The sequence below is a fragment of the Mustela nivalis genome, assembly GCF_964662115.1.
Source record: "Mustela nivalis genome assembly, chromosome: X".
Lineage (NCBI taxonomy): Eukaryota > Metazoa > Chordata > Mammalia > Carnivora > Mustelidae > Mustela > Mustela nivalis.
In genome coordinates, this window is record NC_139040.1 from 23,568,682 (window position 1) to 23,712,860 (window position 144,179).

The 144,179-nt window shown below is 37.1% G+C and overlaps 1 pseudogene across 1 annotated transcript in view; it reads left to right on the top strand.

Moving 5' to 3' along the window:
* Positions 1–1,415, top strand: part of LOC309856590 (DDB1- and CUL4-associated factor 12-like protein 2 pseudogene) — a 2,799-nt pseudogene extending 1,384 nt beyond the window's left edge. The window contains exon 2 of the transcript in view: positions 73–1,415. The product of the transcript in view is annotated as a DDB1- and CUL4-associated factor 12-like protein 2 pseudogene (transcript). The remainder of the gene's footprint in view (positions 1–72) is intronic.
* Positions 1,416–144,179: the final 142,764 nt, after the last annotated feature.

The following is a 144,179-nucleotide window of genomic DNA, read 5'->3' on the forward strand; positions in this document are numbered from 1 at the left end:
ACAGACCAGGGTATGAAACTTCCAACTCCTGAGACTAAGCCGGTGCTCTGAACCTTTACATTGTCTCATCAGTGTATCCGTCGGCGAGCTCCTGGTCTCAGATCTCAGCGGCGACGGAATCAAAGAGGCCGCTGCTGCCCAAGAAGCAGAAGCGGCCGGCAACTAGGCGCTCGCTGGTCCACTACCTGAAGGGCCGCGAGGTGGGCGCATGGGGCGGCGCCGGGCTCTCGGGCTCAGAGGGCGAGCTGCGAGGCTGTGCCGTGCAGAAGCTGCCTGAGCTGTTGAAGGAGCGCGAGCTGGCCCTGGGCACACTCAACAAGGTGTTCGCGTCGCAGTGGCTGAACGCCAGGCAGGTGGTGTGTGGCACCAAGTGTAACACCCTCTTCGTGGTGGATGTGCACTCGGGTCAGATCACGCGCATCCCCCTGATGCGGGATCGGGGGGCCTGGTTGGCCCGGGCTCAGCCGACCTGCGGTATCCACGCCATTGAGCTGAATCCCTCCAAGACGCTTCTGGCCACTGGGGGTGAGAATCCCAACAGCCTGGCTATCTACCAGCTGCCCACCCTGGACCCCGTGTGCCTGGGCGACCGCCATGGCCACAAGGACTGGATCTTCACCATCGTCTGGATGAGTGACACAGTAGCTGTGAGCGGCTCCCGTGACGGCACAGTGGCGCTGTGGCGGATGGATCCTGACATGTTCAATGGCAGCATCGCTTGGCACAATGACGCTGGTCTCCCTGTGTACGCCCACATCCGTCCGAGGGACATGGAGACCATCCCCAGGTCCAGCACCAGCCCCAGTAACCGCAAGGTGCGGGCTCTGGCCTTCAGCGGCAAGAACCAGGAGCTGGGAGCGGTGTCCTTGGACGGCTACTTCCACCTGTGGAAAGCTCGCAGCACTCTGTCCAGGCTGTTGTCCATCAGGCTGCCCTACTGCCGAGAGAACGTGTGCCTGACGTACTGTGATGAGTTGTCCCTGTACGCGGTGGGCTCCCAGTCCCATGTCTCCTTCTTAGATCCACGCCAACGTCAGCAGAATATCCGGCCCCTGTGCTCCCGAGAGGGCGGCACAGGTGTGCGCTCGCTGAGTTTCTACCAGCACATCATCACCGTGGGCACAGGCCATGGCTCCCTGCTCTTCTATGACATCCGTGCCCAGAAGTTCCTGGAGGAGAGGGCCTCAACCAGCCCGGACGCCTCTCCTGGGCCCTCAGGAAGGAAGCTCAAACTCACCTGTGGCAGAGGCTGGCTCAACCACGATGACCTGTGGGTGAACTACTTTGGTGGGATTGGCGAGTTCCCCAACGCGCTCTACACCCACTGCTACAACTGGCCAGAGATGAAGCTCTTCGTGGCTGGGGGACCTCTCCCTTCAGGCCTCCATGGGAACTACGCAGGCCTCTGGAGCTAAGGAGGGCTGCTGCGCTTTCAAAGTGCCCAGATTTTCCTTCCAGTCCCCTCTCACTTTCCTTCCTCGTGCTGCGTTTGTGCTTTCTAACTCAGTGTGATGTTTGTCTTGCAGGTGGAAACTGTCAATTTATCTGTCCATAGTGTATGAGAGAGAGAAAGAAGAGAGAGGTATCCTTAAGGCAATCAAAAGTTGGCTTTAATGCTTTTTTATACCTCTCCAAGCCATCTTTTTTTTTTTTTTTTTTAGTTTTATATTTAACTATTTATTTATTTATTAAATAGAGAGACAGAGAGACAGCCCAAGCAGGGGGAGTGGCAGACAGAGAGAGAAGCATTTTCCCCGCTGAGCAAGGAGCCCAATGCTGGACTGGATCCCAGGACCCTTGGATCATGACCCGTGTGAAAGGCAGCTCCTTCACAGACTGTGCCACCCAGGTGTCGTTCCAAACCATCTTTTTGAATTCTTATTACAAGGAGTTTTGACTCTTACTTGTCTTCTTTGAGTTATATATTCTCTTTTTAATTCTATGCAATCATGGTTTTAGAAGTTTGTATATTTCCTTTATCCTGTTTTTTTTTTTTCTGTTAGCAGTATTGCAATAATATTGTGCTTAGTTATTTTCATTGCAAGTAGATAATATAATAAAATCATGCTTAAAAACAAGATCTGTACCTCTGTTCTGGAAAGCTTGCCATAGTTTTATAGACCATTGTTCCAAGTGGAAAATAAATTTCAAGTTTTAGATTACCGAATTTGGAAACATTCCGTTTGCGAATTGTAATCTTAGATATTTATAGTTTTTAAGTTGTTGGTGGTAAACATACTTTTTAAAAAGTGTTTCTTTTGATGCCTGGGTGGCTCAGTCAGTTATCAGTATGGGGCTCCTTGCTTGGCGGGAAGCCTGCTTGTCTCTCTGCCTGCTCTGCCTGCTGCAACCCCTTCTTGTGCTCTCTCTCTCTCTCTCTGGCAAATAAATGAACAAAATATTTTAAGAAGTAAATAAAATAAAAAGTATTTATTTTTGAAAAATAAAGTTGTCATGGAATCTTGTTTTGTACTAAAATCCCAATCTGTCAGAACACTTTAGAAATGCAAGGATTTTGTTCATTGAATGTTCAGAATTAATTTGAAAACCTAATTGATCTTTTTCTCCTTCAATCCTTATGTAAGTTTTAATGACTTGTTAAATAAGTAAATGAATGTGTATTTTTTTCACTTCTTGCCTTAGTACTATCAGAATTTGTGAATATATTTGAATTTTTCTTATTTATGGAACTTGCACAAAATTTCAGTGCCATCATTCAAAGCAGGGATTTTAAGTATAAAAATGTAGGGGCACCTGGGTGTCTCAGTGGGTTAAAGCCTTTGCCTTCGGCTCAGGTCATGATCCTGGGGTCCCAGGATAGAGCCCCACACTGGGTTCTCTGCTCAGCAGGGAGCCTGATTTCTGCCCACTCTCTGCCTACCTCTCTGCCTATTTGTGATCTCTGTCTGTCAGATAAATAAATAAAAATAAAATCTTAAAAAAAAAAACATAGAATATATGGCAGGTGGGGCAGAATGTATTCAGGATATAGACTGGATATTTTTGCTGTTGCTGTTTTTAATACCAAATACTATATTTCAGAATACTTAAAATTTTCTAATTCTGCTTAACAGTTAAGTCACAAGAAAAAACTGCAAAGGAAAAAATGATCCCAGTCCCTACTTTGAAAAAGATGCTTAATTTGTAAAGACCAAATTAGTAAATTATTTCATGAATTTCAAAGAGTCTTAAATAAAGTAGAATGTTTATTATTATTACTTATTATTTGTTGTTTAAAAGTACTAATGTTATAGCCCTCAGTGTAATAATATACAATTATCAAGGATACTGGAAGTTTGTTTCAAGAAAATGGTCTGGAGATTAAAATAAATGGGATTAGGTTAAAGAAAATTATTTTTGTGGTTCAGATAAATACAAATTGTGGTTTGTTAAGAAAACAGACAGTATTTCTCCATATATGAAAATATTGGAAATGAGAAAGGAGACTGGACCTTCCTCAAAAAGGCGAGGTTATGCTGACCTTGGATTAGCATTGTGGCATGTTTGTTTTTCCTTATTTTGGCACTCAGGTGCTGCCTTAGTGTCCATTAGCTACACACTGTTCAGTTGGAAATCTGAACCAATGGTGCGAAAAATGAATTAAGAAATAAAGAAAAAATGAGCATTTGTTTACAGAGATTGTTTTAGCAGGTTGATATAGTTGTTGTTACATAGTAGTAAATTATAATCCTGTGCATGTTTATGTCTCCAACTCAGTCATAACTGGAGAATGTAATTGCCATCTTTGTATTCTCTTATTTCTCCACTAATGTCTGGCAAATCAAAGGCACTCGGTAAATATTTACTGAATGGATGTATTTGCCTCCGGAGATTTAAAGATTAAGACTACAAAAAATAAATGCATAAACACATAGACAAGATTTTTCTCTTAAATAGTATGGGATCCTGCTTTGTTTTCCCAGCTTTGCTCTTTGCCCTAATTCATTTCCCAGTCAGGCTTTGGTGCTTATCCATTTTTCACCTGTAAATACTTAGATTTGAAGGTTTCTTTAAAACATTTAATGTTCTTTTTTTTTTTTTTAAGAAATTAGTTTTGAAAGACTTTTTTGTAGGAGTTTGTCTTCTTACCTAATAGTAGTTATATGCTAAAAATTTCTTAAATATTGGTTGAGAACTTCACCGAAGTAATCACTGCCTGTCTTGTTGTGGGATATAGGGTATTTTTTTTTATAGTATTTGATCATTATTTGTGGACACTGGAAGAACATCTTCAGAGTAAATGATAGACTTCCATGAGGTGGGGTTTTAAAGAAGAATTAGAAGGACTATCTCTTATTTGTTCATCAACTTGCCCCTTCACTTCATCGCTGACTCACTCTTAACTTTCTCATAAGTTAGGTATATCTTTTTGATGCTAAATGACATGGGTTTTCTTTTTAAAAACACTAAATAGCCTAACTATGTATGTATTTATATTATGTAGAAGTTTAATTATTTTAAAACATTTGCTACTTCAGGGACAAAGTGATCTACAGAAGTATAATTAATTATGTAGTTTGTGCGTGAAGTAATTGAAAAAGTAACCCTCCAGGAAACCCATAAATTGTAGGTCACTTAAAATATGCAAGAGGACACATATTTTTATGTACAAGTTATCTATTATGGTTGCCTGAAACCTTTGCATTATAGGTTCTTATAACTATTTTTTAAAAGTGTTAATTCCAGGGACACCTGGATGGCTCAGTCAGTTAAGTGTCTGCCTTCGGCTCAGGTCATGATCCCAGGGTCCGGGAATCAAGCCTTGCACTGGGCTTCTTGCTCAGTGGGGAACCTGCTTCTCCCTCTGTCTGCTACCCTCCCTGCTTGAGCACTCTCGATTTCTTTCTCTCTGACAAATTAAGATCTTTAAAAAAGTTAGTTCTAGGGCTCCTGGGTGGCTCAGTGGGTTAAGCCGCTGCCTTCGGCTCAGGTCATGATCTCAGGGTCCTGGGATCGAGGGCCGCATTGGGCTCTTTGCTCAGCAGGGAGCCTGCTTCCCCCTCTTTCTCTCTGCCTGCATCTCTGTCTACTTGTGATCTCTCTCTGTCAAATAAATAAATAAAATCTTTAAAAAAAAAGTTAGTTCCATTTATGTAACTACATATTTGCATATACCTCCCCAAATATATTTCTGACTTGATAATTTATGTTCTTCCCCTTTACACTTTGGATGAGTTAATTTCTTTTTTTTTCTTTTTTGAGGAGGGGGAGAAAGAAATGACTAATCAAGGATATCCTGTGAAATAAACGGAATACTCTGGAAAAAATTCATCTTTTAAATATACTCTAGCATTAATGATCAAACAGAATTGGATTCTCCAGATGTTGATTTTTTTTCCAGCCAAAGTCAGTGTTGAACAAGTTGTCAAAAATTTTCCATCAATTACTAATTTAGAGTGATTTTAGAAAGCAATTCACAAAGCCCTCCTGGATGTTTTACTGACAGCTTCCTAATCTCTGCAAGTCTAAGGTAACTCAGCTACAATAAACATGTCACTATGTGAGCTGCTCAGGGATGCAGTTCAGATAGAATGACATGTACTAATGTGAAAGATAGGCTGCATAGGCCACAGGTTTTTGCTTTAAGAGATGTTATTTTAAGATCTACTGCTTTAAATGATTACTTACTACTGGCCTGCTGCAAACCCAGAGACACCTAGCACTGGAGGGTGATGTCGACAAAAGGGTAATGTGGTTATAGGAGGTTTCGACAAAACAGGCTAATCTTTAGGAAGAAGGGGTCTTTAACTGCTAGGTGTTATTTTGCATAAGCAATGGTCTTTGCTTCCTAGGCCCTTTCCCTCCTTTTTTTCTTTTTTCCTTCTAAACTCTGTAACATGTCAGGGTCGTATACATTTTATGTCTTCATACTTCCACAGTGAATGTTTTGTTATTATCTTTATACAGAATTTATCAGAATGTAATGCAGTTAACTATGTGAGGATCTTCCTACTCACCCCCCCCCCCCATTTGGATGTGAACGCTCTCATCCCAATACCTAGCACAATAGGCTCCACATACGTGACACTGGGAAATCCAGAGCAATGACTAATATAATAATTTCTTGGAATTAATTATTTTATCAGATTAGTTTACCAGAACCTTTGTAAGTGTAAAAAGCTGGGTTTTTTTTTTAAGATTTTATTTATTTATTTGACAGAGAGAGATCACAAGTAGGCAGAGAAGCAGGCAGAGAGAGAGAGAGAGAGAGAGAGAGAAGCAGGCTCCCCGCTGAGCAGAGAGCCTGATGTGGGGCTCAATCCCAGGACCCTGACATTATGACCTGAGCCGAAGGCAGAGGCTTAACCCATTGAGCCACCTAGGCACCCAAACATTAGTAAATGTAATAAAGATTAGGTTGATGGATGAAAAACATCTAGTGATCATGACAATTCATAGCACAGAATAATTTGGTTGGGCAGCAGAAATTTTGATTATTTAATAGTTTCATAGAGGACTAATAGCAGATCTGGGCCAGCAAGATAAAATGGAATAAATATTTTAGAATCACAAAAACCTGAGTTTGAATCGTAGCTCTATTATTTATTTCTGAATAACCATAGATGTGTTGCTTAACTTCTCTAAACCTGGCCTTCTATTACTAAGTATTCAATACTCAGGATCTAGCATGTTAATACATATAAGCACTCTACAGATACTAGTTCTTGTTCTCTCTAGATTCCCACCAATTCTTTGAAAGCGTATGTGCACTTTTTTATTTAATTATTACAGTTTTACAAGGAAATTTCTATGTGCATTGTGGAAAGTGGTACATATAAAAAAGCAAAATATAAGAAAACAAAAACTCCTCATTTCCATCAGCCAGAGATTACTACTATTTAATAACTCAGTGTATAACTTTCCAGATTTTTTTCTTTTCTTTTTTTAAAAGTTTTTATTTATTCATTTGAGAAAGAGAGAGACAGTGAGAGAGTGAGCACAAAGGGAGAGTGAGAGGTAGAAGCAGACTCCCCGCTGAGCATAAAGCCTGATGTGGGACTGTATCCAGGACCCTGAGATCATGACCTGAGCCCAAGGCAGACGCTTAATGGACTGAGCCACCCAGGCACCCCAGATTTTTTTTTTTGTACATAAGTGTATTCATCTATGTCGTCACTATGAAAATGAGAATATTTTCTGTAGTTTCGTTTGTGATCTGCTTCTTTCAGTTAATGATTCCATCTTTTCATGGCAATAAATATTCATCTTAACTAATATTCAGGAGGTTTTTCATATGTAGAGGTTGAAACTTTAAATGGATGATTTGATGTACCACTCAGGAAATTGGTCCCATTACCAGAAATTGTTAGAATAACATATCAGACATTTAATACAATACATTAGCCCCTCTTATCTATGGTTTCACTTTCTGTGGTTTCAGTTACCCACCTTCAACCACAATCAGGAAGAAGATGATCCTCCTTCTAATTTAGTGTCAGAAGGTCAATAGTAGTCTAATGCTGTGTCCTAATACTCACATTGTCTACCTTGCATCATCTCATCATGTAAGCATTTTATCATCTCATGTCACAGGAATAGGAACGATGAGTATAGCATAATATATTTTGAGAGAGACCACGTTCACATAACTTTTATTACAGTATATTTTATAATTGTTATACTTGTTTTACTTTATTATTTATCATTGTTAATCTCTAAGTGTGACTAATTCATAAATTAAACTTGATCATAAGAATGTATAGGGAAAAAATAGGGACACCTGGGTGGCTCAGTTGGTTGAGCAACTGCCTTGGGCTCAGGTCATGATCCTGAAGTCCCGGGATTGAATCCCACATCGGGCTCCTTGCTTAGCAGGGAGTCTGCTTCTCCTGCTGACCTCCCTACTCTTATGCTCTTTCTCTTTCTCAAATAAATAAATAAAATCTTAAAAATAAAAAGGATGTATAGGGAAAAAAACAGTATATATAAGGTTTAGTACTATCTGTGGTGAACCTCAAGAGTTAATTGTAAACATTTATCATGTAGTGATAATCTTTGTCTAGTTGCTTGCTTAGTTCAATGATTTTCAGATATTGGAGCATATCACAGCCACATGCACATATTTTAAAAGTGTGAGTTGCCGAAGTCTCAACTCAAACCTACTGAAACAGAATTTCCTTGTAAAAACACCATTTTATTTGAGTGTTTTCAAATTACTTCAATCAAAAAGCAAATGAGATAATATCAACAAAATGAGGAATCTGCCCTAAAAGTTTATGGTGTAGCATAGCTGAAAAATATCTAATTCATTTATTATAAAAAATCACTAGTGACCAAAGAAGGTAAATACAGTATTAAGATTATATTAAACAGAATGAGAATATGGAGAGTACAGCAATTGCTTCATTCTGAGGTCATGGAGAGCTCCATGCTTGGAGGAAGAGGCAATGTTTGAGCTGGGTATGGAAAGCAAAATAAGAGTGGAGACTGAGTACTAACACTGGGTTCAAAGTACATTATGAGTGTCTGGAATGTATGAGCACATACATACATACAGGGCTGTTGCAGTTTGACCTTGTGGAATTTGAAGTGCCTATGGGATTTCTAGGTACAATGTCTGGTTGTAGTTGAAAATACGGACCTGAAGCTCATGAGAGAGGTTAGGGCTAGAGGTTAGGACTAGTGGGATTCACCACTACAGAATGGTACTTGGGAGGAGGTAGGGAGCAGTGTAGTGTCTCAAAGTCTGGTTCTCATTCCAAAACCCACCTGTATTAAATAGGTCTGCACATCAATGTATACATGCATTACTGTATGCCTGGAATGTAGTATGTAATTAATGACTTCTAGATAGATAGCCAAATGAATGTTTAGTGAATATTAAATGCTACTTAGTGATCCCAAAAAAGTAATATTTCATTTCTTCATCTGGTAGTGAACAACTTTTAAATTCACCTACTGCAGTCACAGTAACAAAAAGAAGTTAAAGGGGGGCGCCTGGGTGGCTCAGTTGGTTGGACGACTGCCTTCAGCTCAGGTCATGATCCTGGAGTCCAGGGATCGAGTCCCACATCGGGCTCCCAGCTCCATGGGGAGTCTGCTTCTCCCTCTGACCTTCTCCTCGCTCATGTTCTCTCTCACTGTCTCTCTTTCAAATAAATAAATAAAATCTTAAAAAAAAAAAAAAAGAAGTTAAAGGAACTCTACCAAATGTTGCTGGTTTTTTTTAAGATTTTATTTATTTATTTGACAGAAATTACGAGTAGGCGGAGAGGCAGACAGAGAGAGAGGAAGGGAAGCAGGCTCCCTGTTGAGCAGAGAGCCCGATGCGGGACTCGATCCCAGAACCCTGAGATCATGACCTGAGCCGAAGGCAGCGGCTTAACCCACTGAGCTACCCAGGCGCCCCAAATGTTGCTGTTTTAAATATAGAAATCCATATTTTGGTTAGATGTGTTTTTGTACCCTTTGTGGAATATAGGTCATTCTACAGTTGGGCAAGAAGAAAGCTAGTTATTGATGATATCTTCCTTAAAATTTACTTTTTTGTTTTTCCATTTGGAGGGTACAGTTCACTGAAGCAAATACATTGATGATGTCAATGACAGTAATGGTGCTATTTTCACCCTTTCTAATGCCATTATTGTGTCATTCTCTGTTTCAACCTAAGGCATTAATATTTCATCTTGATTAAATTTTAACATCTAAATCTCCCTTTTATGTTACAGGCAAATGATAAACTTGAATGTTCCAGTCAGAGGGCAACAACTTTAGTTTCCTCTAGCCTCCTAGTAAATTCATATACTAACATCTACCAATACTTCAGAAAAGGCTCATTTTTGTTTCTCCTTCTTTACTAAGAGATATAGGGTTGAGTGTTTTTCGTTTTCAATTATGCCTCATATGGCTAAAACTACATCCCATTTTATATAATGAATGCATTTCTTGACATTTGTACATGAAACACATTTCTGAAAATGGAATAATATATCCCTCCATTGACTTACATTATAATTTCAGAAGTGTCATCTTTATTGTGGATTTCCAATTGGCTGTGGTTTCTAAGGATTACCTCTGCCTCCACCTCTGAGACATGTGCTTCAGTCTTCAAATAAAAGCTAAATGATGTAATGGAATCCCTTATTTCAAACAATATTAAAGGATACTTTCAGAATGTGATTAGTTAAGCCTTATTTCATTTGTGTACAAAAAGGGATTTCTTGAAATAGGACATCCTGTAATTTGATTTGCTCTGTATATATTTAATCACAAGCCAGAGCAAATTCTAAGATACCCTCATTTGCCATGCCTAAAGGAGCTCTCTTCTTTCTTTTCCTTTCTTTATGAATAGTAGCCTTTCTTTATGAATGTTGCCCTAACCAAAGTTGTCTGCCTCAAAGATACTCTCAGGGAGTGTTAAATATCCCTTTGTTTGTCTTCACTATTTCAACTATTTAAAAACTCAAAGTATTTAAATCATTTTAATAAAAGACTATTTGGGCATCATCCTGTTAGACTGACCAAGGCACCAAAAATAATGAGAATGTAAATGTTTTATTAATTAACTTCTTAAAGATCAGGGGCTTTTGCTTTATGACTTAACTTTTTTGTCCATTTTGGTAAAACACACATAACATAAAATTCACCATCTTACACACTTTTAAGTGTACAGTTGAATAGATTGTGCAGATATCTCCAGGATTTTTTTATCTTGCAAAATTGAAACTCTATACCTATTAAACAATTTCCCATTTTTTCACTTCCCACCAGCCCCTGGCAACTACCATTCTACTTTCTTTTAGTTTGATTATTCTAGGTACCTCATAGAAGTGGAATCATATAATATTTGTCTTTTTTTAAACTGGCTTATTTTATGTCCTATAATTTCCTCAAGTTCCATCCATGTTGTAACGTGTCAAAATTTTCTTCATTTTAATGATTAAATAATTTTCCATCGTATGTATATGCCACTTTTTATTGATCCATCTATCCATTGATGGGTAGATGGGTAGCTTCCACTTCTTGGTTATTGTGAATAATGCTGCTATGAACAAGAGCATGCAAATATCTTTTTTAGATACTGCTTTCAATTCTTTGACATATATACTGAGAATTACAAATACTGAATATTATGGTAATTCTATTTTTAATTTCTGTTTTCCATTATGTCTATACTGTTTTACACTCCCACCAACAGTGAACAAGTTCCCAATTTCTCTACAACCTTGCCAACATTTGTTATTTTCTGTTTTTATTTTTTTAATAGTGTCCATCCTAATGAAGCATGAGGTGTCAGAGGCTGTTTTTAAACTTCTTTCAATTTATAATTGATTTATACAAGTATTCTAACCCAATCTTTGAGTACTAACAGTACACTACATATGGAACAGAATATTTAAGCTGTGATTATTGTGAGGAGAAATCATGATGATTTAAGTATGGGCAAGGGAGTCTTGAAAGCTATAAAGCATATAGAAAATCTATTTTCTTGACATATTTTCCTTAAAAAGGTACCCAGTTGGATAATTTAAAAATTAGAGTTAGAACTATCATTTTTTAAAATTCTCAACACATTTAATCTCCAGTTTATTTAATTGATCACATCTAGTATTTCTGACTAGATATAAGGAAAAGGTTATATTTTAAGTGCTATTCTTGGTTAACTTTGAGGGGAAATTCATATATTAAAAATCAATTTTAGAAATAACTAATAATTATATTCTGCACATAAATATAAGTTTCTTGCAATTGACCTTAGCCTGAAGTCTCTTGGAGTATCTTGGAAAATAAAGTGAGTTATAAATAAAGGATATGTCACTTTCAGTGGCACTTAGATAGAACAAAACATCATAGAAAGTTTGAACACCTGAAACTAATTTTAAACTCAATATTAGAGTATAATGCTAGAAAATCTGGTTGAAATAATGAATGAAACAAACTACCTTTTACTATCCAGTCTGTTTTACAGACCAAATTATATAACCAACAGGAAGATATTTAACCTCTTTTAAATAACTGAATATTTCAGAAAGTAAGCTATTCTAAAATAGCTATCTTAAAGTTCTGTGTATCCAGGAAAATAAATTCTTGTTCTAGACCCTTAAAATTTTTGAAGTGTTTATAATCTGGAAAAGCATATAATAATATACAAAAGTGGGATACCAAGGAAACTTATTAAGAGTTTATTTGTTTATTTTTGAGAGAGAGAGAGATCACGTGTACAAGTTTAAGGAGGGACAGAGGGAGAAGGAGAGAATCTCAATCAGACTCTGCACTGAGTGTGGAGTCCAATGTAGAGCTCCTTCTCATGACCCTTAGATCATGACCTGAGGCAAAGTCAAGAGAAGGCTGCTCAACTGACTGAGTGACCCAGGCACCCTAAGGGATGCCAAGGAATTTCTAATCACTTTGATTTACCATCTATAATTGCAAACACTGGAATATTTTACAATAGCTAGTATTTTTCTTTTTTCCTGTTTTAAGGGTCTCTTTTCAGTCAATTATGAATAACAAGCTAAATTCCAAACTTTTACATTTTTATTACACTTCCTTGTCATTAGTGATTTACTTATATATTTCTTTTTTTAAATTCTTTATTTAAATTTAGTGTAGTAAATGTAAGTTGTGTCATTAGTTTCAGGGATAGAATTTAGTGATTCATCAGATTCATCACCCAGTGCTCATTACATCAAGTGCCCTCCTTAATGACCATCACCCAATTACCCCATAACCATACCCACCTCCCCTCCATCTGTCCTGTTTGTTTTGTAGAGTTCAGCATCTTGTATGGTTTCCTCCCTCTCTATATTCACTTTATTTTATTTTTCCTTCCTTTCTTCTATGTTCATCTGTTTTGTTTCTTGAATTCCAAATATAAATGAAATCATATGGTATTTGTCTTTCTCTGACTGACTTATTTCATTTAGCATAATACCCTCTAGTACCATCCATGTCATTGCAAATGACAAGATTTCATTCTTTTGATGAGCAAGTAATATTTTATGGTATATATGTATACCACATCTTCTTTAACCATTCATCTGTTGATGGACATCTGGGCTCCTTCCATGTTTTGGGGAATTGTGGACATTGCTGCTATAAATGTTAGAGCAGTATAATCGTTGGGTCATAGGGTAGCTTTATTTTTAACTTTTTGAGGAAACCCCATACTGTTTTCCAGTTTGCACTCTCACCAGCACTCTCCTTAGTATATAATATCTTATGGGTGCTACTAAAATGTTGTTTGCACCAAAAATTTCAGTTAAATCACACACATTTCCAGTCAGTTTCAGCAATGTTACTGCAGCAAAATTAGATATTCACCATATTAATTTCCAAATAGTTGGTCAGCATGGTATTGTGTGTAGTACTAAGAATAGCAATGATGCCCTGGCATAAAAAAAAAAAAAAGTTTCATCTTTTTTACTTTTATTGCCCTTTTTTTGGAAAAAGGAATTGATTAAAAGTAATCCAGATAATTAACATTCCACTGAATCTGACCTTCAATAAACATATGCTCCCATTTAGCAGGAAGTAGTTGCTATAATTTTTCTTCCTTTTGGTATAAATTTGAGACAACTATAACATGAATGAATACTTAGAAAAAGAATATATTTTAAACAAAAACTACTATGGCAATTGAAAAAGTGGCATTTTCACTAGGTCATATGGTTTTGTTATTTCTACAAATTTAAAAGCATTATGGGTTATTGCACCAGCTCCTACCAGGTGATAAGTTTATTCCTTGAGTATTAGTACTAAAAAGTATCTCAGTGTTAATTCTGGGAAATGATGATATAGGTTAAGATTATCTATAGGACTCTTCTATGTAATGCAACCACAGCTAATCCATTTACAGATACCTATAGACTCATATAATATCTCATCTTTCAAATTCCCATCATGATACACAGTGACATCACTTAGGCTTTGAGATATGGCCTTACATAGGAATTTTCTAAGTATTTTTGTCCACCATGCTAGACAACATCACAAAATCTGACATCTAGGAGTTGCTTACTCCCCATATGAACTGAAAATAGTGATTTAGCTGCCCTTCTAAATTTGGGGAAAATTGGCTCAGTGTTGAGCTTCCAATTATCTGGTATCTCTCAGAGCTCATTTTACTTACTGTTTGTACTTTTTAAAATTTTTTTAAAAAATTTAAATTCAATTTACTTACATATAGTGTATTATTAGTTTCAGAAGTATGCTTATTGTTTGTTAACCTGAGCCAGTTACAAATTACATGGAAGAAAGCCAGTTATGGTTTAAATTTTTAATGACATTTTAGCCTCAGGCTTTGGCTGTGATGTTCTTATTCCTACTTATTAGTGTGACAGTCTGAGGAATTTATCTTAGCTAAATTTTCCTATTTATCCTCTCAGAACATAGAAAATTATGTGGAACACAGTATGTGCTCAATTAATTTTAACTGAAAATATGAGAAAACTCAAAATTTAAATGATAAATTTCATTCCCCTAAAATATTAAAAAAATGCAGGAAGGCTCATCACACTGTATATTTAACTTCACTGACAAATGTTATTTGATTTGAAAAATATTTGATTTTGTGAATATTTGCTTTTACTCAATAATGTAAAATCTTAGCATTTTATTTTTTCCTCTATATGTGTATATCAGGATTGGTTTATAAAATGGTCTGCCATACATTTACACTTAAGAAGATTTTTAATATTTTTTGTTTTGATTTGAATTTCTTTTTAAAGATTTGTTTATTTATTTGAGAGAGACAGCATGACTGGGGGAGCAGTTGAAGAGGGAGAGAGAGAATTCCAAGCAGACTCCATACTGTCCATGAAGCTCAACACAGGGCTTGATGCCTGAGCCAAAACCAAGATGTGCCATGTTCAACCAACTGAGCCACGCAGGTGTCTCATGATTTCAATTTCTTCAGACAGTATACTTCACTTAAAAGCCATCATTACATTTGAGGAGCTATATAACATTTTATAGATTTATTTCTATTATGACACGACAGTCATTTTCAAATATTTATTCTCAGAAACACAACAGGCTCCTTGCAAATGGAAAAACAACTGAACTGAGAAGGATGTTTTATTTTTTTTCCATCTTTTAAAGATTTTATTTATTTATTTATTTATTTATTTATTTATTTATTTGAAAGAGAGCAGGGGTGGGGAGATAGGGACAAGCAGACTCTGTGCTGAGTGGAGAGCCCAATGCAGGGCTCAATCCCATGTTCCTGAGAGTATGCTCCTATAAGAAGTATTTCATGATTGACAAATTGGTATGCATTGACCTCTTATCTTTTGCTTCAAGGTATATAGCTGGGACATATAACAGTATAAAAATTATTTTCAATATGGGGTACTTGTTTGGTTTTTTTAAAGAAATGTCTCACAAATTTATATTTTCCTTTAGCAATAAAAACTACTTGAAAATGTTTTTATTGTACTATGTAACACAGGAACGTTCACAAATCACCTTTCCATATGGTTATGGTCCATTTTGATTTCTTCTTTTGTCAAATGTCTCAATTCTTTACCCATGTTAAATATTGGGTTTCTTATGTATTTATGAACTTCATTTTTTCTAGGTATAAGAACTTTGTCAAATACATGTATACTGAAAAATCTCTTCACAGCTTATACCTTCTTTATTTTATTGATTGTGTGTTGTGATAAACATAACTTTTATTAAGTCAAATTTAAAAGTTTTAAAATTTTATAATTAATAGTGATTTTGGTGTATTGACATTTTTTTAAGTTTTTATTTAAATTCTATTAGTTTACAGTGTAATATTAATTTCAGGTATAGAATTTAATGACTCATCTCACAAGTGTACCTCTTAATACCCATCACCCATTTAACCCATGCCCCCACCCATCTCTCCTCTTGTAAGTCTCAGTTTGTTCTCTATGGTTAAGGCTCTGTTTCATGGTTTCCCTCTCTCTTTTTCCCCCATGTTCATTTCTTTTGTGTCTCAAGTTCCATATATGGGTGAAATCATGTGGTATTTGTTTTTCCCTGGCTGACTTATTTCATTTAGCATAAGTGAAGCTCCATCCAGGTTGTTGTAAATAACAAAATCATATTCCTTTTTATGGCTGAATAATATTCCATGATATAGATAGAGATAGATGGATAGATAGTAGACATATAATAAATGATAGATAGATAGTCTTGATCACTACAGCTTTGTAATATAACTTGAAGTCCAGAATTATGATGACTTCAGCTTTGGTTTTCTTTTCCAAGATTGCTTTGGTTATGTAGGGTCTCTTGTGGTCCATACAAATTTTAGGATTGCTTCTTCTCGTTCTGTGAAATATGCTGGTGGTATTTTAATAGGGATTGCATTATATGTATACATTGCTTTGGACAGTATAGATATTGCAACAATATTTGTTCTTCCAATCAAAGAATATGGAATGTTTTTCCATCCTTTGAGTGTTCTTCAATTTCTTTCATAAGGGTTCTCTAGTTTTCAGAGTACAGAGCTTTTACCTCTTTGATTAGGTTTATTCCTAGCTATCTTATGGGTATCTTATGTCTTTTGGTGCAATTGTAAATGAGATCAATTCCTTTATTTCTCTTTCTGCTGTTTCATTATTGGTGTACAGAAATGTAACAGATTTGTGTACATTGATTTTGTATCCTGTGATTTTACCGAATGCATGTATTAATTATTATAATTTTTTGGTGAAGTCTTTTGGGTTTTCGGTATAGAGTATCATGTTGCATGCAAAGAGTGAACATTTTACTTATTCTTTGCCTGTTTGGATGCCTTTTTTTTTTTTTTTTGTCTGATTGCTAAGACAAGGACTTCCCGTACTATGTTAAATAACAGTGGTGAGAGTGGATATTCCTATCTTGTTCTTGATCTTAGAGGAAAAAGCTTTCAGTTTTTCCCCATTGAAGATGATATTAGTTGTGTGTTTTTTGTATATGGCCTTTGTTATGTTGAGGTATGTTCCCTCTGTCCCTAGTTTGTGCAGAGTTTTTATCATGAATGGATGTGGTTGTTTGCCAAACTCTTTCCTTCCATCTATTGAGAGCACCATATGGTTATTACCCTTTTTTTTAAAAGATTTTATTTATTTATTTGACAGACAGAGATCACAAGTAGGCAGAGAGGCAGGCAGAGAGAGAGAGAGGGAAGCAGGCTTCCTGCGGAGCAGGGAGCCCGATGCGGGGCTCGATCCCAGGACCCTGAGATCATGACCCGAACCAAAGGCAGCAGCCCAAACCATTGAGCCACCCAGGTGCCCCAGTTATTATCCTTTTTTTATTAATGTGGTGTATCATGTTGATTTATTTGCAAATATGAACCACACTTGCAGCCCAGGAATAAATCCCACTTGATCATGGTGAACTATTCTTTCAATGTATTGTTGGCTTTGATTTGATAGTATTTTGTTAAGAACATTTACACCCATGTACAGGGATATTAGCCCTGTATTTCTCTTTTTTTAGTGGAATCCTTGTCTGGTTTTGAAATTAGGGTAATACTGACATCATAGAATGAGTTTGGAATGGAAGTTTTCCTTCCATTTCTATTTTGTTTGGAATAGTATGAGAAGAATAGATATTAACTCTTCTTTAAATGTTTGGTAGAATTCCCTTGTGAAGCCATCTGGACCTGGACCTTTGTTGGTTGGGAGATATTTGATTATAGATTCAATTTCTTTGTTGGTTATGTGTCTGTTCAAGTCTTCTATTTATTTCTGTTTCAATTTTGGTAGTTCATATGCTTCTAGGAGTTTATCCATATCCATTTCTTCCAGATTGTCTGATTTTTGGTTTATAATTATTCATAATATTTTCTTATAATTGTTTGCATTTCTGTTATATTAATTGTTATTTCTCCTCTATCATTTATTTATTTGGGTCATTTCTTTTTATTTTTTGTCATATCTAGGCATTTATAAATTTTATTTGTTTTCAAAGAACCATCTCCTGGTTTCATTTATCTTTTCTACTGTTGTTATTGTTGTTATTGCTGTTTCTATACCATTTATTTCACCTCTAATATTGATTATTTCTCTCCCTTTGCTGGATTTAGGCTCTGTTTATTGTTCTTTTTTTATCTCCTTTAGGTGTAAGGTTAGGGTGTGTATTTGAGATTTTTTCTTGCTTCTCAAAGTAGGCCTGTATTACTATATGTTTCCCTCTTAATGCTGATTTTGTAGCATCCCAAAGGTTTTGGACAGTAGTATTTTCATATTAATTTATTTAAATTTATTTTTTTTTAATTTATTCTGTAATTTCCTGATTGACCCGTTAATTCTTTAGTAGTATGTTATTTAATCTCCACGTATTTGGGCTTTTTCCAATTTTCCTTTTGTGGGTGAGTTCAAGTTTCATAGCATTGGGGTCAGAAAATATGCATTGTGTCTTCTCAATCTTTTTGTACTTGTTGAGGCTTGATTTGTGACCTAGTATATTATCTAGTCTAGAAAATATCTCATGTACATTCGAAAAGAATGTGCATTCTGTTGCCTTAGGATGAAATGTTCTGAATATATCTGTTAAGTCCATCTAGTCCAGTGTGTCATTCAAAGCCATTCTTTCCTTACTGATTTTCTGCTTAGATATTCTGTCCATGGATGTAAATGGATTGTTAAAATCCCCTACTCTTATTGTATTATTATCAATGAATTTCTTTACATTTCTTATTGTTTTCTGTATTTGGAAGCTCCCATGTTGGGGATATAAATATTTATAATTGTTAAATCTTCTTGTTAAGTAGTTCCCCTTATTATGATATATTGCATTTCTTCATCTCTTAACAATCTTTGGTTTAAAATCTAGTTCATCTTATATGAGTGTAGCTTTCTTTTGATGTCCATTTTGCATGATGAATAGTTCTCCATCCCCTCATTTTCCAGCTGCAGGTATCTTTAGGTCTAAAATGAGTCTCTTGTAGACAGCATACATAATTTTTTATTCTTTTTTTTTGGTCTTATTTTTAGGGTCTTATTTTTTTTAATCCATTCTGATACCCTATGTTTTTTGATTAGAGCATTAAGTCCATTTACATTCAGAGTGGTTATTGATAAATATGTATTTAGTGTCATTTTGTTATTTGTTCTGTCATTGTTTCTGGAGATTTTTCTCTGTGCCTTTCTAGTCTGTTTTTTTTTTTTTTTTTTTTTTTGCTTTGGGTCTTTCTGTTTCACTCAGAGTCACCCTTAATATTTAGTGTTTTTAATATATTTCTTAATAATTTTCTAGGGCTGCTTTAGTACTCATGGGAACTCCTTTTTGGGAAACTCTTTTGTTTGGGAAACTCTTTTTTTACTCCTTCCATTCTGAATGATAAACTTGTTGCATAAAGTATTCTTTGTTGCATATTTTTTCCCATTCAGCATGTTGAATATATCATCCCACTCTCTTCTGGTTTACCAAGTTTCTCTGGACAGATCTGCTGCTAACCTTATTAGTCTTCCCTTGTAAGTTAAGGACTTCTTTTGTCTTGCTGCTTTTAGAATTTTTTCTCTATCACTATATTGCAACATGTCTTGATATTGGCCTGCTTTAGTTAATCATGATGGGAAATCTCTGTGCTTCCTGGATTCAAATGTCTGTTTCCTTTCCCAGATTAGGCAAGTTTTCAACTATACTTGGCTCAAATAAACCTTTTGCCTCCTTTTTCCTTTCTTCTGGGGGTCCTATGACACAAATGTTATTATGTTTGATGGAATCCCTGAGTTCCCTTAGTCTACTTTTGTGAACCATAATTTTCTTTCTCTCTTTTCTTCAGCTTAATTATTTTCCATAATTTTATCTTCTATATCATTTATTTGTTCTTCTGTTTCTTCTGTCTTTACATCCAGTCAGTCTTTATTCTTGGTTATTGCATTTCTCATTTCAACCTGATTGTTTTTTTGTTTGTTTTTTTGTTTTTTTTTTTGTTTTAAATCTCTGTGGTAATGGTCTCCCTGATGTCGTCCATGCTTTTCTCAAGCCCAGCTAGCATTTTTATGATTGTTGTTGTAAATTCTGGATCAGGCATGTAACTTATATTCGTTTTGATTAGATGCCTCATCATGATCTTTTCTTGTTCTTTCTTTTGGAATGAGTTCCTCTATCTTGCTTGGCATTTTGTTTAGGTCTCTGATTGCTTCTGTGTGCATCTGCATAGGCTCTTCTTGTATGCCTAAGGGAGTGTTCCAAACTTGGCCAGAGTGTGGCAAGCTTAAGTAGATGTGCTCTGTTCTGTTTGTTAAAAGAGACCTAATGCTATTTCCACTAGAACTGAAGCTTTACAGAACTTTATGGTCATTAGATATCACGTGTGTGGGGTTTTGTGCTGGTCTTCTGGGAAAGGTGCCTGCTGCACTCGTCCTTAGGCACACTTGCCTGAGAAAAGTAGTACCAGCAGAGCTCAGGGTGGGTAGGATTGGTGAGAGGTTATGCAACCAGTGTTGCTATTGTGCTGTTTACTGAAGCTGGTTTATGCTGAAGGGTAGAGGAGGTAAATGGCACCAGCCAGCAACTTTGTCACCTGTCAGGGTAAGTTGTGCTTGCTAATCTCAGAGAAGCTCTTTCAGAGAAGTGAATAATTTCCCCTCATGTGTCACAGGTGTTTTTCAGATTGCTGTTTTGACACTATTTATTCTAGGTCTTTGCCTTCCTAGATCAGTGCAGTGCACCTTGAGCTCTACCCCCTTCAGGCCTGCTGACTTAAAATTCTAAACTTCATGGACCTGATGTGGCATGGGCCTGCACTGGTCCTCTGGGAAAGGGTCTCACAGCACAGTGACTGCTGCAGGTTTGACCCAGAAGAGCAGTCAAGCCAGAGTGCAGGAAGTGGGATTTTTAGCAACTGCAGGCCAGACAACCAGTGTCTGGATTGCTGCCCTCAGCAGGTGTCTCTGAGCCTATGCTGAGGAGCTGGTTAGAGAAATAGTGCCTGCCAGTTTTTTTGTACCCAGAAAGGCAATGCTACCTCTCACAGATGAACTCCAAAATGTGTGAACAATCTCTTACAGTGCACCTTAGGTGATCCTCAGACTACACATGCTGCCCCAGGGTTTTTGGCCTGCCTTGGCTCCAGGAGTAGGGCAGTATCCTTGGGTCTCTATCCCAGCCAAATCCAGGGACCTCTAGAATGCCAGTCTTTGAGCCCTGCTGGTTGTAAAAACTCATGAAAGTAATCCCCTCTCGTTTTCCCAGCCAGTGACTTTGAGAAAGTGTTATCTCTGTGCATTCCACTCTCTCTTGTCTTTCTCTGCAACCTGGGGTCCCCCTCTTCCACAGTACCTGCCATCTCCACACTTCCTACCTTCTCTATGTGGCCTTCTCTCTCTCTCTAGCTGTACACTTTGTTCTATCAGTTCTCAGATTGATTTCTTGAGCATTCAGAATGATTTGATAGTTATCTAGCTGAGTTTAAGGGATGAGGCAAACCGAAGGTCTTCCTACTATGCTGCCATCTTAACTCCCCCTTGAATGAAGGTAGTATTTTTTTTCTTATCCCAAGCTTATTAAAATATTCATTTCCTTAAGAAGATTTATTCTTTTAGCTCTCATATGTAGATATATGATCATTCTCAAATTAATTTCTTTCATATAGATATCCAGTTTACCAAGTGCATTTTATTTCTTTTTTTCCTAATTAATTGCAGTGGAATCTTTGATGAAAATCATGTGTGGGCATCATTATGTGGACTCTCTTCCATAATTTATTTGCTGTCTTTGCATGAACACCAAACTATCTTAATTAATTTCTTCATACAAATCTTAAAATTTGATCATATAAATCCTCCAGGATTATTCTCTTCTGCAATATTGCATTGGATATTCTTGGAATTTTGTATATCCATATTTTGAGAAAGAGCTTGCCAATTTAAAAAGAAATATGGAATTAAAATAATCTAGAATTTTAATTTGTATTTTATTACATCTATAAAATATTTAGGGATATTTCACGTATTTATAATATTTAGCTTTTTATTCCAAGAACATAGTACAATATTTTATTTATTAAAGACTTTATATCATGGGGCACCTGGTTGGCTCAGTAATTAAGCATCTGTCTTCAGCTGGGGTCATGATTCTAGGGTCCTGGGATTAAGCCCTGCATCAAGCTCCCACTCAGCAGGGAGTCTTCTTCTCCCTCTCCTTCTGCCTGCTGCTCCCCCTGCATATGCTCTTCCTCTGTGTTAAATAAATTAAAAAATCTTAAAAAAAAGATTTTATATCAGCAATATTTTGTAGTTTTTAGTAGAGAGAGCTTGCACAACTTCATTTATATTTCTTTCTAGGTAATTTATATTTTAAAGTGCATTACAAATGACATTTAATTTTTTATTTTCCATTTTTAAATGCTACTATCTAGAAATACAATTGAATTTTTTGCATTGGCTTTATATGTAATGAAATTGCCAAACTCCCTTCTCATTTCTAATACTTTTGGGTGTGGGTAGGTGCTTTTGTATTATCTGAAAATAAAGACACGTTTTGTTATTCTTTTTCAATTTCTTTATTTCTTTGCTTGGCTTAACTGCATTGGGTAACACTTCCAATACAATGTTGAATAGAAATAATGATAGTGAATACACTTCTATTGTTCTCAAATTCAGGGAAAAGCTTACAATATTTCATCGTAAACTATGATGCTTACTCTGTTTTTTGAAGATAACATTTTTGCAATTAGGGAATTTCCCTTATACTCTGAGTTTGCCAAAGTTTGCTGTTGTTGTTGTTGTTGTTGTTGTTATTTTAAATCCTTGGCTGAGTATTGAATTGCGTCAAATGTATTTTATGAACCTATCTGGAATTATCATATATTTTTTGCAGCAAATTTCTTTGATTTTCAAATACTAAACTTACCTTGCATTACTGAAAAAAATCACTGGATTTGATTTAATATTTATTAAGGTTTTTTATCTGTGATATATATTTCAATTAGGTAATTTTATTGTTCATATTTTTCCTATATTTCCTAGATTTATCATCTGTTTTTTCTATTGGTTATTTTGAAAAGTATATTTATTTCTTACAGTGATATATGCTTTTCTTTTGAACATCATCATTTTTTTCTTTATAAATATTTAAATCTATGTTATCCAAGGCATACACATTTGGATTTATTTTTTCCTGGAGAACTGATCATCTTACCGTTTTTAAAATATCCTTCCCTCTGCTAGTTTTATTGTGAAATAATTGACAAACGTCACTATATAAACTTAAGATGTACAGCATGATGTTTTGGTTCACATACAATGAGAAATGATTAGCACAATAGGCTTAATTAACATCCATCACCTCATGCAGATACAATAAAAAGAAAAGAAAAAATATTTTTGTGGTGAGAACTCTTAGGATCTACTTTTCAACATCTCCTGTATATCATACAGCAGTGTTAATGATAGTCATCTTATTGTACATTGTACCCCTAGTATTTATTTATCTTACAACTGAAAGTTTGTACTTTTTGACCACCTTTATTTATTTTCCCTGTTCATCCATGTCCACACCCACCTCTGGTAATCAGAAAACTAACTTTTTTCTATATGTTTGGTGGGTCATATGATAGTTATATTTTTAATTTTTTCTTGAAACTCCATACTGTTTTTCATAGCGACCATACCGATTTACAGTCTTATCAACAGTGAACAAGGGTTCCTTTTCCTCCACCTCCATGCCAGGATTTGTTATCACTAGTCTTTTTGATGATGGCCTTTCTGATAGGCAGGAAATGATATCTCACTGTGGTTTTAAATTGCATTTCCCTGATAATGACTAGTGATGTTGAATGTCTTTTCATGCACCTGTTGACCATTTATATATCTTCTTTGAAAAACGTCTGTTCAGGTCGTTTGCACATTTTAAATTGGATTCTTTGGTTTTTGGTGTTTTTATTTTATTTTGTTTTTGTTTTGTTTTGTTTTGTTTTGTTTTGCTGTTGAGTTTGATGAGTCCTTTACTTTTTTTTTTTATTAACCTCTTATCAGACATATGGGTTTACAAACATTTTTCTCCCATCCTGTCAGCTCAGTTCTCTTTTTGCTTTGTTGGTTTTGTTTTAGTTTTTCTTTTCATTTTGTTATGCAGCAGTTTTTTAGTTTGATAGTTCCACTTGCTTATTTTTTGGACTTGTACTTGAGTTATGATTTCAGAAATCTCATTACCAATATTCATGTTAAGGAGGTTTTTTTTCTGTTTTCCTTTAGGAGTTTCATGGTTTCAGGTCTTACATTTAAAACTTTAATCCATTTTGAGTTAATTTTTGTGAATGGTATAAGACAGAAGTCAATATTTCATTATTTTAAATGTGACTATCTAATTTCCTTAGCACCATTTTGAAGTACTCTTATTATTGTTAGGAATGTTTCTTTCTTTTTTTTTTTTTTTGTCTAATATTACTATAGACACACCAGATTTCTTTCAGTTAGAATTTGCATGTTATATTACAGTCAATTTACTGTTTTTCTGTTTTAAAATTTATTAGCAGCATATAATTGCTTTTTATTTCACCTCACAGCTTTAGGTTTTTAATTGGAGAATTTAATGCATTATATTTAGTGTAATTACTTGTGTTTTTTTTTAAATTTATATCTACTATCTTGTTATTTCCTTTCCATTGTATCTTCCTGTTCTGTTTCTTTTGAATGATTCAAATAATTTTATAATATATATGTATATATGTGTGTATACATATATATGTATATACACACACATGCATATCTTCTACTACTGCTCAGAAATACTAGATCCTGAGAACCTATTAATCTACTTCATTCCCTCCCACTTTTTCTATTATTGTTATCATCAATTTTAATTCTCTATATATTTAAAAGAAATACTTTTTTGTCATTACATTCAGTTTTTGAAATTTATGCACTTATTTACTTTTTTTTTTCGATTTTTCAAGAATTTTATTTCTTTTTTTTCTTTATTTTTTTTTAAATTTTTATTTTTTATAAACATATATTTTTATCCCCAGGGGTACAGGTCTGTGAATTACCAGGTTTACACACTTCACAGCACTCACCAAAGCACATACCCTCCCCAATGTCCATAATCCCACCCCCTTCTCCCAAAGCCTCTCCTCCAGGCATCCCTCAGTTTGTTTTGTGAGATTAAGAGTCACTAATGGTTTGTCTCCCTCCCAATTCCATCTTGTTTCATTTATTCTTCTCCTACCCACTTAAGCCCCCATGTTGCATGACCACTTCCTCATATCAGGGAGATCATATGATAGTTGTCTTTCTCTGCTTGACTTAATTCACTAAGCATCATACGCCCTAGTTCCATCCATGTTGTCGCAAATGGCAAGATTTCATTTCTTTTGATGGCTGCATAGTATTCCATTGTGTATATATACCACTTCTTCTTGATCCATTCATCTGTTGATGGACATCTAGGTTCTTTCCATAGTTTGGCTATTGTGGACATTGCTGCTATAAACATTCGGGTGCATGTGCCCCTTTGGATCACTACGTTTGTATCTTTAGGGTAAATACCCAATAGTGCAATTGCTGGGTCATAGGGCAGTTCTATTTTCAACATTTTGAGGAACCTCCATGCTGTTTTCCAGAGTGGCTGCACCAGCTTGCATTCCCACCAACAGTGTAGGAGGGTTCCCCTTTCTCCGCATCCTCGCCAGCATCTGTCATTTCCTGACTTGTTGATTTTAGCCATTCTGACTGGTGTGAGGTGATATCGCATTGTGGTTTTGATTTGTATTTCCCTGATGCCGAGTGATATGGAGCACTTTTTCATGTGTCTGTTGGCCATCTGGATGTCTTCTTTGCAGAAATGTCTGTTCATGTCCTCTGCCCATTACTTGATTGGATTATTTGTTCTTTGGGTGTTGAGTTTGCTAAGTTCTTTATAGATTCTGGACACTAGTCCTTTATCTGATATGTCGTTTGCAAATATCTTCTCCCATTCTGTCAGTTGCGTTTTGATTTTGTTAACTGTTTCCTTTGCTGTGCAAAAGCTTTTGATCTTGATGAAATCCCAATAGTTCATTTTTGCCCTTGCTTCCCTTGCCTTTGGCGTTGTTCCTAGGAAGATGTTGCTGCGGCTGAGGTTGAAGAGGTTGCTGCCTGTGTTCTCAAGGATTTTGATGGATTCCTTTCGCACATTGAGGTCCTTTATCCATATTGAGTCTATTTTTGTGTGTGGTGTAAAGAAATGGTCCAATTTCATTTTTGTGCATATGGCTGTCCAATTTTCCCAGCACGATTTATTGAAGAGGCTGTCTTTTTTCCATTGGACATTCTTTCCTGCTTTGTCGAAGATTAGTTGACCGTAGAGTTGAGGGGCAATTTCTGGGCTCTCTATGCTGTTCCATTTATCTATGTGTCTGTTTTTGTGCCAGTACCATTCTGTCTTGATGATGACAGCTTTGTAATAGAGCTTGAAGTCTGGAATTGTGATGCCACCAACGTTGGCTTTCTTTTTCAATATCCCTTTGGCTATTCGAGGTCTTTTATGGTTCCATATAAATTTTAGAATTATTTGTTCCATTTCTTTGAAAAAGATGGATGGTACTTTGATAGGAATTGCATTAAATGTGTAGATTGCTTTAGGTAGCATAGACATTTTCACAATATTTATTCTTCTAATCCAGGAGCATGGAACATTTTTTTATTTCTTTGTGTCTTCCTCATTTTCTTTCATGAGTACTTTATAGTTTTCTGAGTATAGGTTCTGTGCCTCTTTGGTTAGGTTTATTCCTAGGAATCTTATAGTTTTGGGTGCAATTGTAAATGGGATGGACTCCTTAATTTCTCTTTCTTCTGTCTTGTTGTTGGTGTAGAGAAATGCAACTGATTTCTGTGCACTGATTTTATATCCTGACACTTTACTGAATTCCTGTACAAGTTCTAGCAGTTTTGGAGTGGAGTATTTTGGGTTTTCCACATATAGTATCATATCATCTACGAAGAGTGATAATTTGACTTCTTCTTTGCTGATTTGGATGCATTTAATTTCCTTTTGTTTTCTGATTGCTGAGGCTAGGACCTCTAGTACTATGTTGAATAGCAGTGGTGATAATGGACATCCCTGCCGTGTTCCTGACCTTAGCGGAAAAGCTTTCAGTTTTCCTCCATTGAGAATGATATTTGCGGTGCGTTTTTCATAGATGGCTTTGATGATATTGAGGTATGTGCCCTCTATCCCTACACTTTGAAGAGTTTTCATCAGGAACGGATGCTGTACTTTCTCAAATGCTTTTTCAGCATCTATTGAGAGTATCATATGGTTCTTTTTCTTTCTTTTATTGATGTGTTGTATCACATTGACTGATTTGCGGATGTTGAACCAACCTTGCAGCCCTGGAATAAATCACACTTGGTCGTGGTGAATAATCCTTTTAATGTACTGTTGAATCCTATTGGCTAGTACTTTGTTGAGTATTTTCGCATCTGTGTTCATCAAGGATATTGGTCTATAGCTCTCTTTTTTGATGAGATTCTTGTCGGTTTTGGGATCAAGGTGATGCTGGCCTCATAAAATGAGTTTGGAAGTTTTCCTTCCATTTCTATTTCTTTGTGTCTTCCTCATTTTCTTTCATGACACTTTATAGTATTCAGGAGAATAGGAATTAATTATTCTTTAAATGTTTGATAGAATTCTCCAGGTAAGCCATCTGGCCATGGGCTTTTGTTTGTTTGGAGATTTCTAATGACTGTTTCAATCTCCTTACTGGTTATGGGTCTGTTCAAGCTTTCTACTTCTTCCTGGTTCAGTTGTGGTAGTTTATATGTTTCTAGGAATGCATCCATTTCTTCCATATTGTAAAATTTGTTGGTGTAGAGTTGCTCATAGTATGTTCTTATAATAGTTTGTATTTCTTTGGTGTTAGTTGTGATCTCTCCTCCTTCATTCATGATTTTATTTATTTGTGTCCTTTCTCTTTTCTTTTTGATAAGTTGTGCCAGGGGTTTAACAATTTTATTAATTCTTTCAAAGACCAGCTCATAGTTTCATTGATTTGCTCTATTGTCTTTTTGGTTTCTATTTCATTGATTTCTGCTCTGATCTTAATGTTTTCTCTTTTCCTACTTGGCTTAGGGTTTCTTTCTTGTTCTTTCTCCAGCTCCTTTAGGTGTAGGGTTAGGTTGTGTACCTGAGACCTTTCTTGTTTCTTGAGAAAGGCTTGAACTGCTATATATTTTCCTCTCAGGACTGCCTTTTTTGTGTCCCACAGATTTTGAACCGTTGTATTTTCATTATCATTTGTTTCTATGTTTTTTTTTCAATTCTTCTTTAATTTCCTGGTTGACCCATTTTCTTTAGAAGGATGCTGTTTAGTCTCCATGTATTTGGGTTCTTTTCAAACTTCCTTTTGTGGTTGAGTTCTAGCTTTAGAGCATTGTGGTCTGAAAATAGGCAGGGGATGATCCCAATCTTTTGATACCGATTGAGTCCTGATTTAGGACCGAGGATGTGATCTCTTTTGGAGAATGTTCCATGTGCACTAGAGAAGAATGTGTATTCTGTTGCTTTGGGATGAAATGTTCTGAATATATCTGTGATGTCCATCTGGTCCAGTGTGTCATTTAAGGCCTTTATTTCCTTGCTTATCTTTTGCTTGGATGACCTGTCCATTTCAGTGAGGGGAGTGTTAAAGTCCCCTTCTATTATTGTATTATTGTTGATGTGTTTCTTTGATTTTGTTATTAATTGGTTTATATAGTTGGCTGCTCCCACGTTGGGGGCATAGATATTTAAAATTTTAAATCTTCTTGTTGAATAGATCCTTTGAGTATTATGTAGTGTCCTTCCTCATCTCTTATTATAGTCTTTGGCTTAAAATCTAATTGATCTGATATAAGGATTGCCACTCCTGCTTTCTTCTGATTTCCATTAGCATGGTAAATTCTTTTCCACCCCGTCACTTTAAATCTGGAGGTGTCTTCGGGCTTAAACTGAGTTTCTTGGAGGCAATATATAGATGCGTTTTGTTTTTGTATCCATTCTGAAACCCTGTGTCTTTTGACAGTGGCATTTAGCCCATTAAGATTCAGGGTAACTATTGAGAGATATGAATTTAGTGCCATTGTATTGCCTATAAGGTGACTGTTACTGTATATGGTCTCTGTTCCTTTCTGATCTACCACTTGTAGGCTCTCTCTTTGCTTAGAGGACCCCTTTCAATATTTCCTGTCGAGCTGGTTTGGTATTTGCAAATTCTTTCAGTTTTTGTTTGTCCAGGACGCTTTTAAACTCTCCTTCTATTTTCAATGATAGCCTAGCTGGATATAGTATTCTTGACTGCATGTTTTTCTCGTTTAGTGCTCTGAAAATATCATGCCAGATCTTTCTGGCCTGCCAGGTCTCTGTGGATAAGTCAGCTGCCAAACTAATATTTTTACCATTGTATGTTACAGACTTCTTTACCCGGGCTGCTTTCAGGATTTTCTCTTTGTCATTGATACTTGTAAATTTTACTATTAGGTGACGGGGTGTGGGCCTATTCTTATTGATTTTGAGGGGCATTCTCTGAACCTCCTGAATTTTGATGCTCGTTCCCTTTGCCATATTGGGGAAATTCTCCCCAATAATTCTCTCCAGTATACCTTCTGCTACCCTCTCTCTCTTCTTCTTCTTCTAGAATCCCAATTATTCTAATATTGTTTCGTCTTATGGTGTCACTTATCTCTCGAATTCTCCCCTTGTGGTCCAGGAGCTGTTTGTCCCTCTTTTGCTCAGCTTCTTTATTCTCTGTCATTTGGTCTTCTATATCACTAATTCTTTCTTCTGCCACATTTATCCTAGCAGTGAGAGCCTCCATTTTTGATTGCACCTCATTAATAGCTTTTTTGATTTCAACTTGTTTAGATTTTAGTTCTTTTATGTCTCCAGGAAGGGCTTTTATATCTCTCGAGAGGGTTTCTCTAATATCTTCCATGCCTTTTTCGAGCCCGGCTAGAACCTTGAGAATTGTCATTCTGAACTCTAGATCTGACATATTACCAATGTCTTTATTTATTAGGTCCCTAGCCTTCAGTACCGCCTGTTGTTCTATTTTTTGTGTTGAATTTTTCCGACTTGTCATTTTGTCCAGATAAGAGTATATGAAGGAGCAAGTAAAAACTAAAATGGTGGCAACAACCCCAGGATAAATGCTTTAACTAAATTAGAAGAGATCCCAAATCATGAGGGGGGATATAGGGGATAAAAAGAGGTTCAAAAGGAAGAAAGAGAAAAAAAAAAAGAAAAGAAAAGAATTAAAAAAAAAAGAAAACAAATTAGAAAAATATAAAAAAGAAAAAAATATATATATATTGGATAAACTAGTTAACAAACGTTAAAAAAGAAAAATGTAAAAGTTAAATAAAAAAATTTACCAAAAGGCGAGAAAAAAAAAACAAAAAATGAAAAAAAAAATAAATTAACTTCAAGACAAAAAAAAATCACAGGGAAAAAGCCATGAGTTCCGTGCTTTGCTTTCTCCTCCACTGGAATTCTGCTGCTCTCCTTGGTATTGAAACCTCACTCTTTGGTAGGTGAACTTGGTCTCGGCTGGATTTTGTTGATCTTCTGGGGGAGGGGCCTGTTGTAGTGATTCTCAAGTGTCTTTGCCCCAGGCGGAATTTCACCGCCCTTAGCAGGCACTGGGTTGAGTAATCCTCTCGGGTTTGCTTTCAGGAGCTTTTGCTCCCTGAGCGCTTTCCGTAGAGTTCTGGAGGACGGGGAATACAAATGGCGGCCTCCTGGTCTCTGGCCCGGAGGAGCCGAGAGCCAAGGGCCCCACTCCTCAGTGCGCCCTCAGAGAACAGCGCCCAGTTACTCCCGTCTGCCTGACCTCCGGCAGCGCTCCAAACTCACCGAGCCTGCGACCGGTTCAAGGTAACACCGAGCTGTGAGCTTACTGTCGGCTCTGTCTCTGTAGCCGGCTTTCCCGTTCTAATACCCGCAAGCTCTGCAACACTCAGACACCCCAGATCCTTCTGTGACCCTGCGGGACCTGAGGCCATGCTGACCCCACGTGGGCTTCACCCCGGTTTAGCCTCTGGAGCGATGTCCCTCAGCAGAACAGACTTTTAAAAGTCCTATTTTGTGCGCCATTGCTCCGCCTCTTGCCGGGAGCCGGCCCCTCCCCCCGGGGTCTATCTTCCCGTCTTTTTGGATTTACTTCTCCGCCAGTCCTACATTTTAGAAAGTGGTTGTTTCTCTGTTTCCAGAATTGCTGTTCTTCTTCTCTTCGATCTGCGGATGGATTTTCAGGTGTTTGCAATCTTTAGATAAGCTATCTAGCTGATCTCCGGCTAGCTGAAGTAGTCTCAGCCTGCTACTTCTTCGCCATCTTGACTTCTCCTTCCGTCATATACTCTTATCTACACAAAATGACAAGGCAGAAAAATTCACCAAAAAAAAAAAAAAAAAAAGAACAAGAGGCAGTACCGAAGGCTAGGGACCTAATCATACATACATTGGTAATATGTCAGATCTAGAGTTCAGAATATCAATTCTCAAGGTTCTAGCCGGGCTCGAAAAATGCATGGAAGATATGAGAGAAACCTTCTCGGGAGATATAAAAGCCTTTTCAGGAGAAATAAAAGAACTAAAATCTAACCAAGTTGAAATCAAAAAAGCTATTAATGAGGTGCAAACCAAAATGGAGGCTCTCACTGCTAGGACAAATGAGGCAGAAGAAAGAATTAGTGATATAGAAGACCAAATGACAGAGAATAAAGAAGCTGAACAAAAGAGGGACAAACAGCTACTGGACCACGAGGGGAGAATTCGAGAGATAAGTGACACCATAAGACGAAACAACATTAGAATAATTGGGATTCTAGAAGAAGAAGAGAGAGGGGAGCAGAAGGTATACTGGAGGGAATTATTGGGGAGAATTTCCTCAATATGGCAAAGGGAACGAGCATCAAAATTCAGGAGGTTCAGAGAATGCCCCTCAATATCTATAAGAATAGACCCAAACCCCGTCACCTAATAGTAAAATATACAAGTGTTAGTGACAAAGAGAAAATCCTGAAAGCAGCCCGGGTAAAGAAGTCTGTAACATACAATGGTAAAAATATTAGATTGGCAGCTGACTTATCCACAGAGACCTGGCAGGCCAGAAAGATCTGGCATGATATTTTCAGAGCACTGAATGAGAAAAACATGCAGCCAAGAATAATATTTCCAGCTAGGCTATCATTGAAAATAGAACAGACACATAATGAGTAGGGAGATTGAAACAGTCATTAAAAATCTCCAAACAAACAAAAGCCCAGGGCCAGATGGCTTTCTGGGGGAATTCTACCAAACATTTAAAGAACTAATTCTTATTCTCCTGAAACTGTTCCAAAAAATAGAAATGGAAGGAAAACATCCAAACTCGTTTTATAAGGCCAACATCACCTTGATCCCAAAACCAGACAAGGATCCCATCAAAAAAGAGAGCTTTACATCAATATCCTTGATGAACACAGATGCAAAAATTCTCACCAAAATACTAGCCAAAAGGATTCAACAGTACAGTAAAAGAATTATTCACCACGACCAAGTGGGATTTATTCCAGGGCTGCAAGGTTGGTTCAACATCTGCAAATCAGTCAATGTGATGCAACACAGCAATAAAAGAAAGAACAAGAACCATATGATACTCTAAATAGATGCTGAAAAAGCATTTGACAAAGTACAGCATCCCTTCCTGATCAAAACTCTTCAAAGTGTAGGGATAGAGGGCACATACCTCAATATCATCAAAGCCATCTATGAAAAACGCACCGCAAATATCATTCTCAATGGAGAAAAACTGAAAGCTTTTCCGCTAATGTCAGGAACACGCAGGGATGTACATTATCACCACTGCTATTCAACATAGTACTAGAAGTCCTAGTCTCAGCAATCAGACAACAAAAGGAAATTAAAGGCATCCAAATCGGCAAAGAAGAAGTCAAATAATCACTCTTCACAGATGATATGATACTATATGTGGAAAACCCAAAATAGTCCACTCCAAAACTGCTAGAACTTGTACAGGAATTCAGTAAAGTGTCAGGATATAAAATCAATGCACAGAAATCAGTTGCATTTCTCTACACCAACAACAAGACAGAAGAAAGAGAAATTAAGGAGTCAATCCCATTTACAATTGCACCCAAATCCATAAGATTCCTAGGAATAAACCTAACCAAAGAGGCACAGAACCTATACTCAGAAAACTATAAAGTACTCATGAAAGAAAATGAGGAAGACACAAAGAAATGAAAAAATGTTCCATGCTCCTGGATTAGAAGAAAAATATTGTGAAAATGTCTATGCTACCTAAAGCAATCTACACATTTAATGCAATTCCTATCAAAGTACCATCCATCTTTTTCAAAGAAATGGAACAAATAATTCTAAAATTTATATGGAATCAGAAAAGACCTCGAATAGCCAAAGGGATATTGAAAAAGAAAGACAAAGTTGGTGGCATCACAATTCCAGACTTCAAGCTCTATTACAAAGCTGTCATCATCAAGACAGCATGGTACTGGCACAAAAACAGACACATATATCAATGGAGCAGAATAGAGAGCCCAGAAATATACCCTCAACTCTACAGTCAACTAATCTTCGACAAAGCAGGAAAGAATGTTCAATGGAAAAAAGACAGTCTCTTCAATAAATGGTGTTGGGAAAATTGGACAGCCACATGCAGAAAAATGAAATTGGACCATTTCCTTACACAACACACCAAAATAGACTCAAAACGGATGAAGTACCTTAATGTGAGAAAGGAATCCTTCAAAATCCTTGAGGAGAACACAGGCAGCAACCTCTTCGACCTCAGCCGCAGCAACATCTTCCTAGGAACAACGGCAAAGGCAAGGGAAGCAAGGGCAAAAATGAACTATTGGGATTTCATCAAGATCGAAAGCTTTTGCACAGCAAAGGAAACAGCTAACAAAATCAAAAGACAACTGACAGAATGGGAGAAGATATTTGCAAACGACATATCACATAAAGGACTAGTGTCCAAAATCCATAAAGAACTTAGCCAACTCAACACCCAAAGAACAAATAATCCAATCAAGAAATGGGCAGAGGACATGAACAGACATTTCTGCAAAGAAGACATCCAGATGGCCAACAGACACAGGAAAAAGTGCTCCATATTACTTGGCATCAGGGAAATACAAATCAAAACCACAATGAGATATCACCTCACACCAGTCAGAATGGCTAAAATCAACAAGTCAGGAAATGACAGATGCTGGCGAGGATGCAGAGAAAGGGGAACCCTCCTACACTGTTGGTGGGAATGCAAGCTGGTGCAGCCACTCTGGAAAACAGCATGGAGGTTCCTCAAAATGTTGAAAATAGAACTGTCCTATGACCCAGCAATTACACTATTGGGTATTTACCCTAAAGATACAAACGTAGTGATCCAAAGGGGCACGTGCACCCGAATGTTTATAGCAGCAATGTCCACAATAGCCAAACTATGGAAAGAACCTAGATGTCCATCAACAGATGAATGGATCAAGAAGATGTGGTATCTATACACAATGGAATACTATGCAGCCATCAAAAGAAATGAAATCCTGCCATTTGTGACAACATGGATGGAAGTAGAGCGTATTATGCTTAGTGAAATAAGTCAAGCAGAGAAAGACAACTATCATATGATCTCCCTGATATGAGGAAGTGGTGATGCAACATGGGGGCTTAAGTGGTTACGAGAAGAATAAATGAAACAAGATCGGATTTGGAGGGAGACAAACCATAAATGACTCTTAACCTCACAAACAAACTGAGGGTCTAGGGGGGGTTGGGAGAAGTGGGGTGGGATTATGGACATTGGGGAGGGTATGTGCTTTGGTGAGTGCTGTGAAGTGTGTAAACCTGGTCATTCACAGACCTGTACCCCTGGGGACAAAAATATATGTTTATAAAAAATTGAAAAATTAAAAAAAATAATGTTTTATAAGATATTAGCAAACTCAAATATATGTTCAGTTACATACAGTAATATTTGATACTATACCAGTTTAGTTTTAAAGCATTTGGATGATCCTTTAGTGGTGAAAAACTGAGTATTTGGTGAACATTTTTTCATGCATCTGGTAGCCATTTGTATGTCTTTGGAGAAGTGTCTGTTCATGTCTACTGCCCTTTTTTTGACATGGAAAACCTTCATCATCATTAACCATCAGGGAGGTTCAAATCAAAACCATATTGTGATACCACCTTACACCAGTTAGAAAGGCCAAAATTAACAAGACAGTAAACAACAAGTGCTGGAGAGGATGTGGAGGAAGGGGAACCCTCTTACACTGTTGGTGGGAATGCAAGTTGGTGCAGCCACTTTGGGAAACAGTGTGGAGATTCCTTTAGAAATTAAAAATGGAACTACCCTATGACCCTGCAATTGCATTACTGGTTATTTAGCCCAAAGATACAGATGTAGTGAAAAGAAGAGCCATCTGTACCCCAATATTCAGAGCAGCTATGGCCACAGTTGCCAAACTGTCATATATAAAATGGAATATTATGCCTCCATCAGAAAGAATGAGTGCCAACTTTTGTATCAACATGGACAATACTGGAAGAGAGTATGCTGAGTGAAATGAGTCAAGCAGAGAGAATCAATTATATGGTTTCACTTACTTGTGGAGCATAAGGAATAAAACAGAAGACATTGGGAGTTGGAGAGGGGAAGTGAGTTGGGGGAAATCAGAGGGAGAGACGACAAGTGACTGTAGACTCTGAGAAACTGAGGGTTTTGGAGGGGAGGGAAGTGGGGAGTTGGGTGAACATGGCAGTGGGTATTAAGGAGGTCATGTACTGCGTGGAGCAGTGGGTGTGGTACATAAACAATGAATCTTGGAACACTGAAAAAAATAAAACTATAAAAAAAACCCTGAATATTTGGAATACCTTTCTATTTTTTTTTTTACCTTTTCCTTCTACTGTCATCCTCCTGCTGATTCATTTATGTAAATATATTTAGTTTTATTAAAATAAGAGAACTGGTATGGTCTTAATGTTTGGTTCTCCAAAATTATATGTTGAAATCCTAACCCCTAAAATTATGGCATTAGGAAGCAATTATATCATAAGGGCAATCCTCTTGTGAATGGAATTAGTACCCTAATGGAAGAGGGTACAGAAGTGATATCTAAACATTTCTGCCTTGTGAGGACACAGCCAAAATTTATCACTATTTATAAATCAGAAAGTTGTCCCCACTGGACACTGAATCTGTCAGTTCTTTGACATTGGACTTCCAGAATCTGGAACTGTGAGAAATAAGTCTTTATTATTCATAAGTCATCCAGTATGTGATTTTGTTATACCAGCCTAAACAGACAAAGAAAGCAAATTGATACTGAGAGTAGAGTACTGTTGTAACCAAACTTAAAATCTAGAAGCAGCTTTGGACCAGTGTTATGGATGGATACTTAAATAGATTTTAAGTACCTGCTAGAAAAGCCCTACACTGTCATGAAGTAACTGTTGAGGGTGATTCTGGTGAAGGCTCAGGATAGTAAGAGAGCTGTAACAAAAGCTTCAGTCTTCTTAGAGAATACCTAATGGTTTTGTTACTGAACCAGTCCCTTGGTCTCTCTAGGCAACAGAAATTGACAAAAGGCCAAATGGGAATTCTAGGCAAGGCTTTTATTAGGGCTTCTGCTCCAGTACAAATGAGGCAGCACAAAGGAAATAATCCTCAGGCTAACTCCCCAAGGAGAGCTTTAAAGAGGCCTAGGTGGGGAAAAGGTGACATTTAAGCAAGTAGACACAAGGATTTATTGGCACCTGTGCACTTCAAGTCATGCTTCTTCATGTATGACATGTATAATTAGCATGTTTAAACACTAACCTGGGCATGATTTTTCATATTATAATGAGAGAAAAAGCTGGTGAGAGGTCATCACTGGGGTCCATCTTAGCATAGGCTAGTTTGGTCCAGTAAACACCACCCTTCTTAGGTGAGTCCTTCCTTTTGCAAGCTTCTTACCTCCACATTCCTGCAAGATATGCTATTCAAGGGGCATAGAGTTTCATCTATCAAGGAATTCTGAATTTTGCAGTTCAGGTTGAGGGAACCTGACTCCAGTATCTGATATGTCTCCATTATGAACAGAATGTTGGTAGAAATATAGATGGTAAAGTTCACTCTGATGAGGTCTCAGACAGAAATGAAGAACATATTGGTAGCAAGAGGAAAGGTGATCATTGTTATCAAGTGGTAAAGAGCTTGACTGAATTGTGTTTATGTCCTAGCATTTTGTGGAAGGTAGAACTTGTGGCTGATAATATTGGATATTTGTCTGAAGAAATATCAAAGTATGTTTTTGAAGGTGCAGATTGGCTTCTCTTTCATGCTAACAATAAAAAGTGAGAAGAGAGAAATGACTTAAAGATGCAATTGTTAATCAAAAAGGAAGCACAAATTAAAAGTTTGGAACATTCTCAGCCTATCCATATTGAAAGAAATGAGAAACCTTGTTTGAGAGAGAACACAAAGGGTATATAACCAAATTTCATATGTAAATTAGTATGGATTGACCATCTCAACAGAAGATAGGACTTACTGTCCAAGACATTGGAATTACAAACATGAAGGGAATTCTGAGATCACTAGGAGCTAGCCCTCTCATCGGGGGTCAAGAATATAAGGGCTTGAGGGCACAATAATTTTAAGGCTCAGTTCCCAGCTTTTTATCTCTGAGCATCTCAGCAATTCCAGGTGCAGTTCTGGTGGACATGGGTGCAGTGTGGGCTGATATTGCTGTTCCTCTGGAGGGCAAAGGTAGTAAACCTGGGCAGCATCAGCCAGGTGCTCTCTCTGTAGATTGCACAAACTATAGGACATGACTACCTCCACCTAGATTTCAAAGGATGCCCCCAAAAGCCTCAATGCCAAGGGAGAGAATGGCTGAGGGGCAGAGCCACATCAGAACGCCACAAATAGAGCAACACTGGCTGTGGGGACAGAGTGACTCACTTCACCCCAGACCAGAAACCCAGGCACACTGCTCTAACCCCTAAGCTTCTGCTTGAATTGCAGGCAGCAAAGCCATGGGGGAACACTAGGCTCCATTTTGTCCAGAAGGTGGACACTAGTTTTGGAATTTAGTGTCATTTGCCACATTGGGTTTTAGATGCATCTTAGACCTGCTGCTCTTTTTTATTTTTTAAGATTTTATTTATTTGATAGTGAAAGCAAGAGAGCCCAAGCAAGGAGAACAGTAGAGGGGGATGAAGAAGCATGAGAACCCTATGTGGAGTTTGATCCCAGTGGGAAGCCCTATGTGGAACTTGATCCCAGAACCCTGGGATCATGACCTGAACTTAAACATCCAAGCAACTCAAGCGCCCAATTTTTTTTAAATTTCTTATATTTCATGTCTACCTTTTGCTGTCCCACCATTATAATTTGTAAGCACATAACATTTTTGATTGCACAGGTTCACAGCAAAGAGAATTTGCCTTAGGATGAAACATATTTTGAGTCTTGCCCATATATGATTTAGATGATATTTACATGATACCTGGGATTTAAACTTTTGTGTTGATGGCATACGGGAACATGAATGGTGTGTGTGGTGGAACAGAATTCTATGGACTGAATGTCTGTATCCCCCCTGAATCCATATGCTGAAACTTGACACCCAAGATGATAGCATTAGGAGGCCGGGAATTTGACAAGTGCTCAGGTCATGAGGGTGGAGGCCTCATGAATTGGATTTATGTCTTCATAAAAGAGACCCCAGAACTCCTTTGCCCCTTCTGTCCTGTGAGGTTATAGCAAAAAGGCAGTTCCCTATGAGGAAACAGGCTCTCACCAGATGGAATCTGCTGGCACCATAATCTTGGAATTCCAGTCTCTCACACTATGAGAAATAAGTGTTTATTATTTATAAGTCATCCAGTTTATGGTATTTTTGTTATAGCAGGCCAAATAGAATAAAATAAATACTTTAGAAATATTTGTAGTATCTATAATTGTATGCATAGCTCACAATTGCATGTGTATGGCAAGAATGTGAAACATCAACTGGAAAGAATCAGCCGTGATCTATTTGCTAAGATCCTATTTATAGTTCAGTTAAAATGGTTTCTCACTTTTTACTTTAAGTATTTGTACCTTGTATATACCTCATTCTATGAATAAAAACTTTATTAAGGGAAGATCCAAGTTAGGAAAGTTAGCTTGCATACCTAATATAAACTAGTGAAATGCATATATACATTATCTCACCAGCATATAGTACTGACTATAATAAAATAAGAGAACTTCAGTTTAAACAAATATTTATTATGCTAGATGATATAGTCAGACACACCACTAATTAATTTCCTCATAGTTCACTGTACATTTATATCAATTCACATTTTGGACTAAATCCTGCCTAACTCAGAATAACAATTTGCTCAGAGTCACTTATGCACAAAATAAAACTTAAAAATAAGGCAGAAAGGAAATAAATACATATGCTTTAAAATCAGACATTATAACCTGTTTTCTAAAAACTTATAAATTTCTACTCTTTTTTTTTCCCTAAACTGTCAGACTGATTCTATTTCTTTATTTTAAACTAATTCCATGAGGAACACCCCACCTCTGATTGTAACCCCTGGCCTGCTTAGATCTTTATTTGCCAGTAGACTCTATAATCCATTTAGTGGATTTTCGGTGAGATACTTGCTTGGCCCATATACACACATGACTTTAAGTAACATAGTCAGATCAACAGCTTCTCTTGTGTGTGTGTGTGTGTGTGTGTGTGTGTGAATCTGTACACAAGTTTCATAGGGCAACTCATGATCTCATGGATAAATAAAGGTCAGGGACTTTAGGGTATAGTTCCTGGTAGAGTTACCTGATATTTCTTGTGCCCATATGCTATCATTTATAAAAGAGAGTCAAAATAATTATGTTTTAAAATGTCCAGAAAGAAATAATATACATATTTTCAGAGTACTTTATGAGAATATTATAAGGTTATAAGATGTTTACTCACATGTGCATAAAAACAAACTGAGAATTGTTTTTCTCTTTCAAGTGAAACTTGCCCCTGACCAGTTATACAATATAATTTGCCTTACTCTTCACATACCTGTAACATCAGAAAGTATTTAAGTGATAGGGAACAAAGTGATAAGGAACAAAGGGACAAAGGGGAACAGCAACAATAACAACAACAAAAAATGCTTTCTTAAGAAGCCTTTCTAAGGCAAAATGGAAATCAGGGTTGCTGAAATTCTGTTTACTTTGTTAATTCTCTATCAAGGATTCATGGTGCTTTTAGTTTTGTACTGAATGTGTCATAATCCAATTACTCAGACCTTTTTTCCTGCTTATCAGAACATAAAGGCATTTTCTTCAGCAAATTAAGGAGAGGAGTCCAATATGGCAGAGTAGGAGACCTAAATTTTGTCTGGTACCAGGAATTCAGCTAGATAGCTATCAAACAAATAACATGGAGGACATAGGGAGATGGAGAGGAGACGGGAGTTGAGGGAAATTGGAAGGGGAGATGAACCATGAGATTCTATAGACTCTGAAAAACAATCTGAGGGTTTTGAAGGGGTAGGGGGTGGGAGATTGGGGGAGCCAGCTGGTGGGTATTATGGAGGGCACATATAGCATGGAGCACTGGGTGTAGTGTATAAACAATGAATTCTGTTATGCTGAAAAGAAATTAATAAAAACAAACAAACAAACAAAACATTCTGAACACCTGTGAACTCACCCAGAGATAAAAATAAAAGCATATCTGCAATTCTATTAATAGTAAAGTGATCATTTTCTGCAAGGTAGGAGGTAGAAGTGAATCCAAGACTATATATGGGAAGATATACCATGGGGGAATGGATCCTCTGTCAGCTGACTACTGGCAAGTAATAGAACAGCAGAGCACAAAATTAGAACATTTAGAAGTCTGCCTTGGTGAGGAACATCACTCAAGCATCTAAGCAGGGGGTGAAATTCTTATTGGGATAGTGTGATCTCAGAATCTTTGGGGCCACAGAAAAACTGGGGGTACCTGAGTGATGCAGAGGTCCCAGGTATTGTAGTAGAGAAGCCAGCTGCAAAGAGTGAGCCCAGGAGTGGGCTTTCAGATTGATGTTGCATAAACTGTAATCCAAGGCACACTCAGGCAGGGGCCCGACAAGTGGCAGAACCAGGGAGAACCTCTTTCCTCCCCCAGGAGGTGTGCCCTGGGAGTACACTGCCAGAGTCTATAGGGTTTGAAGACTTGAAACTGGTTTGCATGCCTAAGATAGAAACATTCAGTCATAGGCCAGGTGAGCATGGAATGTTGTCAGAGACCAGGGAAACAGGAGTGATTCACTGCTTTTCTCCAAGGGCTCACAGAGGAGTGAGGCCTTGGGCTTTTGGCTCCAGGGCCAAAGACTGAGAGGCTGCCATTTTCATTCTTATCCTCTGAAGCTATGCAGAAAGCATTGAAGGAACAAAGATTGTTTAGCCTGGAAAAAGGCAAAGGCAGACCAATTCTGCCTGGGGTAAAGACATTGAGGAAACAATACAACAGGCCCCACCCCCAGAAGATGTGTGAGTTTGTGGAGTTTGGTATGTGCAGAGGTAGAGACAGATTAACCTGGAGGATTCCTTGACAGGTGTGGATTGCAACATTGTGACTCTGAGCCAGATATTCCCACATGGTCATATTTGCTTGGACCCTCTAAAGAGAAGCAGAAAGATACCAGGGAACAAAAGCCACACAGCCACACAGCTCACATTAAGCCCATCCCCCTGACAAGGGGTGGGACAACTCCAATGAGGCAAAGATAGCTCAGAAGCCCACTAGCAAACCCCTACCCCAAAAGACAGACTGGAAGAACAAGTAAATGATAAGCTTATTTCCCATAAACTGTAAAACTCCAGAGCCAGGGGAAAAATACTATAGGGAGTTCCAAGTGTTTCCTCATAACTGGCTTATACTTCAGGTTAAAATTTTATATTTCTTTTTTAGTTTTTGTCGAATTATTTTTTTAACCCTGCTCCCATTTCAAATAGATTCTTATTTCCCAAACTGTTGCTTCCTAACTTCTATTTTATTCACATATATGGCCATCATCAAGACAGCATGGTACTGGCACAAAAACAGACCCATAGATCAATGGAACAGAATAGAGAGCCCAGAAATAGACTCTCAACTCTATGGTCAACTAATCTTCGACAAAGCAGGAAAGAATGTCCAATGGAAAAAAGACAGCCTCTTCAATAAATGGTGCTGGGAAAATTGGACAGCCACATGCAGAAAAATGAAATTGGACCATTTCCTTACACCACACACAAAAATAGACTCAAAATGGATGAAGGACCTCAATGTGAGAAAGGAATCCATCAAAATCCTTGAGGAGAACACAGGCAGAAACCTCTTCGACCTCAGCCGCAGCAACATCTTCCTAGGAACAACGCAAAAGGCAAGGGAAGCAAGGGCAAAAATGAACTATTGGGATTTCATCAAGATCAAAAGCTTTTGCACAGCAAAGGAAACAGTTAACAAAATCAAATCACATATATGCTTTGTACATTTATCCCCATACCAGCCTGTTTTTCACTCTATTCAATGTTATCTATTCAATTTTCACTCCATATCAATTTTAGTGATTTCACTCTGTATCAGTTTTATCAATAGTTCTAATTTCTTTGAAATTTTGGGCTATAGTGTCTTCTAATATACAGACCAAAAATCAAGGAGGAACAGGGAGCTCACTTAGCTGTGTCCACCCTGAGAGACTATAATCTCTCCCCCTCTCTTTTTTTCCCCTTTTAATCTTTTTTCTATTTCATATTGTTTTGGATCATCTTGGCTTTGGTAGTGTATCTGTGGTAACATTGAACCACATCAGATTTTTTTTTCAGGAAATTTTGCATGGATTGTGGTTGATATTGTAGACTCTTTCCATTCCCTCAACCATTCCTCAACAGAATGACTAGGAGGAGGAACTTCCAACAAAAAAGAAACCAGAGATAATATCCTCTGCCACAGATCTAATGAATATGGATATAAGCAAGATGTCAGTGATAGACTTCAGGGTGACAATCATGAAGTCAATCGCTGGGCTTGAAAGAAGCATTAGTGCCAATATAGACTCTCTAAGGGCAGAAATGAGGTATAATCAGGCCAAACTTAAAAAATGCTGTGAATGAGATGCAGTATAAAAAGGATACTCTAATAGCCAGGATACATGAAGCAGAAGAATGCATTAGTGATCTAGAAGATAAGCTAACAGAAAGGAAGGAAGGTGAGGAAAATAGAGATAGCCAGCTAGAAGCCCATGAGAATAAACTTAGAGAGATCAATGATGCCATCAACCATTCTAATGTCAGAATTATTGGGATCCCCAAAGGGGAGAAAGAAAAATGACTAGAAGATATATTTAAGCAAATCATAACAGAGAACTTCCGTAATCTGAGGAAGGAAACAAGCATTGTGTCCAAGAGGCAGAGGGCCCATCCCAAAATCAATAAAGACAGATTAACATCCCAACACATAATAGTGAAGCTTGCAAATCTTAGAACCAAGGAGGCTATCCTGAGAGCAGCTAGGTGGAAGAGATTTCCTTGGAGGGAGGAACATCAGAATAACATCAGATCTATCTACAGGTCTGGCAAGCCAGAAGGGGATAACAAGAAATTTCAGAGTACTAAATGAGAAGAAAATGGATCCAAGAATACTTTATCCAGCAAGGCTGTCATTCAGAATGAACAGAAAGATAAAGAACTTCCACACTGGCAGAAACTGAAAGAATATATGATCATCAAGCCAGATCTGCAAGAAATATTAAGGGGGATTTCATAAAAGAAAAAATACCTCCCAATTAGTATAGACCAGAAATTATCAAAAACAATCTATAGAAACAAGGACTTTACAGGCAATATGATGGCATTAAATTCCTATTTTTCAATAGTTACTTTTAACGTGAACAGACTGAATGTTTCCATCAAAATACACAGGGTTTCAGATTAGATAAAAAAAGCAGAACATCCACATGCTGTCTACAACACACTCATTCTGAATCTAAAGACAGCTTCAGATTGAAAGTGAGGGGATGGAGAACAATTTACCATGCCAACAGACATAAAAAGAAAGCTGAGGTAGCAATTTTCACATCAGACAAATTAGATTTTAAACCAAAGACTGTAGTAAGAGGTGTAGGGGGACACTATATCCATCATAAACGGTCTATCCACAAGAAAATCTAACAACTGTAAATGTCTATGCCCCCAACATTGGGACAGACAACTACATAAACCAACTGTTTACCAAAATAAAGAGTCATAGCAATAATAATACATTAATATTAGGAGACTTCAATGCTCCACTACAGCAATAGATAGATAATCTAAATGGAACATCAATAGAGAAACAAGAGCTTTGAAGGACACATTGGACCAGATGGATTTCCTAGATATATACAGAACATTCCATCCTAAAACAACAGACTACTCATTCTTCTCGAGTGCACATGGAACTTTCTCCAGAATAGATCACATACTAGGTCACAAATCAGGTCTCTACTGATAACGAAAGACTGAGATTATTTCTTGCATATTTTCAGACCACAATGCTTTGAAATTGGAACTCAACCACAAGGAAAAATTTGGAAGGAAAGCAAAAACTTGGAGGTTAAAATGCATCCTGCTAAAGAATAAATGAGTCAACCATGAAATTAAGGAGTAACTTAACCAATTCATGCAAGCCAATGAAAATGATAACACATCATTTCAGAGCCTATGGGATACTACAAAGGTTGTCCTTAGAGAGAAGTACATAGCCATCCAAACCTCTCTAAAAAAAATTAGAAAAATCACAAGTACACAAACTAACCTTTCACCTAAAGAATCTGGAGAAAGAGCAATAAATAAAGCCTAAACCAAGCAGAAGAAGAGAAATAATAAAGATTAGAGAAGAAATCAATGAGCTAGAAACTAGAAGAACAGTAGTACAGATCAACGAAACTAGAAGCTGGTTGAAAGAATTAAGAAAATTGATAAACCTCTGGCCAAACATATTCAAAGGAAAAGAGCAAGGATTTAAGTTAATAAAATCATTAATTAAAGGGGAGAAATCACGACCAATACTGAGGAAATAGAGACAATTATTAAAACCTATTACCAGCAGCTATGTGCAAACTAACTAGGCAATCTGGAAGAAATGGATGCATTCCTGGACACTTATACACTACCAGGACTGAAACAGGAAGAAATAGACACTCTGAACAGACCATAGCCAGCAGGAAAATTGAGACAGTAATCAAAAACCTGAAAAAAAAAAAAACACAAAACCCAAAACCAACCAACCAAACAAACAAACAACAAAAGCAGCAACAACAACAAACAAGGATCCAGGGCCAGATGACTTTCCAGGGGAATTCTACCAACATTTAAAGAAGAAATTGTAACTATTCTACTGAAGCTGTCGAAAAAAAAAAAAAAGTAAGGAAAACTTTCAAACTCATTCTTTGAGGCCACAATTAACTTGATCCCAAAACCAAAGAACCCACCAAAAAGGAGAATTATAGAACAATATCCCTGATCAACATGGATGTCAAAATCCTCACCAAGATACTAGCCAATAGGATCCAACAGTACATTAAAAGGATTATTCACCATGACCAAATGGGATTTATTCCTGGGATGCAAGGATGGTTCCACATTTGCAAATCAATCAATGTGATACATCACATTAACAATAGAAGAGGCAATAACCATATAATCCTCTCAATTAATGCCGAAAAATCATTTGACAAAATACAGCATCCATTCCTGATTAAAACTTTTCAGACTATAGGGATAGAGGGAACATACCTCAATATCATTAAAACCATCTATTAAAAGCGCACGGAGGCACAATATTCCATAGTGTATATGAACCACATTTTCCTTATCCATTTGTCTGTTGAAGGACATCTTGGCTCCTTCCACAGTTTGGCAACCGTGGGCATTACTGCTATAAACGTTGGGGTACAGATGGCCCTTCTTTTCACGACATCTGTATCTTTTGAGTAAATACCCAGGAGTGCAATTGTAGGGTCATAGGGAAGTTCTACTTTTTAATTTCATAAAGGATGAATACCCAACTTTTGCAGCAACATGGACGGGACTGAAAGAGATTATGCTGAGTGAAATAAGTCAAGCAGAGAGAGTCAATTATCATATGGTTTCACTTATTTGTGGAGCATAACAAATAGCATGGAGGACAAGGAGTGTTAGAGAGGAGAAGGGAGTTGGGGTAAATTGGAAGGGGAGGTGAACCATGAGAGACAATGGACTCTGAAAAACAATTTGAGGGGTTTGAAGTGGTGGCGGGGTGGGAGGTTGGGGTACCATGTGGTGGGTATATAGAGGACGGATTGCATGAAGCACTGGGTGTGGTGAAAAAATAATGAATACTGTTATGCTGAAAATAAATAAATGAAAAAAAAAAAGCCCATGGCAAATACCATTCTCAATGGGTAAAACTGAGACCTTTTCCATTAAGGTCAGAAACATGGCAGGGACATTCACTCTCACCACTGTTGTTCAATATAGTATTAGAAGCCTTAGCCTGAGCAATTAGACAACAAAAAGAAATAAAAGACATTCAAATTGTCAATGAAAAACCCTAAAACAGCACCCCCAAATTACTAGAGCTCATACAAGAATTCAACAATGTGGCAGGATACAAAATAAATGCACATAAATCAGGTTACAGTTCTATACATTAAAAGTATGACTGAAGAAAGAGAAATCAAGGAATTAATTGCATTTACAATGGCACCGAAAACCATAAGAAACCGAGGACAAAACCTAAGCAAAAAAAAAGATCTATACCATAAAAACTGCAGAAGACTTATGAAAGAAATTGAGGAAGACACCAAGAGATGGAAAAATATTCCACGCTCATGAATTGGAAGAATAAGCATTGTAAAAATGTCTATGCTACCCAGAGCAATTTGCACTCTCAGTGCAATCCTTATCAAAATACCATTTACATTTTTCACAGAACCAGAACAAGCAATCCTAAAACTTGTATGGAACCATAAAAGATCCTCAATCACCAGAGAATTGTTGAAAAAGAAAACTAAAATGGGAAGCATCACAATCCCAGACTTCAGGCTGTATTACAAAGCTGTGATCATCAAGACAGCATAGTATTGGCACAAAAACAGACACATAAATCAATGGAATGGAATAGAGAACCCAGAAATGGACCTGCAACTCTATGGTCAACTAATCTTTGACAAGACAGGAAAGAATATCCAATGGAAAAAGATAATCTTTTCAACAAATGGTGTTGGGAAAATTGGACAGTCACATGAAGAAGAATGGACTATTTCCTTAATACATAGACAAAAATAGATTCAAAATGTATGAAAGACATAAATGTGAAATAGGAATCCATCAAATGGGAATGCAAGTTGGTGCAGCCTCTTTGGAGAACAGTGTGGAGATTCCTCAAGAAATTAAAAATAGAGCTTCCTTATGACTCTGCAATTGCACTCCTGGGTATTTACCCCAAAGATACAGATGTAGTGAAAAGAAGGGCCATCTGTACCCCAATGTTTGTAGCAGCAATGGCCGCTGTCGCCAAACTGTGGAAAGAACCAAGATGCTCTTCAAGGACGAATGGATAAGGAAGATGTGGTCCATATACACTATGGAGTGTTATGCCTCCATCAGAAAGCATGAATACCCAACTTTTGTATCAAAATGGACGGGACTGGAAGAGATTATGCTGAGTGAAATAAGTCAAGCAGAGAGAGTCAATTATCATATGGTTTCACTTATTTGAAATGATAATATTGAGTAATAAAGTTCCTAAGAAAAATATTTCTTTTATGAAGTGGACTTTCTGATTTTGTTATGATTTTTGTCAAGAGCATTGTTCTTTTTTTTTAAGATTTTTTATTCATTTATTTGACAGAGAGAGATGATGAGCAGGCAGAGAGGCAGGCAGAGAGAGAGGAGGAAGCAGGCTCCCCGCCGAGCAGAGAGCCCGATGCGGAGCTCGATCCAAGGATCCTGGGATCATGACCTGAGCCGAAGGCAGCGGCTCAACCCACTGAGCCACCCAGGCGCCCCAAGAGCCATTGTTCTATCTTTGCCAGAGTTATTAATCATTTTTCATAATGTTAGTGTTGTCATTATTATTTATTTATTGACTATTGAGAGGATACCTAATTCTACATACCTTGTAGTTCAAACTTATATAGGTGTTATTTACCATTTTATGCCACATAATCCAACTACAGTGAATAATGTAAAATAAAATGAAGTTAAATTTTCCTTTAATTACACTTAGAAAGCATCATTCATAGTCAAAAATAGATTTACTGCTGAAAATGCATTTTTTTCATTACAAGGGGTTAATCCAACCTATCTGTGCTTCTATTTGTACCTAATTAAAACATGAAAGAGACATTTACCATGAGTACCTATCAGGGATGTGAAAATGAAACTATAAATGAAGATTCAAAGGTCATAACATTTTATTTTTGTTTCTGTCTACTTTAAAACATATTTAATAACTGGATTGATAAATAAGTGTATAATTTTATTTTTTGAATCTAGCTTTTGTTGATAAATGAAAAATTAGTGCCACAAAGAGTCACATTGTAATACTGCCATATAAAAGAAAGTCTTTGTAGAAGTCTATTTTTATTCAGTTCATGTATACTTAGTGCCTTTTAGATGACGATTCATTATTTCTTTGTATTTTGGTAATGTTCTTTGAAATTATCTTGATAGCTTACATAAAGAAGATGAAACTGCTTTTCTAGAAAAGAATTTGTTAAATTTAAGAGAAAGACAGCTTTATCTGATTCCTATCGTGTCAGGTTGATATACAAAATTAATAATAAATCTTAATAAGACATAGTATTCCTTTGAAAACAAAAACTCCCTTTTTAGTAGTAATTATATTTTAGGGTGTTTATGAATATTATCAGATTTATAAGAGCTACAAGATTTCTGAGTATTCAAAATAAAAATTCAGACCTTTTTATGGACTTTAAACTGCTTGACACATTTGTTTGAAATGTAAACGTTTGTGTTATATCATAGAAATGAAGGCACTCAAATCATTCTTAATAGATGTAGGAAAAGACCCTCAGTATTATCATTTAGCTCTGAAGGAGTGAAAATTTTATCCAAAATGCATAGTCTGAATGCCAAAATAATTTTACAGTTGATCTGCTTGCAAACAAATTTATCTTCTTTCTGGTGAAAGGAGATAAAAATTAAAGACTTTGTCACAAACTGGAGCTAAAATTTTAAAAGGTGAAGCAATCATTGTTTAAATCTGAGAAGCATCTTATTGTTGGATGTTAATTCTCATGCATGAATTCTCATTCTACATACGTGTAGCAATCTCAGATACAGTCTCTGCCTTCCTGCCTTTCAGAGAGGACTTTTGATGAGGCATGTATTGAAATGGATTTTGAAGAATGAGTCAGAATATCTTAGACAATAGGAGAAGGACATTCTAGGAATAAATAGCAAAGCATACAAAGACTTAGATATGAGAAAAAGGAGCATATGGCATTCATTCATCCCTTACATAGTTATTTTGTCTGCATTTATGCTAAGAACACTTAAGATTCTCCCTCTTAGGAATTTCAAGTATATAATACAGTAGTGTTAACCATAGTCACATTGCTGTACATTAGATCTCTGGAAATTATTCATCTTGTATAACTGAAATTGTAATTCTTACAGGATTCAAGTCTAGAGTGCTGTCAGTCTACTTCTAATATTCTGTATTATTGTGACATTTTCATGTCCTCCTTTAAAGTCAGTCTCCAATTAATAATCCACATAATGAAGCAATGCCATACATTACAGGATTTAGAAAAATAGACTTACTTGAAGGATATTGTTTTCATCCATGATGGAAATGAAGGGTGATTTGTGGTGGTGAAGTTCTGGGCCTACCCTACTTGCATGTCAGTAATTTAAGAAGCAGAATACAGTCATTTTTTCCAAATAAATGTTCATCAATAGAAATGTATTAGTTACCTAATATGTTTAGCTCTATATACTTAGCTCAGTGAAATGCTCAAAGCAAAGAGAAAACACAGAATGTACTTTCATAAACTGGAGAAGCTTATGCACTAGCTGAGAAGACAATATGTTTATTCATGAAAACACTTAACAACAACACATGTATGTGAGGTAAAATAGTACAGAGAACCTATGGAAATTTATATAGCTTAATTATTTTGACTATGAAATGTTTCTTTTCTTCCATTGTTCATATTTTCATGGAGATAGTGAGAATAACCCTATTACCTTCCTTAGGGGGACATTGTAAAGATAAATGAACTAATCTTTGTATAGGGGTTTGAACTCAAAGAGAAGAATGTATTAGAAAAGTACAATAAGAAGGAACTTATCATAGATCAGGGCTTGTTTGGTTATAATTGAAAGGCTAATAAATCATTCCTTTGTTTATTTTCATCTTCTTCCATTTAACAATTAAGCCTTTAAAGATACCTGGTGTTTAAGCTGACAAAAAAACCAAACCAAACCAAAACAAAACAAAACAGTAAATTGCCCTGAAATATCCTAATGCACAAGATTTTTAACAAACACAGTGCCTAGTTTTAACCATGTCTTTATTTTAAAAAGATACTTAAAAATACAGCTTTATCACTGGTCTATAATAATAGAGAAAAGCACAGAATATATCTGATAGTAATTGCAAGGCATAATTTAGTGAGGATAGGAGAAGAAAATGATTTTTTAAAAGATTTTAATGCCAGTTAGTTAACATGCAGTGCTATATTAATTTCATGTGTATAATATAGTGGTTCAACTATTCCATACTCACCCAGTGCTCATCACATGTGCCCTCCTTAATCCCCATCACCTAGTACATCCATCCAACAAGGCCACCTCAAAAATGGATTGATTTTAATTTTTTTTCAAATTTCTAAAAATAACTTTTCTTTTTTTTTAAGATTGCATTTATTTATGAGAGAAAGATAGATAGATAGGTAGATAGATAGATAGATAGATAGATAGCAAGAAGGAGGGGGGGAGGCAGAGGGAGAGGGAGAAGCAGACTCCCCACTGAGTAGGGAGCCCAATATGGGGCTCCCAATGTAGGGCTCCCAGGACCCACAGATCATGACCTGTGTCGAAGACAGATGTTTAACCATTTGAGCCACCCAGGCACCCTTTTTCTATCAGGGTGCAATATAAGAATATTTATCTCTACCTCTTTGAAATTAATTATATGCTGATTTTTGTTTTTTTGTCCCCAGAGTGATAGTCAAGGACTTAAGGCTAAACTCTCTTACAGATCTTTTGATTACTGAGGAAGAATGATTCATTTGAACAGGTATGGAGTTCTGAATTTGATTTTTTTTTTAAGCAACATATGTTGTGTGTTCTGCAGACATGCCAACTTAAAGGCTCTAAATGATACTTTTGAGTTGTATATTTTAAATCCATTTATGTATGCTGGGACTGAAAATTCAGCTTGCCTGCCTGCCTGCCTTCCTTCCTTCCTTCCTTCCTTCTTTCCTTTTACTTTTGCAACTCAAATGAAGGGTATTGATTTAATCATATTCCTTAGTTCAGAGCACATTATTAATAACAAACCTGAATAAAGTTCTTCTTCTGCCTGTTCATTCATTCATTCATTCACTTACTTATTAATTCATTTTTTATATTAATTTTCACTTCTTAGCCCTCCTTATTTATAGTTAACCATTATAATATGTTTAATATGTATATTTTTGTTTGAAGGTATGTTTTGTATTATTATTTTATATGCATGTGTTTTTAATTTATACAAATGACACTAATTTTAAAAAACTGTAATTAACAATGACATAATAATTTCCATGGGCCAGACATTGACTGGTCAAGGCAACTAGATATGTACTAACTCATTTAATTATCATAACATTATAACATAGGTATATTATTATCACCATGAACAGAGGAGGAAACTAAGGTATAAAGAGTTTAAGTAATTTGGCCAAGGATATACACACAGCTAAAAAGTGAAGAGCTAATATAAGAAAACATACATGAGGCTTTCAAATCTATACTCCTAACAACTGTGTCAAACCACCTCTTGTTATGAAATATTATTTTATTTCATATTTATTTTACTAAACACTGTTTTTAGAATTCATGTATGTTGCTATGTAAACATCTAAGACATTGTGTCTAACTGCCAGGAGATCAGTTTCATGAATTTAGGCAAATTTTTGTGTTAACTTTCATCAATGGGTCCAAGGTAATCTTAAATACACTAGTGTGTATGGGCCAGGAAAGAGATGAAGGTTAGGATAGGTATAGCAAAAGGGGTCCTGGGAAATAGTCTGTAGGAATGCATCAGTGATATTTCTTAATTTTATCTAAACATGATTATGCCTAATAACAAAGTCATTTTGAAATAATTTCAAAAAAGTAAATTTCTCATAATTTATGCACAACTGAAAAAAAATGTATTAGTTTGTTTTGCTAGGGTTGTCATAACAAAGCACCACAGACTCAGTAGTTCAACAAACAATTTATTTTCTCATAACTCAGACTAGGTAGTTTCACCAACAATTTATATTCTTATAACTCTGGAGAGTAGAGCTCCAGATCAAAGTCCCGTCAGGTTTGGAATCTTCTGAAAGCTGCAAGGGAAGGGTTTATTCCAAGGGAGGGGTTATTATCTTCTCCCTGTGTCTTCCCATTGTCTTCCCTCTGTATATGTATGTGTCCAAATTTCCTCTTCTTGTAAGGACTCCAGTCATATTGGATTATCCCCACCCTAATGATATCATTTTAACTTAATTACCTCTTTGAATATCTTGTCTTCAAATATTGTCACATTGTTAGGTACTGGGGGTTAGGACTTCAACATATAAAATTTGAAGAGACACAATATATCCCATAACAATATCCAAGGGACATGGACCATGGATTGACTATGTGATTAAGCTAATGTCGTTCTTACAAAAAATTATAAGAAGATTATTTCAACAAAAATATACTGGTCATCTATTATGTGCCAAGAACTAGGGTAAGAAACCATAGACTGAGAGTTTGGTGAATAAGGAATTATCAGATGGTAAAAATAATTTAATAGTGCCATTGTTACCTCAGAAGATATTAGAATCACACTCAACAGCATTTTCAAAGCACAATGAATTTTCATTTGTCTGGACATGCTTACTGAAGACATCCTAAAGCATGGGTAAGTATTTGTCTCAATGATTCTATATTTCCTTGAAACCCCCTTTTCTCTTTCCTTCTGGATCTTTTTAAACTTAAATTCCTCATACACTCTGTTCACCACAATAATCCTGAGCTCCAGTCAAATTCCACTGCTTTTTAAATTACGTACTCTTGCCCTCTCACCAGTTGCCCTGGTGGTGGTTGATTAGTTCCTAAGCACCCAGATTATACTTAAGCTCTGTATCAACAGAAGCACATTGTATCTAGCCTCTGTAAGTAAAAGATGCAAACATGTACCTTAGATCCAAAAGAAAAAAGAGTGAGAGTAAAAGGCTAGAGTTGTTAAATATTGCAAGGCAAAGAATTTTCACAGCATTTAAATTCTAATCTGATTCATGATTCAGTATTTCTGAGGTTAACCAGAGCCATAATTAAGAAGAGAAGATTTGTGTAAACTGAAGGATGATTTAGAAATAACATAAACAGAGTACCTCATAATTTTATATCCTGTAAAGAACAGCCACTCTGCTATTGACTTAGCTGATCAGCTGAGTGGCATTGTGGTTCTGAAACTCCAGTAGTAAGTGTCTGGATTTACAAACTCCTCCATTTCCTACGGACTGGAATTTCTGTGTGTTTTCCCTGACACAAATGGAATGATTGTTGAAATGTCTATGGAGTCAGGATCTTTTTTTTTTTTTAATTTAAAAAAAAATTTAAAGGTTTTATTTATTTATTTGACAGAGAGAGAGATTACAAGTAGGCAGAAAGGCAGGCAGAGAGAGAGAGGAGGAAGCAGGCTTCTTGCTGAGCAGAAGGCCTGATGTGGAGCTTGATCCCAGGACCCTGAGATCATGCCCTGAGCGGAAGGCAGAGGCTTAACCCACTGAGCCACACTGAGGAGCCCCTGGAGTCAGGATCTTAATTGAAAAAAAAAATGTAACAGTACCAATGGCAAGTTAAATTTTTGAAATTAATCCTGTAAAATAGCTTATTTTCTGCAGAGTAGTGTATGAATTGTTGGTTTTGTGTTGATATTTCCTGACAATTTGTAAAGTATCCATTATGAAAAAAATAATCCATTGTGAACGTCCTGCTTCTAATTTCTCTCAGAGAATTTGCTGCTTAAGCTCCATTTGCTGGGACTTGGGGTAACTATATTCCATTTAAGAAAGGGTAAGAGAACAAAAGTTTTCCTGATAAGCAATATTTATAATATGACATGAGTTCAATATAAGCAATACATTATCTGTTTTTTAAATTTATTTCATTCATTTATGTATTCATTTATTTTACTGCGTTACGTTAGTCACCATACATCATTAAGTTTTTTTAAATTAATTTAATTTAATTTTATTTTCAGTGTTCCAAAATTTGTTTATGCACCACACCCAAGACTTCATGCACCACATCCAGGGTTCCATGCAATGTGTGCCCTCCATAATACCCACCACCAGGTTCACCCAATCCTCCACCCTCCTCCCCTCCAAAATCCTCATTTTTTTCTCAGAGTCCAGTCTCTCATGGTTTTGATGTAGTATTCCAAGATTCCTTGTTTAAGTATAACACCCAGTGCTCCATGCAATACGTGCTCTCCTTAATACCCACCACCAGGCTCACCTATCCCCTCTCCCCTCTAAAACCCTCAGTTTGTTTCTTAGAGTCCACAATCTCTCATGGTTCATCTCCCACTCCAATTTTCCCCCCTTCACAATATCTGTTTTTTAATAAATACTCCTAAAATGAAACTATTAATATGTTGTACGTCTTAGAACTGGCCTGTTTTTAAATCCAACCATTTGTATATCGCCTATTGCTGATTCCTGTAATAAATATTATTTTTTATGTATACTCTGATTTCAAGGAACTGCTCACATTTTCACAAATTGAGTTATATGGAAAGTGTTTCAAAATCTAATAAAAATTATATTGGACCAGAGAAGTGGGATATTGTAAAAGGAAGCATTTGAATTAAAATTCATTTCCTAGTCAGACATGTAATACTTTTTATTGTGGCCCTTATTAGTGATACCTTATGGCTGTGAGATAAGATAACAATGATTTGCACGAGGCATATTAAACACATTATCAAAAATTATTTTCAGTACCTGCATTTGGTAAAAAATATATTAAGCCACATGAAAAATATACATGCAAAGAAGTTTGCAAATATTCTTTTTCTAGCCTTTAATAGTTATTTCAATATCTAGCATATACACTCTGAAGTTGGCAATGTCTGCTAGAATGGATTAACTGTTAGGATTGTTTAAATTGATTTTGCTGTTTATCAGCTCTTATTCAGCAAATGGCAAGTTTGCTGACACAGCAAGTTACCATAGATTCATCCTCACAGATTCTATTGGTCCTTTAATTCAGGGCAGGTCTATCACTGGTGTTTCAATATGAAGGACTTAATGCAGCACTATAAAACTTATAGAAATCACATTAAGGACTTTCTGTTGTTTTGGGGCTTTGAAGGAAATAATCAGATAAGAATAAAATGCAAATTGTCTCAGTGTTTAAAGACAATTTTACATGAATTTTAAATGTGCATGCAATGTATTAGAAGTTGAAATGCTAAGCACACATTTAACTTTAATACTTCTGAAAGGACTTCATTTTACAAAGGCTGACTTCTGTGTAGTTTGTTTGTTATTCTGTTTTGTAATTCAAAGCAATCATTCCTTGTTATCACTTTTAAAAGTCTGCTCTCATGTATAAATGTTACCCTTTCTTTCTACTCTATATATTCTCACCACTATTTCATCATAACCGTCGTCTGAACCTTACAGTTTGATCATATGGAACACGGATCTTTTTGCCTGTATTAGAATTTGGATTCCTCCTACGTTGTATAACAAGTGATTGTTATATAACAATCTGTAAAACAGATGATTGAAAATTGGTAGTAATAACATGATAGAGTGGACTAAATGTCACAAAAATTTTTTAAAAAAATTTACCCTATTTTTTCTCTTTAAACACTTTTTATTTAAATTCAATTAAGTAACATATAATATATTGTTGGTTTCATGGGTACAGGTCTGTGATTCATCAGTCTTATATAATACCCAATGCTCACTACATCACATACCCTCCCCTCCAGCAACCTTCAGTTTGTTTCCTATGATTAAGAGTCTTTTATGATTTATCTCCCTCTCTGGTTTCAGCATGTTTCATTTTTCCTCCTTTCCCCTATGAACCTCTGCCTTGTTTCTTAAATTTCACATATTAGTGAGAACACATAATTGACTTTCTCTGACTTACTTATTTCATTTAGTGTAATACCCTCTAGTTCCATCCATTGCAAATGGTAAGATTTCAATTTTTGATGGCTGCATAATATTCCATTGTGTGTGCATATATATATATGCGCATGTATATATGTGTACACACATATATATATACATACGCAAGTACATATAGATACATATATATCACATCTGAGTACAGATATCTATCATCTACCTATTATCTATCCATATATCACATCTTTGTCCATTCATCTGTTGATGGGCATCTGGCCTCTTTCCATAGTCTGGCTATTGTGACATTGCTGCTATAAACATTGAGGTGCAGGTGCCCCTTTGGCTCACCACATTTGTATTTTGGGGGTAAATACTCAGTAGCGCAAATGCTGGGTAATAGGGTAGTTCTATTTTCAACTTTTTGAGAAACCTCCATGCTGTTTTCCAGAGTGGTTGCACCAACTTGCATTCCCACTAAGAATGTAGGAGGGTTCCCTTTACTCTGACTCCTCTCCAACATCTGTCATTTCCTGACTTGTTAATTTTAGCTATTCTGATGTGAGGTGGTATCCCATTGTGGTTTTGATTTAAATTTCCTTGATGCCAAGTTTATATTGAACATTTTTTCATGTGTCTGTTGGTCACTTGTCTGTCAATTTGGAGAAATATCTGTTCATGACTTCTGTTCATTTCTTTTTTTTTTTAATTTTAATTTTTTATTTTTTATGAACATATATTTTTATCCCCAGGGGTACAGGTCTGTGAATCACCAGGTTTACACACTTCACAGCACTCACCAAATCACATACCCTCCCCAATGTCCATAATCCCACCCCCTTCTTCCAAACCCCCTCCCCCCAGCAAACCTCAGTTTGTTTTGTGAGATTAAGAGTCACTTATGGTTTGTCTCCCTCCCAATCCCATCTTGTTTCATTTATTCTTCTTCTACCCACTTAAACCTCCATGTTGCATCACCAGTTCCTCATATCAGGGAGATCACATGATAGTTGTCTTTCTCTGCTTGACTTACTTCGCTAAGCATGATACGCTCTAGTTCCATCCATGTTGTTGCAAATGGCAAGATTTGATTTCTTTTGATGGCTGCATAGTATTCCATTGTGTATATATACCACTTCTTCTTTATCCATTCATCTGTTGATGGACATCTAGGTTCTTTCCATAGTTTGGCTATTGTGGACATTGCTGCTATAAACATTCGGGTGCACGTGCCCCTTTGGATCACTACGTTTGTATCTTTAGGGTAAATACCCAATAGTGCAATTGCTGGGTCATAGGGCAGTTCTATTTTCAACATTTTGAGGAACCTCCATGCTGTTTTCCAGAGTGGCTGCACCAGCTTGCATTCCCACCAACAGTGTAGGAGGGTTCCCCTTTCTCCGCATCCTCGCCAGCATCTGTCATTTCCTGACTTGTTGATTTTAGCCATTCTGACTGGTGTGAGGTGATATCTCATTGTGGTTTTGATTTGTATTTCCCTGATGCCCAGTGATATGGAGCACTTTTTCATGTGTCTGTTGGCCATCTGGATGTCTTCTTTGCAGAAATGTCTGTTCATGTCCTCTGCCCATTTCTTGATTGGATTATTTGTTCTTTGGGTGTTGAGTTTGCTAAGTTCTTTATAGATTCTGGACACTAGTCCTTTATGTGATATGTCGTTTGCAAATATCTTCTCCCATTCTGTCAGTTGCGTTTTGATTTTGTTAACTGTTTCCTTTGCTGTGCAAAAGCTTTTGATCTTGATAAAATCCCAATAGTTCATTTTTTCCCTTGCTTCCCTTGCCTTTTGCGTTGTTCCTAGGAAGATGTTGCTGCGGCAGAGGTCGAAGAGGTTGCTGCCCGTGTTCTCCTCAAGGATTTTGATGGATTCCTTTCGCACATTGAGGTCCTTCATCCATTTTGAGTCTATTCTTGTGTGTGGTGTAAGGAAATTGTCCAATTTCATTTTTCTGCAAGTGGCTGTCCAATTTTCCCAGCACCATTTATTGAAGAGGCTGTCTTTTTTCCATTGGACATTCTTTCCTGCTTTGTCGAAGATTAGTTGACCATAGATTTGAGGGTCTATTTCTGGGCTCTCTATTCTGTTCCATTGATCTATGTGTCTGTTTTTGTGCCAGTACCATGCTGTCTTGATGATGACAGCTTTGTAATAGAGCTTGAAGTCTGGAATTGTGATGCCACCAACGTTGGCTTTCTTTTTCAATATCCCTTTGGCTATTCGAGGTCTTTTCTGGTTCCATATAAATTTTAGCATTATTTGTTCCATTTCTTTGAAAAAGATGGATGGTACTTTGATAGGAATTGCATTAAATGTGTAGATTGCTTTAGGTAGCATAGACATTTTCACAATATTTTTCTTCTAATCCAGGAGCATGGAACATTTTTCCATTTCTTTGTGTCTTCATCAATTTCTTTCATGAGTACTTTATAGTTTTCTGAGTATAGATTCTGTGTCTCTTTGGTTAGGTTTATTTCTAGGTATCTTATGGTTTTGGATGCAATTGTAAATGGGATTGACTCCTTAATATCTCTTTCTTCTGTCTTGCTGTTGGTGTAGAGAAATGCAACTGATTTCTGTGCACTGATTTTATATCCTGACACTTTACTGAATTCCTGTATAAGTTCTAGCAGTTTTGGAGTGGAGTCTTTTGGGTTTTCCACATATAGTATCATATCATCTGCGAAGAGTGATAATTTGACTTCTTCTTTGCCGATTTGGATGCCTTTAATTTCCTTTTGTTGTCTGATTGCTGAGGCTAGGACCTCTAGTACTATGTTGAATAGCAGTGGTGATAATGGACATCCCTGCCGTGTTCCTGACCTTAGCGGAAAAGCTTTCAGTTTTTCTCCATTGAGAATGATATTTGCGGTGGGTTTTTCATAGATGGCTTTGATGATATTGAGGTATGTGCCCTCTATCCCTACACTTTGAAGAGTTTTGATCAGGAAGGGATGCTGTACTTTGTCAAATGCTTTTTCAGCATCTATTGAGAGTATCATATGGTTCTTGTTCTTTCTTTCATTGATGTGTTGTATCACATTGACTGATTTGCGGATGTTGAAGCAACCTTGCAGCCCTGGAATAAATCCCACTTGGTCGTGGTGAATAATCTTTTTAATGTACTGTTGAATCCTATTGGCTAGTATTTTGTTGAGTATTTTCGCATCTGTGTTCATCAAGGATATCGGTCTATAGCTCTCTTTTTTGGTGGGATCCTTGTCTGGTTTTGGGATCAAGGTGATGCTGGCCTCATAAAATGAGTTTGGAAGTTTTCCTTCCATTTCTATTTTTTGGAACAGTTTCAGGAGAATAGGAATTAGTTCTTCTTTAAATGTTTGGTAGAATTCCCCCGGGAAGCCGTCTGGCCCTGGGCTTTTGTTTGTTTGGAGATTTTTAATGACTGTTTCAATCTCCTTACTGGTTATGGGTCTGTTCAGGCTTTCTATTTCTTCCTGGTTCAGTTGTGGTACTTTATATGTTTCTAGGAATGCATCCATTTCTTCCAGAATGTCAAATTTATTGCCGTAGAGTTGCTCATAGTATGTTCTTATAATAGTTTGTATTTCTTTGGTGTTAGTTGTGATCTCTCCTCTTTCATTCATGATTTTATTTATTTGGGTCCTTTCTCTTTTCTTTTTGATAAGTCTGGCCAGGGGTTTATCAATTTTATTAATTCTTTCAAAGAACCAGCTCCTAGTTTCGTTGATTTGTTCTATTGTTTTTTTGGTTTCTATTTCATTGATTTCTGCTCTGATCTTTATGATTTCTCTTCTCCTGCTGGGCTTAGGGTTTCTTTCTTGTTCTTTCTCCAGCTCCTTTAGGTGTAGGGTTAGGTTGTGTACCTGAGACCTTTCTTGTTTCTTGAGAAAGGCTTGAACTGCTATATATTTTCCTCTCAGGACTGCCTTTTTTGTGTCCCACAGATTTTGAACCGTTGTATTTTCATTATCATTTGTTTCTATGTTTTTTTTTTTCAATTCTTCTTTAATTTCCTGGTTGACCCATTTTCTTTAGAAGGATGCTGTTTAGTCTCCATGTATTTGGTTTTTTTTCAAACTTCCTTTTGTGGTTGAGTTCTAGCTTTAGAGCATTGTGGTCTGAAAATAGGCAGGGGATGATCCCAATCTTTTGAAACCGATTGAGTCCTGATTTAGGACCGAGGATGTGATCTCTTCTGGAGAATGTTCCATGTGCACTAGAGAAGAATGTGTATTCTGTTGCTTTGGGATGAAATGTTCTGAATATATCTGTGATGTCCATCTGGTCCAGTGTGTCATTTAAGGCCTTTATTTCCTTGCTGATCTTTTGCTTGGATGACCTGTCCATTTCAGTGAGGGGAGTGTTAAAGTCCCCTACTATTATTGTATTATTGTTGATGTGTTTCTTTGATTTTGTTATTCATTTGTTTATATAGTTGGCTGCTCCCATGTTGGGGGCATAGATATTTAAAATTGTTAAATCTTCTTGTTGGACAGATCCTTTGAGTATGATGTAGTGTCCTTCCTCATCTCTTATTATAGTCTTTGGCTTAAAATCTAATTGATCTGATATAAGGATTGCCACTCCTGCTTTCTTCTGATTTCCATTAGCATGGTAAATTCTTTTCCACCCCGTCACTTTAAATCTGGAGGTGTCTTCGGGCTTAAAATGAGTTTCTTGGAGGCAACATATAGATGCGTTTTGTTTTTTGTATCCATTCTGAAACCCTGTGTCTTTTGACAGTGGCATTTAGCCCATTAAGATTCAGGGTAACTATTGAGAGATATGAATTTAGTGCCATTGTATTGCCTATAAGGTGACTGTTACTGTATATGGTCTCTGTTCCTTTCTGATCTACCACTTGTAGGCTCTCTCTTTGCTTAGAGGACCCCTTTCAATATTTCCTGCCGAGCTGGTTTGGTGTTTGCAAATTCTTTCAGTTTTTGTTTGTCCAGGACGCTTTTAAACTCTCCTTCTATTTTCAATGATAGCCTAGCTGGATATAGTATTCTTGGCTGCATGTTTTTCTCGTTTAGTGCTCTGAAAATATCATGCCAGATCTTTCTGGCCTGCCAGGTCTCTGTGGATAAGTCAGCTGCCAAACTAATATTTTTACCATTGTATGTTACAGACTTCTCCCGGGCTGCTTTCAGGATTTTCTCTTTGTCACTGAGACTTGTAAATTTTACTATTAGGTGACGGGGTGTGGGCCTATTCTTATTGATTTTGGGGGGCATTCTCTGAACCTCCTGAATTTTGATGCTCGTTCCCTTTGCCATATTGGGGAAATTCTCCCCAATAATTCTATCCAGTATAACTTCTGCTCCCCTCTCTCTCTTCTTCTTCTTCTAGAATCCCAATTATTCTAATGTTGTTTCGTCTTATGGTGTCACTTATCTCTCGAATTCTCCCCTTGTGGTCCAGGAGCTGTTTGTCCCTATTTTGCTCAGCTTCTTTATTCTCTGTCATTTGGTCTTCTATATCACTAATTCTTTCTTCTGCCTCATTTATCCTAGCAGTGAGAGCCTCCATTTTTGATTGCACCTCATTAATAGCTTTTTTGATTTCAACTTGGTTAGATTTTAGTTCTTTTATTTCTCCAGAAAGGGCTTTTATATCTCTCGAGAGGGTTTCTCTAATATCTTCCATGCCTTTTTCGAGCCCGGCTAGAACCTTGAGAATTGTCATTCTGAACTCTAGATCTGACATATTACCGATGTCTGTATTGATTAGGTCCCTAGCCTTCGGTACTGCCTCTTGTTCTTTTTTTTGTGTTGAATTTTTACGTCTTGTCATTTTGTCCAGATAAGAGTAAATGAAGGGCAAGTAAAATACTAAAAGGGTGGCAACAACCCCAGGAAAATATGCTTTAACCAAATTAGAAGAGATCCAAAATCGTGAGTGGGGAGAAAGGGGATAAAAAGAGGTTCAAAAAGGAAGAAAGAAAAAAAAAGCAAAAAGAAAAGAAAAAAAAAAGAAAGAAAAGAAAAGAATTTTTAAAAAAGGAAAACACCTAAGAAAAATGTAAAAAAGAAAAAATATATATATTAGATAAACTAGTAAAAAATCGTTAAAAAAGAAAAAGGTAACAGTTAAAAAAAAAAAATTTACCCGAAGGCGAGAAAAAAAAAAATGAAAAAGAAAAAATTAAATTAACTGCAAGACTAAAAAAAATCACAGGAAAAAAGCCATGAGTTCCGTGCTTGGCTTTCTCCTCCTCTGGAATTCTGCTGCTCTCCTTGGTATTGAAACCGCACTCCTTGGTAGGTGAACTTGGTCTCGGCTGGATTTCTTGTTGATCTTCTGGGGGAGGGGTCTGTTGTAGTGATTCTCAAGTGTCTTTGCCCCAGGCGGAATTACACCGCCCTTACCCGGGGCCGGGGTGAGTAATCCGCTCGTGTTTGCTTTCAGGAGCTTTTGTTCCCTGAGCGCTTTCCGTAGAGTTCCGGAGGACGGGAATACAAATGGCGGCCTCCTGGTCTCCGGCCCGGAGGAGCCGAGAACCCAGGGCCCCACTCCTCAGTGCACCCTCAGAGAACAGCGCCCAGTTACTCCCGTCTGCCTGACCTCCGGCCGCGCTCCAAACTCACCGAGCCTGCGACCGGTTCAAGGTAACACCGAGCTGTGAGCTTCCTGTCGGCTCTGTCTCTGTAGCCGGCTTTCCCGTTCCAATACCCGCAAGCTCTGCGACACTCAGACACCCCCGATCCTTCTGTGACCCTTCTGGACCTGAGGCCACGCTGACCCCGCGTGGGCTTCGCCCCGGTTTATCCTCTGGAGCGATGTCCCTCAGCGGAAAAGACTTTTAAAAGTCCTGATTTTGTGCGCGGTTGCTCCGCCGCTTGCCGGGAGCCGGCCCCTCCCCCCGGGCTCTATCTTCCCATCGCTTTGGATTCACTTCTCCGCCGGTCCTACCTTTCGGAAAGTGGTTGTTTTTCTGTTTCCAGAATTGCTGTTCTTCTTCTCTTCGATCTGCCTATGGATTTTCAGGTGTTTGCAATCTTTAGATAAGCTATCTAGCTGATCTCCGGCTAGCTGAAGCAGTCTCAGCTTGCTACTTCTCCGCCATCTTGACTCCTCCCCCCCTTCTGTTCATTTCTTGATTGGATTTTTTTTTTCTTCTTTGGTTGTTGTTTGATAATTTTTTAATAGATTTTAAATACTAACATTTTATCTGATAAGACATTTGCAAATATCTCCTCTCATTCTGCTTGTTGTCTTTTGGTTTTGTTCCACTATTTCCTTCATCTTGCAAAGTTTTTTTATCTTGATGAAGTCCCAATAGTTCATTTTTGCCTTTGTTTCCCTTGTCTTTGGAGACATATCTAGCAAGAAGTTGCTGAAGCTGAGGTCTAAGAGGTTGCTGCCTGGGTTCCCCTCTAGGATTTTGATGGATTCCTGTTTCACATTTACGTCTTTCATACATTTTGAGTCTATTTATGTGTATGTATTAAGGAAATAGTCCATTCTTCTTCATGTGGCTGTCCAATTTTCCCTACATCATTTGTTGAACAGATTATCTTTTTTGTTTCCCATTGGATATTCTTTCCTGCCTTGTCAAAGATTAGTTGATCATAGAGTTAAGGGTCCATTTCTGGGTTCCATATTCTGTTCTCTTAATTTATGTGTCTTTTTTTGTGCCAGTACCATACCGTCCTGATGATTAGAGCTTTGTAATAAAGCTTGAAGTCCAGAATTGTGGTGCCACTAGTTTTGGTTTCCTTTTCCAACATTCCTTTGGCTATTTGGGGTCTTTTCTGGTTCCATAAAAATTTTAGGATTGTTTGTTCTAGTTCTGTGGAAAAAAAAACTGATGGTATTTTTATAGGGATTGCATTGAATATGTAGATTGCTCTAGGTAACATAAACATTTTAACAATATTTGTTCTTCTAATCCATGATTATGGAATGTTTTCCCATTTCTTTTTGTCTTCCTCAATTTCTTTCAGATTGTTCTATACTTTTCTGAGTACAGATCCTTTGCCCCTTTCATTATTCTTGCCAAATGTTGGTTCTTGTCTTCTTCATAATAGCCATTCTATGAGGTATGAGGTGATATGAGTTCATTGTGGTTTTGGTTTGCTTTTTTTTTTTTTTTTAATAATTAGTGATGTTGAGCATCTTTTCTTGGGCTTATCAGCTACCTGTATGCGTGTTTGGAAAAAAAAAATGTCTATTCAGATCCTCCACCCATTTTAAATTGGATTCTTTGGGTTACTTTTGCTATCAAGTTATATGATAACTCATTTTTAAGTTTTTTTTTCCACACAGAGGTATGTTTTTTTGTGAAATTCTGTTTCTGCATCTATTGAGGTTTACTTTCATCTAGAGAGAAAGAGGTGTTGTCTTTTCTACAGATAACTATTCTTAAGGTACTCTTTTATAATTTCCTCAAGCCTATTCTAGAACTTTAACTGAAATGTTATGCCTTCTTTTTTTTCCCATTCCATTGATTTCCTCTCTTAGACATATAAGAATACATAGGATTGTCCATTTTAGAAACACCTTCCCCAAGTTAGTTATTCCCTCATTCTGATGCCCAGTTTTCCTCCTTTCCTTCATCACCAAAATTTTGAAAATCTATTTAGTTCTGTATGACTTTCTGGTTCCTTTAACTTTCAAATCTACCATGATAGTTTCCTTTTGTAATTCTAATATAGTTAACATAGAGTGCTATATTAGTTTCAGGTGTACAATATAGCACCATAATAGCTATTGTCCCAACTACTGAAACTGTTAAGGTCATAATTGACATTTCTTTGCTTTTAAACCAATGACTCCTTGATTGCTAAGTCCCAGTGGCCCCTAGAAATGACTATCTTACTTGATCTATCTTTAGCAGTTGATACAGAAATCTTTTCCTCAGATATTTCCTCTCACATATTTTTTTTTTCTACCACTTTCAAACTCTTTTCAATCTTCTTTGGTTTCTTTTCTTCCAACTTCTAAATATTAGTGTTTTCCAAAAGACTTATCCTTGCTCATCTCTTCTGCTCAATGTTTTTCCAAATAAATTATGCAACCAAATAACATTATATATAATGTATGCACAGGTAACTTTAAAATCTATATCTTTAAACTTGGTCTGTATTTCAGACATATACTTAAGTGAGCTTACTAGAAATATTCATTAGGTGGATCAAATATAGTATATCCCAAATCAAACTCATATTTACACTATAATCAAAACCTATTCTTATTCCTGGGTTCCACATCTTATTTAGTGTTATCCATTTCTTTCCCTCTCAAGCTCCTAGAATTGATGTTGAAACAACAACATATTTAGTGTAGGAGAAAAATAAGCATTTGGTGTCAGAAAATATGAGATGAGCTAGAATGACCCTAACTCACGAAACATGTAGTTTGGGAAGAGAAAGGATAAAAAGTAAGATGATGAAAAACGTTTGATTCCTGATGGCCACTTAGTCACTTGTAGTATGGGACAGCTGCTGTGTTACAATCAGTCACAAATTGTTGAAGTGTCTGATGGAGTTTAGAGATGGATGCAACTTCTGGTGTATTATGATTCTTCAGAGAAACAAAACCAAGAAGAGATGAAAGATAGATGAAAGATGATTAACAGATGATGATAGATAAGTAGATAGATAGATAGATATAAGCAAATATTTATTATTGGAATTGATTCTCATGGTTATGGAGACAAAAAAGATCCCACAATTTGCAATCTGCAAACTGGAGAACAAGGAAAGATACTGGTATAATTTAGTCCAATTCCAAAGGCCTGAGAACCAAGGAAACCAATGGTGTAATTCCCAGTTTGAGCCCAAATGTTTGAGAAACAGGGGGCTGCTGGTGTAAGTCCCAGAGACCAAAGGCCAAACAAGTTCTCTAATGCCTGAGGGGAGGAAAAGATGGATGGTCCAAAAGAGTGAAGAAAGTGAAAGATAAAGTTAGCCTTTCCTTTGCCTTTTTGTTCCATCCAAGCCCCAAACAAATTGGATGATGTGGGCCCACACTAATGAGGCTTTATCTCTTTATTCAGTCTGAATCAAAGGCTAATCTTCTTCAGAATACCGTCAAAGTCTCACCCGGAAATAACATTTTACCTGCTATCTGGGCATTCTTTAGTCAAGTTGACACATAAAATTAACCATTACACCTAGGGTGCTGTTTTACTTATTGCATAACGAAACACAAACAGATAAGAAAAAAATAAACCATATACTCCTTTGGTTATTGTTATCTGTAATAGCTAAAATGAAATTAAAAGAGAGTGCTGAATTGAACACTGATGCTGAACTAAGCTCAGTTTTCAATCAGTCTGAGCTTAAGCAACTAGCCTGAAAGCCACCAGCAAAGGGAAAAACTTATGCAAGGACAACAGATAGTACCTCTAAGACTCTGGTAATCAAGAAGATAGTCCGTGAGGGACAAGGACAAAACCAAGAAACTATTGAAACCAAGAACATTGTGTAAAGGAATGGTCTCATTTTACAAATCAATACCATCAGCTCCCTGAAGAACCTTTACCAAAATGGATTGTGAGACCGAATAATTTAGAGGCTCTGAATGCTGTAGAGTGGAAAGCCATGTGTGGGTTTAAACAAGCCTCACAGCTCACTATACAACAATTATACATGAGTATATATGATCTAGATACACAGCAAGTGGTATGGGCTGAATTGGCCCGTGCACCTCAGGGGCTGCTACTCAGAGCTGAGGGGTTAGGACCATTATCTTAGTAGGCCTAAAGGACAGAGCATTGAGTCAGAGAGTATTATTTTTGAGCCTTATATTTGCCCTGCTTGGTTTGGGGCTTGATTGGAGCCAGTGACTCCCTTTATCCCCCAGTTTCTCCCTTTTGAAATGGCAATGTCTATCCTATGCCTGTCCTTCCATTATAATTTAGAAGCAGATATCTTGACCAGTTACATAGATTCACAGCTGGAGAGAAATTTTACCTCAGATGAATCATACTTGCAGTTTCATTCACACTTGATTTACATAAGATCTGGGACTTGAAATTGAGGCTGGAATGGTTTAAGACATTGGACTGTTGGGAAAGGGGTGAATATATTTTGTATGTGAGAAGGACATGAATTTAGGGGGTTCAGATAGCACAGGATTTGGGGATGAACTGTGTTCCCCTCAAATTTATATGTTGAAACTCCTAGTATTTTAGAATGTGACTAAATTTGGAGATAGGACCTTTATTTTTTTATTTATTTTATTTAATTTTATTTTTTAAAATTTTATTTTATTTTTTCAGTGTTCCAAGATTCATTGTTTATGCACCACACCCAGTGATCCATGCTATGCATGCCCTCCTTAATACCTACCACCAGGATTACCCATCCCTCCACCCCCTTCTCCTACAAAACCCTCAGTTTGTTCCTCAGAGTCCACAGTCTCTCATCATTCATGTCCCCATCTGATTTCCCCCAACTCCCTTCTCCTCTCCTTCTCCCAATGTCCTCTGTATTATTCCTTATGCTCCACAAGTCAGTGAAACTATATGATAATTGACTTTCTCTGCTTGACTCATTTCACTCAGCATAATCTCCTCCCATCCCATCCATGTTGATACAAAAGTTGGGTATTCATCCTTTCTGATGGAGGCATAATATTCCATTGTGTACATGGACCACATCTTCTTTATCCATTCATCTGTTGAAGAGCATCTTGGCTCTTTGCACAGTTTGGTGATTGTGGTCATTGCTACTATGAACATTAGGGTACATATGACCCTTCTTTTCACTACATCTGTATCTTTGGGGTAAATACCCACTAGTGCAATTGCAGAGTCATAGGGTAGCTCTATTTTTAATTTCCTTTTAAAATGATTTTATTTATTAATTTGACAGAGAGAGACACAGCGAGAAAAGGAACACAAGCAAGGGGAGTGGGAGAGGTAGAAGCAGGCTTCCCGCTGAACAGGGAGCCCAATGCAGGGCTCAATCCCAGAACCCTAGGATCATGACCTGAGCTGAAGGCAGATGCATAACAACTGAGCCACCAGGTGCCCCTATTTTTAATTTTTTAAGCAATCTCCACACTGTTTTCCAAATTGGCTGGACCAACTTGCATTTTCACCAATAGTGTAAGAGAGTTTCCCTTTCTCCATATCCTCTCCAACACTTTTTGTTTACTGTCTTGTTAATTTTGGCCAACAAGATAGGACCTTTAAAGTGATAATTAACATTAAATGAAAATATGAATGGTCCCTAATTGAATCCGACTTTTTTTTTTTTTTTTTCCCCAAGAAGCTGAGATTTGTACACACAGAGAGATATCAGAGGTGTGGACACAGAGAAGAAAAAAAAAAAAACATATGAGGACATAAAATCTGCAAGACAAGGAGGGAAACATCAAAGAAACCAAACCCTGTTTACACCTTGATCTTGGACTTCTAGCCTTCAAATATGTGAGGTAATAAATTCCTGTTGTTTAAGTCACCCAGTTGTGGTATTTTGTTATGGCAGCCTTAAAAACTTAATATAGCAGGTTATTCCTCAGGAAGCAGCCAGTCTGGTGGAATGGATAAGAACCACTGAAAACTCTGTCTACTCTGTGAAGGAAGGAAGCTGTCCAACTTCCTCTATAAATGCCAAGTGGAACACCCCAGATGAAGCAATTCATATACTTCTTATGCAAACATGTGGGACAAACTTTATGATGACAGGGATATTCACCCACTGAATATGCCCTTTACCCAGGTCATGATAAATGTTGCGATTAAGGGGCTCCTTTTGCATGAACATCCCGCATAACCTTACTGCTGCAAAATAGAACAAAAGTCAGATAAGTCTTATGGGGTTTGCTGATTCAGCTTTCCCTTATGGGCCTTACAGATGCTAATAAAAGCATTAGATTAATTAATGAGTGGGAAGAGGCAGAAGGGAGAGTCAAGGGACTCATTCCAGCAGGGTGGAAATCTTTAGATGGTTATTAAGAAATAGGATGAATAAAAAATGCATTCAAACAAAGGTTTTAACACAGCACTATGGAAGGTTATGTGAACCAAGGAGACCACTTACAAGTCCCCTGCATGAAAAGACTCCAAATAAGTGTGCTTTATTTACTCAATTTTGGAGCAATTAAAAAAGCTGGAAGACAAAAATTATAATAGGAACCCATCCTGGAATTGCCTGAGGTGATAAGCAGGGTAACAAAAGTTCCCTTGGCCAGACTGCTTCTAGAGTCTCAAAGCCTTATGCCCATTAGTAGACAAAATGGTCAGAGTAGAGAAGTGTTTCTGGGATTCTGTAGCATAGGATCCTCATGGACTATGGTACCAAAATCTACTCATAAATCCTAATACAGGCCACAATTAGATTGAGAGATTATAGAGATGAAAAGGTTTTGACAGGATTAAGGTTTGGATGAAAACTTAAATGTTTAAACATGGTTTATGTGAAGGTGTCATGTCTCCTTTAACTGAATGGTTTATGGGGAATAGATATTATGTCTGACTGGGGAACACTCACTGCTTAGTATTGTAAAACCAAAACCTGTTGTTGAATTACAAATGGAGGCTGAAGTTAGTAATGTAAAACTCTCACTGATTAAAGTGGGAGTTTGGACATAAATTGGTATGTTTGAACAGACTTAATGTAAAGTGGTTGTGTCTCTTTCACCTGAACACAATATGCTATATAGGGATGCATACTGTGTCTGACTGGGAAACATTTCTCTTACTTGGCATTGTAAAACAGAAGTCATGCAAATCTACCCTTCAAGCAATATCAACTGGACATGCTAAATAGAAATTGATAAGGTTTCCTAAGCCCACACAGTAGAGAATAGAACCTGGAGTGTTGGTATAAACAAATTTTCTGTACAACAGACATACATGAACCCTAGGTTGGGGCTCATGGTAAAAGCCTGTGAGTGTCTACCAGCAACAACTACTGGAAATTCAGAAAAGAACATTTCTGTTTGAGGGACAATTACTAGTTTATTATCTGACATTAATTGAAACTGCCCTTATAATTGAAGTACATAAATAATTTTGAAATTGGAAATACCTGCAATGTTGTGGATAATATTGGAGAGGTTCTCTAATGGAGAGGGCAGTGAATAGAAAAGTTTCATATGAAAATGGAAATGATTTGTACAGGAATATGCTGCGGAGGGAATGTAGAGTGTTCCTCAGCAATAGGCAAGTAGAATTTTCCCCCTCGGATTGACTTTGAAACCCTGTGAATATCTGCCAGATTCTATTGTCACTTAGACAGGGCCCTATAAAAAAATATCCTAACTGGTTAATGAAGAGGTGTTTGGTTTATGGATGGCAGTTCCACGGTGAATGAACAACCTGTTTTGTAAGGCCACTACTGTGATCAAAGAAGGTAAGACCAAATCCACTCTGTGGAATGGGTTGTATGCTATTTACCATAATGTTTTGGATTTTACCAACTCATGAGCAGTTGCCAATGGCCTGGCTATATGGCCATCAGAAAGGCAATGAAAAATTGGTCTATTAAGAGATATACCTGGGGGCACCTGGGTGGCTCAGTGGGTTGAAGCCTCTGCCTTCGGCTCAGGTCATGATCTCAGGGTCCTGGGATCGAGCCCCGCATCGGGCTCTCTGCTCATTGGGGAGCCTGCTTCCTCCTTTCTCTCTGCCTGCCTCTCTGCCTACATGTGATCTCTGTCTGTCAAATAAATAAATAAAATCTTTAAAAAAAAAAAAAGAGATATACCTGTATAAGGCATTGCCCTATGGAAATGAGTATGAAAATTTGAAACAGAAGATATTACAACAATTTGGACCTCTGAGTTACATTATTCAAACCAAAAAACACACTCCATGGCCCATAATGTCCAACAATGGAGAAAGAGAGATCCCCTAAGGATAATAGTTTGATAGATATTTGAAACTGGCAATTGAAACATTGACTTTCTAAAACAGAAAGAGATATGGGCATTAAGGGCTGGCTTACATGTCTTCATGAATGTGTGCTCACACTCAACATAAGAGGACTAGGGGAATGTCCCCATGAGATACTCCTCTAAGGAAGAGGGGATGGGGAAGGATCCTGGTATGACTATGCAATTCTTCCTAAGATGAGAGGATGCTGGTATGATGACTATGTATTTTTTTTCTTCCCCATATAACTTCAACTCTCTTTTTCTTACCTCCCTGTGGTCTAAAGGACCACGGTTGAAACTGGTGCCAGAAACAGGGACAACTCCCTAAGCAAACAATTGTAACTATCTTTTTAAATCTTTATGTTAAAATTCCTAAGCAAGTTGTGCCTTCACCCCATGTGGCAAAACTGGGTTTTATAATGAATATAGTTATATTTAGCTAGTGATAAAAATAGCTCACTAGGACTGCCTGGGTGACTCAGTTGGTTAAGTATCCAATTCTTAGTTTTGGCTCAGGTCGTGATCTCATTGTTGTGAGATCCAGGCCTGTGTAAGGCTCAATACTCAGTGGGGAGTCTGCATACGATTCTCTCTCTCTTCCTTTGCCCCTTCCCCTGCTCACACACTCTCCTCTTTCTTCCTTTCCTCTCTCTTAAACCAATCAATCTATCAACCTTTTAAAAATAACCCACTAGTTTTATATCTACATAACTCTACCATCTATGAATGGGACTGAGGGGGAAATTACTTGCTAGACTACTAGAGTTGCCTGCAATCTAGACTAGCACAGTGATCAAACTTAATGCTCCTTCAAAAAAATGGTAAACTTTGAATATAAATGGAGAGAAGAAATAGCAGCTGAGGATAAAAGATTAAATAAATGTGTTAAGTAATGAGGGAAATCCAGTATTAGATTAACACCGTGAAAGAGGCTCAGAGCAAGAGATTATATTGTCTCTTAGCTTAATTATACAAGATGCTTAAAAGTGTAAATGCACATAACACTGAGACCACACCTGCTTTTAGAGCCTGGCAAGATCAGGTGGAAGCCTGCAAATTAGAAAGACTGACCTTGGGAAGCATTTTCATCAGATATAATGATGGACCGGACTGATAATGGCTGGATGGACTCCAATAATATGCCAGTATCTTTTTTATTTTTATGACACCTTTGCCATAAGTAAACTGTGGTTAAAGACCAGAGAGTTACCTATAATATAAATATCTATATCTATAGATATAGATATATATAGTCCCCAGTCCTGGCACAGAGCATCTCAAACCTTTGGAATTTCCTGAGTAATAGGAGTATCTTTTCTTATTTATAACAAGCCCCTATCTCCCATACCTGAATTTATGCTAAAGAAACAACTTTGGGAAACCCCTAGATAGATTCAGGATGGGGGCTGGTTGACAGAGGAATCAAACATGTTATTAGAGGGTAACTTTCAGCCCCATTTCTTTACCTCCACAGAGGATGAACACCTTTATGGGTTTCCACATAAAAATCATGTCATCTGTGAAGAGTGAGGATTTGACTTCTTTGCCAATTTGAATGACTTTTATTTATTTTGTTGTCTGATTGCTGAGGCTAGGACTTATAGTACTATGTTGAAAACAGTGGTGGGAGTGGACATCCCTGTCATGTTTCTGATCTTAGGGGAAAAGCTCTCAGTTTTTTTCTCATTGAGGATGATTTTCACTGTGGGTTGTTTGTATATGGCTTTTATCATACTAAAGTATGTTCCCTCTATCCCTACACTGTAGAGACTTTTAATCAAGAAAGGATGTTGTATTTTATCAAATGTTTTTTTTCTGCATATTTTGAGAGGATCACATGGTTCTTGCCCTTTACATCACATTAGTTGATTTGTGAATGTTGAACCACCCTTACATCCCAGTCAAAAACCCACTTGGTCATTGTAATTCTTTAAATGTACTGTTGTATCCTATTGGCTAGGATCTTGGTGAGAATTCTGGCATCCATGTTCATCTGGGTTTTTTATCTGTAATTCTCCTTTTTGGTGTGCCCTTTGTCTGGTTTTGGGATCAAGGTAATACTGACCTCATAGGACGAGTTTGGAAGTTTTCCTCCATTTCTATTTTTGAAACAGCTTCAGAAAAATAGGTGTTAGATCTTCATTAAATGTTTGGTAGAATTCTGATGGGAGGACATTTGGTCCTAGACTCTTGTTTTTTGGGGAGAATTTTGATTATCTCTTCAATTTCCTTGATGTTTATGGGTCTGTTCAGGTTTTCTAATTCTTCCTGTTTTAGTTTTGGTAGTTTATATGTTTCTAGAGATTTATCCATTTCTTCCAGATTGCCTAATTTGTTAGCATATTGTTGCTCATAATATGTTCTTAGGATTGTTTGTATTCCTTTGCCATTGGTTTGATCTCTCCTCTTTAATTTATTATTTTATTTATTTATTTATTTTAATTTTTGATAAGTCTGGCAAGGGGTTTATTGATTTTATTAATTCTTTTAAAATCCAGCCCCTAGTTTCATTGATCTGTTCTACTATTCTTTTGGTTTATATTTCATTGATTTCTGCTGGAATCTTTATTATTTCTCCTCTCCTGATGGATTTAGGCTTTATTTTCTGTTCTTTCTCCAGCTCATTTAGGTGTAAAGTTAGCTTGTGTATTTGAGTTTTCTTATTTCTGAAGAAAGCTTTGTATTGCTGTGTACCTCCCTCTTAGGACTGCCTTCACTGCATTTCAAATGTTTTGAAGTGCTGTGTTCTCCTTTTCATTTGTTTTCATATATTTGTTTGAGTCTTCTTTTTTTTTAAATTTAATTTAATTATTTTTTAGGTGTTCCAAGATTCATTGTTTATGCACCATAGCCAGTGCTCCATGCAATACATGGCCTCCTTAATATTCACCAAAAGGCTGAGCTAACCTTCTACCCCACTCCCTTCCAAAACCCTCAGTTTGTTTCTCAGAGTCCACAGTCTCTCATGGTTTGTCTCCCCCTCCAATTCCCTCCAAATCACTGTTCCTTTCTCTCTCTCAATGTCCTCTTTGTCATTCCTTATGTCTGAGTCTTCTTGAAATTCCTGGTTGACCCATTCATTCTTTAGCAGGATGCTCTTTAACCTCCAAATATTTGAGTTTTTTCTTAATTTCCTCTTGTGAAGACCTTGGTGTCTAGTGATAAAATAAACCAGTGCTTTTTGGAGGAATGGCTGTAACTAGGACTCAGTTCAGAAATATATAACATGAGCTGGAGCATCTTGTAGTTCTGTATATGAAGAAAAAAGTGCTTAAAAAGATAAAGGAAAAAAAGAAAGAAAGAAAAATCTACATTAATGAGGGTATATTAAATGAAATGAGGTTCTTGAAAGGGCTCTCAATGGTCAAATGGGATAAATTTAAACAGCAAAATACATTAATATTGAGTTATAAGCCAAAATTTGAAATTAATAGCCATGAATTCATATTAATATAAATACATGATTGAATTAATAACTGGGGGAAGTTGGCCAATAGTCCCTGCAGAACAATTCCAACTATTTTCTGCAGATAGTATCCCCTCAAGGAGGTAGCAGTGGTGCTAATTCCTTAAGTACGTACTGTAGATAGTGACTTTCTCCAAAAGTACAGTATGGAAATAGCTTTAAACAAGTATTTTTACAGTTAAAAAAAAAACTGATAAACACTACCTCAGCCAGATGATCACGATTAACAACACTGCTAAATCATATTGACAACATATACCCTTAATATGATGTCATAAATGTGGCCCTTTAACTCTGTAGTCTTCCTCTAGGAACACAGTTTCCTTTTGCTACTGTAGCAAATTACCATAAATTTAGTGGCTTAAAACAAGAGCTGTGTATTCTCTTTCAGTTCTGGGAGCCAGGAGTCTGAAATGAGTCTTCTCATTTCATTGACTAAAGCCAAGGTGTTCAATATGGTTGGTTCTTTCCGGAGGTTCTAAGGGACAATAGGTTTCTTACCTTTTCTAGGTATTTGAGGCTGCCAGCAATCCTTTGGTTTCTGTCTCTGTTGTCACATTGCCTTCTCTCCTATACTCAAATCTCTCTTTGCCTCCTTCCTATAAGGGTGCTGCCCACCCAGACAAGGAAGATAATTTACCCAACTCAGAATTCCTAATCACATCTGCAATTTTTTTTTCAATATAAGGTTAACCTTACAAGTCCTAGGGACTAGGACATGTATATTTTCAGGGCCATTACTCAGCCCACCATGTTAACCATGACAAAAGACATCAGACATATCCCAACTGATAGATATTCTACAAAATATCTGGCCAGTACACTTCAAAACTGTTGAGGTCATAAAAACCTGAAAAACTGTCATAGCTAAGGAGTCTAAAACAACATGATAATTAAATATAGTATAATGTCTTGGATGGAATCTCAAACAGAAAATGATCATTAGCTAAGAACTAAAGAAATCTGAATAAAATGGGATATAGTTAATAATAATATATCAATATAGGCTTAATTATAAAAATATACTAGGCTAATGTAAAATATTAATAATAAGGGAAATGGGGTGTATTGTACATGGAAACCCTATACTATTTTTGCCATTTTTTTGTAAATCTAAATATATTCTAAAGTTAGAAAATTATTTTAGAAGTTAAAAATATATTGAGGCACCTGGCTGGCTCAGTCAGTAGAACTTGTGACTTTAGTTCTCAGGGTTGTGAGTTCAAGCCCCACATTGAGCATGGAGCCCATTTAAAATAAAAATAAATATATAAAAAGTTATAGGGGGCCTGAGTGGCTTAGTCAGTTAAGCATCTGCCTTCAGCTCAGGTCATTATCCTGGAGTCCTGGGATTGAGCCCTGCATTATGCCTCCCTAAGTGGGGAGCCTGCTTCTCCCTTTCCTATTTTCTCTCTTGTGTTTTCTCTAGTACTCTTTCTCTCTCAAATAAATTAATAAAATCTTACAAAATTAATTAATTAAAAACGTTTAAAATGTTATGATAGTCCTATTTCAATTATGTCATAAACAACGTAAATCTACACAAACTCCAGAGGGAAGCACACAAAACATTGGGAGTTCATTTTGATTGATGGTTACTAAGACATTATTTTCGTATTAAAAACAATCATGTGGTGAAAAAAAAATGAATACTGTTTTTCTGAAAATAAATAAATTGAAAAAAATAAAAGTGGCTAATATAACAATGTTATAGAAATAAAGCAAACATGTTCAAAGAATTAAAAAAATAAAAACAATCATGTAAATATTATTAATATAAATAAACGTTTCCTTAAATTTTCAAGCCAAAAATGAAGTTACCATTTTCATAGGCATTGTGGATCTGTTTCTGATGGTAAATAATATTGAAACTGGCCACCGTATATGTACATCTTTGTTACACTTCAGATTGTTTCTTTGGACAGATTCCTAGAAGTGGGTTGAATTATTAATAGATGTGATACCTTTAAAAAGGTTATAGGTATTTATACTCTTATAAGCCATTTCTTTGTAATTTTAACCACTGTTTTTCTGCCTAGCAAGTCTTTCCCAATGCAGAGAAGAAATATCTACCCATATTTATTTCTTATATTCAAGTTATATATTTTAACCTTTTCCATCTTGTTACTCATACAGAAGAATTTTTAAAGTTTTCTCTTTAAAAAGGATGCAATTTAGGAGAGTAATACTATCTTTACATAATGTTTTGATTCTTGATTTACTTGCATGAGTGGCTTATTTTTCTTTTTTCTTTAAGCTGAAGGGATTACCAGAAGAGCACTTACAAAGATTAAAGGCTACTTGTAATTTAGGTAACCTCCTCCAGGTTCAGGTTCAAGTACTCAACTGGAAACAAAAACATACATACAAACATACATACATACACACACACAACACACATACACACACACACACACACACACACACACACACACACACACACATCATTGTAGGAAGTGAGTTTAGGTTCTTATGATAGCTCTGGAGATATCTTATGTTCCCAGTGGATACATACCCAAGACATAGGAAAAAGTTCTTTTCAAAAAATACTGTATGATCTATCAAAGTTTATAATATAAGCATATTATAATCTATTTGATTTCAACTTGTATTTTTCTTTTAGAAGACTTGACATTTGAATAGATGTCTCTTGGCTTTATTAGCAACTCTTGACCTCATGAAATATTTATTTCAATAAATGGCCTTGCAAGAGGACATAGTTGATTACTCGTGCTACTGGAATATGAAGGGACTGATCTGAATAACAGTTGACAATCTCTAAATCCCTTTTTTTCATTTTCACTTCTTGTTTTCCTGGTAAGCGTGATTTGTTAAGATTTAGTGGAATAATTTATCATGATACAAATAAGCAAATTACAGAATTTTAGAGTAGGAATGGGATTCTCCTTTGAAAATGTTAATCACGCTTGTTTTAAACTACTTTTATGCAGAAGTTTTAAGAATAACAATTCTAGGGGTGCCTGGGTCGTTCAGTCAGTTAAGCATCCAACTCTCGTTTTTGGCTCAGTTCATGATCTCAAGGCCTTGAGATTAAGCCTCATGCCAGACTCATTTTTCAAAAATAACAATTCTATTCTGGAAAAATTATCTTATGTATTCAAGTTATTACAGCAAAGATTATTTGCATATAAGATAAATGGTAGCTTAATGATCTATCATATAATATTATCAAAATATTATTCTGTTCCTACATTGCCTTATTCTTTTAAGTCATAAAAAAATCAGGTTCCATTTTTTCAGGATGAATAGTGGGGAAAGGCATTATTCAAGAATAAAAACTCAGGGGCGCCTGGGTGGCTCGGTGGGTTAAGCTGCTGCCTTCAGCTCAGGTCATGATCTCAGGGTCCTGGATCGAGTCCCATATCGGGCTCTCTGCTTGGCAGGGAGCCTGCTTCCTTCTCTCTCTCTCTCTCTCTGCCTGCCTCTCCATCTACTTGTGATTTCTCTCTGTCAAATAAATAAATAAAATCTTTAAAGAAAAAAAAAGAATAAAAACTCAATGTATTTTCTTTAAATTACATTTAATTTTCAAAAAAATTGCATTTAATTTTCAAGTATACTTGCTCTCCTCAGTGTGAACATGATCAAGGCTATTAATTCTGAACTAATTGTTACTGATATTTTAGGTAGCACTGCATTAATGTCCAGAAACTGCTTCAGTTCAAACTTTGATTTTTCATACAGAATATATGTGCAAAAAATATATCCCCTTTTGCTTTAAGTCTAGATTATTGAATATATTAAGTATGTCTAATAAGAGAACATTTTCTTTTTTGTGTATCTGTAAAAGCAATATGACAGAATACTATTGAACTCAGATTTGTGTTCACTTCTGTAGGAATAGTTGTTATTCATAAAGGGAATATAAAGATAGGAGACAGAATTATTGTCAATACCAAAGTCTTATGCCTGTCACTAATTTTCTGGTTGACTTTGGGAAGGTCATTTAATCTGTGTGTTTATCTCCTCTTTTGGAAAGAAAAATGCAAGATTTATTTTTAAGCTTTGTTACACCTGAAATACTACATTAGCCAGATATATAAATTATCACCAAAACCAATACACCATCATTTCTCATCTGAACTACAGCCATAACCTTCTAACTGGTCCCTTCTTAGTGTGTTGGTCTGCTCCATTCCTTTATTTCCATATAGCAATGAAATGATGTTGCAGATATGACTCAGATAATGTCACTTCTCTGCTTTCCACTGAATATAGTTCTAACTTCCCATCATAGTCTTTGAAATGCTTTAGGAACTATCCTGTAGACCTCAACTTGTATCCTTCTGCCTGTTTCAGGCACATACTATCCTTCTACCCGTTTCAGGCACATACAGTCTGCCAGTTCCTCAATGATATTATCTCAGTTAATATCTTTGGCAATGTTCTTTCTCCAACTGGAAAAACACTTTTCTGAGATCTTTTATAAGACTGATTTCTAGTTATTCAGGTCTTACTTCAAATACAACCTACCTAGAGAGGCCTTCCCTAATGTCCTCTCTAGAAAATACCTGAGCCTAAAACTCTTTATCACAGAGTCCTATTTCTCTCCTTCTGAGCACTTTATCACATGCTATAATTAAGATATTCATTTAATTATTTGCATAATCTCTATCTTCCCCACTAGAATTCTAGTAAGTTTCTTGAAAGCCAATCTGTTTTGATAACTAATTTATCAACAGGGACTAGAAGAGTGCTTGGCAGAGAAAGAGTGCTCAATAAATGTTTGTTGAATTCGTGGACTTGACCTTAGCTATTTATTTATTTATTTATTAATGCTGCAAAAAGCTTTATCACCATTTGGTCCACAGCTTGGGAGAGGGCTCCAAGAGAATTTCACCTTTTTTGCATTATTGTCTTTTGTATAGAAAATAATGCAAGATAGTTTTATTCTAAATAAAAATACAGTTCTTACCATTAAAAAAAGCAATAGTTCAAAATTAATATTAGTAGTCTTAATGCTCATTATTGATTCTTTTAGCTGTAGCCCTATCACTTGAATACTAATCATTTTAAATTGTCATTCAGAAAATATGAACACTCTGAATTAAAATAGTGGAGATTTAAGGCGTATAACAAAATGTAATAACATTTAGCAGAGCAAAATGTGCATTTATTTATGTTACTGATGATATGCCATGTGTTTTCTTACCTAAGTGTACACATAATTCATTGCTTCTAAAATATTTATACTTTACTAATCTCTCTATAATATTTAATTTTGGCATGATAAGAAAAAATGTCATTGAAACCAAATACGTTCCCATATTCATTTGCTCTCATAAATTTAACAAAATATTTTAACCTTACTCTTCAAATCCTTTAAAACTCTAAACTCAAGTTGTACTTTAAGTGTTAAGCATTTTTATAACTACATTGTATATAATTTAGGATGATATTATATACATAAATAACAAAACATATTTATTATATGTAACATAACTATAAATATATACAAAATCAAACTATGCAGATCTAAACATATTTTTTAAATTTTAATATTTTATTTTTTATTAAAATTAAAATTAGTTAAAATATAGTGCAGTATTCATTTCAGGAGTAGCATTTAGTTCTTCATCACTTATATATAAGACCCAGTGCTCAACCCAGCAAGTACCCTCCTTAATGCTCATTACTCGTTTAGCTCATACACCCACCTTCTTCCCTTCCATCAGCCCTCAGTTTTTCTTTATAGTTAAAAGCCCCTATGGTTTTGCTCCCTCTCTGTTTTTATCTTGTTTTATTTTTCCTTCCCTTCCCCTATGTTCATCTGTTTGGTTTCTTAAATTCCACATGTGAATGAGGTCATACGATATTTTTCTTTCTCTGACTGTCTTATTTTGCTTAGCATAATACACTGTAGTTCCATCCATATTGTTGCAAATGGCAAGATTTAATTTTTTGGTTACCAAGTAATAGTCTATTCTTCTTTATACATTCATCAGTCAAGGAACATTTGGGTTCTTTCAATAATTTGGCTATTGCTGATAGTGCTACTATAAACACTGGGGGTACATATGCCCCTTCAAATCAGCATTTTTGGATCCTTTGGTTAAATGTCTAGTAGTGCAATTGCTGAGTCATAGGGTCTAGTTTTAGCTTTTTTTTTTAATTTTATTTTTTATTTGAGAGTGAGAGCCAGAGAGATCACAGAGGGAGAAGCAAACTCACTGCCAAGCAGGAAGCCTGATGCAGGGCTCAGTCCCAGGACTCTGAGATAATGGCCTGAGCCAAAGGCAGATGCTTAACCAACTGAGCTAAATAGGCACCCCTATTTTTAACTTTTTGAGGAAGCTCCGTATTGTTTACCAGAGTGACTATACCTAATTGCATTCCCACCAATTGTGTAAGAGAGTTCCCTTATCTGTGCATTCTCAGGAACATCTGTTGTTTCCTAAATTGTTAATTTTAGTCACTCCAACAGGAGTGAGGTGGTATCTCATTTTGGTTTTGATTTGTATTTCCCTGGTGATGAGTGATGTTGTGCATTTTATCATGTGTCTGTTAGCAATTGGAATGTCTTCCTTGGAGAAATATCTATTCATGTCTTCTGCCTACTTCTTAACCAAATTTATTTTGGGGGTGTTGATTTTGATGAGTTCTTTATATATTTTGCATACTAGCCCTTTATCTGATATGTCATTTGCAAATATCTTCCATCCTGTCAGTTGCCTTTTAGTTTTGTTTCCTTCACTGTACAGAAACTTTTTACCTTGATGAGGTCCCATTTTTGTTTTTGTTTCCTTTGCCTCCAGAGACATATCTAGTAAGAAGTTTCTACAGCTGAGATTAAAAAGGTTGCTGCCTATGTTCTCCTCTAGAATTTTGATGGAGTCCTCTCTCACACTTAAGTCTTTCATCCATTTTGAGTTTATTTTTGTGTATGGTTTAATGAAATGATTCAGTTTCATTTTTTTGCATGTTGCTGTCCAGTTTCCACAACACCATTCACTGAAGAGACTGTCTTTGTTTGGATATTCTTTCTTCTTGCTTTGTTGAAGATTAGTTGATCATAGATTTGGAGGTCTACTTCTGGATTCTTTATTCTGTTCCATTGATCTATATATCAGTTTTTTTTTTTCCCCAGGAACATACTGTCTTGATGATTACAACTTTGTAATACAACTTGAAATATGGGATTGTGATGCCTCCTGCATTGCTTTCCTTTTTCAACATTACTTTAACTATTTGAGGTCTTCTATGGTTCCATACAAATTTTAGGATTGTTTTTTCTAGCTATGTGAAAAATGCTGATTTATTTTTATTGTGATTGTATTGAATGTGCAGATTGCTTTGGGTAATATAAACATTTTGACAATGTTTGTTCTTCAAATCCATGAACATGGAATGCTTTTTTTCCATTTTTTGTGTCTTTTTCAATTTCTTTCATAAGTGTTCTATAGTTTTAAGCATATAAATCTTATACCTCTTTGGTTAGGTTTATTCCTAGATATCTTATGGTGTTTGGTGCTGTTGTAGAAGGGAGTAAATCCTTAATTTCTCCTTCTGCTGCTTCACTATTGGTGTATAGAAATGCAACATATTTCTGTATGTTGACTTTATATCCTGGGACTGCTGTATTCATGTTGGTTCTATCAATGATTTGGTGGAGTCTTTCAAGTTTTCTAAATAAGATATCATGTCATCTCCAGAGTGAACATTTGACTTCATCCTTGCTGATTTGGATGCATTTTATTTCTTTTCACTGTCTGATTGCCGAGATTAGGACTTCCAGTACTATGTTGAAGAGCAGTGGTGAGAGTGGACCTCTCTGTTGTGTTCTCAAACATAGAGAAAAAGCTCTAAGTCTTTCCCTATTGAGGATGATATTAGGTCTGGGTCCTTGATATATGCCCTTTACGATGTTGAGGTATGTTCCCTCTATCCCTATGTTCCTGGGATATCAAGAAAGGATGTTGTACTTTGCCAAATGGTTTTCACGCATCTATTAAGAGGATCATATTTTTTTATCTTTTATTTTATTAAAGTGGTGTATCGCGTTGATTGATTTGTGACTGTTGTACCAGCCCTGTAGCCCAGTAATAAATCCCACCTCATCATACTGAATAATCCTTTTAATGTACTGTTGGACTTGACTAGCTAGTATCTTTTTTTTAATTTAATTCTACTTTTTCAGTGTTCCAAGATTCATTTTTTATGCACCACACCCAGTGCTCCATATAATACATGCTCTCCTTGATACTCACCATCAGGTTCACCTATCCCCTCACTCCCCTCCCCTCCAAAACCCTCAGTTTGTTTCTTGGAATGCACAGTCTCTCATCACTCATCTCTCTCTCCGATTTCCCCCAATTCACTTTTCCTTTCCTTCTCTTAATATCCTACATGTTATTTCTCATGCTCCACAAGTAAGTGAAACAATATGATAATTGACTTTCTCTGCTTGACTTATTTCACTCAGCATAATTTCCTCCAGTCTCATCCATATTGATACAAAAGTTGGGTATTCATCTATTTTGATGGCTGTGTAATATTCCATTATATATATTCATCATATCTACTTTATCCATTCATCTGTTGAGGGCATCTTGACTCTTTCCACAGTTTGGCAATTGTGGACATTGCTGCTATGAACCTATAAACTTCCAAGACTGAAACAGGAAGAAATTGACAACCTGAATAGACTAGCATCTAATAACAAGATTGAATCAGTGATGAAAAATCTCCCAAAAAACAAGGGTCCAGGACCTGGTGGAATCCCTGGGGAATTCTATCACACATTCAAAGAAGAAATAATACCTATTCTTCTGAAGCTGTTTCAAAAAATAGAAACTGATGGCTTAGCTACTGTCTTGTTGGGAATTTTTGCATCCATGTTCATCAGGGATATTGGTCTGTAATTCTTTTCATTGGGGTCTTTGGTTTTGAAATCAAGGTAATGCTGGCTTCATAGAATGAGTTTGAAAGTTTTGCTTCCATTTCCATTTTTTTGGAACAGTTTAAGAATAATAAGTATTAATTCTTCTTTAAATGTCTGATAGAATTCCTCTGGGAAGCCATCTGGCCCTGGACTTTTGTTTGTTGGGAGATTTTTGATTACTGATTCAATTTCTTAGCTGATTATGGGTCTGTTCAGATTTTCTATTTCTTTATTTTTCAGTTCTGATATTTATATGTTTCTAGGAATTGATCTATTTCTTTCACATTAACCAATTTGTTGACATAATTTTTCATAATATTCTCTTATAATTATATATATTTTTTGGTGTTGGTTGTGATCTCTCATCTTTCCTGATTTTATTTCTTTAAGCCTTTTCTCTTTCTGATAAGTCTCACTAGGGGTTCATAATTCTTTTTTTCAAAGAACTAGCTTCTAATTTCATTGATCTAGTCTACTGTTTCTTTTTGTCATCTACATCATTTATTTCTGCTCTAATATTATTTCCCTTCTTTGGCTGTTTTTAGGCTTTATTTGGTGTTCCTTTTCCAGCTCCTTTAGGTGTATGGTTAGGTTGTGTATTTGAGCATTTCCTTGCTTCTTGAAGAAGGCTTTTATTATTGTGCACCATCTTTGTTGCATCCCGGAGATTCTGGAATTTCATGTGTTCATTTTAATTTGCTTTCTTGTATATTATTTATTTCTTCTTTAATTTCCTAGTTAACTAATTCATTCCTTAGTAGAATGTTGTTTGACCTCCATGCATTTGTGGTCATCCCTAATTTTTTTTTTAATTTTTATTTACTTTTTAAATTTATTTTCAGTGTTCCAGAATCATTGTTTATGCACCACACCCAGTGCTCCATGCAATACGTGCCCTCCATAATACCTACCACCAGACTCACCCAACCTCAACCCCTCTCCCCTCCAAAACACTGTTTCTCAGAGTCCACAATTCTCTCATGATTCGTCTACCCCTCCAATTTCCCCCAATTCACTTCTCCTCTCCATCTCTCCATGTCCTCCAGTCATTCCTTATGGTTTTACCTAATTCTTTCTTGTGGTTGACTTCAACTTTCATAGTATTGTAGTCTGAAAATATGCATGGTATGATTTCAATCTTTTTATACTGGTTGAGGCCTGATTCATTGCCCAGTATGTGATCTATTCTGGATAATGTTCCATGGGCACTTGAAAAGAATGTATATTCTGTTGTTTTAGGTTGAAATGCCCTGAATATATCTGTTAAGTCCATCTGATCTAGTGTATCATTCAACGGCCTTGTTTCCTTGTTGATCTGCTTAGATCATCTGTCCATTGTTGTCAGTGGGGTACTAAAGTTTCTTACTTTTATTTTATTATTAACAGTGAGTTTCTTTAGGTTTGTTATTAATTGATTTCTATATTTGGCTACTCCCAAGTTAGGGGCATAAATATTTAAAATTGTTAGATCTTCTTGTTGAATAGATTCCTTTTATTATGATATAGTGCCCTTCTTCATGTCTTATTACAGTATTTGATTTAGAATCTAGTTTTCTTAATATAAGTATGGCTACTGAATTTTATTTTGATGTCCATTAGAATGATAGCTTGTCCTCTAACTCCTCACTTTCAATCTGGATGTGTCTCTATGTCTAATATGAGTTTCTTATAGACAGCATATCAATAGTCTTGCTTTTTTATCCATTCTGATACCCTACATCTTTTGATTTCAGCATTGAGTCCATCTACATTTAGAGTGATTATTAATAGAGATGAATTTAGTGTCATTGTATTACCTGTAAAGTCACTGTTCCTGTAGATTGTCTCTGTTCCTTTCTGGTCTTTGTTGATTTTGGTCTCTCCTGCTCAGAGGGTCCCCTTTTGCATTTCTTGCAGAGCTGGTTTAGTGGTCACAATGTGATTTAGTTTTTGTTTGTCATGGAAATTCTTTATCTCTATTTCTATTCTGAATGAGTCTTGATGGATAAAGTATTCTTGGCTGCATATTTTTCCCATTTAGCACATTGAATATATTATCCGACTGCTTTCTGGCCTGCCAATTTTCTGTAAGTATCTCTGCAGTTAAGCTTATTGCCTACCTTTGTATGTTAAGGAACTTTGTCACTAGCTGCTTTTAGAATATTCTTAATACTATAAAGAGTAATACTATGTTAAGAAGGGGTCCTCATTTTCCACGGCCTGGCACTTCAAGAAGTGTTTCTGTGTGTATGCTGTTGTATACTGGCTGCTCTTTCCCACAAAGCAGTCCTCTGCAGAGTTCCTCCTTGCTAGCAGTGGGGAGTGTTTGGACTTTTAATTAGGTGTAGTTTGATTTGTTAGTTAAGATAAGACTGAATAATAATAATAATTTAAAAAATCTTATCCAAGAGAAGAGAAAAGGAAAAGGAACAAAAAGGCAAACAGAAAAACAACAACAACAACAAAAAAAAACTAAAACAAGACTACAAAGAAAAAGAAAAAAGGAAAAAGGAAAAGAAAAAAAAGTCTGATTCCAAAAATGATAAATTAAACACATAAACCAATAAATTCACAAAAAGCTATAAGCCTGATTCTAAAGAAAAAAAAAAGAAATGGAATAAAGTAAATAGAATAAAATGAAATAAACAAAATTTTATTTTAAAAAATGAAGTTTGGTCTTATTTCCACCAGAACTGGAGCAGACACTTTATAACACTCTATGATCAGTAGATTTGGTGTATGCAGGATGCATGTGCTCATCTTCTGGAGGAGAGGCCTGCTGCACTGGCTGGGCTCACAGTCAGACCATCCCTGGTAAGGATGCCCTTGCTGGGTTCAGAGGGCAGGGTTTGTTGTAAGTGGCTCCAGCCTCCACTCAAGATGCTGCATTTCTTGGTGGGTGGGGGTGGGGATTGTGGAAGATGAAGTCACACCACTCTCTCCTCCCTGGGGACAGGAACTCATGACTGTCACTGTTCAGAAGGCTTTCTCACAAAAGTGAACAATCTTCCCTCTTATGTCCCAAGTTTTTGTCAAATCCCTGCCCTCAACCTGTCTGTCCCTGGACAGTCTGCACACCTGGAGACACAAATATTTTGTGCTTTGTTTATGGCTGAGAGCTGGGATTTAAAACTCCAAATCTTAAAGGACAAGGCAAGGTGTGGACCTACTTTCTTCCCCTGGGAGTGATCCTTGTAGCCCTATTCCTGGCACCATTCTGTCCCAGAAAAGCAGTCAAATGTCTCTGCAGGGGCCCAGAGTTTATGGTGAAGAACAGAGAAGAGCTGCAACCAGGTTTTCTGCCTTCTGTGCTTGCTTCTATCTCTTGCTGCTGAACAGCCACTCAGTAGCATCCAGTTGGACTTTTGTCCTTGGAGAAGGAATACACTCTCTTCCAAATGTGTTCCAGTTCTCTCCCAGTGTGACCCATGGGATCTGCTTACCACAGTGCCTTATGGGAACCCTAAATATTGCTTCTCTTCCACTCTCTCTTTGACTTCTGTCCTTGAAAAGGGTTTCCTTCCCTCTGTGGCACAACAGCTTTTTCTCACCCCATTTCATGTCTCTGAACCTTTCATCTGTTACACTCTCTCCCTTTAATTGTGCAGATTGTTTTCTTAATCCACAGATTGATTTCCTAGTTGTTCAAAATTAGTAAAAGTCTACAATCTACAGAAACAGGGACTTTACAGGTAATACAATGACACTAAATTCATCTCTATTAATAATCACTCTGAATATATATGGACTCAATGGTGAAATCAAAAATATTCCCCCTAGGGGAGGAGTCAAGATGGTGGAGAAGTAGCAGGTTAAGACGACTTCAGCTAGCTGGAGATCAGCTAGATAGCTTATCTAAAGATTGCAAACAACTGCAAATCCATCCGCAGATCGAAGAGAAGAACAGCAATTCTGGAAACAGAAAAACAACCACTTTATGAAAGGTAGGACTGGCGGAGAAGTGAATCCAAAGCCACAGGAAGATAGAACCTAGGGGGAGGGGCCGGGTCCCAGAAAGGGGTGGAGTGGCGAAGCACAACATCGGGACTTTTAAAAGTTTGTTCCGCTGAGAGACATTGGTCCAGAGGCTAAAACGGGGCCAAGCCCACATGGGGTCAGCGTGGCCTCAGGTCCCGCAGGGTCACAGAAGTATCAGGGGTGTCTGAGTGTCGCAGAGCTTGTGGGTATTGAAACGGGAAAGCCGGCTACAGAGACAGAGCTGACAGTATGCTCGCAGCTCGGGGTTACCTTGACCCGTTCGCGGGCACAGTGAGCTCGGACCGCGGCCAGAGGTCAGGCACACAGGAGTAACTGGGCACTGCTCTTTGAGGGCACACTGAGGAGTGGGGTCCCGGGCTCTTGGATCCTCCAAGCCAGAGACCAGGAGACCTCCATTTGTATTCCCGTCATCTGGAAATCTACGGAAAGCACCCAGGGAACAAAAGCTCCTGAAAGCAAACCCAAGCAGATTACTCAGCCCGGACCCTGGTAAGGGCGGTGCAATTCCGCCTGTAGCAAATACACTTGAGAATCACTACAACAGGCCCCTCCCCCAGAAGATCAACAAGAAATCCAGCCGAGACCAAGTTCACCTACCAAGTAGTGTGGTTTCAATACCAAGGAGAGCAGCAGAATTCCAGAGGAGGAGAAAGCAAAGAACAGAACTCATGGCTTTTTCCCTGTGATTTTTTTTTGTCTTGCAGTTACTTTAATTTTTTTCTTTTTCATTTTTGTTTTTTTTCTCACCTTCTGGTAAATTTTTTTTAACTTTTTTATATTCTTCTTATTTGTTTTCTTTTTTTAATTCTTTTCTTTTTTTTCTTTTTTTCCTTTTTTTTCTCTTCCTTTTTGAACCTCTTTTTATCCCCTTTCTCACCCTCAAGATTTGGGATCTCTTGTAATTTGGTTAAAGCATATTTTACTGGGGTTGTTGCCACCCTTATAGTATTTTACTTGCTCCTTCATATACTCTTATCTGGACAAAATGACAAGATGGAAAAATTCAACACAAAAAAAAGAACAAGAGGCAGAACCGAAGGCTAGGGACCTAATCAATACAGACATTGGTAATATGTCAGATCTAGAGTTCAGAATGACAATTCTCAAGGTTCTAGCCAGGCTCGAAAAAGGCATGGAAAATATCAGAGAAACCCTCTTGAGAGATATAAAAACCCTTTCTGGAGAAATAAAAGAACTAAAATCTAAACAAGTTGAAATCAAAAAAGCTATTAATGAGGTGCAATCAAAAATGGAGGTTCTCACTGCAAGGATAAATGAGGAGAAGAAAGAATTAGTGATATAAAAGACCAAATGACAGAGAATAAAGAAGCTGAGCAAAAGAGGGACAAACAGCTACTGGACCACGAGGGGAGAATTCGAGAGATAAGTGACACCATAAGACGAAACAACATTAGAATAATTGGGATTCCAGAAGAAGAAGAAAGAGAGAGGGGAGCAGAAGGTATACTGGAGAGAATTAATGGGGAGAATTTCCCCAATATGGCAAAGGGAACGAGTATCAAAATTCAGAAGGTTCAGAGAACTCCCCTCAAAATCAATAAGAATAGGCCCACACCCCGTCACCTAATAGTAAAATTTACAAGTCTCAGTGACAAAGAGAAAATCCTGAAAGCAGCCCGGGAAAAGAAGTCTGTAACATACAACGGTAAAAATATTAGATTGGCAGCAGACTTATTCACAGAGACCTGGCAGGCCAGAAAGAGCTGGCATGATATTTTCAGAGCACTAAACGAGAAATACATGGAGCCAAGAATACTATATACAGCTAGGCTATCATTGAAAATAGAAGGAGAGATTAAAAGGTTCCAGGACAAACAAAAACTGAAAGAATTTGCAAACACCAAACCAGCTCCACAGGAAATATTGAAAGGGGTCCTCTAAGCATAGAGAGAGCCTACAAGTGGTAGATCAGAAAGGAACAAAGACCATATACAGTAACAGCCACCTTACAGGCAATACAATGGCACTAAATTCATATCTCTCAATAGTTACCGTGAATGTTAATGGGCTAAATGCCACTGTCAAAAGACACAGGGTATCAGAATGGATAAAAAAACAAAACCCATCTATATGTTGCCTCCAAGAAACTCATTTTAAGCCCGAAGACACCTCCAGATTTAAACTGAGGTTGGGGGGGGAAGAATTTACCATGCTATTGAAATCAGAAGAAAGCAGGAGTGGCAATCCTTATATCAGATTAACTAGATTTTAAGCCAAAGACTATAATAAGAGATGAGGAAGGACACTATATCATACTCAAAGGGTCTATCCAACAAGAAGATTTAACAATTTTAAATATCTATGCCCCCAACGTGGGAGCAGCCAACTATATAAACAAATGAATAACAAAATCAAAGAAACACATCAACAATAATACAATAATAGTAGGGGACTTTAACACTCCCCTCACTGAAATGGACAGATCATCCAAGCAAAAGATCAGCAAGGAAATAAAGGCCTTAAACGACACACTGGACCAGATGGACATCACAGATATATTCAGAACATTTCATCCCAAAGCAACAGAATACACATTCTTCTCTAGTGCACATGGAACATTCTCGAGAAGAGATCACATCCTCGGTCCTAAATCAGGACTCAACCGGTATCAAAAGATTGGGATCATTCCCTGCATATTTTCAGACCACAATGCTCTAAAGCTAGAACTCAACCACAAAAGGAAGTTTGAAAAGAACCCAAATACATGGAGACTAAACAGCACCCTTCTAAAGAATGAATGGGTCAAGAGGGAAATTAAAGAAGAATTGAAAAAAATCATGGAAACAAATGATAATGAAAATACAACGGTTCAAAATCTGTGGGACACAACAAAGGCAGTCCTGAGAGGAAAATATATAGCGGTACAAGCCTTTCTCAAGAAATAAGAAAGGTCTCAGGTACACAACCTAACCCTACACCTAAAGGAGCTGGGTAAAGAACAAGGAAGAAACCGTAAGCCCAGCAGGAGAAGAGAAATCATGAAGATCGGAGCAGAAATCATTGAAATAGAAACCAGAAAGACAATAGAGCAAATGAACGAAACTAGGAGCTGGTTCTTTGAAAGAATTAATAAAATTGATAAACCCCTGGCCCGACTTATCAAAAAGAAAAGAGAAAGGACCCAAATAAATAAAATCATGAATGAAAGAGGAGAGATCACTACTAACAACAAAGAAATACAAACTATTATAAAAACATACTATGAGCAACTCTATGCCAATAAATTTGACAATCTGGAAGAAATGGATGCATTCCTAGAAACATATAAACTACCACAACTGAACCAGGAAGTAATAGAAAGCCTGTATAGACCCATAACCAGTAAGGAGATTGAAACAGTCATTAAAAATCTCCCAAAAAAAAGCATAACAAATAGCATGGAGGACATGGGGAGTTAGAGAGGAGAAGGGAGTTGGGGGAAATTGGAAGGGGAGGTGAACCATGAGAGACTATGGACTCTGAAAAACAATCTGAGGGTTTTGAAGGGGTGGGGGGTGGGAGGTTGGGGTACTAGGTGGTGGGTATTATAAAGGGCACGAATTGCATGGAGCACTGGGTGTGGTGAAAAATAATGAATACTGTTATGCTGAAAATAAAAAATAAATTAAAAAAAAAAAATCTCCAAAAAAAAAAAAAAACAAAAGCCCAGGGCCAGACGGTTTCCCGGGGGAATTCTACCAAACATTTAAAGAAGAACTAATTCCTATTATCCTGAAACTGTTCCAAAAAATAGGAATGGGAGGAAAACTACCAAACTCATTGTATGAGGCCAGCATCACCTTGATCCCAAAACCAGACAAGGATCCCATCAAAAAGAGAGCTATAGACCAATATCCTTGATGAACACAGATGCAAAAATACTCAACAAAATACTAGCCAATAAGATTCAACAGTAAATTAAAAGGATTATTCACTACGACCAAGTGGGATTTATTCCTGGGATGCAAGATTGGTTCAACATCCACAAATCAGTCAATGTGATACAACACATCAATAAAAGAAAGAACAACAACTTATGATACTCTCAATAGATGCTGAAAAAGCATTTGACAAAGTACAGCATCCCTTCCTGATCAAAACTCTTCAAAGTGTAGGGATAGAGGGCACATGCCTCAATATCATCAAAGCCATCTAAAAAACCCCCCGCAAATATCATTCTCAATGGCAAAAACTGAAAGCTTTTCTGCTACGGTCAGGAACACGGCAGGGATGTCCATTATCACCACTGCTATTCAACATAGTACTAGAGGTCCTATCCTCAGCAATCAGACAACAAAAGGAAATTAAAGGCATCCAAATCGGCAAAGAAGAAGTCAAATTATCACTCTTCGTAGATGATATGATACTATATGTGGAAAACCCAAAAGAATCCACTACAAAACTGCTAGAACTTGTACAGGAATTCAGTAAAGTGTCAGGATATAAAATCAATGCACAGAAATAAGTTGCATTTCTCTACACTAACAGCAAGACAGAAGAAAGAGAACTTATGGAGTCCATCCCATTTACAATTGCACCCAAAACCATAAGATACCTAGGAATAAACCTAACCAAAGAGGCACAGAACCTATACTCAGAAAACAATAAAGTACTCATGAAGGAAATTGAGGAAGACACACAAAAAAATGGAAAAATGTTCCATGCTCCTGGATTAGAAGAATAAATATTGTGAAAATGTCTATGCTACCTAAAGCAATCTATACATTTAATGCAATTCCTATCAAAGTACCATCCATCTTTTTCAAAGAAATGGAACAAATAATTCTAAAATTTATATGGAACCAGAAAAGACCTCGAATAGCCAAAGGGATATTGAAAAAGAAAGCCAAAGTTGGTGGCATCACAATTCCGGACTTCAAGCTCTATTACAAAGCTGTCATCATCATGACAGCATGGTACTGGCACAAAAAAAGACACATAGATCAATGGAACAGAATAGAGAGCCCAGAAATAGACCCTCAACTCTACGGTCAACTAATTTTCGACAAAGCAGGAAAGAATGTCCAATGGAAAAAAGACAGCCTCTTCAATAAATGGTGCTGGGAAAACTGGACAGCAACATGCAGAAAAATGAAATTGGACTATTTCCTTACACCACACACAAAAATAGACTCAAAATGGATGAAGGACCTCAATGTGCGAAAAGAATCCATCAAAATCCTTGAGGAGAACACAGGCAGCAACCTCATCGACCTCAGCCGCAGCATCTTCCTAGGAACAACGCCAAAGGCAAGGGAAGCAAGGGCAAAAATGAACTATTGGGATTTCATCAAGATCAAAAGCTTTTGCACAGCAAAGGAAACAGTTAACAAAATCAAAAGACAACTGACAGTATGGGAGAAGATATTTGCAAACGACATATCAGATAAAGAACTAGTGTCCAAAATCCATAAAGAACTTAGCAATCTCAACACCCAAAGAACAAATAATCCAATCAAGAAATGGGCAGAGGACATGAACAGACATTTCTGCAAAGAAGACATCCAGATGGCCAACAACATGAAAAAGTGCTCTATATCACTCGGCATCAGGGAAATACAAATCAAAACCACAATGAGATATCACCTCACACCAGTCAGAATGGCTAAATTCAACAAGTCAGGAATTGACAGATGCTGGCGAGGATGCGGAGAAAGGGGAACCCTCCTCCACTGTTGGTGGGAATGCAAGCTGGTGCAGCCACTCTGGAAAACAGCATGGAAGTTCCTCAAAATTTTGTAAATAGTACTGCCCTATGACCCAGCAATTGCACTATTGGGTATTTACCCTAATGATACAAACGTAGTGATCCAAAGGGGCACATGCACCCGAATGTTTATAGCAACAATGTCCCCAATAGCCAAACTATGGAAAGAACCTAGATGTCCATCAACAGATGAATGGATCAAGAAGATGTGGGTTATATACACAATGGAATACTATGCAGCCATCAAAAGAAATGAAATCTTGCCATTTGCGACAACATGGATGCAACTGGAGCGTATCATGCTGAGTGAAATAAGTCAAGCAGAGAAAGACAACTATCATATGATCTCCCTGATATGAGGAAGTGGTGATGCAACATGGCGGCTTCAGTGGGTAGGAGAAGAATCAATGAAACAAGATGGGATTGGGAGTGAGACAAACCATAAGTGACTCTTAATCTCACAAAACTAACTGAGGGTTGCTGTGGGGAGGGGGTTTGGGAGAGGGGTTGGGATTATGGACATTGGGGTGGGTATGTACTTTGGTGAGTGCTGTGAAGTGTGTAAACCTGGTGATTCACAGACCTGTACCCCTGGGGATAAAAATATATGTTTATAAAAAATAAAAAATTAAAAAAATATATTCCCCCTAAAATAATACATGTTATAAGCAATCTAAATTTATATTAAAGCAAGAAAATTTTATTTGTTAGGGTTTTATTATTGCTATCTTTTACTTATTGATTTTTAATTTCTTGAGATGTCATCAGAGAATGTCAGCTGCAGGATAGGGATTTTTGAAATTTATTGAAAATTACATTTCATATATATTATGTATGTACTTGAAAATAATGTTTTTGTTTGTTTTTTTTTTTTTTGCTGGGATGGGTAAGTGCTTATTAGATTAAGTAATTATTCTTATTAAATAAATATACTTATTATTAAGTATTCATTGTATTTCAAATAATCTACTTTTACTGATATTTTAGATTTTTTTGTTTTTTTTAAAGATTTTATTTATTTATTTGACAGAGAGAGATCATAAGTAGGCAGAGAGGCAGGCAGAGAGAGAGAGGAGGAAGCAGGCTCCCTGCTGAGCAGAGAGCCCAAGGCGGGACTCAATCCCAGGACCCTGAGATCACGACCCTAGCCGAAGGCAGCAGCTTAACCAACCCACTGAGCCACCCAGGCGCCCCATATTTTAGTTTTCTTAATCTTTTTTTTATCAAGACTATACTTGCATTCATGTGTTTTTAAGCAAATTTCTTCTTAAAGAGATAAAGTGCTTTACTTCAGAACACACTAAAATAAATGTTAGTGTATAAAAGTATCACCTGGACCTCTTGGTAAATCACAGATCTCTTATCCCAGAGTTTCCAATTCAGTAGTTCAAAGGTGAGGCTTAGGAATTTGCATTTCTAAAAAATTCTTAGGTAATGCTGATACTACTAGTCTGGAACCATTTTTGGAGAAAAACTTCCCTAAAACTGGCTTAAAAAAAAATCTGGGCTGTTTATTACAATTAACTGGGGGATCTAAAAAAGATAAACACAAGTGTCATGATGTCAGTTAAATTTAAATACCTCCCTAAAGAACGTATCTCCAAATCATTCACATTGGGAATTAAGTCTTCAAATATGAATTTTGAGGGTTGGGGTATACATTCCAGTCCACAATAGTACCTATAACTATGTTATTGCAAAAATGTAATGTTGCATGCATAAAAAGTTTGCATTTTAAAAAAATCAAGAATAAAGAAAGAACAAATCGCCATTTTGACATATTGAGTAGCATCTGATATAATTAATTCAATCTCCAGATCCATCTAACTTTTAAAGTAAAACTTATATTATAAACCCAAAATTGGTTTTAAATGACAAGCATATAGCACAATGAAATACAAGGGTTTTCTTTGTTTAAAGTTACATTGGGTTGCTTTACACTTTTGTGAATGAGTATTTGGGAAGTCAAAATACAAGTGTAAACAAAATTAACAAATCATTTAAAAGGGAGGGTGTGGGGGGATGGGTGAGGCTGGTGATCAGTATTGAGGGCACAGATTGCATAGAGCACTGGGTGTTATACACAAAATAATAAACTATGAAGCACTACATAAAAAAAAAAAAACTTCTGCATTTCCTGCCAGATTATATAATTTAGTTTTGCTTTAGCATTTGATTTTGTTAATTTCAAGGATACTGAGTATATTGAAAAAATGAATGTATTTTAGAAGAGTAACCTTTATTTTATTTTATCATTCATTTCTTATTTATTCATTTCTCATTTTCTTATTTCTTTATAAAATAAAGGTTACTCTTCTAAATTAATGTCAATTAAAGCATATAGGGAGACTGAACTCCACATATGTATACATATGCCTGAAGAGACAGAAATGATAAGCTTATAGATATTGTTAAATTTTGTCCTAATAAAATATAAAAAATAAATTGTAGTCATTAAGGAGGTGGCATATTTCAATGTTTCTAGAAATCTTAGAAGTTTCATGTAAAGATTGACAACATGCAAAAAACATCAATCAAAATAATTAGAAAGCAAGCAATTATTTCATTTAATGAATCTTGGTGCTGGCTGAAACTAGGGGGATAAAAATAGAGAGGTGATATACTAGACACCATAGGTCAGCATTCTAAAATTCAAATGAAACTTTTAATTCAGCTTGGAAATCTGAGCAGAAACATTTTAATTGTTCCCATCCCAGTTTCAAAATTCTCATTCAAATTATAAAAAGATTATAGAATTTGTAAAAAGAGTGTCTGCACCCTATCTGCAAACAATGACATTTACATGTGAGAAACAACTGAGTCAGGAGAGTCTGGACGGAGAAAGAGGGCCAGCATGCAGTTTCACAGAATGTAAAGGGCAAGATTCATTCTTTGATGCCACATGTGTATCCTTAGAAAGCAACTGGAAGAGGACTCTTAACTCAGAATGCCTGGATATAGAAGCAATTAAAGGATAGCAGACCAGTCTTGATCATGGCAGCATTCCTGGGGAACAGGTAAGGTATGCAGAGAATACAAAGGATCCTGCTTTATACACATGGTGCTAAATCTGTGCTATGTCAAAGCAGGCAAAGTGCAGGCTAGTAAGATGCCCCTAGTCTGGCTGACTTTTATTATCCTAAGATACACAGATAGCTACAAAAACTGTAATTTTATTTTATTTCTGAGTGAGTTTTTTTTATCTAATCCCCATGGATCTCTGCCTTTTAATCTAATAAAAACAAAAGATGAATCCCATACTATAAAAGTTCATTTTTGTAGGGAGGGGAAGATGGCAGAGAAGTAGGAGACCCTGTTTCAACTGGTCCCCTAAAGTGAGCTAAATATCTACCAGAACACTCTGAACACCCATGAAATCAGCCTGAGATGTAAAATTATTCACTTCTTGATCTCTACGGGGGTAGAAGACATTAGTGGGGCGGTAAAGTGGAATGGGAACATTAGGCTGATATCAGAGGATAAACAGAAGGGAATGGGAGCCATCAGAAGGGACCCATTGGAAAGTAATACCTCAATACAAAAGTGCCCTGTGATTGGTGACCACCATTAACTTGGAGTCTGGTTAAAAGCACTCAAAAAGAGCAAAAGATCTAAAGGGGCAACTAGTAGAATTGGATGGTCACAGGCCATGTTCCCAGGTCAGTCACCACTGGCAACCACCAATGCCAGAGAGAGTCTGGAGGAGCTTCCAGTCCGTGGTCCCCGAGTCCACAGATTTCTGTTACTTGCACCACCATTCAGGCTGGGCGCACTCCGACCTGCACCTGAGAGAGCCTGGTGTGGGCCTGGCCAGTGGTCTCTAGGACCACAGACTTCCACAATGGGCTGAGGGGTGAGCACTCCCATCCAGTGCCTGAGAGAACCCGGCAAGATCTCCGGTCAGGATCCTGTGGCCCAAAGACTTTCGTGACCTGTGGGGTTCATTTTGGATGGGTTGTTCTTTTTTTCTTGTCATCTGCTTTTGTTGGTCATTTTGTTTGTTCATTTTTGTTTATGTACCTTATAAATCTTACTTTGGGGGCTCATTTTGGTGAGGTTTTCTCTCTCTTTTTTTTTTCCTTTCCACTTTATTTCTCTTTTTTTTCTTTCTCTTTGGTGGTGACTTCCAATGGCTCTGAAACTTTACAAGGTGCACCTAGCCTGGATCATGGTTGAAATAGTCAGGTATACATCTCATCAACTACCTCTCATCTAAATGACTAGGGGGAGGAACACCCAACAGATGGAAAATTCAGAGACTGTGCCTTCTGCCACTGTTTGTGGACACAAACAGTATGTTGGAAAGGTAATTCAGGGTAACAATATCTAGGTAATGGCTAGGTTGGAGAAGACCATTAGTGACAACGTAGAATCTCTAAGGGTGAAGTGAGACCTGATCAGGCAGAAGTTAAAAATGCTATCAATGAGATCCAATCTAATCTAAATACTCTAACAGCTAGGGAAACTGAGGCTAAAGATAGAATTAGTGATCTAGAGGACAAACTGATAGAAAAGAAGGATCAGGAGGAGACCAGGAACAAACAGCTTAGAAGCCATGAAAACAGAATTAGGGAGATAAATGAAGCCATGAACTGTTTCAACATCAGAATTATTGGGATGCCTGAGGAGGTGGAGAAAGAGAGAAGACTAGAAGATATAGTTGAGCAAAGTCTGGATGAAAATTTCCCCAATCTGGGGAGTGGAACAAGTGTTCATGTCCTAGAGGCAGAAAGAATACCTACCAAGATCAATGAATCTAGAAAGACCTCCAGATGCTTAATTGTGAAATTCACAAATTATAATTTTAGACAAGAGTCCTAGCACAGCTAAAGGGAAGAGATTCCTTACCTACTGAAAAGGGCCCATCAGAATACCTTCAGACCTGTCCCAGAAACCTGGAAAGCCAGAAAGGGCTGTCAAGATATATTCAGGCCACTAAATGAGAAGAACATGTGGCCAAGAATACTTTATCCATCAAGGATGACATTTAAAATGGATGGAGAGATAAAGAGCTTCCAAGATGGGCAAGCTTTAAAAGATTATGTGACCACCAAGCCGGCACTACAAGAAACATTAAGTGGGGTTCGATAAAAGAAGAAAGAACCCAAGAGTGACATAGAACAGAAATTTACAGAGACAATCTATAGAAAAAGAACTTCCTAGGCAACATGACATCAGTAAAATATATCTTTTAATAATCACTCTCAACGGCCTAAAATCTCCCATAAAAAGGAACATGGTTGCAGACTGGATAAAATGACAGGACCCATCCATATGTTGTCTACAAAAGACCCATTTGGAAGCTAAGGATATATCTGGACTGAAAGTGAAGGTGATGGAGAACCATCTTTAATGCCAAAGGGCCTCAAAAGAAAGCTGGGGTAGTGATTCTCATATCAGATAAATTAGATTTTAAACTAAAGACAGTAGTCAGATATAAAGAAGAACACTATATCATTCTTAAAAGGGTTTATTCACCAAGAAGATATAACAATTGTAAATATTTATGCCCCCAACATGGGAGCAGCCAAATACATAAGACAACTGTTAATCAAGATAAAGAGTCATATTGGTATGAATGTATTCATAATTGGGGATCTTAACATGCCACTCTCAGTAATAAACACATCATACAAGAAGAAAATCAGTAAAGAAACGAGAGCTTTGAATGACACATTGGACCAGGTGGACCTTATAGAAATATACAGAACATTCCATCCTAAAACAACAGAATACTCATTCTTCTCAAGAGCACATGGAACTTTCTCCAGAATAGACCACATACTGGGTCACAAATCAGGACTCAACAGATACCAAAAGACTGAGATTTTTCTCTGCATATTCTCTGACCACAATGCTTTGAAACTGGAACTCAACCACAAGAATAAATTTGGAAGGAATTCACTTAGAAGCTAAAGACCATCCTGCTCAAGAATGTTTGGATCAGCATGGAAACCAAGGAAGAAATTAAACAATTCATGGAAACCAATGAGAATGAAGACACATTGGTCCAAAAACTATGGGATATGGCAAAGGCAATCCTAAGGGGGAAATACATAGCCATCTAAGCCTCCCTCAAAAAAAAAAAAAAAAAAAAGAAAGAAAGAAAGAAAGAAAGAAAGAAGGAAGAATGAAATCTAGAATAAACCAGCTTTCTTTACATCTTAAAGAACTGGAAAATCAACAAAAATTTAACCCAACTCCACACATAGGAAGGGAAATTATCAAGATTAGAGCAGAAATCAGTGAGATAGTAACTAGAGATACAGTACAACACATCAACAAAACTTGAAGCTGGTACTTTGAAAGAATGAATAAGATTGATAAACTACTGTCCAAACTAATCCAAAAGAAAAAAGATAAGACCCAAATTAATAAAATTATGAATGAAAAGGGAGACCTCATGACTAACACCAAGGAAATAGAAACAATAATCAGAAATTACTATCAATGGCTATATGTGAATAAGTTAAGCAACTTTTATTTTTATTTTTCTATTTCTTTTATCTGTTTCTATAATATACCATTTTAAGAATTCTCTCTTAAAAAAGGAAAATAAAAAGTAAAAGTATAGATGAGTTTATATAAATTTGGAGTAGGGAAAACCTTTTTAAACATAACATCAAAGATAAGGATGGCATTGATGTTTAATATTTGTCTACAATAGGGGGGGACAAGATGGCGGAGAACTAGAAGGAAACGCCATTTCAATCTGTACCCTAAAGTGAGCTGATTACCTACGCAAGAACTCTGATCACCCATGAAATCACCCTGAGATTAGAATTATACACATCTGGATCTCTACAGGGGCAGAAGACGCCAGTGGGCAGGTAAAGCAGAGTGGGAACGTTGGACTGATATTGGAAGATAAACAAAAGGGGGAGGGAGCCACCAGAAGCAACCCATTTGAACTTAATACCCCAATAGTAGAGTGCCCTGCAACTGGGGACCAGCATTAACTTGGAGTCTGGTTGAAAGCACTCAAAAAGAGCAAAGGATCGTGGGGGGAAATTGTGGGAATTGGGGTGGTTAGGGACAGGACTTTAAGTCTCTGGACCTAGGACAGCCACCCTTGGCACTGAGCAAGAGAGAGTGCGGTGAGGAAACCAGCTCTTGGTCCCTGAGCCTTGAGTGCACCTGAGAGCACATGGGGTGCGGCTCCCATAAGGGGCTGGGAGCCTCACCTGCACTGCACGCGGAAACACAGACTTTTTGCAGTCCCCACGTGTGCGCCCTGCCATGCTATCAGAGTCTGAATCGCACCTCACACCCTCCCCTGAGAGAGGTGCGTGCAGGTGCCAGCCTGGTGCTCTCAGTCCGGAAAAGCTGAGTACTCCCAGCCTGGGCTAGCGGGAAAATCTCAATGTGAGATCCCTGCTTGGAACCTCTCTGGTGGTCTGGAGCTGCCCAGACAGCCACCACTGTCCTGGTTTTGGGTACAACCAGGAGTTCCTGTGTCCCCAGGGACTGTGACTCAGAACATGCTCTGCCAGTGGCTGAGGAGGAACTTATGTGCTCTGCAGCACCCTAGGGAAACAGACCCTGAGGCTTCACTCTGAGAGCGAGGTCTGGGTGCAGTTTGGTTTCCTCTAAACCTCCAAAAACCATCAAAAGCTGACAAGGCGAAAGAAAACAAATGAACAAACAAACAAAACCTCCAGAGAAAAAAAGCCTGAAAAACCCAGTTTCCTCAGAGCCCCACCCCCTTGAGGGGGTATGGGAGGATTTAACTCAGGAAATACTGCCTGAAAACCCATGCGGCAGGCCCCTCCCCCAGAAAGCCAATCAGAAGAAAAAAAAAATAAAAAAGACAAGAGAACAACCACCACTACTTCATAGATACTAATTTTATTTTCAATTCATTCCCACCATTCTGGTTCATTTTTTTATAAATAATTCTTTAACGTATTTACCATCACAGTGAGATGTCCAGTACATCAAATTACATAAAAACCTTCTAACCTGAACTTTTTGATACATACACCCACAATTTTCTTTTGCTTTTCTATTTTTTAATTTTTTAAAATTTCATTTTAGTATAGTTTAGTTTATTCTTTTTTTTTATTTTTATTTTTTAATATTCATATAGAGTTAAACTTCAAGGTAGTCCTCTTTCCCCAATCAATGCTACCCCATAGGTAAACCAATTTTTAATCCCCTTTTATCTTAAGAATGTTGAGTCCTATAACAAAGATATCAGAATACATACAGTAAAAATCAAAATAACTTTTCTCCCCCACACTGATAATTTATAACCACTCTCCCATCTTTTTCTTCCGCCAGTGTTTCTATGTATTTGTGTTTGTCCTGTGTCCTGGTGGTACATAAATCTTATACTTGTTTTTTTTTTTTAAAGATTTTATTTATTTATTTGACAGATAGAGACCAGAGGTGGGCAGAGAGGCAGGTAGGGAGAGAGAGGGGGGAAGCAGTCTCCTATGAGCAGAGAGTCTGATGCAGGGCTTGATACCAGGACCTTGAGATCATGACCTGAGCCAAAGGCAGAGGCTTTAACCCACTGAGCCACGCAGGCGCCCTTGGGGTTCTTTTTAGCGAGGTTCTCTCTCTTTTTTTTTTTTTTTGTCTTCCTTGTGTGTGTGTGTGTGTATATATATATATGCACATATATATGTGCATATATATATATACACGTGTGTGTGTGCATATATTTTGTCAGTCTTTTTATTTGTCTGTTTTTGCTTGTTTAACTCCTAAATCTTACCTTGGGACCCGTTTGGGCTGGGTCTTCTCTTTTATTTTATCCTTCTTTTTGTCTTTCATGTCTCTCTCTCTCTTTTTTCTTTTTTCTCTCCTTATTTTTTCTTTCCTTTGGGTGGGGTTCTTGATTGCTCAGAAGAGTTCCAGGGTGCACCTCGACTGCACCACTGTTGGTACATCCAGCTACATCCATTCAGCCCTCTCTCACCAAAATGACCAGGAGGAGGAATGCTCAACAGAAGAAAAATTCAGAGGCTGGGCCATCTGCAATAGAGCTAATGGCTATCAACATAGACAATATGTCAGAAAGGGAATTCAAGCTAAGAATTACCCAAGAAATAGCTAGGTTCTAGAAAGCCATGGATGACAAAATGGAATTGATTAGGACAGAACTGAAAGCCACCAGGGATGATGTTCACAATGCTCTCAATGGGCTCCAGTCTAATCTAAATTCTCTAAAAGCTAGGTTAACTGAGACAGAAGACAGAATTAATGATCTAAAGGACAAACAGATAGAGAGAAATGATCAGGAGGAAGCCTGGTACAAACAGCTTAGAAACCATGAAAACAGAATTAGGGAAATAAATGACACCATGAAACATTCCAACGTCAGAATTATTGGAATCCCTAAAGGAGAGAAGAAAGAAAGAAGTCTAGAAGATATAGTGGAACAAATCGTCCATGAAAATTTTCCCAATCTCGTGAATGGAACCAGCGTTCACGTACTAGAGGCAGAATGGTCTCCCACCAAGATTATAGATACTAAAAAAACATCAAGGCACCTGATAGTAAAATTGAAAAATCATAATTGTAGATATAATGTCTTGAAAGCTGCTAGGACAAAGAAGCTCCTTACTTACAAAGGAAGCCCATCAGAATAACGTCAGACCTGTCCACAGAAACCTGGCAAGTCAGAAAGGGCTGGCAAGATATATTCAGGGCACTAAATGAGAAGAACATGCAGCCAAGAATACTTTATCTAGCAAGACTGACATTCAAAATGGATGGGGAGATAAAGGGTTTCCAAGACCAACAAGGCTTAGAAGAGTATGCAACCACCAAGTCGACACTTCAGGAAATATTAAGGGGGGTTCTGTAAAAGAGGAAAAAGCCTAAGAATATTTTTGAATATAGAGAATCTACAGAAAGAATGTCTTCAAAGAAAGTCTTCAAAGGTAACACGATGTCAATAAAAACATATCTAATAATAATCACTCTCAATGTGAATGGCTTAAATATGCTCGTAAAACAACACAGGGTTGTAGATTGGATAAAAGGACAGGGCCCATCCATATGTGGCCTATAAGAGTCCCATTTCGAACCTAAGTATACACCCATACTGAAAGTAATATATATAAATATATATTTAACATATATAAATGAAATACTACTCAGCTATCAAAAAGAATTGACTCTTGCCATTTACAATGATGTGGATGGAACTAGATGCTAAATGAAATAAGTTAGAGAAAGACAAATACCATATGATTTCATTCATATGTGGTACTTAAGAAACAAAACAGATGAACATAGGAGAAGGGAAGGAAAAATAAAATAAGATAAAAACAGAGAGGGAGGTAAATCATAAGAGCCTCTTAACTATAGGAAACAATCTGAAGTTACTGGAGTAGAGGTAGGTGAAGATATTGGGTTAATTGAGATAAGGGGTACTAAGGAGGGCACTGGATGTAATAACCACTGGGTGCTATATTCAATTAATTAATCACTAAATTTCACCCCTGAAACTAATAATACACTACACATTATCTAAATTGAATTTAAATTAAAAAAATTAAAAAAAATACACAATGGGGAAAGATAATCTTTTGAATAAATGGTGATGGGAAATTTGGATAACCACATGCAAAAGGATATTAGACACCTATCTTACAGCATACACATAAATCAGTTCAAAATGGATTAAAGACATTAATGTAAGACCTGGAAACATAAAACTCTCACAGAAAAAAAAAAAACATAGGATAAAGCTTCTTGACATTGGTCTTGGCAATGGTATTTTGAATAGGACACCAAATGCTCAGGTAAAAAAATCAATCAGGTAACAAATAAGTGGGACTACGTTAAACTAAAAAACTTCTACATAACAAAGGAAATAATAAACAAAATGACAAGATGAAAAGGAAACCTATGAAGTGAAAGAAAATATTTGCAAACCATGTATCCAGTAAGGGGTTAATACCCAAAATATATAAGGAACTCATATCACTCAATACTAAAAAAAAAAAAAAAAAGAAAGAAAGGAAAACAACACATGGGCAAAAGACTTGAACAGATGTTTTCTCAAAGATCATACATAAATGGACAACAGGTACATGAAAAGGTGCTCAATGTCACTAATTATAGGGAATATGAAATCAAAACCACAGTGAAGTATCACTTCACACTTGTTAGAAAAGCTAATATCAAAAGGACAAGAGCTAACAAGTGTTGACAAGGATGTAGAGGAAGACAGTCCCTATACACTACTGGCAGGAATGCAAATTACTATGACCATTATGAAAAACAGTATCAAGTTTCCTCAAGAAATTAAAAATAGAATTGCCATATGATCCAGAAGTCTCACTTCTGGGTATATATTTAAAGAAAACAAAATCAGTATCTCAAAGAAATATCTGTACTCCCATATTCATTGCAGTATTATTCACAATAGGCAAGATATGGAAACAATCTAAATGTCTGTCATGGATAAAGTGGTATGTGTTGTTGATGATGATGATTATTCAGCCATCACAAAAAATGTAACCCAGCCATTTATACCAACATGGATTAATGTGTAAGATATTACAATATGTGAAGTTATCCAAAGACAATGATCTCATACATATGGGAATCTTAAAAAAAAAAAAGTCACATGTATAGAAACAGAAAGTACAATGGTGGGTGTCAGGTAATAGTTGACAGAGGGAGGATGGAAAGATTCTGGTCAAAGAATATATGTCTTGATTTATATAATGAATAAACTCTAAGGATCAGCATCGTGATTATAGTTAATAACACAGTTTTGTGTATTGAGATTTGCTAAGAAAGTAAACAAACATTCTCACCACAAAATAAAAGATAACTCTGTGAGGTGATGGATGTGTAAATTAACCAGATTGTGGTAATCCTTTCATTAAGTATATGCATGTCTGATTGCCACGTTTCACACTTTAAAGATAACTCAATTTTATTTGCCATTTATACCTCCATAAAACTGGGGAAAGAGATTGCAACATAGAAATCTCTCCTTAGTTCACAGCCTGTCTTGTGGAATCAAAACCTCCCAGCCAGCTCTACGAAGTACAGATTTTCTAAATCCCGTATCTTTGTGAGCCAATTCAACAAAATCTCTCTCTAGTTCTCTCTTTTTCTCTTCACTTCCCCTCCCTCTTTCTCTCTTCACACAGGTACATATATAGATTTTCTATTAGTTCTGTTTCTTTGGAGAACCATAAAATAAGTACTGTGTATTTTTGAATTTCCTTATAGTCTGTGATTATATCTCCCTCCACATGCCTACTTAACATGATTTTATTTATTTATTTATTTATTTATTTATTTATTTGAGAGAGAGAGCATGAGGCGGGAAGGGTCAGAGGGAGAAGCAGACTCCCCACTGAGCAGGGAGTCCAATGTGGGACTCAATCCTGGCACTCCAGGATCATGACCTGAGCTGAAGGTAGTTGCTTAACCAACTGAGCCACCCACTTACCCCAATATTTTGAGTAAATTTGTCTTATGGTTGCCATCATTTTTATTTGTCTAAACTTTTCATATCTTTAAATATCTTATATTTTATATATTCATTAATTTTAAATGTTTTTATTAAAACATTTCCTGCATTCCTGTTATTTTTGTATTTTTAAAGTAATCAAGTTGTTCCTTTTAAAGAATAATTTAATATTTATTTTAAATTTAATATATATGTTTAAAATATAGAGAATCTCATTCCCATCCATGCTGAGTTGGTTTCTATTATACTCTGAATTTTCTCCCCTTACCCCAACTAAGAAATTACTGGTGATTTTTACCAAGTGGTTGACATGCTTTGATTTTCAATTTATATCTGTCTGACATCAGTGTGGGGTATGTAGTGAATGAGAGTAATGTTAGAGAATTTGGTTGGAGACAATCAGATAACCATCTGCATAGACATTAGGAAGAATGGATTCAAGTGAGTCCCTGAGGTAGATTTAATAGGATTAAGCAACTGATTGGTATAGTGAATGAGAAAATATCTGGTACAAGAGAAGTAGTTGTAGGTAAAAAAATAAATTTTGAATTTATAGGATCTATGATATCTCTTTGGATATAAAGCCATTAGAGCAATGGGGTCTATAATTTGTTAAAAGGTTTAGATTAAAGATAATAGACTTGGGAAGGAAATCATCTGCTCTAGGAATCAGAAAATTATGGAGAAAAAAAAAAAGTAGATAGCCATGGTGGGCATCCTGGAAAACACCTAAATTTAAGACACAAAGGAAGAGCAATGTTTAGAGGAGTGTCTTCATCAATTTGGGCTGTTATACCAAAAATACCATAGACTGGGTAGCTCGAGCAATAAACATTAATTTCTCACAGTTCTGGAGGCTATAAGGCTAAAATCAAGGAGCCAGCAGATTTCTGTGTCTGATGAAATCTTGCTTCTTAACTGCAAATTACCAACTTCTTGTGTCTTCACATGGTGAAAAGGTTAGAGATACCTCTATGGGCTCTTATAAGACCACTAATCCCGTTCATCAGGAGACCACTGTCATGACCCAATTATTTCCCAAAGCCTCAACCTCCTAATACCATACATTGGGCATTAGAATTTTAACATGAATTTTGGAAGCACACATTCAGTCTATAACAAGGAGATTGAGAAAAGTGAGTAAGAGGAACATCATGAAATAGTGTCACAAAGTCCAAAGGAAGAAAGCATTTTTGGGGCTTATCTTTTGCATGTCTTTTAAGTAGCAGTTGATATAGTATGAGAAGGAAGACATTTATAAATGCCTTCATTGGCACTATTGCTCATTAAATATCATCTCTGTAAGATTTGATTCACATAGAATTGGCACATGTTATGAACATTGTGACCCCTTATTTCTTGTAGACCTTGCTTGTCTCCCATGCACAGAAGTTGATTAAACTGGGAAATAGTCTATGGAGGAAAATATGTTTAGTGTTGGGGTTAACTTAATATATGGAATCATCCATTATACCTGGCTTGCGAAAATGTAACATCGAGGTCACTGAGCACTGGGAAGGTTTCAGAGAGGGGCATAGGCCTTTGGAATGTTCAGGCCTGTGTGACCACTCTGCTGTAGGAATGCTGCAGGAAGTTGCCTTCCTGGAGGCTTTCATAGCAGCCCTTTCATCTAAGAGATGTATGCATTGTGCCATAGGCTATGTTTAGCAGAACTCACAGAACATGCAGATTAGCATATCTTTCCTGTAAACAGATACTCCTAGTTCTGGTAAGACCCCTTGTCACACAGTATGTGCTTGAAAAACAGTGATAAAGAGTTATGATTATCCTGAAAGACCAATAAAAGCGGGAGCAAAGAGGAGCAAATAGTCTTTGTCTTTGAGCATTGATTCCTTTAGGTTCTTTTCTGTTTCACAGAAAAGTCTGGAGTAATCATCCATCCCTCGGTACAGGTATTGCTGACCGTTCCTGTCAAGTGGTGACCCTCACGTGATCATCTTGCAATGAACACCATACAAACCTTCCCAAAATGAAAAGTCTGCACACAGTTGTATGGTATCAGCTCACTGTCAGGCTTGGGAAGTTCCAGGGTTCGGTATTTTTATGGAATTAAAATGTCTCTTAAGGACTCCAGATATGGGAAAAAAACTCTTTCTTGAGGAGAAACAATGTATTACGGTTTTAAAGCGACTTTTAAAGGCTAATGGATTTACTATAAATGAGAAATAGCTCCTTAAGGTGAGTGGGGCCTCTGTAACAGAAGACCAACTTCAGGGTTTGTTAGAGCCTGTTACTGAGCAGAACCCATGGTTCTCTGACCAAGGATATTTAGATTTTGAAGTATGGGAGAGAATTGGAAAGAACCTGAAACATTGCCATAAACAAGATGAAAAGGTATCCTTGCTTGCCTTGCTATGAGGGGCCGAGTAAGGTTGGCCCTAGCCCCTTTATACAACGAGGACATCTCTGGTGAGGGAGCAAAAGCCTAGGTAAGGACAAAGCAGAAGCTGGCACCCTACACCCAGCCCTCTTGTGACATCTGTGACATTCCTCAGGAACTCCTGGCTGTCCTAAAGGTAGAACAAATGGTTAACTAATAGAGATCACAGTCCTGCAGGACAGGAGCCTCCCTCAGTTAACAAATGTCCTAGTGATTTACAGTAGCCTAACTTCCAGAAGATCCCAAGTTGTCTCCACATTGGTACCTCATTAGAAAACAAACAAATAAAACAAAGCTCAACTTGACAATAACCAGATCTCCAATATCCTGAAAATCTTCTTTACCATATGTCAGCATTCCTGAACACCCTCTTTTTCCTCACCCCCCCCCCAGCTCCTTAGTATATAGTCACTCCTTGGGATTATGGGGCAGCAACTCTTTCTGTCTGGTGCTGTAACAAAATCACCTTTTTGCACCAGAGACATCTTAAGAATTCTTCCTTGGTCATCGGCTCTGGACATCACTTATATTCTAAAACTTCATCAAAAAGTCCTTAAAGAAAAAGAAGGGGAACATAGGATTCCTTCAGCTCCCCAAATTAGCCCTTTAACTTCCCAAGTTAGACCCAACAATTTCCTGGGGAAGTTGGCTGTAAAGACCACATGTGTTGGCATGTTTCTTAGACCATGACAGATTTCTATCTTTACTGATTTCTGTCAATGTCCTCTACTAAGTACTTAAGATACAGAATTGAACAATTTCCCTTTGCAAAACTTCTACTGTTTTCCATGGTTTAAAAATGACAAGTTCTTCAAGGTGAGGTAAAATAAGATGTGACCTTCACAGTGCAATCTTCAAGGCATGGTATTTGGGTCCATACACTGGCACCCACTGCAGTCTATAATTCAATGGGGAAGTGGAGGGAAATGCAAGCCTCTCTCCTACAGGAGCCTATTATCAATGGTGGTGGTCACAGTGATTTTGTTCAGGGGACATCTAAGGTCACTTTGACACCAGGAACCTCTGACATCCTGTGTGGGATGCCACTTGGAAGTCTGGGGGAGTTTCTAGGTAATGGAACTTCTCTTTTCTTCAGTTTCCAAGGACTCTTCCTTGGGGTGCCTTTTAACCCACTAGAAACAATTAAGATTGCAAAGTTTAGGAAAATATTGATCTCCTATTAACACGACATGGCCTCAGAGGGATCTATTTCTGTTAGATCTCCTCTAGGCCCTAGGCCCTAGTGACCTAGGGACCTAGGATACCTTCATTGCTTGTACCTAGGCCTTTATTGATTTACACCAGGACCCTGACCTAAGGACTTCTGGTAGAGTGTGTTTGCCTGAACATGTTTAGCTAGTAAACTCTCTCCTGATATATTGGATGATAATTATTTAAATAGGCCTCCTCCATGTAAACCCAGGTTACTGGAGGAAAACACAAGCCATCCCAGACAAAGGGGACTGTTGATTCTCACTGTCTTCCTGAATAGATATTGGGGCTTTCTCACTCATTTCCCAGGTTAATGGCTATAACTGGAGCCAACTGTGTTTAAGTCTACCTTGGGACTGGACGTTAAGATGCCAAAACTCCTTTTGTTTTGGGGAAATTCCCTGTCTTCTCTGGCCTGACATGGACTACCTATTCCCCCTAGTTGGTAGAAAAGCATAGTTTTTGCTTCTCTGATGGAGCTGATGAACTCTAGAAGTAGGAAACTTTTCTCTGCTTTCTGGAAGCACTTAGCCTTTTCTGCCTTCGCCTTGCCCTTCTCTTGTTTCTGCATCACCTTGGGAGTGACCTGCATAACTGGCTTCTAGACCAACCTTGGTGCCTCAGGCACCATGGCTCTGTACCCCCTATCAAGAAGCAAGAAGAGCACTCCTTGGACCTAATACCACCCACTATAGATTTCCCCACTAGTGCCTCAGGTAAAAATTGACAATGGGGAGGATCCAAGTGGAACATCATTTGGTATCTGAACTAAGTTAAGTTTGTAAGTTTAAGGTAGACATGTCTTCAAGGTTATCAGCAGTGAACATAAAATTTACTCTATCAATGTTTCTCTATTTTTTTTTAAAGATTTTATTTATTTATTTGACAGAGAGAGACCATAAGTAGGCAGAGAGGCAGGCAGAGAGGGAGGGAAGCAGGCTCCCCGCTGAGCAGAGAGCCTGATGTGGGGCTTGATCCCAGGTCCCTGAGATCATGACCTGAGCCAAAGGCAGAGACCTAACCCACTGAGCCACCCAGGCGCCCCTCTATCAAGGTTTACTAAAGGTCAAATAATCTCATGTTATCTCTGTTGCAATATTTTAGAAAAAAAAATGACTAATTATGCTTAATTTTCTCATCAAAGTTTTCATGGAAGTTAAGATAGCTTTCAAAGTCTTTGGTAACCTGACACTTTAAAGTTTTGCTTAGATAATAAATGGGATTGGATTCATTGGACATCTAGGTCTTTTCCAAATGAGATAAGTGCTAAATTATCTATTACTAGGTGTAGGATTTTGCTTTTGACTTCTTATTGCAGAGAAACTAAGGATATTTAAATCTGTTGGTAAACATGGTTTGTTTTTAATTGTTTCATAAATTTGCCATCTAAAGAATTCTGGTGTGACAGTTCACAATTGATTACTACTTAGTCTTCACTGGAGACTAAGGTTTCCAAAAATGTAAAATTCTACTCAGTGTAAGACTGATGAAAATAAGGAAAGCAACTCCATATACAGAAAAGTAGGAGATATGTAAGAAAGATATAAGGAATGGGAGTACATTTTGTTGAATGCATTTTATTGAAAAATAAGATAATTTTGTCTTAAATGAGATTGTTATTTGGAAGGAAATGGCTTAGGACAAAATCTGAATGCAAAGGAAAGTTGTAGAAGGTTTATTAAGGGAAATCTTTGGAAAAGAATTTTAGGTGTGGTCAGGATAGATTTAAAGTTAAAGGAATTTTAAAAGTACAGTGGTATAAGATTAATATTCTCTGTTCTGGCAAAAGTTTTCTTGAATCCTTGGTCTGATATACTGTTATGCTGAAAATAAATAAAAAATAAATTTAAAAAAAATAAATTTTTTAAAAAATGAAAACAAATGGTATATTTCTCTTTTGTCTGCCCAGAAAACCAGTTTCTATGCTATGTCTTTATCAGCTCTTTGATTATTTAGTTAAAACTTCTCAGTATTAAAGGAGCTAAGTTTTGCTAACAACTATTAACTCTACATATTTGCCTTTGGACTCTTTTATTGTCACCTTGGTTAAATAAAAATTTAGTTTTGTGATGATCTATAATCATATTAAGCATGTGCTTTTAATCTTTCTAAGGCTTTAACAAATTCCCCAAGACTTAAATCATATAAAAAAGGCTTATTGACTAATTTGGCTTGTTTGGTATGTTACCTTCTGGAATAAGGTCATCAACACTCAATATTCTGGCTTTTCAAGTGTTTCATGTGTCACAGAAATAACTGAGTTTCCCTGTCAATTGCATCATAAAGAATTCTTATCAGATCATTAACAATGTCCATTTCTGAGTTTTTGTCATTTATAATTGTTCTTATTCTCTTACAAAATGAGGTTCAAAAAAAAATAAAAAAAATGAGGTTCATCTTCAAGGAAATTCATATGAAGGACTTAGGACAAATACACGTTTTTGATATCTTTTAAAACCTAGAAAACTGAAATGGGTAAAAACTTCCAGAACTAAATAAAGCTGCATTCAAAGTAAACAAGTATTAGTAATATGGGACTAGAGGAACTAAAAAATTATTAGTTTTGTGACTCATTTAAAACATTGCTCATTCTCTAAAGTTTGCAATTCCAGATTAAGGAAACTTTATCTTTAGATACCAAAGATTTACAGAAATATGATAAAGTATTCATTTGTTAACAAAGCATTTATGTAAAGCAGTACTTGGGGCCCCTCAGGATTTGGTCTTGCATACTGAATATCATGGTTTATGTGAACATCAAACTGTTCAATCACTTAGCAGGAGTTCCTGTACTGGCTAATATGCTTTGGCAGAGAGGTCTATATGTAGATGTAGGGCAACAACTTCTTAGGAACCTTTGAGTCTTTGACCGATGCTTTCTTTGTGCAAAACGAGCTTGGGAATGGATCCCGACTCCACAAGGGTCTTTTGCTTCTTTGTCAAATTTGTCAATAAATTACAGCAAGCTATTTGGAGACAAATCAGTCATAATCAGACTATTATTGAGAGCAAATTCTACCCTTAAATGCATGATATAAAACAAAAAGTGGGGGATATGGCTCTTATAGCACAACTACAGAAAGCATAGCTTACTCTAAATCTTTTCAATTTAAATTCTGATTTTGAAACTCTGGCTGAAAAAATATTTTAAACCTCACTCCCCATTAAAAACACATGCCTAAGTACTCTGTAAAAACCCAAACATGGGCATTTGGCAAGGACAAGTAAAACTCATAATATGGAGGTGAGGTTATGCCTGGTTTTCCACTAAGGACTGACCAGTGTGGATCCCAGCTAGAAACGTTAAACATTACCATGGCCTGTCATGGTCAGAATCCAGTCCCTCAGATGAGTTACCTGAATCAAGAAGAAAGACATCCACCAATCATGTGCCTCCCCAGTGCCCACAAGTCCAAGTCAATAACCTGGGGAGACGACGACCCAGAAAGCTGAGGAGATTTCTGGAAACTCTCTACTCCTGGAAACGTATCCTTGGCCATGGTATCTGTATTTAACAGCAGTTATACCATGATATGTATTTTTGTACTTTTTCTGCTGATGCATGGGTGCTTTGTGTCCTTTTATTGGGCCTATGTTATGAATTCCTCCCCAGAAACCTGTTACTTGGACTGATGTCCCTTCTCCTATTTTCAACAATGCCACTAATCTGGTGGAAGGAATTCCCAAGCCTTTAGACACCCCTCATGTTAACAGAATTTTGGATCTCAGTCTCACCTAACTTTACTGTTTATTTTTCCATTCTACCCTTATGTGTCTCCACTACGAATATCCCCTGTGCTAGACCTAGGATTCAGGTTTGTTGTTGTTGTTGTTGTTTTACATTATGTTCCTTCTCATGACAACCAAAGGGCTAATTTCACCTACCTCTCTAAGGAAAGTATATCTCATGGTGATATCACCACCAATTTGAGTCATTCCAAACTGCCTCCGTGTTAAAAAAAAAAAAATAGCAAATAAACCTCATCCAGTGGTCAAATCACATGGAGTCTTGCAGGGGACAGGTTTCCCACATTTCATGACTAGGACCATATAATATCACCAATTGGGGACCTATTGGGTCCTTTAATTGTAATGTGTCTTGTAATATCTCTCTTTACAACTGGTCCCCTGACCATTATCGGACCTTATACAGTTCTTGTTCCATAAGATGGTGAGAAAGAGGGCTTAGCATCCCCTCCCTGCATCTCAAAACATTTCCAATCCAGCCTTCTTTGTGGAGACTAAGACATTTATCTGTTTTTCCTTCAAAGTTTGGCATGCTATTTACAAAAATAACATCCCCATTACTCTATGACCTTATCTCTGATTCTCTTCAAGCAAATTATCTTATGCATTCTTCATCCATATGTCTTAGTTTTCAATAACCTGTCCTTGTATAAAGACAAAGATCATTTTGTTATCTCTGCTACTCATTCCATCTGTGCATTCTATGCTGTCTGCCTTTTCTATTCTAACTTACCCAAACATTGAGCTTCCTCAGTCTTTGTACTAAGAAGGCAGGCTTATTCCCTTATCCCTGTTAATCTTTTTTTTTTTTAAGATTTTATTTATGTATCTGATAGACAGAGACCACAAGTAGTCAGAGAAGCAGGCAGGGAGAGAGGAGGAAGCAGGATCCCCAATGGGCAGAGAGCCCAATGCGGGGCTTGATCCCAGGACCCCAAGAACATGACCTGAGCTGAAGGCAGAGGCTTTAACACACTGAGCCACAGGTGCTCCTCCTGTTAATCTTACCAGAGTTTGGGAAAAATCCCAGTCCAATAACATTTGGAATCAAGCATTATCTGACAGATAACCTAAGCACTTCATGTCTACTCATTGCCAGAATTATCATGGCTATCTCCATTATTACTGCTACTAGTGTGGTAGTTGTCTCTTTTTCTCTCTTGGTTGAGACTGCTGCCTTTGTGGATCAGCTGGCTATTAATACCACAAGGGAATTTCAATTTTAACAAAATATTGATAAAAAAATATTAGCACTTAATCAACCAATGGAAGCTGTTATTGAATATCTTGAGGAGAAACAAGAAGCCTTACCTATTGGCAAAGCCTTTTATCTAACTGGGTTCACAGACCATCTGTGTACCCCATGCCCTGGAACCAGACCATACATGATGGGAAAAGATGAAGAAAGAAATGCATGGATCACTTCATGTTAATTTACCTTGACATTCAGCAGCTAAAGAAACAAATTCTCACTTCATTGATGGTGGTGGAAAATCAAGGTTCATACAGAAGCTTGGCAATCTTTTTCTAATAATCTGTACTGGCTTAACCTGATCCCATGGTACTCTTTCACAAAATGGGGATTTTTAGATGTAGCTATTATAACAATAACTATTGTTTTTCTTCTCATCATAGTCTGAAAAATTGGAATAAATGCCCCATCCACCTCAAGAGGTGTGAAGTATATCTACACACTGCAACTGATTCAAGAACTACTTGCTGCCACTTTAAAGAAACAAAAAGGGGGGAATTTAGCAATGAATGTGGTAACGGAGTCTGTTCTAGTCATAGAATTTTTTTTAGACTTTTTTAAAAATTTTTATTTATTTGACAGAGAGAGATGACAAGCAGGCAGAGAGACAGGCAGAGAGAGAGTAGGAAGCAGGCTCCCTGCTGAGCAGAGAGCCCGATGCGGGGCTCGATCCCAGGACCCTGGGATCATGACCTGAGCCGAAGGCAGCGGCTTAACCCACTGAGCCACCCAGGCGCCCCTAGTCATAGAATTTTTTACAGATTCTCTTGGGGAAGTTAATAGGACAATAGCACATTACATCTATAGTAGTTCTATTTCACATTGAATGAATTGCATTGCATTTTTTCCATATCTTAAAATTCAACCATTATTAAGCTCTTTGCTCTCATGAGCTATGACCAGATATTAGTAATATTTCATACTCTAAATGTTTTGTTCACTAAAAATGTACATGAAGACAATAAAAACATTGGTTCTGAAATGTTATTCTGGTCATACCTCTAATGCCAGTAAAGCGGCATGAAAATTATAGACAAAACAGAAAATATTACCAATGTAATTGCTCTCCTCTCATTTACCATTCTGTTATTTTTTTCTGGATCAATTTACTCATCATTTTTACTTTAATTGTTTTTATATTTCACTTACTGTAATAGTGGTAGAGGAAATGAATTACATATTTCCAGGAAGTTTTAATTTGGCAGTATTCCTACACAAATTGCTTGGTGACAGTTCTAGAAAAGAGTGGAATGCTCAGTTGATCTAGTTTAGCTTTTTTCTAAATTCTAATTATTAATGCCAAGTGTCAAAAGATTAGAAAATGCTAGGTTGAGTATACCTTTGGGTATGTAGGGGAAGAAAAATAATTTTTCCTCTAGTCATAGCTTATCTCTGGTTGGGACCCTGCTAATTAGACTAACAAAAGAAAGCTTAAAATGAGAAAAACAAACAGAAGTTTATTAATGTGTGTACCTTATACGTGAATGGGATAACTTAAAGGGGTGGTTAGAACTTGGGCTTATTCAACATTTCACAAAAGAACAATAAATTTTTAGAGACATGGCAAGACAACGAAAAAGAGCATTGAGTCTTAGGGGTAGCAAATTATGTGAAGGAAAATATATGGGAAAATATAGCAAGGCTTGTTACATAGATTCCTCTATTACCGTCTCTGGTTTGACAAGGGTCTAGACTTGTCTTAAATAACTAATATCTGTTATTCCTGGTAGAACAGAAGAGCAATTTTACAATTTACATCCTGCTTTTAGGCTTATACAGGGAGGATAGAGAGTTTTTCTTATATCTGCTACTCCAGTGTCTTCATCTCAAAGTAATTCTTATGCCAAAGTGGTACATTTTGGGGTGGTATATTCTACCCTTCATTCATCTCCAGCAAAGAGAATTTTGGTGGCATGAAATGATCTTATCTTAGAGAAATTGCCTCTCTGAATTTTTTTTTGTTTTGTTTTGTTCTCCAAATGTACTTCTTTGACATATATGATGCAGTGTAATAGATTTAGGATAGGACTTCTTAGTTTTTCAAGGAAGACATAATTCTAGATTGACTCTGAGGTTCTAACTTGAAAGCAAATGGGAATATGGTCAGTATACAGGTTACAAAAGAAGGAGATTAGGCAGAAATTGTGATAAATCAGACTCACATACATTCACATCTCTAGTTTGAGTTTAATATGGGGCACTCAGTGGAGATATTGAGTGTACAGCTAGAATTTGTATTTCTGGGAAAAAAGCTTAAAGATGCATCTTTGGGAAGAATTAGCTTATAAGTAGAAATTGAAACCATGAATATGAATGAAATTTTCCAGGAACACTATACAGAATATGTCCAAGGTGACACATGAGGAAAATCCACATTCACTGGTTAAGTGTTACTTAATATTCAATTTTAAAAGTTACTATTTCTGGGGAGGAGTCATATGGCGGAGAAGTAGCAGGCTGAGACTACTTCAGCTAGCTGGAGATCAGCTAGATAGCTTATCTAAAGATTGCAAACACCTGAAAATCCATTGGCAGATCAAAGAGAAGAAGAACAGCAATTCTGGAAACAGAAAAACAACCACTTTCTGAAAAGTAGGACCGGCGGAGAAGTGAATACAAAGCGACGGGAAGATAGACCCCAGGGGGAGGGGCCGGCTTCCAGCAAGCGGCGGAGCAACGGCGCACAAAATCAGGACTTTTAAAAGTCTGTTCCATTGAGGGACATCGCTCCAGAGGCTAAACCAGGGTGAAGCCCACGCGGTGTCAGCATGGCCTCAGGTCCCGCAGGGTCACTGAAGGATCAGAGGTGTCTGAGTGTCGCAGAGCTTGCGGGTATTGGAACTGGAAAGCCGGCTACAGAGACAGAGCCGACAGTAAGCTCACAGCTCACACCTTGAACCGGTCGCTGGCTGGGTGAGCTCGGAGCGCGGCCGGAGGTCAGGCAGATGGGAGTAACTGGGCGCTGTTCTCTGAGGGCGCACTGAGGAGGGAGGCCCCGGGCTCTAGCTCCTCCAGGCCAGAGACCAGGAGGCCGCCATTTGTATTCCCTGTCCTCTGGAACTCTACAGGAAAGCGCCCAGGGAACAAAAGCTCCTGAAAGCAAACCCGAGCGGATTACTCAACCGGACCCCTGGTAAGGGCGGTGCAATTCCGCCTGGGGCAAAGACACTTGAGAATCACTACACCAGGCCCCTCCCCCAGAAGATCAACAAGAAATCCAGCCGAGACCAAGTTCACCTACCAAGGAGTGTGGTTTCAATACCAAGGAGAGCAGCAGAATTACAGAGGAAGACAAAGCAAAGCACGGAACTCATGGCTTTTTCCCTGTGATTTTTTTTAGTCTTGCAGTTAATTTAATTTTTTTCTTTTTCATTTTTTTGTTTTTTTTTTTTTTTCTCGCCTTCAGGGAAAATTTTTTTTTAACTTTTACCTTTTTCTTTTTTAACGTTTTTTTAACTAGTTTATCTAACATATATATTTTTTTCTTTTTTATATTTTTCTTTATTTGTTTTCTTTTTTTTTTAATTCTTTTCTTTTCTTTATTTTCTTTTTTCTTTTTTTTCTTCTTTTTTGAACCTCTTTTTATCCCCTTTCTCCCACCTCACAATTTGGGATCTCTTCTGATTTGGTTAAAGCATATATTCCTGGGGTTGTTGCCACTCTTTTAGTATGTTACTTGCTCCTTCATATACTCTTTTCTGGAAAAAATGACAGACGGAAAAATTTAACGCAAAAAAAGGAACAAGAGGCAGTACTGAAGGCTAGGGACATAATCAATACAGACATTGGTAATATGTCAGATCTAGAGTTCAGAATGACAATTCTCAAGGTTCTAGTCGGGCTCGAAAAAGGCATGGAAGATATTAGAGAAACCCTTGAGAGGGATATAAAAGCCCTTTTGGAGAAATAAAAGAACTAAAATCTAACCAAGTTGAAATAAAAAAAAAAGCTATTAATGAGGTGCAATCAAAAATGGAGACTCTCACTGCTGGGATAAATGAGGCAGAAGAAAGAATTAGTGATATAGAAGACCAAATGACAGAGAATAAAGAAGCTGAGCAAAAGAGGGACAAGCAGCTAATGGACCACAAGGGGAGTATTCGAGAGATAAGTGACACCATAAGATGAAACAACATTAGAATAATTGGGATTCCAGAAGAAGAAGAAAGAGAGAGGGGAGCAGAAGGTATACTGGAGAGAATTATTGGGGAGAATTTCCCAATATAGCAAAGGGATCGAGCATCAATATTCAGGCTGCTCAGAGAACGCCCCTCAAAATGAATAAGAATAAGCCAAAACCCCGTCACCTAATAGTAAAATTTACAAGTCTTGATGACAAAGAAAAAATCCTGAAAGCAGGCTTGGACAAGAAGTCTGTAACATACAATGGTAAAAATATTAGATTGGCAGCTGACTTATCCACAGAGACCTGGCAGGCCAGAAAGAGCTGGCATGATATTTTCAGAGCACTAAACGAGAAAAACATGCAGCCAAGAATACTATATCCAGCTAGGCTATCATTGAAAATAGGAGAGATTAAAAGCTTCCAGGACAAACAAAAACTGAAAGAATTTGCAAACACCAAACCAGATTTACAGGAAATATTGAAAGGGGTCCTCTAAGCAAAGAGAGAGCCTACAAGTGGTAGATCAGAAAGGAACAGAGACCATATACAGTAACAGTCACCTTACAGGCACTAAATTCATATCTCTCAATAGTTACCCTGAATGTTAATGGACTAAATGCCCCTGTCAAAAGACACAGGGTATCAGAATGGATAAAAAAACAAAACGCATCTATATGTTGCCTCCAAGAAACTCATTTTAAGCCCGAAGACAACTCCAGATTTAAAGTGAGGGGGTGGAAAAGAATTTACCATGCTAAAGGACATCAGAAGAAAGCAGGAGTGGCAATCCTTATATCAGATCAATTAGATTTTAAGCCAAAGACTATAATAAGAGATGAGGAAGGACACTATATCATACTCAAAGGGTCTGTCCAACAAGAAGATTTGACAATTTTAAATATCTATGCCCCCAATGTGGGAGCAGCAAACTATATAAACCAATTAATGACAAAATCAAAGAAACACATCAACAATAATACAATAATAGTAGGGGACTTTAACACTCCCCTCACTGAAATGGACAGATCATCCAAGCAAAAGATCAGCAAGGAAATAAAGGCCTTAAACGACACACTGGACCAGATGGACATCACAGATATATTCAGAACATTTCATCCCAAAGCAACAGAATACACATTCTTCTCTAGTGCACATGAAACATTCTCCAGAAGAGATCATATCCTCGGTCCTAAATCAGGACTCAACCGGTATCAAAAGATTGGGATCATTCCCTGCATATTTTCAGACCACAATGCTCTAAAGCTAGAACTCAACCACAAAAGGAAGTTTGAAAAGAACCCAAATACATGGAGACTAAACAGCACCCTTCTAAAGAATGAATGGGTCAACCAGGAAATTAAAGAAGAATTGAAAAAAATCATGGAAACAAATGATAATGAAAATACAACGGTTCAAAATCTGTGTGACACAAAAAAGGCAGTCCTGAGAGGAAAATATATAACGGTTCAAGCCTTTCTCAAGAAACAAGAAAGGTCTCAGGTACACAACCTAACCCTACACCTAAAGGAGCTGGAGAAAGAACAAGAAAGAAACCCTAAGCCAAGCAGGAGAAGAGAAATCATAAAGATCAGAGCAGAAATCAATGAAATAGAAACCAAAAAAAAAACAGTAGAACAAATCAACGAAACTAGGAGCTGGTTCTTTGAAAGAATTAATAAAATTGATAAACCCCTGGCCCGACTTATCAAAAAGAAAAGAGAAAGGACCAAATAATAAAATCATGAAAGAAAGAGGAGAGATCACAACTAAGACCAAAGAAATACAAACTATTATAAGAACATACTATTAGCAACTCTATGCCAACAAATTTGACAATCTGGAAGAAATGGATGCATTCCTAGAAACATATAAACTACCACAACTTAACCAGGAAGAAATAGAAAGCCTGAACAGACCCATAACCAGTAAGGAGATTGAAACGGTTGAAAACTCTCCAAACAAACAAAAGCCCAGGGCCAGACAGCTTCCCGGGGGAATTCTATCAAACATTTAAAGAAGAACTAATTCCTATTCTCCTGAAACTGTTCCAAAAAATAGAAATGGAAGGAAAACTTCCAAACTCATTTTATGAGGCCAGCATCACCTTGATCCCAAAACCAGACAAGGATCCCACCAAAAAAGAGAGCTATAGATCAATATCCTTGATGAACACAGATGCGAAAATACTCAACAGAATGCTAGCCATTAGGATTCAACAGTACATTAAAAGGATTATTCACCACGACCAAGTGGGATTTATTCCTGGGATGCAAGGTTGGTTCAACATCCACAAATCAGTCAATGTGATACACACAGCAATAAAAGAAAGAACAAGAACCATATGATACTCTCAATAGATGCTGAAAAAGCATTTGACAAAGTACAGCATCCCTTCCTGATCAAAACTCTTCAAAGTGTAGGGATAGAGGGCACATACCTCAATATCATCAAAGCCATCGATGAAAACCCCACCGCAAATATCATTCTCAATGGAGAAAAACTGAAAGCTTTTCCGCTAAGGTCAGGAACACGGCAGGGATGTCCATTATCACCACTGCTATTCAACATAGTACTAGAGGTCCTAGCCTCAGCAATCAGACAACAAAAGGAAATTAAAGGCATCCAAATCGGCAAAGAAGAAGTCAAATTATCACTCTTCGCGGATGATATGATACTATATGTGGAGAACCCAAGACTCCACTCCAAAACTGCTAGAACTTGTACAGGAATTCAGTAAAGTGTCAGGATATAAAATCAATGCACAGAAATCAGTTGCATTTCTCTATATCAACAGCAAGACAGAAGAAAGAGAACTTATGGAGTCAATCCCATTTACAATTGCACCCAAAACCATAAGATACCTAGGAATAAACCTAACCAAAGAGGCACAGAACCTGTACTCAGAAAACTATAAAGTACTCATGAAAGAAATTGAGGAAGACACAAAGAAATGGAAAAATGTTCCATGCTCCTGGATTGGAAGAATAAATATTGTGAAAATGTCTATGCTACCTAAAGCAATCTACACATTTAATGCAATTCCTATCAAAGTACCATCCATCTTTTTCAAAGAAATGGAACAAATAATTCTAAAATTTATATGGAACCAGAAAAGACCTCGAATAGCCAAAGGAATATTGAAAAAGAAAGCCAAAGTTGGTGGCATCACAATTCCGGACTTCAAGCTCTATTACAAAGCTGTCATCATCAAGACAGCATGGTACTGGCACAAAAACAGACACATAGATCAATGGAACAGCACAGAGAGCCCAGAAATAGACCCTCAACTGTACGGTTAACTCATCTTCGACAATGCAGGAAAGAATGTCCAATGGAAAAAAGACAGCCTCTTCAATAAATGGTGCTGGGAAAATTGGACAGTCATATGCACAAAAATGAAATTGGACCATTTCCTTACACCACACACAACAATAGACTCAAAATGGATAAAGGACCTCAATGTGCGAAAGGAATCCATCAAAATCCTTGAGGAGAACACAGGCAGCAACCTCTTCGACCTCAGCCGCAGCAACATCTTCCTAGGAACAACGCCAAAGGCAAGGGAAGCAAGGGCAAAAATGAACTATTGGGATTTCATCAAGATCAAAAGCTTTTGCACAGCAAAGGAAACAGTTAACAAAATCAAAAGACAACTGACAGAATGGGAGAAGATATTTGCAAACGACATATCAGGTAAAGGACTAGTGTCCAGAATCTATAAAGAACTTAGCAAACTCAACACCCAAAGAACAAATAATCCAATCAAGAAATGGGCAGAGGACATGAACAGACATTTCTGCAAATAAGACATCCAGATGGCCAACAGACACATGAAAAAGTGCTCCATATCACTCGGCATCAGGGAAATACAAATCAAAACCACAATGAGATATCACCTCACACCAGTCAGAATGGCTAAAATAAACAAGTCAGGAAATGACAGATGCTGGCGAGGATGCGGAGAAAGGGGAACCCTCCTACACTTTTGGTGGGAATGCAAGCTGGTGCAGCCACTCTGGAAAACAGCATGGAGGTTCCTCAAAATGTTGAAAATAGAACTGCCCTATGTCCCAGCAATTGCACTATTGGGTATTTACCCTAGAGATACAAACGTAGTGATCCAAAGGGGCACATGCACCCGAATGTTTATAGCAGCAATGTCCACAATAGCCAAACTATGGAAAGAACCTAGATGTCCATCAACAGATGAATGGATCAAGAAGATGTGGGATATATACACAATGGAATACTATGCAGCCATCAAAAGAAATGAAATCTTGCCATTTGCGACAACATGGATGGAACTAGAAGGTATCATGCTTAGCGAAATAAGTCAAGCAGAGAAAGACAACTATCATAAGATCTCCCTGATATGAGGAAGTGGTGATGCAACATGGGGGCTTAAGTGGGTAGGAGAAGAATCAATGAAACAAGATGGGATTGGGAGGGAGACAAACCATAAATGACTCTTAATCTCACAAAACAAACTGAGGGTTGCTGGGGAGAGGGGTTTGGGAGAACGGGGTGGGATTATGGACATTGGGGAGGGTTTGTGGTTTGGTGAGTGCTGTGAACTATGTAAACCTGGTGATTCACAGACCTGGACCCCTGGGGATAAAAATATATGTTTATACAAAAAAAAAGTTACTATTTCTTGAATGTGCATTATGTCCAAATCTTGATTCTAAATATTTAATAATAACAATATCATTTGGTCTCCATAATAATGTGAGATAGATACTATTATTATTTGTATTTTATAGATGAATTAACAGTCTCAGAGCATTCAGTTACTTGTCCAAATCACACACCTAGAAAGTGGTAGGACCAATCAAATGATTGACCCCTTGCTCTTAGCCATTGTAACGTGCTTTCCAATATTTATTGAGCAGCCAAACACAATACGAGGTACTTATAATACAACAATGTAAAAGACAGATGACCCTGCTTTCATGGGACTTTTTTCCTCATAGTGAGATTGATCTTAAAACTTATTTAAAAAATGGGCAGAAGACATGAAGAGACACTTCTCCAAAGAAGACATACAAATGGCTAACTGATACATTAAAAAAATGTTCATCATCATTAGCTATCAGGGAGATTAAAATCAAAACCACATTAAGATACCACCTTACACCAATTAGAATGGACAAATTTTGTTTATAACAATACAGGCTTATCTTGGGATGTCTGAGTGGCTCAGTGGGCTAAAGCCTCTGCTTTCAGCTCAGGTCATGATATCAGGTTCCTGGGATCAAGCCCCGTATCAGGTTCTCTGCTCAGCAGGGAAATAGATGAATTAATTGGCTAGAGAGAATACTGTTATGTCCACTTTCAACAGGATCATTTAAAACTTCTATACAACTGAAACACAACTCCTTATGAGACTCCATATGGCCTGGCTTATAAATGCAAATTAAAATAAATAATTGAGGGAGTAGCTGCAACACTATATCAAAAACTAATAAGGTAGAGACAAGATGGTGGGAAACTAGGAGGAGGCGCCTTTTCAACCTGTACCCTAAAGTGAGCTGATTACCTACCAAAGAACTCAGATCACCCATGAAATCAGCCTGATATCAGAATTATACACATCTGGATCTCTATGGGGGCAGAAGACACCAGTGGGAAGGTAAAGCGGAGTAGGAACATTGGACTGATATCGGAAGATAAACAAAAGGGGGAGGGAGCCACCAGAGGAAACCCATTGGAAAGTAATACCCCTAATACGAGAGTGCCCTGCATTTGGGGACCAGCATTAACTTGGAGACTGGTTGAAAGCACTCCAAAAGAGCAAAGGATTGCAGGGGAGTGGGATTGTGGGAATTGGGGCAGCTACGGACAGGGGCTTAAGTCCCCGGACCCAGGACAACCTCCCCTGATGCTGAGCCAGAGAGAGTGCAGCAGAGAAACCAGATCTTGGTCCCTGAGCCATCAGCCCGCTCGAGATTGCCTGGGGTTGGGCTCCTGTGAGGGCCTGGGAGCCACACCAGATGGCAGAACTTGGAGCCCTGCTACAGGCCTAAGACACCTGTGCCCCTCACCCTCCCCTGGGAGAGGTGCACAAAGGCCCACCAGAGCTCTTAGACCCAAGCCATTGTTTCAGAGCCTGAGATTCATGCCCCCAAACTCTCCCCTGAGAGAGGTGTGCGAAGGCAAAGCCTGGTGCTTTCGACCTGCGCCCCGCTCTCAGAGCATTAGTCCCGGGTGCAGCCCAAAGCCTTCCCTGAGAGAGGTGCTTACAAGCTGGGCACTCTAAGACCCAGAAAGACCAGGCACTCCCAGCCCGGCCAGCAGGAAAACCTCAGGGTGCTATCACTGCTTGGAAACTCTCTGGTGGTCTGGAGCTGCCCAGACAGCCGCCACTGCCATGGTTTTGGGTACAAGCAAAGAAGATCCTGCGTCCCCAGGGACCGCTACTTGGAACCTGTTCTGCCAGCGGCCAAGGGGGAATTTATATGGGCTCTGCAGCCAGACTGAAGCTTCCCTCTGAGAGGGAGGTCAGGGTGTAGTTTGCTTTCCTCTAAACCTACAAAAACCATCAAAAGTGGTCAAGGTGAGAGAAAAAAAAAAGTGAACAAACATAAAAACCTCCATAGAAAAAAAGCCTGATAAAAACGGTTTCCTCAGAGCCCACCCCCTTGAGGGGGGTGGGAGGACTTAACTCAGGGAACATCATTGACTGAAAATGCACCTGGCAGGCCCCTCCCCCAGAAAACGAACCAGGAAAGAAAAAAAAAAAATAAAGACTACAAGAGAACAACCACCACTACTTCATAGGACAATTTTTATTTTTAATTTGCTCCCACTATTCTGGCTCATTTTTTTATATAGATAATTTTTTAACCTATTTACCATCACAGTGAGCTGTCCAGTACATCAAATTCCATAATAACCCTCTAACCTGAACTTTTTGATACCAACACCTATGTTTTTCTTTTGCATTTCTATTTTTTAAATTTCTTTTTTTTTAATTCTAATTTAGTCTAGTTTATTCTTCTTTTATTTTTATTTTCTAATATTCATATAGAGGTAAACTTCAAAGTAATCCCCTTTCCCCAATCAATACTACCCCTATAGGTAAACCAATTTTTAATACCCCCTTATCTTAGGAAAGTTGAGTCCTTTAACAAAGATATCAAGATACATCCAGGAAGAATCAAAACAACCTTCCTCACCCACACTGAGAATGTATAACCACTCTCCCATCTTTTTCTCCCACCAGTGTTTCTGTGTTTTTGTGTTTGTCCTCATAGTATATAAATCTTACACTTGGGGTACTTTTTGACAAGGTTCTTCCTTTATTTGTTTATATATATTTATATATATATATATTTTTTTATCTTGTCATATATTTTTATCAGTCTTTTTCTTTGCCTGTTTTTGTTTGTATACTTCATAAACCTTACCTTGGAGCCCATTTTGGCTGAATCCTCTCTTTTATCTTCCCTTTCTTTCCTGTCTCTCTCTATTTTTTTTTTCTCTCTCATTTGGTTGGGGAATCCTGATTGCTCAGAAGTGTTCCAGGGTGCACCTTGACTGCACCACGGTCGATACATCCAGCTACATCTGTTCAGTCATCTCTCACCAAAATGACTAGGAGGAGGAATGCCCAACAGAAGAAAAATACAGAGGATGGGCCTTCTGCAACAGAGCTAATGGCTTTCAACATAGACAATATATTGGAAAGAGAATTCAGACTAACAATTATCCAGGCAACAGCTAGGTTGGAGAAAGCCATGGATGACCAAACAGAATTGATTAAGGGCTGAACTGAAAGTGACCAGAGATGATGTTCACAATGTTAGGGCAGAGCTAAAGGCTACCGGGGATGAGGTCCACAATGCTGTCAATGAGTTCCAATATAATCTAAATTCCCTCAAAGCTAGGGTAACTGAGACAGAAGATAGAATTAGTGATCTGTATGACAAACTGATAGAGAGAAAGGATCAGGAGGAAGCCTGAAAAAACAGCTTAGAAGCCATGAAAACAGAATCAGGGAAATAAATGATGCCATGAAATGTTCCAACATCAGAATTATTGGAATCCCTGAAGGGGAGGAGAAAGAAAGGAGTCTAGAAAATATAGTGGAACAAGTTCTTCATGAAAATTTTCACAATCTCGTGAATGGAAACAGGGTTCATCTACTAGAGGCCAAACGGTCTCCACCCAAGATTATAGATTCCAAAAAAAGATCAAGGCACCTGATGGTCAAATTGAGGAAACATAATTATAGATATAATCTCTTGAAAGCCACTAGGACAAAGAAGCTCCTTACTTAAAGAGGAAAGCCCATCAGAATAACATCAGACCTGTCCACAGAGACCTGGAAAGCCAGAAAGGGCTGGCAAGATATATCCAGGGCATTAAATGAGAAGAACATGCAGCCAAGAATACTTTATCCAGCAAGACTGACATTCAAAATGGATGGAGATTGAGTTTCCAAGACCGGCAAGGCTTAAAAGACTATGCAACCACCAAGCCAACACTGCAGGAAATATTAAGTGGGGTTCTATAAAAGAGGAAAAATCCTAAGAATAACATTGAACAGAAATATAGAGACAATCTACAGAAAGAAAGACTTCAAAGGTAACACAGTGTCAATAAAAACATATCTATCAACGATCACTCTCAATGTGAATGGCCTAAATGCGCCCATAAAATGACACAGGGTTTCAGATTGGATAAAAACAGGACCCAACCATATGTTGTCTACAGGAGACCCATATTGAACCTAAAGATACACCCAGACTGAAAGTGAGGGGATGGAGAAGCATCTTTCATGCCAATGGGCCTCAAAAGAAGTCCGGGGTAGCGGATAAATTATCAGATAAATTAGATTTTAAACTAAAGACTGTAGTCAGAGATACAGAAATAAACTACATAATTCATAAAGGGACTATCCACCAAGATGATCTAACAACTGTACATATCTATGTTCCCAATATGGGAGCAGCCAAATACATAAGAAAACTGTTATTCAAGATAAAGAGTCATATTGATATGAATGCATTAATAGTAGGAGATCTTAACACACCTTTCTCAGAAATAGACAGATCATCGAAGCAGAAAATCAATAAAGAAACAAGAGCATTGAATGACACATTAGACCAGATGGACCTCAGAGATATATACAGAGCATTCCACCCTAAATCAATAGAATACTCATTCTTCTCAAGTGCACATGGAACCTTCTCAAGAATAGACCACATACTAGTTCACAAATCAGGATTCAACCAATACGAAAAGACTGGAATTATTCCCTGCATATTCTTAGATCACAATGCTTTGAAACTGGAGCTCAATAACAAGGAAAAGTTTGGAGGGAACTCAAACACCTGAAAGCTAAAGACCACCTTGCTAAAAATGCTTGGATCAACCAGGAGATCAAAGCAGAACTGAAACAATTAATGGAAACCAATGAGAATGAAGACACTTCGGTCCAAAACCTATGGAATACAGCAAAGGTGGTCCTAAGGCGGAAACACATAGCCATCCAAGCCTCCCTCAAAAAATCTTGAAAAATCCAGAACACAGCAGTTGTCTCTACACCTTAAAGAACTGGAGAAGCAACAATAAATCAAACCAACTCCACACATAAGAAGGGAAATAATCAAGATTACAGCTGAGATCAATGAGATAGAAACTAGAGATACAGTAGAACGTATCAATGAAACAAGAAGCTGGTTTTTTGAAAGAATCAGTAAGATCAATGAACCATTGGCCACATTAATCCAAAAGAAATGAGAGAATGCCCAAATTAATAAAAGTATGAATGAAAAGGGAGAGATCACAAATAACACCAAGGAAGTAGAAACAATCATCAGAAGTGATTATCAACAGTTATATGCCAATAAGCTAAGCAACCTAGATGAAATGGATGCATTCTTGGAAAACTATAAACTTCCAAAATTGAACCATGAAGAAATTGACAACCTGAATAGACCGATATCTAGTAACAAGATTGAAGCAATGATCAAAAACCTCCCAAAAAATAAGAGCCCAGGACTCAATGGATTCCCTGAGGAATTCTACCAAACTTTCAAAGAAGAAATAACACCTATTCTCCTGAAGCTATTTCAAAAAATTGAAGCAGAAGGAAAACTTCCAGACTCTTTCTATGAAGCCAGCATTACCCTGATTGCCAAACCAGGCAAAGACCCTACCAAAAAGGAGAATTTCAGACCAACATCACTGATGAATATGGATGCTAAGATTCTCAACAAGATCCTAGCAAACAGGATCCAACAGCACATTAAAAAGATTATCCACCTCTAGGATTCTGATGGATTCCTATCTCTTCGATATCAGCCACAGCAACTTCTTTCCAGATCTGTCTCCAAAGGCAAAGGAAACAACAGCGAAAATAAACTTTTAGGACTTCATCAAAATCAAAAGCTTCTGTACAACAAAGTAAATAATCAAGAAAACAAAAAGGCAACACACGGAATGGGAGAAGATATTTGCAAATGACAGTACAGACAAAAGGTTGATATCCAGGATCTATAATGAACTCCTCAAACTCAACACGCACAGAACAGACAATCATATAAAAAAATGGGCAGAAGATATGAACAGACACTTCTCCAATGAAGACATATATATGCCTATCAGACACATGAAAAAATGTTCATCATCACTAGCCATCAGGGAGATTCAAATTAAAACCATATTGAGATACCACCTTACACCAGTTAGAATGGCCAAAATTAGCAAGACAGGAAACATGTGTTTGAGAGGATGTGGAGAAAGGGGAACCCTCTTCCACTGTTGGTGGGAATGCAAGTTGGTGCAGCCTCTTTGGATGGAGAACAGTGTGGAGACTCCTCGAGAAATTAAAAATAGAACTTCCTTATGACCCTGCCATTGTACTCCTGGGTATTTACCCCAAAGATACAGATGTAGTGAAATGAAGGGCCATCTGTACCCCATTGTTTATAGCAGCAATGGCCATGGTTGCCAAACTCTGGAAAGAACCAAGATGCCCTTCAACAGATGAATGGATAAGGAAAATGTGATCCATATACACTATGGAGTATTATGCCTCCATCATAAAGGATGAATACCCAACTTTTGTAGCAACATGGACGGGACTGGAAGAGATTATGCTGAGTGAAATCAGTCAAGCAGAGAGAGTCAATTACCATATGGTTTCACTTATTTGTGGAGTATAACAAATAGCATGGAGGACATAGGGAGTTAGAAAGGAGAAGGGAGTTGGGGGAAATTGGAAGGGGAAGTGAACCATGAGAGACTATGGACTCTAAAAAACAATCTGAGGGGTTTGAAGTGGCTGGGGGTGGGAAGATGCAGTACCAGGTGTTGGGTATTATAGAGTGCATGGATTGCATGGAGCACTGGGTGTGGTGAAAAAATACTGAATACTGTTATGCTAAAAATAAATATAAAATAAATTTTAAAAAAAGAAAAAAAGATAAAAGAAAAAAAATAAAGATTATCCACGATGACCAGGGCGGATTCATCCCTGGGTTACAAGGATGGTTCAATATTTGCAAATCAATCAATGTGATAGAAGAAATTAATATGAGAAGAGAGAAGAAACATATGGTCCTCTCAATGGATGCAAAAAAAAGCATTTGACAAAATCCAGCATTCGTTCCAGATTAAAATGTTTCAATGTTTAGGGATAGAGGGAACATTCCTGAACTTCATAAAATCTATCTATGAAAGACACACAGCAAATATCATCCTCAATGGGAAAAAGCTTGAAGCCTTCCCATTGAGATCAGGAACATGACAAGGATGCCCACTCTCACCACTCTTGTTCAACATAGTATTAGAATTTCTAGCAATAGCAATCAGACAACAAAGAGAAATAAAAGGTATCCAAATTGACAATGAAAAAGTCAATCTCTCTCTCTTTGCAGATGACATGATTCTTTATATGGAAAACCCAAAAGACTCCACCCCAAACTACTAAAACTCGTACAGCAATTCAGTAATGTGGCAGGATACAAAGTCAATGTACATATATTAGTGGCTTTCTTATACAATAACAATGAAAATACAGAAAGGGAAATTAGAGAATCGATTCCATTTATTATAGCACCAAGAACCATAAGATAACTGGGAATAAACCTGACCAAAGAGGTAAAGGACTGGTACTCGAGGAACTACAGAACACTCATGAAAGAAATTGGAGAAGACACAAAAAGATGGAAGACCATTCCATGCTCTTGGATTGGAACAATAAACATTGTTAAAATGTCTATACTGCCTAGAGCAATCTACACTTTTAATGCCATTCTGATCAAAATTCCACCGGTATTCTTCAAAGAGCTGGAGCAAATAATCCAAAAATTTGTATGGAACCAGAAGAGACTCCGAATCGCTAAGGAAATGCTGATAAACAAAAAATAAAACAGGTGGCATCATATTACTTGATTTCAAGCGTTACTACCAAGCTGTGATCACCAAGACAGCATGGTACTGGCATAAAAACAGACACATAGACCAGTGGAACGGAGTAGAGAGCGCAGATATGGACCCTCAACTCTATGGTCAAATAATCTTTGACAAAACAGGAAAAAATTATACAGTGGAAAAAAGTCTCTTCAATAAATGGTGCTGGGAAAACTGGACAGCTATATGTAGAAGAATGAAACTCGACCATTCTCTTACACCGTACACAAAGGTAAACTCGAAATAGATAAATGATCTCAACATGAGACAGGAATGCATCAGAATCCTAGAGGAGAGAATAGGAAGTAATCTCTTCGATATCAGCCTCAGCAACTTCTTTCAAGATATGTCTCCAAAGGCAAAGGAAACAACAGCGAAAATAAACTTTTAGGACTTCATCAAAATCAAAAGCTTCTGCACAGCAAAGGAAACAGTCAACAAAATAAAGAGGCAACCCATGGAATGGGAGAAGATATTTACAAATGACAGTACAGACAAAAGGTTGATATTCAGGATCTATAAAGAACTCCTCAAACTCAACACACACAAAACAGACAATCATATCAAAAAATGGGCAGAAGATATGAACAGACTCTTCTCTAATGAAGACATGCAAATGGCTATCAGACACATGAAAAAATGTTCATCATCACTAGCCATCAGGGAGATTCAAATTAAAACCACATTGAGATACCACCTTACACCAGTTAGAATGGCCAAATTTAGCAAGACAGGAAACAACATGTGCTGGTGAGGATGTGGAGAAAGGGGAACCCTCTTCCACTGTTGGTGGGAATGCAAGTTGGTGCAGCCACTTTGGAGAACCGTGTGGAGATTCCTCAAGAAATTAAAAATTTGGCTTCCCTATGACCCTGTCATTGCACTCCTGGGTATTTGCCCCAAAGATACAGATGTAGTGAAAAGAAGGGCCATCTGTACCCCAATGTTTATAGCAGCAATGGCCATGGTCGCCAAACTGTGGAAAGAACCAAGATGCCTTTCAACGAACAAATGGATAAGGAAGATGTGGTCCATATACACTATGGAGTATTATGCCTCCATCAGAAAGGATGAATACCCAACCTTTGTAGCAACATGGATGGTACTGGAAGAGATTATGCTGAGTGAAATAAGTCAAATAGAGAGAGTCAAGTATCGTATGGTTTCACTTATTTGTGGAGCATAACAAATAGCATGGAGGACAAGGGGAGTTAGAGAGGAGAAGGGAGTTGGGGGAAATTGGAAGGAAAGGTGAACCATGAGAGACTGTGGACTCTCAAAAACAATCTGAGGGGTTGAAGCAGCGGAGGGTGGTAGGTTGGGGGAACCACGTGGTGGGTATTATAGAGTGCACGGATTGCATGGAGCACTGGGTGTGGTGGAAGAACAATGAATACTGTTATGCTGAAAATAAATGTAAAAAATTAATTATTATACAAAATAAATAAATAAATACATTTTTTTTTAAGTTGAAAATAGAGCTACCCTATAGCCCAGCAATTGCACTACTGGGTATATACATTAAAAAAAAAATCAAACAAACAAAAAACAACTAATGATATACTGTATGGTGTCTAACATAACATGATAAAAAAGTAAATGTAGGGGCCCCTGGGTGGCTTACTGGGTTAAAATCTCTGCTTTCGGCTCAGGTCATGATCCCAGGGACCTGGGATCGAGCCCCAAATCGGGCTCTCTGCTCGGCAGGGAGCCTGCTTCCTCCTCTCTCTCTGCCTGCCTCTCTGCCCACCTGTGATCTCTGTCTGTCAAATAAATAAATAAAATCTTTAAAAAAAAATAAAATAAGTCTCTTGTAGGGAGCACATCGAAGTGTTTTTTTGTTTGTTTATTTATTTAATTTTTACACATTCAGAGTGATTATTGATAATATGTATTTAATGCCTTTTTTTTTTTACTTGTTTTGTTGTTTCTGGGGATTTTCCTTTGTTCCCTTCTAGTCGTTGACACTTTTCATCTCTCCTTTCCACTCAAGGATTCCCCTTTAATTTTGTTTCCAGGGCTGGTTCAGTCGCAGAAACTCCTTTAGGTTTTGTCTGGGAAACTCTTTATCCCCCTTTCTGCTTTGAATGAGAGCCTTGATGTATGGAGTATTCTTGGCTGAAGATTTTTCCCATTCATTCTGTTCAATATATCATGTCACTGTCATGGCTTCCAAGTTTCTGTGGAGATATCTTAGATAACCTTATGGGTCCTCTTTTGTAAGCTAGGTACTTCTTTTGTCTTGATGCTTTTAAGATTTTTTATTTATTTCTATATTTTGCAAATTTAATAACAATAATTCTTAGTTTTGGCCTGCTTTTGTTGATTTTGGTAGGATTTTTCTGTGCCTCTTGGATTTGGATATCTGCTTCCTTTCCCAGATTAGAAAAGTTTCCTGCTATTATTTCTTTAAATAAATTTCTGCCCCCCTTTTTCTCTCTTCTTCTGGGACTCCTTTGATAAGAATGTTATTATGCTTGATGGAATCACTGAGTCCCTAAATCTATTCTCATGATCCATAATTTCTCTCTTTCTTCAGCTTCATTAGTTTACATTAGTTTGTCTTTCATATCACTTATTTATTCCTCCATTTCTTCCATCTATGTGTTAATTACATCTACTCTGTTTTGAATCTCACTTATTGCCATTTTCCATTTTTTTAAATTTTTTAAAGATTTTTTATTTATGTATTTGTCAGAGATATTTATGTATTTGACAGAGAGAGAGAGAAAGACAGAGAGAAAGATCACAAGTAAGCAGAGAGGCAGACAGAGGGGGAGGGGAAAGCAGACTCCCTGCTGAGCAGAGAGCTCAATGCGGGGCTCAATCCCAGGACCCTGAGATCATGACCTGAGCCAAAGGCAGAGGCTTAACCCACTGAGCCACCCAGGTGCCCCATCTATTTTTATTTTTTTTTAACTCTTTCATAGCTGTGATAAGGTCTTCCCTGAATTCTCCATTGTCTTCTCAAGCCCAGCAGGTATCCTTGTGATTGTTACTCTCAATTCTCCATTGGAAATATTACTTATATGTGTTTCAGCTAGATGTCTGACCATGACCTTTTCTTGTTCTTTCTTAGGGCTGAGTTCCTTCATATTGGCATTGCCTAAGTCTATGTCTTCTGTGTGTGAGAAAAGCCAGTTAATTTTCCTGCTCCTATGCATAATGCCTTTATGATGAAGAGGTCATACAGAGTCCAGGGTCTGGTGGTTCAAGAAATTTCTCTTATGCGTGCTGTGTGCTCTGCTGCTGTTTTTGTTGCTCTATCTTTCAGGCCAGTCATCTGCAGAGGCTTTCCTTGTCTTCAATGAGCAGTGTTTGGTCCTTGACCTGAATGAACAATTTTTAACTAGGTGTGCTCCTGTTGACTTGTTAAATGTGATCTGATGGTACTTTCTCTAGAACTGGAGCCTTGAGCCTTGAAAAACCCTCTTGTCAGAAGACATTGTGTGTGTGTGTGTGTGTGTGTGTGTGTGTATTTCTGTTGGTATTCTGGGCAAGGGGCCCATTGCACTGGGACTAAGGCACTCTTGCCAGAGAAGGGCAGTACCAACAGTCTGCAAATATGTGGGACTTGGTGTAAGCAAGTTAGGTAGCCACTGTTGGGGCTGTACTGATTATTGAAGCTGCTTTATTATGAGGGTTGGGGAAAGGGCACCAGCCAGTTCCTTTGTCCTTTGTCTCCAAGCTTGCTGCTCTCAGAAGCGTGAATAATCTCCCACCATGCATCCCAGGTGTTTTTCAGCTAGCCATTTTCACACTATCTGTCTCTGGGTGGTTTACCTGCCAGGAGCAACACAGTGCAATTTGGGGTCTGCTACTTTTAAACCTCCAAATTCAGGGATGTGCTGGTCTTCTGGGGCAGGGTCTCACTACACTGGGACTGATGCCAGTTTGACCAGAAGAGTAGGTTTTCCAGAGCAACAGGACATGGTATTTGGAGCAAATAGGCTAGGCAGCCAGTTTGGGAGTGGGCCACTCTCAGCAGATGGTACTTTATCCATATGAGGAGAAGAGGAGAAAAAATAGTGCCTACTAGCTCCTTTGTTCCTAGAGAGGCAACTCTGCAAATACCACTTCTCACAGATACACTCCAGAAGTTGACCTGAGGACTGATAGAAAAAAGTTCACAACTACAGGGAGAGAAGAAGCCACCTTGAGGAAGATAAGAAGGGCAGAGACATAGTTTGAAGAGAAACAGATCATGTGCTTTGCAGGAGGGAAAGAGCCCTGGTCACAGAGAAGGGTGAGAGGGAGGGGAGCACACAGAGATTCACACAGGGATAACACTTCACAAAGGTATTGGCAAGGAAAAGGAAAGAGGCTGATATTTATGAGTTTTTCCAACCAGTGGGCTCAAAGATTGGAGTGTCAAAGGTCCTTGGGCTTGGCTGGGATAGAACCCCAAGAACACTGCCCTACTTCCTTAGATAAGGCAAGCAAGAAACGCAGGGGCAGACAGTATGACTGAGGTACACCGAAGGCTCACAAGAGAGAGACTGTTCACTCTTATTGGAGTGGTTACACTAGTAGAAGATAAAAAGACAATAAGATAATAATTGGTGCTAGAAACAAAGATTTTTTTTATGACAAAAGAATAAATCCATTGGGAAGACAGAACAATTATAAACTTACATGCACTTAACAGAACTACAAAATACATTAAACAATTATGGCAGAATTGAATGGATAAATAGACAATTTAACATTAATAGTTGGTGTCTTTAAAATCTTGCTTTAAATAATGGGTAAAACAGGGATGCCTGGGTGTCTCAGTTGATTAAATGTCCAACTCTTGATTTCAGCTCAGGTCAAGATCTCAGGTTCCTGGGATTGAGCCCTGCATTGGGCTACTCTGCTCAGAGGGGAATCTGCTTGAGGTTCTTTCTCTCCCTCTGCCCCTTCCCCTACACTCCCTATGAAATAAATAAGTAAATATTTAAAACAAATAAATAAATAAATAATGGATACAACCATTAAGTAGAATATCAACAAGGAAACAGAATACTTGAACAACATTATAAACCATCTAGACCAAAAAAACATTTTTAGAAAATTCTACCAAGAACAGAACACACATTCTTTTTAAGTGCACATGGAACATTTTCCTGGATAGATTATATTTCAGCTCATAAGATAAGTCTCAACAAACTTAAAAGGATGAGAGTATACAAAGTATATTCTCTGATGATAAGGAATAAAAATAGAATTCATTAAAAGAAAGAGGTTTTGGAATTCATATATATATGGGAATTAAATAGCACATTCTTAAATAACTAATACATCAAAGAGGAAACCACAAAGGAATGAAAAAACAGGGATGCCTCAGTAGCTCAGTCTGTAAAGCATCTGCCTTCAGCTCTGGTCATGGTCCTGGACTCCTGGGACAGAGCCCGACATCAGAAGATGGAAACACAACATACCAAAACTTCCAGTATACTGAAGAAGCAATGCTTAGAAGGAAATTTATAACTGTAAATCTCAATATTAGGAAAATGAGATATGTCAAGTCAATAATTTAAGTGTACATGTTAAGAAGCTAAAAACAAAAGAGCAAACAAAAGCCAAGCAAGAAGAAAGGAAATAATAAAAATCTGAAATTAATGAAATAGAAAACAAATAATAGATTTGTCAATGAAAGCAAAGGTTGGCTCTTTGAAAAAAGCAAGAAAATTCATAAACCTTTACAATGAAGAAGAAAGAAAGGGGGCAAATTATTTAAATTAAGCATGAATGAAGGAACATCACTGTAGAGTTTACAGAAATTTATTCTAAAGGAATATTATGAACAACTGAAAGCCAAATAACTATATAACTAGGATGAAGTGGACATCTTCCTAAGAAAGCATGAACTACTGAGACTGACATAAGGAGAGATAAAAAATCTGAATACATCTATAACAAGTAAGGAGATAGAATTAGTAATTTAAGTGTGTAAATCTGATGTTTGACAGACCTGTACCCCTGGGGAAAATAATACATTATATGTATTATTAAAATATATAATATAGTATAATATAGTTAATATAAAATATAATTAATATAAAAATAATTAAGTTAAAAAAATTAGTAATTTTTTAAAAAATGAAAAAAATACTTACAGCGAATAAAATATCAAACCCTAATAGACTGGTAAATTCTGCCATATATTTGAAGAATTAACAGCAGTCTTTAGTAAGATCTTCCAAAAAATTAGAGGAGGATAGTATACTTCTCAGCTTATTAAATAAAGCCAGTATCATCCAAATACAAAACTTGTAACATCCTGTAACAAGAAAAGTGGAGATCAATATTCTGTTGAATATAGAAACAAAAGTTCTCAACAAAATATAAGGAAACTGAATCCAACAATATATGAAGGATTTATACACCATGATCATTGGGATTTATCATAGGATAATACAAGGCTGGATCAACATAAAAATGTATCAACACACACAGCATATTAATAGGCTAAAGGAAAAATACCACTTCATCATCTCAACAGATGCAAAAAGAACACTTGATACAATCCAATATCCTTTCATGATAAAAAACATCGAAGCTAGGAATAGAAGTAAACTTCCTCAACTTGATAAAGGTCTTCTAAAACAGAAACCCCATAATTGGCATTATACTTAATTTTGAAACAGTGAAATTTTTTTTCTAAGATCGGAATCAAAATAAAGGTGTCCACCCTTGGTGCTTTGTTTGCAAAATTGTGATGGAGGCTTTAATCAGAGTTGTAGACAACAAATAGTTATAAAAGGAGTCATTGGGTATAATGATATTGGTAAAGGTAAGTCATGATAACAGCATGCTGGATCTAGAATGTCATATTAAGAACGTTTGGATTTATTCTAAGAAAAAGAGAATAGTACAGAAATAATGACATTCAGATGGAGAAGGCTTTGTTTTTCCTTTCACTCTAAAAATATTATGCATTCCTTTTAATTGTAGTTAACCACATGTTTAAGTTCTAAAATGCTGAAATAATTTAAATTTTAAGGTTATATTTAAAAGTGATTATGTATTCTGGGCACCTGGGTGGCACTCAGTCATTGCCTGCCTTAGGCTCAGGTCATGATCCCAGGATCCTGGGATCAAGCCCTGCTCTTCTTCTCTGCTCAGCAGGAAGCCTGCTTCTCCCGCTCCCACTCCCCTGCTTATGCTCCCTCTCTCAATGTGTCTCTCTCTGTCAAATAAATAAATATTTTTTTTTAAAAAAAGCAATTATGTGTTCATCATAATATAGGTTCAAAATTTGATTTGAATAAAAAATATTAAAAATATTTTTTCACTCCAAGAAACTCATATTCAGCCTAAAAGAAAGGTCCCTGGGAAATTATCACCTCTTCACTTTAAGTTGAAAACGTAATGCATAGTCAAAGAATATCTATGGTAATTATTTTTTCATCCTGTGCCCAGAATTCTCCATTAAATACTATGTTCTGAAGGTTGAATATAGAAAGCTTAGAACTGACCCGGGCTACTTTACTGAAATAAGAAATATACCTGCCGGGCACTGACCTCTGGTCAAGGCATGTATTATTATTATTATTATTATTATTATTATTATTTTTAATCATTGTAGATCCAAAGAGTTTGTGGGAAACCTGTCTCTACTTTTCAGCATTGTTTATTGTTAACAGTGAAACTGATGACTTGCACCTGGTCTTAGTGAGGACCACAGGGTCTTTGTCATTGGGTCTGACTACATAACAAAAATGGATCTGAAAAAGTAACACAATTGAAACTTGTGCCTAACCTTTCCAGACCTAATGCTGTGAGACAGTCTTTAACTGTAATCCACTCATTAACTTTACTGTGGTTTCTATATTATGTCATATTTCTTCAATAAACCACATATTTATAAACATTGTCATTTTGGATCCTGTTAGCATTACTTAGCAACGGAGCCCTATCTACCAATTTCAGTGCAGGTACCTATTTGCCATGGCAGGATTTCAACCTCCTCAGTGCAATTAACAAAGTCCTTCCCAATATGGCCCAATTTACCTTTCCAAATGTGTATGTGTCCCTCCTGCTGGCCCCTCACCCATATAATTTTATTTTCTCATTTGTATTTTTATAGAAAGTGGTTCATCTAACCATTGTAATACTATGGTATTGAATCATGACCATCTGTTAATATTTTTGTATCCACCCATCCTTTATACACTGACAAACGGTGAGTGCTCAATAAATTTTCAATGGATGCACATGTCATGAAAGATTGTCCTTTGGTTTGGCTTTACTGCTCTTGAAATAACATTTATCTAATAAAAAGTACACAAAATGGCAAACACAATGTGTTTGTGAAAATATATGAGATCATGAAACCAAATAATATTTCTATATATCTGACCTTGCTAGTGTTCATAACTGGTTCTACTACCACCTAATTCTAACCTATTTTTCATTTATTACCATAATTTAACTTGGTCATCACATATGGCAGAGAGCTTCATTGACCTGCACTGAAATTATAATTCTAAATGTGCCAAAGATAGTTAAATGAATTATAATGTGATATTGGCCCAGGGGTTCAGCCTAAAAAAAAATACTGAATGGACAGTTAGCTGATCTGAAAGGAGAGTACAATGGCAATTTAAACAATTCATTGATAATCACCCAGGAGGCATTTGGAAAGTATGCTTTTATAGATAACATTCACAAAAATATTTAAAATTTATGCTTGAAAACCTTTAGCCAAATTTGCTTTAATCCCTATAAAGGCAGAGTATTACAGTTTTCTTTTTTAACTTTTAGGCTTCACATTAGGCTTTCATGTTCATATAAAGTACTAAAATGGGATGAAAATTTATACAGTCACTTGTGTAAGAATAATTTCAAGATGTTAACCTGGCCAAAAACTGACTACTTTCAGCCAGTGAATACACTCTTGCATTTATGATTTGACGCAATTATTGACCAAGAATCCATGTTCCATTAAAAAATGTCTTTCTTAGTACCCCAACCTCCCACCCCCCACCCCTTCAAAACCCTCAGATTGTTTTTCAGAGTCCATAGTCTCTCATGGTTCACCTCCCCTTCCAATTTCCCCCAACTCCCTTCTCTCTAACTCCCCATGTCCTCCATGCTATTTGTTATGCTCCACAAATAAGTGAAACCATATGCTGAAAATAAAAAATAAATTAAAAAAAAAAAAAAAAAAAAAAAAAAAAAGAACACCCAAAGGATAAAGAGGAACTCAAAAAAAAAAAAAAAAAAAAAAAAATGTCTTTCTTCCCATCCAGAGTCTGGTTTTTAAAACAATAAAAAGATATTAACAGTGAAAGAGTTTTAAACACCTACAAAACAGCAGCAGCTATAACAAAAATGTTGGAAAACTCAACCTCTGTTGAGTTATTATCACAGGAGATTAGAATTTAAAGTTCTGTTTCAGAAATCACAATAGGAGACTGTGCCAATAAAATTTAACAGAAGAATAAATGAAAGAAGATGGGATTGGGAGGGAGACAAACCATAAGTGACTCAATCTCACAAAACAAACTGAGGGTTGCTGGGGGGAGGGGGTTTGGGAGAAGGGGGTGGGATTATGGACATTGGGGAGGGTATGTGTTTTGGTGAGTGCTGTGAAGTGTGTAAACCTGGTGATTCACAGACCTGTACCCCTGGGGATAAAAATATATGTTTATAAAAAATAAAAAATTATATTAAAAAAAAATTAAAAAAAAGGAAAACAAAAAACATCTCAAAAAAAAAATTTAACAGGTTCTGTCCACAAATCAAGAAGTTGTTGATAAAATGTTAACTTTTTAATCTCCTAAGATAACTTAAGTCTGATTATTTCACTACTATAGCATTTTAAAAACTGGAGTTCAGTTTTAGTAACTACAGTTCTTGTGGTTTTCGTGATGTATTCTACAGAAATATATACATGCTTTGTCCCTCTGAATCCCTGAAATGCATAAGTTTAATTTATTTTCTGTATTCAGTAATTTAAATGTGTTGTTATTCAATATAATACATAGAAGAGTAATATGGGGTTTTGTTTTAGCATGTATAAATTCTCACTTTACAGCACTCACCAAAGCACATACCCTCCCCAATGTCCATAATCCCACCCCCTTTCCTCCAAACCCCCTCCCCCCAGCAACCCTCAGTTTGTTTTGTGAGATTAAGGAAAAAAAAAATTTAAAAATGTACTACATTTTAGCCATCTTAATAAATATGAAGTGGCAAAAAAAAAATTCTCTTTTTTAAAATAATGGGGGAATATGTATCAAACCACTGAATGTTCTTTCTTTATACATGTATCTTATATGTACTATCCAATTTTTAAAGTTTTATTACATTTTTTATTATGTTCAGTTAGCCAACATATAGTACATCATTAGTTTTTGACGTAGTGTTCAATGATTCATTAATTGCATATAAGATCCAATATAATTTTTATTTTATTCCCGGTAGAGTTAACTTAGAATGTTATATCAGTTTGAGGTGTTCAATATAGTAATTCAACAATTCTATACATTACTCAATCCTTATCATGATAAGTGTACTCTTTAATCCTCATCTTCTATTTCTCTCATCCTCCACCCACCTCCCCTCTGGTAACCATCAAATTTGTTCTCTAGAGTTAAGAGTCTGATTCTTTGTTTCCTTCTCTTTTTATTCCTCCTTCATTTTGCTTCTTAAATTCCACATATAAGTGAAATCATATGGTATTTGTGTTTCTCTGACTTATCTCCCTTAACATAATACTCTCTAGCTCCATCCATGTCATTGCAAATGGTAAGATTTCATTCTTTATTTGGTTGGATAATAATGGAATATATTAATATATTAAATATATAATATATAATATTATAATGGATAAATTATAATGGATAAATAATATAATAAATAAAATATACATATTTATAATATATTCTGTTATAATAATATTCCATTATTTTTATATGTCTGTTATATATTCTGTATGTGTTATATATAATGGACTATTAAAATTCTATTATTTATATATATTACATAATGTTACATATATAATGGAATAATTGAATAATAGTATAATGTAATATACGGTAATAATAGTATATAGTAATATATATATATAGTAATGTAATGTATAGTATATAGTAATATTATATACATACACACACACACACACACACACACACCTTCTTTATCCATTCAGCTGTCAATGGACACATGGGCTGCTTCCATAATTTGGTCATTGTAAATAATTTTGCAATAAACATAGGGGTGCATATACCTTTTCAAATTAGTGTTTTTGCATTCTTTGGGTAAATATCTAGTTGTGTGGTTACTGGACTGTGGGTTAGATCATTTTTATTTTTTGAAGAACCTTCATGCTGTTTTCCACAGTAGCTGTACCAGTTTCTCCACATCCTCACCAATACCTGTTGTTTCTTCTGTTGTTCTTAGCCATTCTGACAGGTGTGAGGTGATAGTTTATTGTTGTTTCAGTGTGCATTTCCCTGATGATGACTGCTGCTGAGCATCTTTTCATGTGTCTGTTGGTCATCTGCATGTCTTTGGAGCAATTTCTGTTCATGCCTTCTGCCTATTGTTTAATCGGATTTTTAGGGGTTTTTTGGGGGGGGTGTTGAGTTGTGGAAGTTCTTCATATATTTTGGAAAATAACCTTTTTTTTAGTATGACTTTTGGGACATCTGGGTGGCTCAGTCAGTTAAGCATCTGCCTTTGGCTCAGATCATGATTCCAGGGTGATGGGATTGAGCCCCGCATTGGGCTCCCTGCTCAGCGGGAAGCCTGATTCTCCCTTTCCAACACCCCCTGCTTGTTTTTCCTCTTTCACTGTGTCCATTTCTGTCAAATAAATAAATCAAATCTTTTAAAAAAATATGACTTTTGCAAATATCTTCTCCCATTCAGTAGGTTGTCTTTTAGTTTTGTTGATTGTTTTCTTCATTGTACAGAAGCTTTTTATTTTGATGTAGTACCAACAATGTATTTTTGCTTTTATTTCCCTTGCCTCAAGAAGCATATCTAGGGCGCCTGGGTGGCTCAGTGGGTTAAGCCGCTGCCTTCAGCTCAGGTCATGATCTCAGGGTCCTGGGATCGAGTCCCGCATCGGGCTCTCTGCTCAGCAGGGAGCCTGCTTCCTCCTCTCTCTCTCTCTCTCTCTCTCTCTCTGCCTACTTGTAATCTCTCTCTGTCAAATAAATAAATAAAATCTTTAAAAAAAAAGAAGCATATCTAGATAGGAAAATGTTGCTACAACCAATGTCAGAGAAATTACTGCCTGTGCTCTCTTCTAGGATTTTTGTGGTTTCAGGTCTCATATTAGGTCTTTAATCCATTTTGAGTTTAATTTTGTGTATGGTGTAGGAAAGTGGTCCAGTTTTATTCTTTTGCATGTAGCTGTCCAGTTTTCCTAACACCATTTGTTGAAGAGACTTCCCATTGCATATTCTTGTCTTTTTTGTTGAAGAATAATTGACCATATAATTGTGCATTTGTTTCTGGGATTTCTATCCTCTTGTATTGATTCATGTACCTATTTCTGTGCCAGTATCATACTGTTTTGTTTCCTACAGCTTTGTAGTATAATTTGAAATCTGGCACAGTGATAACTCCAGCTTTTTTTTTTTTTTTGAAGATTGTTTTAGCTATTCAGGGTCTTTTGTGGTTCCATACCAATTTTAGGATTGCTTGTTCTTGTTCAGTGAAAAACGCTATTGGTATTTTTTTTAAAAGATCTTATTTATTTGTTTGAGGGAGAGAGATATAGTGACAGAGATTGTGAGATAGGGGATGAACAGGGAGGAGAAGGAGAAGTACACTCCCTGATGAGCAGGGAACCTGATACAGTGCTCAATCCCAGGATTCTCAGATCGTGACCTGAGCAGAAGGAAAATACTTAACCAACTAAGCCACCCAGGCACCACTGCTATGGTATTTTGAGAGAGATTATATAAAATCTGTAGAATGCTTAGGGTAGATGGGCACTTTAACAATATTTGTTCTTCCAATCCATAAGCATGGAGTATCTTTACACTCATCCTTGTCATCTTCAATTTCTTTCATCAAATGTTTTGTACTTTTAGATACAGATCTTTCATCTCTTTGGCTAAGTTTATTCCTAGGTATTTTATTCTTATTGGTGCTATTGTAAACAGAACTGTTTTATTAATTTATCCTTCTGTTGCTTCATTATTAGTGCATAGGAAAGCAACAAATTTCTGCACATTGATTTTGTATCATATGAATTTACTGAATTCATGTACCAGTTCTTTTGGTGGAATCTTTAACATTTTCTATATATAGCATCACGTCATCTTTAAATAAGGAAATTTTTACTTCTTCCTTACCAATTTGGATGCCTTTTATTCCTTTTTCTTTTCTGATTTACTGTGGCTAAAACTTCCAACTTTGTTGAATTAAAGTGGTGAG